The sequence below is a fragment of the Eulemur rufifrons genome, chromosome 8 (assembly GCF_041146395.1).
Source record: "Eulemur rufifrons isolate Redbay chromosome 8, OSU_ERuf_1, whole genome shotgun sequence".
Classification (NCBI taxonomy): domain Eukaryota; kingdom Metazoa; phylum Chordata; class Mammalia; order Primates; family Lemuridae; genus Eulemur; species Eulemur rufifrons.
Genome location: NC_090990.1, coordinates 44,843,677 through 44,987,855, shown reverse-complemented (window position 1 = coordinate 44,987,855; position 144,179 = coordinate 44,843,677). Strand labels below are relative to the sequence as shown.

The window sequence follows — 144,179 nt, the reverse complement described above, 5'->3', positions numbered from 1 at the left end:
GGTATGAGCATAGGTGATTGTTTTTCCTTTATTTAGTGTCTGGTTACTACTCTTCTATCCTGCTTTCTACATTCCTATGCTCTTATATTTTAGATGCCTCATTTTTAAACAGTGTAAAGATAGATGTAATTTTCATATCCAATCTGAGAATCTTTGTCTTTTTATTAGACCATTTAGTTCCTTTTCTTTTAATCAAAATTATTACCAAATTAGAACTAATTTCTAATCATTTATGATTTCTACATATCTGTTCTTTTCTCCCTTTTTGACTTACTGTGATTGACTGTTCTTCTCATTTTACTTATCCCTATATTCATTTAGAAGATGACCAGGCTTGTTCTATTATTTTAATCTTTACCTTAAAATTTTAATATTCATGATTAAACCATCACCATCAAATTTATTTTTATCCTGTGTCAGAATAATAAAAAAATTTTAGAACACAACTTCTGATCAATGATGTAGATTACCACTGTCATGTTTTTTACTTTGTTCTTTTTTTAATTTGGAAGTATGCATGATTATTCTGTTTCAGGCAGTGAATGTTTGCTTATATTTACCCACATATTTACCAGTTTCTTTTTTCGTCATACCGTTTATTTTACAGCCTCCTCTTGGTCAGTTAGTGGCAAATTTTCAATTTCATTTATTCAAAAATATCTTTAATTTGTTCCAATTAGAAATTTTTTGCCTTCACTTTTTTTTTCTCCTTGCATGTTGACAATGTTATTCCACTATCCTCTAAGTTCCCACTGGTGCCATGGAAAGTCAGATACAGGTGTAATTGTTGTTCCTTCAAAAATATTTTTTCCCTTTGTCTCTGGTTGCATTTAAGTCCTAACTCTCTTTACTGATTCTAGTTTCCCTATGGTGTATCTAGAAGTGGATTTATTTTTATTTATTCCTGACAAGCATTTTACCTGGGAGCTTTATGGACACATCACTCCAAACTGGTAAAGCAGTGAGCACGACTCCTAACACGTGAAAAGGGCATGATGAATATGAGCTGTTATTACTGTCAAAGTTATTTTGAATTCCTTGTTTCCATTACTGGTCATGGTAGTCTCGAGTTCTGCAATCCTATTTCCTTCCTTCCTATTAAAATAGAGTCTAGGAGGTCGTGAGAGGTTAGTGGGTGCCCAGCTGACTCCTGAGTCCATGTCTCAGGGAAGAGAACACAGGGCCAGCAGGGTAGGAAAAATAAGCCTTTCTTGGAGTCTCAGAACATTCCAGTCTCTTTAACAGACAACTACACTTACTCTATCTCCATTAATTTTCCTAACAACTGTATAAAGATGAAATGAGGCAACACAGTGTGTGCAAGCTGGCATGGAGTGTGCAGGCACGTACAGAGAGTGGCCCACCAGCCGTGTGCTGAGTGCTCTGTGTATCTCATGTCATTCAGTCCTCAGAACCATGCTGGTGCCCCACTGACAGCCAGTTAAACTAGGGATCAACAAAGTACAAAGTATATTATTATTATTTTTATTATTATTATTGTTACCAACTATTATAGCTAGAAAGCAGCAGAGCTAATAGACACACCATGTATGTCTCATTTTAAGTTTAGGCATTTTTCCATTATGTGATGCTCTCACTTTTCCACCAGACTTTAGAAAAGGTTGATTCAACAACCATTTTATTTCAGTTTAAAATATGAATTCATATGCACATGGAGATCACAACATGGTGGGGGAGACAAGTGTAAACACACCCACCCCCCCCCCCACACACACACAAAAAAACGTATTAGTGATAATTGCCATGACAGAAAACAGAACAGGACAAGGGAATAGATGGAGGGTGACAAAGGTCCTGCCGCTTATAGGATCATCAATCAGACAGCTCTGAGGAGGCAACATAGAGCAGAGCCCTAATGAAGCGAGGGCCTGGGGATATGTGGACTTCAGAGGAAGAGCTTTCCAGACACAGGGAACAGCAACTGCAAAGGCCTCACACAGGAGCATCCTTGCTCTGATCCCAGAGGCAACTGCTAGACAGTAGAGAGCAAGGTTAGGAAGGAGGCAGCGAGTCTGCAGGGCCCAGCTCAGTGGGGCTTACAGGCCAGAGAAGTGACATGTGACTTGGTCCCTGTGTGGTGGAAAGCCCCAAACACTGAGAGCCAAGGAGGGAAATGACATGGTTAAACTGCTAAAGGATCTCTCTGGCAGCTCTGGGGAAGATGGGCTGGGAATGGGGTTGGCAAAGGAATCATAAAATTGTGGAAAGCTCTTCTTACAGCATCCAGGGAAGAAGTGGTGGTGCTTTGCACCCCATGGCAAGTCATTGGGGTGGCCAGCAGTGCACCGAGTCTGGATACATTTTGGACAGAGAACTGAAGTGCTTTGCTAGAGGGGTGCCAGAGAAAAATGGAGTTGCAGCTGACAAAGGTTTCAGTATGAGCCAATGAATGATATGGAAAGGAAGTTGGCTTCTGTTATGTTACAAGGAGGAAACATGGCACCGTGATGTCTCCAGGATTGTTCTGTTCTTGTCAATTAGCTCTACAATATGTTTCCATGGATAATGGAATTCCTTCCCGGATCCCACCATACAGTCTTCAGAAAATGGGAAAAACTGAAATTGTTTGTTTCTGAAATGATTGAAAATCACAAGAGAGATTGGAATCCTGATGAAACAAGAGACTTTATCGATGCTTACCTCAAGGAAATGGCCAAGGTGAGGGAACCAAAGTTGTTTTCTGTGTTTTGTCCTCAAAGGGCAAATAGGGCTATGCTAGTTTCCTATTGCTGCTGTACCAAATTTCCACAAACTTGGTAGGTTGAAATAGCACAGATTTATTCTCTTAGAGTTCTGGATGTCACAAGTCTGAGATCAGTTTCATGGGGCTAAAGTCAAGGTGTTGGTTGGGCTAGCTCCCTTTAAAGACTCCAGAGAAAAATCTATTTTTGTGACTTTCCCAGCTTCTAGAGGCTGCCTATATACCTTGGCTTGTGGCCCTATCCTCTGTATTCAAAGCCAGGAGCATAGCCTCCTTTCTGCCTCTGATCTCTGTTTCCATCCTTACGTCTTCTCTCTCTGGCTTTCACCCTACTGCCTCTTTCTTGTAAAGACTTTTATGATTACATTGGGCCCACTGGGATAATCCAGGATAATTTCCCATCTTAGAATTTTTATCATAATCCCATCTGCAAAGTCCCTTTTGCCAGAAAAAGTAACATCAAGGTGCCAGAGCTTAGGATGTGGGTGGAGGTGTTTGTGGGCCATATCTCTGCCTATCACAGGAGAGTCAAAGTTGGGAAAGTATTTCAGAAAGTATAAGGTAGGCCGGGCGCGGTGGCTCACGCCTGTAATCCTAGCTCTCTGGGAGGCCGAGGTGGGCGGATCGTTTGAGCTCAGGAGTTCGAGACCAGCCTGAGCAAGAGCGAGACCCCATCTCTACTAAAAATAGAAAGAATTATATGGACAGCTAAAAATATATATATAGAAAAAATTAGCCGGGCATGGTGGTGCATGCCTGTAGTCCCAGCTACTCGGGAGGCTGAGACAGGAGGATCGCTTGAGCCCAGGAGTTTGAGGTTGCTGTGAGCTAGACTGACGCCACGGCACTCACTCTAGCCCGGGCAACAGAGTGAGACTCTGTCTCAAAAAAAAAAAAAAAAAAAAAAAAAAAAAAAAAAAAAAAAAAAAAAAAGAAAGTATAAGGTAGTACTAACTCAAGACTGATGAGGCAATTAGAAATAAAGATGGGGGCTTAATGTGGATGCTCAATATTGCCTTTCATCCCCATCCTCTCCCCTCTGCCTACATCTGGGGGCTATACATAACAAGGAAAGTAGGAGTTGAGCCTCAAAGCTTTCTTTTATCATTACATGGGTCTGGACCCATTGATCTACCCCTTCTCTCCTCCCCAACTGCAGAACACAAGGAAAGCTGAGCTGGATGCCACAGTTTAACCTCGGGGCCTGAGTGGGGCTTTGCCTTCCCCCTTGTCCTGATAGCATGCACTCTCCAACATTATAGGCCAAAAGCCAGGGTGGGGGGCCAAACTAGACACATGCCCTTTTCCTCAGTGGCCTTTCTGACTGATATACATCACTGCGTCAGTGCCATAATCTTTATACATCTATTATTGGGTCCTCTTCATGGAGTGGGAAGAATGGTGCATTTCTTTACCTCTTATTTCACCTTATTCCCATAACATTAATAGAGCATTGTCCTCTCCCCAGAGGAAGAGACTTTACTAGCTTGATGATGTGCACCTATGAGACCATGAATATTAAAAGCAGTGTTGGACAAATGGAAGATTCCAGGGGAGCATGGTAAAGAGGACTGGGTCTCATGAGAAATGGTTCTGGCATCAAAGTGGTTCTAATTGGAAAGGAAAAGAGTAATGAGAAACAGGAGAATTGTTCATAAGAGAAATTCCATGTATTATTTCTGTTTGCAGTACAAACATTTGTTGGGTATTTTCTATGTGCCCTGACATCTCACATAATTCATAATGTCATCTTAAGAGGTGTGTGTGGTCATTTCCATTTTATAAATAGAAAACCAAAGCACAGAGAGGTTAAGTAACTTGCCTTGGGTCCTACAGCTGCTAAGTGAAGTGGCTGATATTGGAAGACAAATCTGTCTTGTTCACATCCCATACTCCTTCCACTGGACTAATAGCTTCTTTCAAATCACAGGCATAATAAAATGGTTGTCTTTCATTTTCATACACCCAAAATGCTTCTAGCATTTGCTGCAGGACAATGCTAAGAACATTGCTGTAATAAGCCCCTGCCTCCTCAGGATGCCAAAGGGAAAGTTGTTTCTTCTTGGGACCTTTCCTTCCAATCTCCCTTGATAGATGAAGTCCCTGCATGTTATGGTAATGAGGAATCCTCTGAATAAACCAATCTATAACATTAAATATTGCTCTTCCTAGAATGCAGGCAATGCTACTTCAAGTTTCCATGAAGAGAACCTCATTTGGAGCACTGTGGACCTCTTCTTTGCCGGAACTGAGACAACTTCTACAACCCTGAGCTGGGGTCTGCTTTACCTGGCCCTCTACCCAGAAATCCAAGGTGGGTGTTTCAGTGTGCATGCCCCGCCCAGGACACAGTAATGCCTCCTGGGACGTACTGCCCAATGGGGTCAGAAGAGAACATGGTGGAATGGAAGAAAAGGTGGAAGAGTCAGGAGGTAATAGGGCCTAGGGAACGGGCACATTCTTCAAATTATCAGGGCTATGAGGAGCCCAGGTAATGCAAATATAAGAGGGAATCCCTGAAGAAGCTTGAAGTCAAGAGGGAAAACAGTGAATTGAGTCAAGATCCTGGAAAGCTCTATGTAAGAGTTCCATTCACATGTGAATATCTAGTGCTGCCCTTCCCATCTTTTAAGTAACGCCTTCCCATTTCTTCTTGATAATGTCCAAAGTCCTGAACCCAGTATATGACCCCTCTGATGTTCCCCTTTCTGCCTGACCAGTCTCCGCCCCACCCATCCCTCATGGGAGCCTCACTGCATTACATGTCATTATCCGTGTTTATGGCTCTGTGGCCAGACACCTGCTCTTCCCTCTACCAAGATCGTGTTTCCCAATTTCTTTACATAGTAAACTTGTATCTCTTCTTGAAGAATCTGCTCAAATACTCCTCCCTAAAATGTTTCTCCATTGCCCTGGGGAATTATGAGCATTTTGTTCCTCCAGAGATGACTCAGTTTACCTCCATTATTGGGCTTGTCCCTCATTATTTCTATAGCTTCCCCACAGTCTGTGTCCACTCAAGAGCAGTGACTATTCCCATCATTTCTCTTCCTCCAGGTTCCAGAGCAGTTTGAGCACATGGGGGATGGGAACTGTTATGATACAGTTTTTCACATTGTGGGTAACATTTATTAATGAGGTATAAAATCAATTTAATTGATCAAGACCAACTTTTTTCCCCTAAGATAAATATAGAAAATAAAAGATCAGAGTGTTTCCCATGTACTAAGGGTAAGTTTGTTGATGGAATTTTATATCTTTCATATATAGATGCATAAATGTGTGTTTTGTATGTGTGTATGTTTATGTATCTGCATCCTGAGTCATGATGTAAAATGCATTTCTTACTGTGGATTACATTTTTAAAAACGTTTAAAAGCTACTTTTATAGGGCATAAATTTGGTTTTGGAATAGAGTTCCAAAATAACAATGGATTAAAATAACAGAAGTTTACACTCATGTTCATAGCAACAATGTTCACAATAGCCAAGAGGAAGAAGCAACCCGTTGTTCACTGATGATGAATGGATAAGCAAAGTGTGGAATATACATGCAATGGAATATTATTCAGCCTTAAAAAGGAAGAAAATTGTGACACTGAATTTCCACACGCTACAACATGGATAAACCTTCAGGATATCATGCTAAGTTAGGCTGATTACAAAACACAAATACTGTATGATTCCACTTACATGAGTTGTCTAGAGTATGAAATTCATAGAAACAGAAAGTAGAATGGTGGTGGCCAGAGGGTGGAGGGTAATGGAGAGTTCTTTACTGGATATAGAGGTTCAGTTTTACCAGATGAAAAAGGTTTGCAGGATGTCTGTATAACAATGTGAATATACTTAACACTTCTGGACTGTACTCTTAAAATGGCAAAAATAGTAAATTTTATGTTATGTATATTTTACCGCACTGTAGAAAGCTTTTTAAATAATCAACAGAAAAAATGATAGAAGTTTATTTCTCTCTCACATAAAAAAATCTAATCTGGACTTTGTAAAGCAATTAGGGTTTCATCTCCTTCCCACTTGTTGCTGTTGTGTCTAGAATGATGCCCTTTTTGGCCGTCTCTAAGATGGCTCCCACTGGGGCTACCTTTCCAACAGTAGGAAGGAAAAAGGGGAAACACATACCCTTCCTTTAAGGGCTTGTTCCAAGGATTGATCATCACTTTTGCTTACATTCTATTGGTCAGAACTGAGTCCCATGGTCACACTTAGTCACAAGGGAATCTGGGAAATGTACACTTTAGCTGCACAACCAGGTATCCAGCTAAAATCTTTAGAAAAAGACAAAAACACGTAATGGAGAATGGCCACCGCTTTCTGTCATTTGTTGGGTATTCCTCTAAATCAGTTCATGAATCCCAAAATATCCTTAAGATGAAGGTGGATTGAGCCTCACTAATCAGATGGGGAAACTAAGGTTAAAAGTGTTTAAGTAACTTGTGGCAGTAAAGTTGTAGAGCAAGAGGTTGCAACTCCATTGTTCATACACTAGGGCCCACTTTCCACTCTTATATACCTCCTTGAAAAATTACAGTCTATATTTCTGCTATGGTCTCAGTATTGCACCCCTTCCACTAAATTCATATGTTTTAGACTAACCACCCATGTGATGGTATTAGAAGGTGGGAACCTTTGGCAGGTGATTAGCTCACCTATGCATTAGTGTCCTTATAAAAAAAAATCCCAGAGAGCTGCCTTCCCTTTCCACCATGTGAGGAAGCAGCAAAAAGTTGCCATTTATATGCCAGAAAGTGGGGCTTCACCAGACGCTGAATCTGCTAGTGCCTTGATCTTGTACATTCCAGGTTCCATAACTGTGAGAAATAAATTCCAGTTGTTTATAAGCCACCCAGGTAATGGTATTTTATTCCAGTAGCCTGAATAGACAAAGACAAGATCCTTCTATGAACATGTTGATCCTGGACATTGCATTCCTTAGCTGAGCCAGGCTCAAAAGAATTATGGAATAGAGAGTTTTCTAAAAAAGCCCTTAGAAGGAAGGAGAACCATTTTATTTCATTGCAGTCTGGTCACTAATTGAAATACAGTAGTTGAGATATTGGAGAGCAAGCCTACATCTTTAGAAGAAAGCATAAAAGTTTAAAAAATAATGGAATTTCTTCTTCTTTTCCAGAAAAGGTACATGCTGAGATTGACAGAGTGCTTGGCCAGGGGCAGCAGCCCAGCCTGGCCGCCCGGGAGTCCATGCCCTACACCAATGCCGTCATCCATGAGGTGCAGAGGATGGGCAACATCATCCCCCTGAACGTGCCCCGGGAAGTGACAGTCGATACCACCTTGGCTGGGTACCACCTGCCCAAGGTAAGTGGGCACTCTTGGTCTCAGATCTTCAAGCCCCTCTTTGAGAAGGTGGAAATATGATCTTGAGAAGTGAATTGTGTTCTTGTTCTGAGGAGTCATGCAAATGGGGAGAAAGCTGTACTACAGCTAACATAATGCGAGTTTTTCCTCCATGTGTGGCCTTTAGAATGTTGGTTTAACTAGATATTAAGAGGTATGTGGGGAGTGGAGAAGGGAGGATTTCAGGCCAACTGTGCTTAGGGCAAAGACTGGCTTTCCTTTGCTGTGGGGCTTTCAGCATTTTCACAATGCTAAAGTGAGTTGTGAGTCTCTGTGGGCTCATCAGGCAGCAGTTGTAGGTCAGACTTTGCCACAGATGCCTTTCCTTTGCCTTGGTAGAACATCTCACGGGACTAGGGTCCTGGCCAGACTTGGGAAAAATTCTGCTTCACAGTCCTGGGGATACAGAATGTGCGAATGTGAATGGACATTTGACACCAACTGGGCCAAGATCACATTCATGCTGGTGTTTCTAACATAATATCCCCACAGGTATTGTTCTACTTTTCATTGACAGCCTCATGTTGGGGAACTTCCTATCTCACAAGGAATCCAATCCCAGTGTGTGTAGAATTAAGTATTAGAAAGGAGACAAAGGAGTGAACACTTGATTCTGTGTCATGGATCTAGCCTCTTTCAAAATGTCTTACTCAGTTCTCAGTACAAATCTGTTATTCCCATTTTATGGATTGGAGGTCAAGGCTCAGATAAATCAAGTTAGCTTGAGATCACTCAACTACAAAGTGGCAAGATTTGGAGATCTAGAACCAGATCTATTCTGATATTTTGTGCTACACCCTGCTCCCTCCCCACAAGTTGCTATTCTTTGACTGTAGAAATATCTCCCTCCAATGTTCTCAACTGGTTGCTGTTAATATCCTGCCCTCACAAAGGGACTATGCTCTCACTCCTCCTGCCATTCTTATAATCTGTGCAGACAGCTCTCCTGCACCCCCTGGCATCTTCTATCCACACTGTACCTTTACAGTTCCTGCTCTTGCTTCCTCACCGCTTTGGCCAGCCTCTGTGGCTCTGCTCCAGTCTAAGTCCCTCCAAGTATGTCATACTGGGGGAGGATGTCAATATGTTGAAACAGAAGAGCTTGCCCATTGGATGCTGCTAGGTAACTTTCCCTGTACTATGACCTTACTGATTGACAATCTTGTGGATAAAGGCTGAGGTCTAAATTCCGCAAGTGCTGTTTGCATTTTTCTGGTAATTCATTTAACTCCAGGGAACCAGCCCAGCTCAACAGACTTCTTCTACCACTGCTTTTTAAAGTCAGCTTTAGCAACCATCCTGGGAATTGAGAAATCCAGTTAACTATATGTTACAGAGGCTAGAGCCATGCCTTTGACATCAAATTGACCTAGTTCAAGTCATAGTGCCACCCCCTCCACTGTGCACTCTGGGCATGACATTGAACCTCTCAGAGCTTCAATTTCTTCATCTATAAAATGTGTTTAAACCTACCTCATAGGATCCACAAGGTAAAATGAGATCATGTATGTAGAGCATTTAACCCAGTGCTTAGTATGGAAAGTACTCAAAATGGCAGTTATTATTCTTTATTAATTCAACAAATATTCATTAGGCACCTGAAATGCTCAGGTCTGGAACAACTGTGAGGAAAATAGTCATGCAAGTGCATCCTTAAACCATGGTAACTGCCCTCAGGAAAGAACTCATGGGTTCTATACAGGTGCAGACTGACAGGAGTGCTCAGGGAAGGCTTCCAGAAGGAAGTGAGGTTTGAGCTGAGGATTAAAGGATGATAAGAGGCAGTTAGCTCAGTGATGAAGTGGGGAGGAAGAAACTTCCTGGTGAGACAAACGTTTAATAAAGTATTGAAATGAGAGGACTCATGATATGTTTGAGAAGCTGATAGGAGACCACCATCCAGGGAGCACAGGCAGGGGCTGAGAGGCACCCAGACAGGCACAGGTGAAGGGGCTTCACCCTTAGAATGACGAGAAGGTGCTGAAGGGTCTCAAGTGTGAGGGCTGAGCCTGTGGGGTGATGTCACTAGATCATGCTCCAGGCTCTCTCTGCTTTCAGGGCGTGGAGCAGATTGACATGGGCAAGAGGATGTGGGCACAGCTGGGAGGCTGTTATAGGAAAGTGGCAGCCTAGACTAAGGCAGTGGTGGTGGGCATGGAATGCAGGTGATGGAATCAAGAGAAATTCAAAGTAAAATGGACCAGTTTCACCGATGGGGTAGATGAAGGGAGAGTGAGGGAAAGGCTCACTCTGGGGTTTCCTGGGTTTGCTAGTATGTACCTGGCTGGAGAGGGGTCCTCTCACTGGGCTACCTGATGCTGTTAGTGAACCTATGGGGAGTGGGGGTAGCGTACACATGTTGGAGGGAAGAGAATAGGAGAAACACAGGTGAATGACACGTCTTTTCCCTGTGTGGGGCTGCCACAGTTAGCACTTCCTGACCACTTCGTGGTAGAATGTGGACTGAGCAGCCTTTGCCTTATTCTCCCATCCATGCATACACGTCCCCTCCCAAGACCTACACTGACCTGTCTCTGTAGGGAAGGTCTATTCTAAACTCAAATGCAGCCAGACTTTTGTGGTAAAATTCCCAGAAAGCAAATCTAGTCCCACTGGTAAGCTGTCCCATGCAAAGTGGTGGTATTGGGTAGGGGGAGGGGCTGATGAGACTGTGGGTAGGTTGGGGAGGGAGGGTCAGGCCCTGGCATGGAAGCTCGAGGACCCCTGGCCCTCTGTGTGGGTGTGTTGGATGGGTCAAGCCCTGTCTGAGTTTATGCTGCCTTTTTTAGGAGACTATGATCATGACCAACTTGACTGCACTGCACAGGGACCCCACAGAATGGGCCACTCCAGACACGTTCAATCCTGAGCATTTTCTGGAAAATGGACAGTTTAAGAAAAGGGAAGCCTTTCTGCCTTTCTCAATAGGTGAGTTGTAATAGACAGGCGTGTGGAAGTCCCGAATCCCTCTCCCAGCCTCCCCTGCTCTTCTCCCTGCAGTCCCTGCTTTTGCTGGAATGTCTTCAGATGGCCCCGCCCAGGGCCACTCCATCTCCTTATGGTGGCTGCACCAGGACCCCCGGGCTGGGCAGTGCTCAGCCTGCCCTTCCTTCCCATGCCCTCCCTGCCTTTGCTGGAGCTGTCGGCTTCCCTTGTGTTGTCCTCCAGCACAGTGGGGACAGAGACCCTGACCCCACCTGTCACTCACAAAGAGGGGGACTTCTGCCATCTTTACTGAGTTTTTAAATCTCCCATGTTCATTTTAAGGGATGCCCATTCACATAGAAACAGAGCTGATCTATAATAAGGAGAGAGGGAGGGGCAAGGGAAAGGGATTATTTATCCATCCTGAAAGTCACTGGCTTAACTAGATTGGGTTCTACTCTATAAGCACTTCCTGAAGAAGTCCTTTTGCTTTTGTTTAAATTTTAAATCTATTTAATAATGTTTTATGGTAAACAACTTGAAAAGTAGGAAAAAGGATGCAGGGAAAACTCTCTCCTGTTTGTAAACTAACAATTTCAAAAGTGTAGTTTTAATTCATAACATTGTAAAATCAATAACAAAAATTTTAGTATATTCCAGATATTGAGTTACTATGTTGCACAAATTTTTTCAAATAATTTCCCATTTTCTTATTTCAGAAATATTTCCTGACCAGGTATTATGTGTCAAGCATTCAGCCCTAAGCATGTGACAATGAATGTATGAAACAGAAAACAAAACAAAACAAAACAAAACAAATACTGCCACTGTGGTGCATTTGTTCTAGTATAATCTACAAGGTTCGAATTACTATCACTACTTACAGATAAGGAAACTGAGGATTAGCGAAGTATGGAAATTAAGTCATAAATTTCATGTGGCGGAGTTAGTTCTCAATCAGAACCAGATTTATTATAAAATAAAGCTTGTGTTCTACCTAACAGCATCTACTGACAATAACTCAATGGTACACAGAACCCACAGTGTGGAGTGCATTATAGTTTTGCTTATCCTTCGCTTAAAATACATGTTGATTTTCTGAAACAGTATCATTTTGCTTCTGATGACACTATGGCCAGAAAGGTAGGAAATGCAGTTTGAATTTCTATCCTTATGACTACAAAGCCTTGTTTTCCCACTGTGCTGTGCTACCCTAATTGTGTGGGCTGATTCTGATTATAACCTCTTTGTCCTTCTTCCTTTGGTTGTATGTCACCTTTGTTCACACTGAACAAAGTCACTGCTAGTACAAAAGGAGATATAAGATGTTGGAATTCCTTCCAGTGTTCCTGTCTATTGATGTAATAGTTTCAAATTAAAAAGCAAAATGTTTCAGCTGTATATTTTAATTATTATATTTTTTTCTTGTCCCTCTCCTGTATCACATCCATGAAATGCTGAAATGCTAGAAATGTGACCCTCTGTGCATTGCACAAAAATGCTTTGCCTAATGCTCGCTGCACCTGTGATGAGAGGAATCTCATAACATGTCCATGGCTTTAAAAGGAAGAAGGATCCTGTAGGCTAAGTGATGACTGGATGCCTCTCCTTCCTATTATGGAAGTATCTTCCTTGTAGTGGCTTCCTGTCTCAACCTGTTAAAAAAATTTACTCCTCTGCATTAACTGTAGTATAAAATAAATAAATAAACAGAACTACACACAGTGACTCACTGGTGCTTTGCTACTGAGAATTGTATTATGTCCTGTTAATTAGAAACTTGATTTGCAAGCAAATTAACTCATTTAGTCTTTACAACAACCCATTGTAAATAATTAGGCAGGAGACAGAGTGGCGTCTACTTTTTTAATACAAGGAAACTGAAAATAAAACAGAGTTATTTTTTATCCAATATCATATGGCCAGCCATTGGTAGAACAGCACCTCAGAGTCCAGTTTTTGCACTTCTAGTCTAGTGCTCCCCCCAGTACACCTAGAATATAACTTACTTTTCCATTTAAAGGCCTCTCCACTTTAAGACTCACTGATTTCATTCCATCTGTATCAATTAACACATTGGCATCAGGGCATTTGGATCCCAGCTTGACCTGCATATGGGGAAATAATTCCCAAACTCTGACTAACAACTAACTTGCACCAACCACACCTCTCCTTTGTTTAAAAGCAATGCCTTTTGGTCTGTGCCCTTATATAGACACAAGCACACTTTCACTCAGGTCATCACACGCACACTGACCCTTCATTTGGGTCCTCACACATAGACTTCGTCCCCTCAAACGCTCCAGCAAACATACACAATGCAGGCACTCTTGCACTCAAACAGGAAAAAGGGAAAAAGGGAAAAACTCTACTTAGCAATAAACACATGCAACTGTTGCAGAGGCCAAAAAAAATCTGAAAGATCTTACTCTTCCCCTGTGGATGTACAGTCATTTCATCAAGTGTAACAGGATACCCCATTTTATTATAAACAGATTTATCTGCTGTATTTGATTACATTACAAAACAAAACCCAAGCATCAAACTCCTATCTTATTGCCCCAATGTATGCACAGATCCAGCGACAATAATCACAAAATACAACAAAATGTTGCACACATATCTAACTGTTCTAATCTGTGAAACATCTGTTCTGATGTTTCTTAGGAGAAATTGAACATTTTATAGCCTTTTATACATTTATTTTAAGACAGATGTGTGAAAATCTCAATGGCACCCATATATGTCATCCGCACTCACTTCAGTGAATCAAAAACCAGAATGATGCAGACGTGCACCATCTGATGCCAATGTGTTAATATATTGCTACATAACAGACAATCCAACACTCTGTGGTTTGAAACAAAAATCATGTGTTATTGTTCGCATGTCTACAAGTCAAGTATGTGGCTCTGCTGATCTTGGGTGGGCTCTCTTGATATCTCTGCTCTCTCTGATCTAGTCTGGGGGGTCAGTTCGCCATAGGCTGATCTAGGATGTCCTCAGCTGGAACAACATGGACATTTCATGATATCTCTCATGCTCCAGCAAGCCAGCCTGGCTTGTTCCCGTGGTGATGGATAAGGTCCCAGGAGGCAGGATGGAAGCACACAGGTCTCTGAAGGTCCAGACAGGGAATTGGCACATCACGTCCACTGAATTCTGTTGGCCAGTGTAAATGTAAATATGGGTACATATACACACATTTGAATATATACTCATATACATACATATATTCCCCAGCTCTGTCCACTGAGATGACCTAAGAGCAGTAACATCTGGAGTGAACTGAGCATGCCTAATGCCCAGATGTTGATTTCTACATATCTATATGCACTAAATGCAACCAGAACTTTTTGGAAGATGGCTCATTTCAGAACTGTAGAAGAAAAAGTATAAGATAAACCTGATATATATTGTTGTGCCAAAAAGGCAGGAAATGCCAGCTTGAATGGGCATATAATGGCCAAATCTGGAATATTTTGAGCATCAAAACAAGTAATGATAGTAACAGATTATCACCCTTTGTATAAAAATAGGAACCCCGTGAATCCATACTTATATAAATCAATGACTGAGTGAATAAATGGTGAGGAATGCAATTTACCAACAAGTAATCGGTAGAAACAAATTCTATTTATTATTTTAGCAAGTTTTTGTATATTTGAATTTATTTGGGAATAAGAGACACGTTATGGGAAAGGACCATAGTAAAGAACTTTAATGCGCAGAAAGCTATTTTAATAACTATGCCACCCAAAAAGTGTTACTTAAAGGTTTTCTTTTAGTTTGTATTTTTATTTTTTAGAGACAGTTTCTTGCTTTGTCACCCAGGCTGGAGTACACTGGCATGATCATAGCTCATTGGAGCATCGAACTCCTGGGCTCAAGTGATCTTAGGGCTTAGCCTTCCGAGCAGCTGGGACTGCAGGTGTACGCCATAATGCCCAGCTAATTTTTCTACTTTGTGTAGAGATGGATTCTCACTATATTGCTCAGGCTAGTCTTGAACTCCTAGCCTGAAGCGATTCTCCTACCTCAGCCTCCCAAAGTGCTAGGATTACAGGAGTGAGCCACCACACCTAGCCTAGGTCATCCTTTAAATTGTATTCTTCTGTGTTTTCAAAATTAACCATATCAAGTTAACAATGAGCTATTATACAGCTAGAAGGTTTACTATTATCTAGGTGATATTTTAAAATACATTTTTTGCTACATAAATTATTAAATTATTTGACCCTTTTGGATTCAGTGTGTAATAGCCCACACAATATATAAAATAAAGTTCTCATCATAAACACACATACATTTTCACTAATGCCTAGAGAGGTTGCTTAATTTACCCCAATCATATGGCTACCACGTAGGAGGAATAGAATTGGACCTCTGTCCTTCTGACTCCAGTTCACCCACACATAATGGAGTGGGACGGGACCAGGGCAGTGCCAAGTGTGAGCTGTGGAGAGCAGAACCCAGTCTCGGGCCCCACTTTAGAAGGAATGGCTCGTGTGAGAGAAGGACTACTGTGTATAAGAGCTACTGTTCCAATATAGAGGGCCACCCATGCCAGTGAGGATGCCATGATTAAGGAGGAGGAAGTGGCATAAGGGAAAGATGACTTGTACTTTAGAAACACTGTTCTGATAGTTACTTATTTCTATTTCGGACAGTTGCCTTTTAAGGACTGGTAAACATTAACACAGTGTTTTAATTATTGTTTCCTTGTCTGATTTGTCATTTTTATGTGAGTTTTTAAAGTCCTTAGGCTAGACAAACGCTTTCTACATTAGTCCAGCCTTCTGGTTCTATGGTCCCATACCTTCCACTTTCAGCCCTCAACCTCACCTGCCTGCCCTCTGAAGGCATTTGGCTTTGTGATTCAGGACTTCTGCTTCCTGTGTTTGGGTGAACCCAAAGTGTTGTCACACTTAAGCTGCTGCCCCTAAAGCCCTTCCTTGGATCAGGTTTGCAGGTTGTGGTTGGGGATCCTAATTCCTGCAAGGCAGCAGTGCCACCTGGGAGGACAACTCCTCTTTTGATTTTGTCTTTCAGGAAAGCGGGCATGCCTTGGAGAACAGTTGGCCAGGTCTGAGCTGTTTATTTTCTTCACTTCCCTTATGCAAAAATTCACCTTCAGGGCCCCAAATAATGAGAAGCTGAGCCTGAAATTCAGAATGAGCATCACCATCTCCCCAGTCAAACATCGCCTCTGCGCTGTTCCTCGAACGTGATGTTGTGGGAAAGGGATGGAAGCAAGAAGAAATGGCATGTGTGAACAAAACCCCTGGAAGTCTAGGCTAACCCTTATAAAAAAATTCTCTGTTTTCCCTAAAGTGGTATATTAGTCTGTTTTCTGTTGCTATAACAGAATACCTGAGCCTGGATGATTTATACAGAAAAGTTTATCTGCTCAGGATTCTGGAGGCTGGGAAGTCCAAGAGCTTGGTGGCAGCTTCTGGCAAGGGCTTTTGTACTGTGTCATGATATGGTAGAAAAAAAGAAGGGTAAGCAACCATGTGTAAAATAGAGAAAGCATGAGGTGCTGGACTCACTTTAGAGCAGCCCACTCTCTGGATAACTAACCCACTTTGGGGGAAATGACATTAATCCATTTGTGATGGCTCTGCCCTCCTACTGCATCGCCTTACACTGGGCACCACCTCCCAACACTGCAGAATTGGGGAACAAGTTTCAAAAGAAACTTTGGAGGGGACAAACACCCAAACCATAGCAAAGTAGTTAGACTTGTGTAATTTAAATAGCATAAAACACAACATGCCACGAAGCCATGGTGCTTATCCTTCTTGTTTCCTGGGATTCAGAGAAAAGCAAATGTAGTTTGCACTGTGACAATGAGAAACAGAAAAAAGGATAGCGGGAAGGTATTTGGCTAGAGAGAGCCTAAGCTGGCTGAGAGATCCAAGAAAAATGTGTCTGGAAGAAATGTTTGGGTTTTTAATGTGCAGGAGGAAGTTTTGGTTCTTCTTGCCTGGTGAAAGAAAGAATGGGAGTGAGAGCCCCATTCATGTGTACTTTTTTGTAACTCACTGGAAAATTACATCTCTAGAAAAGAGGCCAAGTGATAGACAATAAAACCAATCAAGTCAGAACTTGAACTTCCTTCCTAAACTTCCAGGACCTTGTCTTCCATTTTGTTTTCCCACCAGATTACACAGGTGTGTAATGTTGTCCCACATTTTTCTGATGTCCTGGTCATTATTCTTCATCCTTATCTCTCTCTTTTTTTTTAGATTGCATAATCTCTATAAAGCTATCTTCAAATTTATTGATTTTTAACTCTTCTAGTTTACATCTCTTCTTGATCCCCTCTACTAATTTTTAAAATTTCAGTTATTTTACCTTTCAACTACAAAATTTCATTTGGTTATTTTTTTTTAATAATATCTGTCTCTTTATTGATATTCTCTATTTGATGAGACATTGTCATCATAGCTTCATTTACTTCCTTCACTATAATTTTCTTTAGTTTTTTGGACATATTTCTAATTAAGTTGCTTTATAGCTTTTGCTAAGTTTGACACCTGGGCTCTCTCACTGGCACATTCAGTTACCTGTTTTATTTACTCTGCTTGGATCACACTATCATTTTCCTTTGCATGTCTTGTAATTTTGTGTTGAAAACCATACATTTTAGATAATATATTATAGCAATTCTAGTTAATGATAAATTATGGATTTTTACTAGGAAGAGTTTCTGCAGAGCTCCTCATGCTGCCAGTATGAAAGCCATCTTCCTACGGCACTGTTTTTAATGAAAAAAAAAAAATAAAGAAAATAGTTAGAAAGGGAAGGAGGAGATAACAAACCTAAATGTTCATTGACATGGGAATGGGTCAACAAATGGTCGCATAGTTATAGCACACCACCTAGCTATTATTTTATTTTTTTCCTTCTTATCATCACTTTCTTTGAGAATGATTAGGTATTAAATTGAATGAATTACAGCCACATTTATCAATGAGGATAGATCCCAAGCCCATACTACTGAGTAAGAAAAAGCAGTTGTAGACCAATTCTTTTAAAAACAACATATAAATATTAGAAACATATCATGCACGCATAACAGCTGAAGTAAAACAGGAAATGTGGACTGGAATATACAAGTTAATACCTAAAGAGTATCCTTCTCTGGACTTTGGAAAGATGAATGAGACTTCAATTCTCTTTTATTTTATATGCCTTTAATAAAAGATTTTAAACAGAATGTGTATCTCTATGTTCAGTACATATATGTGTGTACTATGCTATGCTATTCCAGAACTGTGCTTCATGTTTTGAGTCTCACAAATGGTGAGGACAAGTGGGCACTTGGGGGATGGAATGGTAGGTTGGGACCTGGAGGTCTTACAGTCTTGTGGCTTCAGAGAGGAGCCTCCCAGAGCAAACCCAAAAGGTCCAGGACTAAGACATCCTTTCAACAAATGATAGTTAAGCACTTATTATGGACTATGCTCAGTGCTAGGAGCTTTAATGGGATGCTTTTTAATCTCCAAAATACTTTCAAATACAGGACCTCCTTTAGCTGTGTCTCAGGTCAGGGAATTCATTCATTGGCCAAGTACTTAGTACTTAACCTGTTTTCTCAACTGCAAGATGAGACTAACAAGAGCAACTCCTGCATAATTTTGTCAAAATAAAAGAATTTGTGTAAAGACGCGAGTGTGTGGCCTGACATACAGAAAGAGCCCAAGAAATGTTAGGTGCTGCTGTTGGTCATCACAGTTCCAATCACTGACAGACAAAGTGATTGAAATACACGAACTGAAATGTCCGTGGCGCTCTCTGATACACATTGAAACCGTAAACGCAGGAGCCCCAAGATGTTTCAAAAGATGAGCTTTATACATACAAAGAAATCGCTTCTAGCCTGGCCTTGTCCAAGATCCCTACGTGTCCTCCCCAGAATACAGAGCCAGGCATCTTTGCAGGGCACAGCAGAGGGCCAGGCGCTGAGAAGAGGGGCGGGGTTGGGAGCGGGCACTGAGAGGGGAGGCGGGGTTAGAGGCGGCAGCGCAGCCGGGGCGGGGCTGGAGGCGGGGCGTTGCTGGGAGTGAGGCGTGGCAGGGGAGGCGCTTGGCGAAGCTGGAGCGAGGAGATCAAACAGTGCGGCTGGCGGTCCTGGAGGGCGAGTGCGGGGACAGGCGGGACGGTTGCCTTCTCAGGCTGCAGAAGACTGCACAGACATCCCAGGCGTACTCGCCGCCATGGGCTCCCTGGCGGCCGCCCTCTGGGTCATGCTCCATCCCCAGACTCTGCTACTGGGTGCTGTCGTCTTTCTGCTCTTTGCTGACTTCCTCAAAAGAAGGCGCCCAAAGAACTACCCCCCGGGGCCTTGGCGCCTGCCCTTCGCTGGCAGCCTCTTCCACCTGGGCTTTGAGCAGTCACACTTGACACTTCAGCCGGTAGGAGCAGGGGAAAGTGCCTAGCCCCATCCTGACCCTAACTCTGATCTGCAGGACAAGGGACATTCTGGGGACTGAGGTGGGGGTGGGGAAGGAGGGGAGGCTCTGTAGCTAATGCTTGTGACCAGACAAACCCTGCTTTGAGCTTGATTTTCCTGTTTGTCTTCCTGTCAACTGGTATGATTTGACCTGCCCTTTCTAGGGGTGGGATATTATTAAGAGTACTAACCATGTGAAGTTTACTCAGTTAATTCCGTGTTACCTTGTTAAACATTATTGGAACATCTTATTTACAATATGATTGCCTTGACCTCTTTTATGTTATCCTTAAAAATGCCTCAGTTCTAGGAAGCTACATGTCCCTTGTGTAACATGGTGATAATCCTACCTAAATCCTCACCATTTCTTAACTGGATTCCTCTCACCCCCACACTGTCTGATCCCCTGCCTTCAGCCACCTCCCTCCGCAGTGCATTCTCACTGAAGTAATAATGTGATTCCTCTGCTCAAACTTTCTTAGTGCCTCCCACTGCCTCCAGGTGTTCAGACTCCTTACTGGGACACTTGGGACCCTCCTTGAGCTGGAAAGACCTCTGTCCACCTCTTTATAATCATCTCCTATCAGGGCTCCCTAACTCTGCCCACCCAGAATTCTCTCAGACATCAGACACTTTCTCAAGGATCCTCAGCTGGTTTCCCTGCAACTCAGCACAGGTCCTTTGCTGAGAGACAACACTGACAGGTGGTTATAGAGATTAAATAAAAGAGTGAATGATTGACATGGCTTCTGTTTGGTGCACAACAGCTATTAGTTCCCATTTCCCTACACATGCCTAGGATATTTTAAACATGTGCCTATATACTGTACTCAAATACAGATGAGAAAATTCTTAGTAATCTGGGAGAAATGCCCAATTGGTAACACTAAGTGACAGCATTAGTCACAGAGTTTTAAAGCTAGCCTGTGCCCTTGTTTAAGAAGTGTGGTGTTTAATTTCCAAGTATTTGTACATTTTCCTGTTATTCTTCTGTTAATGATTTCCAGTTTGAATCCATTACAGTCAAAGAATAAATTCTTTTCAGTTTATTAAGGTTGATTTAATGACCCAAGATACAGTCTATCTTGATAAATGTATCATGCATGTTTGAAAAAAATTCAACTCTTGTTGGGGAGGCGTGTTTTGTAAATATCAATTAGATCTTATTTGGTAATGGTATTGTTTAGTTGTCTTATAGACTTGCTGATTTATTTTCTACTGAGTCTCTGAATTACTGAGAGTGACATGTTAAAGTCCACAACTGCAATTGTGAGTTTACCTATTTCTTCATTCAGTTCTGGTACTTTTTCCTTCATGTATTTGGAAGCTCTGTTATTTTATGCATACCCATAAGATTGTGATGTATTTTGGCGAATTTACCCTTTTATCAGGTAGTGTCCCTCTTTATCCCTGAACTTCTCTAATATAATATAGCCACATGAAACTCTCTATTGATTAGTATGTGAGTAGTATAAGCTTCTCCATCATTTTAATTGAACCTACTTATATCATTGTGTTTGAAATCAGTTTCTTATAAACGGTATATATATGTGGGTCATCATTTTTTATTCTGCCAGTCTCTGCTGTTTAAATGACAAATATGGATCATTTATATTTGATGTAATTATTAATACATTAGGATTTCAACCTACCATTTTATTATTTATTTTCAATCTTTTATTTGTTTTTCATTACTGTTTTTTCCCTTTCTTGTCTTCCTGTGGGTTACACGAACATTTAAAAAATAATTCCATTCTCGTTTATCTGTAGTTTTTTGTAACTTATCTATGTGTTTTGTTTTACAAGTGGTTGCTCTGAGGATTACAATATGCTTATGTAGATTATTGCAGTCTACTAGTGTCAACATATTACCACTTCAAATGAAATCTAATATCTTACAACCATTTAGGTGACTATACTCTCCCCATTTGGTTAGAATTGTCTTAAATATTATCTCTACATACATTGAGAACCACATTAGACAATATTATAGTTTTGCTTTTAAAGGACAAATGCAATTTTAGAAACTCAAGAACAGAAAAATAGTCTATTGTAATTACACATTTATTTACCTTTTTTGTTACTCTTTCTTTATTCCTGAGATTCCAAGTTTAAAATTTCCTTTCTGATCTGAAGAACTTTCTTCAGCCATTCAGCACTTAGGGTAGGCATGGTGACAAAAATTCTCTTAGCTTTTATACATCTAAGGATATCTTTATTTCACCTTCCTTTCTGGAGTATATTTTCACTAGCTATAGAATTCTAGGTTGATGATTTTTTTTTATTCAACATTTTTAAACACTGTGAGACTTCTTTCTGGTCTCCAGGTTTCTGATGCGAAATTTGTTGTTTTCTACATCATTATTTCCCATCAGTAATGAGTTTTTTCTCCGCCTGCTTTCAAAAAATTTTCTTTCTTTTTAGTTCTTAGAGGTTCGATTATCGTAGGTCTTGGTGCTGTTTTCTTTGGGTTTATCCTGTTTGGGCTCTTGAACCTGTGGGGTTGACTTTTCCCAAATTTGGAGAGTTTCAGCCATTCTTTCTTCACATATTTTTTCACCTCCATCTTCTTTTTCCTTTCTGGGACTCTTTGGCACTGATGGCACAAATGGTAGATCTCTAAGGCTCTGTTTTTGTTGTTTCTGGTCTATTTTCTCTGTGTTACTCAGGCTGGATGGTTTCTACTGATTTCTCTTCAATTTCACTTATTATTCTATGATCCCCACTTTGCTTTGAGATGTTCTATTGAGTTTTTCATATGCCATTGTATTTTTTATTTCTAAAATTTCCATTTGGTTCTTCTTTATATCTTCTATTTCTTTGCTAAGATTTGCTATTTTTGTTTGTTCTAAGAGTGTTTATAATTGTTTATTGGAACATTTTTATAACAGGTGCTTTAAAACCTTTAATTATTCTATAATTCCAACATCTGTATCATCTCAATGTTGCTGTCAACTCATTTAAATTGAGATTCTTGGAAAGGTGAGTCATTTTAAACTATATCCTGGACATTTTGTGTATTATGTTACCACTTTATAAGATATACTGTGGATACTATGTAAAACTTTTATTTTAGCATATAACCTATTTAAATTCTGAATGCTCACTTTTGTGAGCTGTGGTTCAAATGTTAATTTAGGTTATACAGCCTGGGCAGTGCTATTCTGGTCTACCCCACTATGTGTTACCCACCCCTCAGGCATCTACCACGTAGTCTCATCAGTGTAGGCTGGGAGAAGGGAGATGGGGACAGAGACAGGGAACCTCTGGGTAATTTCCTTACCACAGAGGGATGGGAGTCACAGATCTGCCCACATCTACTCATGGGGAAGTATACCTCCTTGTTGGAGAAAAGTAGAAATCCTAATTCTGCCCAAAGACGCCCTCCAGAGGAGTCTCTTTATTGCAGTTCAGTATTGGAAGTCACAATTCAAGTCACAGATTCTGCAGGAAAGGACACCAGCTTGTTACTTCTTAGGTAAAGTGAAAGACAAGGTTCCAGCCATGTTCTCAATTTAGGGCTGAGGAAGGTCACATCTGTTCATGGTGTTTTCCTCCAGAAAAGAGAAGTAAAAGCTACAATGTTTCTGTCCTGTCAAGCTGTCCTTTTCCTGTCTTTTGCCTGAGAGAGTAGACTTTTCTTGGAGTTATTTTTGTCTCTGTCAATTGGTGTTATGACTAGTAGAAGCAGCATAGGATGCTTTTATTCAATCTTGTCTGGAATACAAGTTTGATTTGTACCCTTTTTTTTACTACCAAGATATTTGTGAGTAGAGAGGATAAATGCTTCCCCTAATGTCACAAAACTAGGTAGTGGTGAAACTGAGACTAGGTTCTTATTCCTGGCCCAGTAATCATTCCTGTCTTATTTTTCAAGTGTTTTTTTAATTTTTCTTTTTTTTTTTTGAGACAGAGTCTCACTCTGTTGCCCAGGCTAGAGTGAGTGCCGTGGCGTTAGCCTAGCTCACAGCAACCTCAAACTCCTGAGCTCAAGGGATCCTCCTGTCTCAGCCTCCCGAGTAGCTGGGATTACAGGCATGCAGCACCATGCCCGGCTAATTTTTTCTATATATATTTTTAGCTGTCCATATAATGTCTTTCTATTTTTAGTAGAGATGGGGTCTCGCTCTTGCTCAGGCTGGTCTCGAACTCCTGAGCTCAAACGATCCGCCCACCTCGGCCTCCCAGAGTGCTAGGATTACAGGCGTGAGCCACCACGCCCGGCCGTTTTTTAATTTTATATAGGTTTACATTTTTATATTTCTGGGTATGAAATATATGAAGTTAAAAGGTATGATTTCATTATGATTAAATTTACATTCTTTGAATTGGAGGACATTATGTACTAACTAATAGATATTACATCAGAATATTTCTGTTAATTCTCATCCAATCTTCATGAAAGGCACATGAGTTATTATCTGGTTGCATTTTCATTTTACTATGGAGTAAACTCAGAACAAATAGCAAAGTGATTTTCCCAGGTTATTCAGCTAAATTAATGGCAAAATAAGGACTTCAAAACAAGATTATTTGACTCATACACCTATTCTCTACTTATGCTATGTGACTTTTCACGATACAATTTGAGGATAATTGGTTTATTCTTGGGCTTATTTCTTCAACAGACATTAGTTAAGTGTTTACAATATACTAGGCACAGTACAAGACAGTGTATGATGAAATGTGTAGTATGTGTACATGCTTGGTAACCATATGGGATATCAGGAGATGGGATCACTACAAATGGATAATCCTGAGGATACCTTTTGTAGAATGTTGGAATAAATTGGGCTGAACTTCAAAGGAATGTTTGATGTTTTGCAAGTAGCTAAGTGGAGGAAAGGGATAGAAGATTTTAAAGGGGGAAAATGGTCTAAACTAAAACACAATGAGAGGACAGTGAAGAAATAGATTTGATTGTATGGCGTGATGGGAGCTTTTCTCCCTACCCCCACCCCACCCCATTTTCTAAACTTTCCCTATTATAGCTATATTGCTTATTATGGCATCATTTATTTAAATGAGAGAAAAATCTTATCAGACTAAGGTGGGAGAATGGTAGATAAGATTGACAAATATGTTAGCTAGGATACATACCAGGCTGCTTATAACAACATGACCCCAAAATACAGTGATGTGAGTGAGATTGAAATTTATTTCCCATTCACAGAGGAGTTCAGATTTAGGTGGGAAGTTCAGGATAGGGAGGCTGCCTAGTACTACAGTGTCATCTAAAACCTCCAGTTCCTTCCATCTTGTTCCTCTGGTCCTCCACCAACAGCATCATGTATGAGTTCTGGCCCATGGGGAAAGGGACAGGGAAGGTGGTGATCAAGCTGCTTTCATTTAATGAAGTGACCCAGCAGATGCACACTTAACTACCCTTGTGTCCCCTTGGCCACACCTAGACAGGCTAGGGAATGTGGCCAGCTAATACTTAGGGAGCACCATCTTCAAGCAGAAGAAGAGAGAGGAAAATCTTCATCCTTTCATTTAAGGATGAGATCTACAGAATGTGTTGGAAAGATCCCAAACTTTTTGCCACAGCCTATGTTCTAAAATCTCTGTACATGTTTTTCTGAAAACCAAGAATTCCTTAAATGATTTTTATTAATATAAGAATAAAAAAAGTTAATTATTATCAAGTTATTGTCAGAATTCTTAGCACATAGTTGTTACTAAGCATATCTTGTATATTTTCCACTATGCCCCTTTTTAAAAGTTTGTATCAACAAACTCAAGAAAAGCCAGATGTTCATTGCATGCCAGACATTTGTCTGACCTGGTTGCTGGATGGGCCACAGTAGCCCACTGGCTGGTCTCTGCTCCTGTATTCCTTTGTTGATGTCATTACAAGAATCCTCTTTCTAAAATACACTCCCTAAAATGTCAATTATAAAAATACTTTATTATCGATTTTATTATGATGATTACTTATCACCACAATACTAAAGATGGGAACTAGGCATATCCCTCATTTTATAGAGTTGAAAACTGAGACACAGAAACCTTAAATAATTTGCCCCCTAATCAAACAGAAAGTAAGAAGCACAGCATAGATTCAAACAGGCTTGAATGTCTCCACAATCCAAACTCTTAAGTACTCACATCACCTCTCCTACTCAAACATCTTCAGACTTCTAATTGCAAGCCAAACAAACAAACAAACAAAAAAAAAAACCAAATCATTCACCCAACATTAAGATTCTCCTCAGTCTAGCTCAGATTACCTCACCAGCCTTGTCTTCCAGCTCCCTTTCAACTAGGAAGATTCTTCTTCCAGGAGCCTAGCCTGGCCCCTGTTCCCCTATGTGCTTCCTGACTTTCCCCCACCAAATAATGTATTGTACAGAATGGCAATACTAAGAACTGGTTATTTACCCATATGGCCCATCAGATTTTGAGCACCTAGCCTTGGTCCACTACATGGTCGGTGCTCTATAGCGAATGAACCTTGCTCTGCAGTCAGACAGAGGAGCTGTGTTGTTCCCAAACACCTACATTTTCACCTCTGCATCTGCATATGCTGTTTCTACAACACAAATCTCTTTGCCACCTTAGTACATATCCTTTTGCTGGCTCCTTGACCTTTATTTAAGATCTGACTCAAATCCCATCTCCTCTTAGAAGTCTTTCCCACATCTGTGGTGAAAATTCATCTCTTCTTGTAATAACTTCCCATCCCTTTCCATCAGTATTGTAACATGTCATCTTCTGCTGTACAGTATGAGTCTTTAGTGCACAGTCAACCTCTCCCACGAGACCTGGACACTTTAGGAAAACACCATATTTTGATCTTTGTATTACATCCACGTGCAATAGCCAATACCAGATGATACCTCCCAAAAAAAGCTGTTGAATTGAACATAAATTTGATTTCCACAGACTGTGCTCAGAAACCAGCATAGCCCCAAGAACTAACTGCCTGTGAGAACATTATTCTTAGCAGGACTGTTCATGGGCCACAGAAGACAGGTAAACTCCTGCAATGCATGCATAACTGTATTTATGTCTACAGGACTTTACTAGGGAGCAGATCCATGCCATACAATAAATTTTCAAAGGATTCTATGACTCAGAAAAGGTTAAGAACCACTGTTAAAAAGATGTATTCCTCATTTCTTTAAGTTTCCCTGTTTTCTTTTTTGCTCTATTGGATAGAAATGCTTTTTAACTATACAGGCAATTCAGACACATTGACATAGCATATTAAAATACAGTTTAGCAAGAGAAAGAGGGAGGGAATTTTACCTCTCTTTGTGCCCACCCTGCCACTGCCTGCCACACTCATGCAGACACACACATACATGCACACACACACACACACACACTCAGCAGTACCTCTATAGGGCTTGGATATATATTTTTCTAGAGTTGCATGTAATGAAACTAAAACGGTATTTGCAACCTTTTATTAGAAGTTTTACATATAAATGAGAAAAAGTTGAATATTCTAACACAAAGTGTTTAAAAGATATCAACAGGTGATTTTAAAAATATAACTATATAAAATATAACATTGAGAGAAAGATGTTAAACCTTATAGAAATGTACAAACATCATGCATTATGTATGACTATTAGGATTGCAGACATGCAGGAACACACTCAAATGAACAGCTCAGTGCTGGTGAGAATTCAGGGAAACAAACTTTCTGATCTGCTGGTGGGAGTGTGAATCAGTACCTCTTTTCCTTTTTTTTTTTTCCTCTCTTTGTGTCTTTGTTCCATTGGTTCTTAAATTTGAGCATTTAGATAGAGTGGAATCTCTCTCAACTTTTTATCTCAGCAGTGATGGTCCACTCTCTTGTCTCACTAATCCTTCACTTCTAGTTTTGGTTTATTTTGCTCCATTGTATTTTCTAAACCCTTAATGCTACTTTTGAAATTTTATTCCTAGTATTAAATTTCCTATCTCCTATTGCTTTTGTTTTGCTTTTACGGCTCTTATTTCAATCCTTTTCTCTTTCTTTTCTGTTTTCATTTCTGATTTTAACCCCATTTTTTTGCCTTCCGAACCATCTTATTTTTAATCTCCCTTAGTCCCTTGCTCTGTTTGTTTAAAAGGGCTTGTTTAATGACATACATTGAAAAGTATACTCTGGTGTACAAAGTCCTTTCCAATGCCCTCTGGATCATTTAGTGCTTGTAAAGCAGTTGCCACAGTGACTGGTACAGTGCACTCAAGAATTGTTAGACATCGCCGTAATGAGTCCCAGAGCTCCAGGAGGTTGTTTGACCTATCCAGCTTTACATGTTTGGTAATATCATGAAAGTTTTTTGTACAGTGTTTGTGAACTGGAAATATACACGGAGAGCTGGTGGAGATGGAACTACTAAGAAGTTAATTTCAATAAATAGTAATGTAGTTCTGAATCCCTCCCAAGTATCAGCTGAGATTCTAGGTTGCATACCTCGCCAATTAGGAGTTATTTAACTTAACCTGAGATTTTTCAGCTCTCCCAAAAACAATCTGATGGAATATTCTAAATTAATTAAGAAATTGTTCTTGTTAGGCCCAAGAAGTTCATCCAGGGACTCAGCAAGGTGAAATACAAAGTCTGCTTGATGTATATGGACCTATTCCTGCAATTTCTTAGAAGTAATGACATGTACTGTAGAGTCTAACTGACTTGACACTGAACCTTGAATCTCGTGAGGCAGGACATGCTGTGCTGGAGATGAACAAAGACCGATGGAGGATGCTGGGACAAAACAGTGATGGAAGGGCTGAGTTCAGGCCTGGTCTTTGGTGTGGGATGAGGGTGATGGGATGGCACTGAATCCATTGCACTGGCTCTGATGGGGCCATGTAGGCTCAGGGCTATAAGAGTGGCATGTTGGAGTGTCAGCACAAGGGGACCAGGATCAGGGAGGGAGGCACAGACACCTGGAGGACTTGGAGCCCTTTTGTTTGATACCTTGTCCACAGCTACACTCAACCCATGCAAATAAAAGATCAGCATCGGGTCTACATAGACCACTTTCTCTATTAGGATGTTTGCACATCCCTGTACACGTGGGCATAGTCATAAACACACCCCCCCACTCCAATTCTCCCTCCCTCCTGCCTCCCCCACCCAACTCTCTCACTCTCCACTCATTCTTACCTTCACTCTCTCACTCTTACTAAACTCTAAGTTCCTGGAGCCATCTCACGGTCACGTCTTTGTCTTCAAATCTTACATAATGCCTGGCAAATTCCCTGCCCCACTCAAAAGCTTTGTCACCTTGGCTGCGTTACTTCAGCTCTGACTTTTTCATTTTCTGAAAGATGAGGAAAATCATTACTACCGTAGGGTGGTTGTGGGATTAATGAGATAAAACATGAGGGAATGTGGCTTTCTGTGACTCAAGTGCCGTCTCCCCACATGAGCACTTGTTCTTTCTGCCACCATGAGCGCCCATCCACAGCCCTTTGCACACAAAGCTTGTTTATTCCTTGGACACTTGCTGAGTGGCTGTGCGCCTGGACCAGAAAACAAAGTGCCTTTCACACGGCTGCTTTCATTCTTCCTCACAGAACCCTCTGAGACAGGAATAACTTTCTGCCTTTTATGGTTGGGGAGCTGAGGCCCAGAAAGTGAAGCAACTTCCCCAGAGCCCACAGCAACTGAAATGCAGAGCCGAGATTCTCACGTCACTCCAGCGCTAGGGAGCTTTCTCCATGCCTGGTCCACCCTGTAAGGCACCTTCTGTTGTCGAGCATTTGTTTCTATATTCTATGGCCAGTGTAGGAAGGGGTTGTTCTCTTTGGTTAAACAGATATTATGATTTACTAAGAAGTCCCTGCTTGCCACACAGACTTCCCCTAAGCATATCTCACCCTTCAGTCGTGGTTCAGATGTGCTGAATTCTCTCTCACTAGACTCTAGGATGTTTGAGGTTAGAGACCTTGTTTATATTATTATAGTTATACCCTCCGGCCTTGCTCTAGGGACACGTGAATGCTCACTCAATTCATGCTGGGTGAGTATATGAATGGATGTTCATAAGGAACCTTGTACATCCTGAAATGAATTGACTCTGAGCCTTGTTGAGAGGAGGAGAAAGGGAAACAAAAACATTCCCATCAGACCAAGTTGCGCACGCATGCACGTTCCTCTCAGTGTGAGTCCCTCCAGCTACACACACACAACCTCCATTTGTGAACACTCAGGTGTGTGCATATTCAGCTGTGACTACTTAACTGTTTTCCAGTTTGTGAAGAAATATGGGAACCTTCTTAGCCTGGACTTTGGGGACATACCTACAGTTGTTATTACTGGACTTCCCTTGATCAAAGAAGCCCTCATCCACATGGACCAACACTTTATGAATCGGCCCATTGTTCCTCTCCGAGAACATATCATTAAGGGAAATGGTAAGTAAGATTCTTGGTCAGTTGAAGGTGTGTGTTTGATATTCTTAGGGTCTGTCAGTTGTGCCTCTGTGACTATAAATTTCCAACAACCCCCCAACCGGCCCCGTATAAGCATCCTGCCTATAACAGAAGCTGGATGCCCACATTTCCTGATTGAAGTCACCCCCTCAGGGCACTTCACAGGGTCGGCCATACTAGAGATTTGGGAGAAGCCACATGTCCTGTACAAACTCACAGCAGATGCTTTTAAAATGATGTAACCACATCACCCAGTTATGGCAGAGGAAGAGGAGATGTGGTCTCTCTCTGCTGTCCCATTCCGAGCCTCTTCCCTTAGGAAAATGGATGTGGATCTGTTTCCTTCTGCTGCTGCTTTCTGTCTCTAGCTCCTTATGCTCTACCATGAAGGCCGTGCTGACCAGGGATCTCCAGCCTTCTTCTGGTCTATGTTAGAACAGGTCAGTGTGAATACTTAAGATTATCATTAAAGAAACTTAAACATTTAAAAACTGAAATGAAATTTCAACTCTATTACTCTGTCAAAGAAGCATTTTGAGGTGCTTCCCAATTTCCCTTGTACTGTTAATCAATTAATTCTGTATCCACTCAATGTACTCTCTCCCATGTGAAGCACAGTGGGGGGCAGGAGTGATATAGTAATGAGTAGAACAGATGAAATCTATGTCCTTATGTAAGTTCTATTCACTGTGAAAGACTGTATCAATTAACCATAATAATCTAAAGCCTATAGTGTTATGGTGATAAATGCAGAATGTGCTTATGTAAGTTATCTAAGGTAGTCCTCAGATTTAGGAAAAGCTAATTGAATGAAGTAAAAAAACAATGAAGCAGTGGGGCAGAATATAAAAGTCCTTGAAGTGTACAGAAGACAGTGAACTTGAGGAATTGAAAGGTGGCCAATGTGGCAATGACAGGGATTAAAAGGAGACAATTAAATGAAAATACATCTGCTGCGCTTGGCCAGGGATAGTTCATGCAAGTTATTATTAAGGATGTTGGTTTTGATCCTAATAACAACAGAAGTTCTCGAATGGTTTTAAGTAGAGAAGGAAATTATCATATTTACACTGTACATTTTTAAGACTCATTTAGACTGTCATTTAGAGAATGGACAAAAAAGAACAAGAGACTAGTGTAGCCTTTTTGGTTATAGAAGGTGTTCTTGGACCAGGGGGGTGGTGAGAACTGATAGTAGGTTAGACTAGGGCAGTGGCAGTGAAGACACATGGATTCAAGACATCCAGGAGGTGAATCTAATAAGGCATGATGACCTAGATGCAGGGAGAATGAGGTGTGGAGATGACACCCAAATGGGTCAATGATGGAAACAAGGAACACTCATAAAAGGACAAGCTGTTTCCTGTGGTTGGGCATGTGTGGGGAATTGTATGGTGTAATCATGAGTTCAAGCCTGGATATACTTAGTTTGAAATGCCTTTAGGTCAGCAAAGTCAAGCAGATGTTGTATTAATATATATGGGGCTAGAGCTCAGGGACAGCATAGATGATCACTATTAATAGATGCTCTTTAAAGTTTTAGGAAGTGATAAGATTTCCCAGAATATAGGGTGAGAAGAGAAGAGGCTTTGGGAGAACTCCACCATTTCAAGATTTAATAGAAGAACATGAACCAGCAAAAGATATGGGAATTTGCTGGCAGAGAATTAGAAAGGAAATCTGGAGAATGTGTTATCCTCAGCACCACTGGATTGGAGTGTTTCCAGAAAGAAGTGTCTAATGCTGCTGCAAGATCAAGTAAGATGAGGTTAAAAGGTATCCCTGGATGTGATAGCAAGGAAGGCCATTTCATTGGTGATGGAAACCAAGGCCAAGGGTGAAAGGAATGGAGGTTGCTCTGGAAGTGAAGAAATGGAAGGAACAGGGCCTCACCTGTGTATGGACAGATGATGGTCTGTTGAACACAGCAAGACAGTTTTCTTTCCCTTTGCCTGTGGTGTTCTTTCTGTATGGAATATTCACTCCTCGTTTTCTTGAGTTATCCCTTTATCTTTTACCATCCATTAGGTAAAAACTCTCCTATAAAACCTTTATTGGCTTCCTCAAGTATATGGACTTTATCTTATCTGTAAGCACATTTCTAGCATTTGGCATGACATGAATACTTAACTTGACTTATGTGGCTAATAATCAGAGCATGGGCTTTAGAATCAGGAAGACCTGAGTTTGAACACCTCTTTAGCTATGTACTGTGTAACCTTACGACATTTATTTTATCCTCTGTTTCTCAGTTTTCTCATTAGTAAAATGGGGTGGTGGTGGTAATAATTGTACCTACCCCACAGAATTTCTCTGAGTACTGAATTGCAGATGCATAAAAATATTTACTAAAGTGCCTAACATCCCCAGCAGTCAGTTATGTCCACTGCTTTGGAGTGATTTCTCTGAACAGGTTTCAAGTGCATTTATACCCTTTTCCTTTCCTCAGTCTTCCCACACATCTTCATACCGTTTGCTGGATATTCACATTATTGAACCAGAACACCATAGTATTGACTTTCTTTTTCCCAGGATTGATCATGTCCAATGGCCAGTTGTGGAAGGAGCAAAGAAGGTTCGCCATGACAGCACTAAGGAACTTTGGTCTGGGAAAGAAGAGCTTAGAGGAACGCATTCAGGAGGAGGCCCGCCACCTCATTGAGGCAATCAAGGAGGAGAACGGTGAGCATTTCATAGCACAGATGTGGGAGATTGTGGCCCATTCATTCGTTGGGCAGATAATTATGCAGTGCCTAATGCTTGTTCTGTGCCCAGCAGTGTGCTAAGTACTGAGCATAGAACAGTGAACAAGTCTCCATGACTCTGCCCTCAAGGAGTTCTAGAATTAAATGCATGAAGATGGGCAAAAGCACATGACTGAATCTAAGTCCTGCTCATCAGTTTGACTGTGGCATTGACTGAGTACTTGTTGTATGTCAGCCCCAGTGAAAGGTGGTGTAGCCAGGCCTCATGAATGGTTCAGTACTAGGTATGTCCTATGTCAGAGAGCGTAGACTCTCAGTGGGAACTAGAACAAATCCATCTTGTCCTTCCTCCCCCTCCAGAACAGCCTTTTGACCCTCACTTCAAAATCAACAATGCAGTTTCCAATATCATTTGCTCCATCACCTTTGGGAAGCGATTTGAGTACCAGGATGGTCAGTTTCAGGAGCTACTGAGGTTACTGGATGAGGCCACATGTAAAGAGGCCTCAGTGGCAAGTCAGGTAAGGAATTTTTCTTTCAATATCTTTGTAAATGTTATTGGGGCTAATGTTAGATACAGATGGGTTTTTCTTTTTTTTTTTCTTTTTTTTTTTTTTTGTGGGGGGAGAGTGTGGATTTAAACCTAGAAATATCCTTTTAAATTTGATTCCAATACTAAGTTATTTGAAATCAGTCTGTTGACTCTAGTGTTTTTCATAATATTAACCAACTGTTTACCATATGCAAAAAACATTTATATCATTCATGTAAAGTACAAAGCCATACATGACATATATCTGTGCACCTATGTTGTTCTTTTTGGAAAGAACAATACTGCCAATTGTCTTTGAGTCCCTCCTCTCTCTTTCTCCCTAACCCACCCATTTCTCTCTTCTGTTCCAGGTATTCTAAATTTTAGTGCTTACATTTCTTTGGTTATTAACATGTTCTTCTATTCCTGTGTTTTATATACATTGGTAACTAAATCTAGAGGATTGATCAAAGTAAGATTTTGTTTGTTGAAAAGGCTGCTTTTTAGAATGTACTTAATGTCTGGTTGTCTCATGTTACCATTGAGCGGTGGATTCAGGTGTTATCAGTCTGATCTATTATATCATCCCCCTTCCGCTTTTTACCTAATGGTTACAAAAATTATAGAAGATCATTGCCTACATGCATTATTTCTTTTCAGGATTCAAATAGGGGATATTGTAATTCTTTTTTTTCCCATTTTGCAATTGGCTTATTGTTATTGATTTTGTATTGATCAACTTCTGTAAACTTGTAACAGTATTTTAATTCATCTTTGGATGACTTCATAGGCAATCATATGTATGCAAATAAAGGAGGCTTTCTTTTTTCCTTTCCAATCCTTATCCATTAATTCCTCTTTCTTGCTTCATTGTGCTGGCTAGAGTGTCCAGTGTGCTAAAATTTCCTACTAAGATGGCGGATTGTTCTCATTTTCATTATATTTCTGTCAATTTTTACTTTATATCCTTTACAGCTATGTTGTTAGATGCATACATGTTTAAATCATTATTTATTATTAGTAACTGAAACTTTTTTTAACTATTTAGTAACATTCTTTACGTCTATTAATATTTCCTTCCCTAAATACTGTGTTGTCTGATATGAATAAAGGTAATTGTCTTTCCTTGCTTCCTGTATGGCTACTGCTCTTCTATCCTTCTACTTTCTACCTTCCTATGCCCTTACATTTTAGATGTTTCCTGTCTAAACAGCGTAAAGCTAGATGTAACTTTCATACCCAATCTGAAAGTCTTTGTGTTTTTTTTGTTGGACCATTCAGTTCCTTTTCTTTTAATCAAAATTATTACCAAATTAGAACTAATTTCTAATCATTTTGTGATTTCTATTTATCTGTTCTTTTCTTCTTCTTTGAGTTATTATGATGGAGTGTTCTTCTCATTGTCCTTTTCCCTGTGTTGGTTTAGAAGATGAACAGGCTTGTTCTATTATTTTAGTCTTTACCTGAAAATTTCAACATTCATCATTAAACCACCAGCATCAAAAATTAGAGTTTTTATCATCCCCCAGAATACTGCAAGAACTTTACAACATGACTTCTGATGAATGGTCTAGGCTACTAATGTCATGTATTTTAGTCTGTTCCTTTTTTAGTTCAAAAGTATGCAGGATTATTATTGTTTATGCAGTGAATGTTTGCTTATATTTACCCACATATTTATCAGTCTCTTTTTTCATCATCCCGTCTTGTATCTCACAGCCTCCTCTTGAATTTCCTATAGTGAGGGTCAGTTGGTGGCCAATTTTTTCAATTTCACTTATTCAAAAATATCTTCATTTTGCTCTACTTAGAAATTTTTTTTATTTCGACTGTTTTTTTTTTAAATTTCTATTTGCACGTTCAAAGTGTTATTCCACTATCCTCTGGGTTCCCACTTGTGCCATGGAAAGTCAGCTGGAAGTGCAATTGCTGTTCCTTCAGAAATATTTTTTTCTTTTCTGACTGCTATTGTGTGTATCTAACTATATAGCTGTAAAGCTAGATGATTTTACTGATTATTAGTTTCCCTATTGTGTATCTAGAAGAGCATTTATTTTTACTGATTCCTGACAAGCAACTAATGTGGGAGCTTTATGGACCCATCACACCAAAACTAGTAAAGTAGTCAGCATGATTCCTGAGACATGAAAAAGGCATAATGAATATGAGCTCTTATTACTGACAATGTTATTTTGAATTACTTGTTTGCATTCCTAGTCATGGTGGTCTCCAGTTCAGCAATTCCGTTGGCTTCTTCCTATGAAGGTAGAGTCTAGGAAGTGATGAGAGTTTGGTGGGTGCCCAGCCGGCTCCTGACTCCATGTCTCAGGGAAGAGAGCACAGGGGCAGCAGGGTAGGAAAACTAAGCCTTTCTTGGAATCTCAGAACATTGGAGGCTCTTTGACAGACAACTACAAATACTCTATCTCCATTAATTTTCCTAACAACTCTATAAATATGACATGAAGCAACACAGTGTGTGCAAGCTGGCATGCAGTGTGCAGGCACGTACAGAGAGTGGCTCACCAGCTGTGTGCTGAGTGCTCTGTGTATCTCATGTCATTCGGTCCCCAGAACCATGCTGGAGCCCCACTTGCAAGGAGTCTAAGGATCAACAAGGTACAAAGTATATTATTAGCAGTAGTATTACTGTTATCAAACTATTATATCTAGAAAGCAGCAAAGGTAATGGTCTCACCATGTCTGTCCCATTTTAACTCTAGGCATTTTTCCATTATATGATGACCTCTATTTTTCAGCATATATTACAGAAAGTTTATTCAACAACCAATTAATTTCGGTGAAAACTGTGAATTCTTACCCACATGGAGATCACAACATGGTGGGGGAGACAAATGCGCACACACACACACACACACACACATTAGTGATAACTGCCATGATGGAAAATAAAACAGGACATGAAAATAGATGGAAGGTGACAAAGGTCATTCAGCTTATGGGATCATCAATCAGACAGCTATGAGGAGGTGACAAAGGGCAGAGCCCTAATGAAGTGAGGGGCTGGGGATGTGTGGACTTCAGAGGAAGAGCTTTCCAGGCAGAGGGAACAGGAACTGCAAAGGCCTCAAACAGGAGCATCCTTGCTGTGATCCTAGAGGTTACTGCTGGAAAATAGATAGCGAGGTTAGGAAGGAGGCAGCCAGTCTGCGGTGCCCAGCTTGATGGGGCTTACAGGCCAGAGGAGTGACATGGGACTTGGTCCCTGTGTGGTGGAAAACCCCAAACACTGAGAGCCAAGGAATGAAATGACATGGTTAAACTGCTAAAGGATCTCTCTGGCAGCTCTGGGTAAGATGGGCTGGGAATGAGGTTGGCAATGGAATCACAAAACTGTGGAAAGCTCTTCTTACAGCATCCAGGGAAGAAGTGGTGATGCTTTGCACCAGGATGGCAAGCCACTGGGATGGCCAGAAGTGCTACAAGGCTGGATACTGTTTGGACAGAGAGCTGCAGTGCTTTGCTAGAGGGGTGAGACAGAAAAGAGGGGTCACAGCTGAACAAGCTTTCAGTGTGAGCCCGTGAAAGACATGGAAAGGAAGTTGGCTTCTGTTGTGTTAAATGGTGGAAAAGTGGCACCATGTTGTCTCCACGATTGTTTTCTTTTTCTCAATTAGCTCTACAGTATCTTTCCATGGATAATGAAATTCCTTCCTGGATCCCATCAAACTGTCTTCAGAAATTGGGAAAAACTGAAATTGTTTGTTTCTCGTATAATTGAAAAACACAAGAGAGATTGGAATCCTGATGAAACAAGAGACTTTATCGATGCTTACCTCAAGGAAATGGCCAAGGTGAGAAAACCAAAGTTGTTTCCTCTGTTTTGTCCTTAAAGGGCAAATAGGGCTATGCTAGTTTCCTATTGCTGCTGTATCAAATTACCAGAAACTTGGTGGGTTGAAATAGCACAGATTTATTCTCTTAGAGTTCTGGATGTCAGAAGTGTGACATCAGTTTCACAGGGCCAAACTCAAAGTCTGCCTGAGCTAGCTCCTTTTGTATGCTCCAGAGAAATATCTGTTTTTGTGATTTTTCTAGGTTCTAGAAGCTGCATATATACCTTGGCTTGTGGCCCCATCCTCCATCTTGAAAGCCGGCAACATAGTCTCCTCTCTGCCTCTGATCTCTGTTTCCATCCTTACGTCTTCTCTCTCTGGCTTTGATCCTCTTTCCTCTGTCTTACAGAGACTCTTCTGATTACATTGGGCCCACTGGGATAATATGGGATAATTTTCCCATCTTAGAATTTTTATCATAATCCCATCTGCAAAGTCCCTTTTTGCCATAAAAAGTAATATCAGGTTGTCAGAGATTAGGATGTAGATGGACGCCTTTTTGGGCCATATCCCTGCGTATCACAGGGGAGTCAAACCCAAGGCATAATTTCAGAAAGTATAAGGTAGCACTGAGTCAGGATTGATAAGGCTATTAGAAATAAAGATGGGGAGTTAATGTTGATGTCCAGTACTGCCTTTCATCCCACATCCTCTCCTTCTACCCATATTTGAAGGAGCTGTACACACTAGGAAAAACAGCACTTGAGCCTCAAAGCTCTGTTTTGTCATTAGTTGGACCTAGGCCCAGTGACCTAATATTTCTCTCATCCCCCTCTGCAGAACACAAGGAAAGCTGCACTGGATGCCACAGTTTAGCCTCAGGGCCTGAATGGGGCTTTGCCTTCTCCCTTGTCCTGATAGCATCCACTTTCCAACATTACAGGCCAGAAGACAGGGTAGGGAGCTAAACTGTATGCATGCCCTTTTCCTCAGTGACCTCTGGCTAATATACATCACTGCATCAGTGCCATAATCTTTACACATTGATTATTGGATCCTCTTCATGGAGTGGGCAGGATGGTGGATTTCTTTACCTCTTATTTCACTTTATTGCCATAACATTAATACAGGCAGTGCCTTCTCCCCAGAGGAGGAGACTTTGCTGTGCAAGTATGAGACCATGAATAGGAAAAGCAATGCTGGACAAATGGAAACTTCCAGGGGAGCATGGTAAAGATGATGGGGTATCATGAGAAATAGTTTCAGAATCAGAGTAGTGGAAACTGGAAAGGAAAAGATTAATGAGGCAATAGAAGAATCGTTCATAAGAGGAATTCTGTTTATTATTTCAGTTTTCAGCACAAACATTTGCTGGGTATTGCTGTGTGCCCTCGCATCTCACATAATTCCCACAGTGTCATCTTAAGAGGTGTGTGTGGTTATTTCCATTTTATAAAATAGAAAACTGAAGCACAGAGAGAGGTTAAGTAACTTGCCTTAGGTCCTACAGCTGCTAAGTGAAGTGGCTGACATTGGAAAACAAATCTGTCTTGTTCACATCCCATACTCCTTCCAGGATACTGATGGCTTCTTTCAAATTACAGGCATAAGAAAATAATTGTCTTTCATTTTCATCCACCCAAAAAGCTTCTAGCACTTGGGGCAGGACGATGCTAACGATATTGCTGTAATAAGTCTCTGCCTCCTAGGAGGCTAAAGGGAGAGTTGTTTCTTCTCGGGACCTTTCCTTCCAATCTCCCTCTGAGGATGAAACCCCTGTACGTTATGGTAACCAGGAATCCTATGAATAAATGAACCTATAACATTAAATATTGTCCTCCCTAGAATGCAGGCAATGCTACTTCAAGTTTCCATGAAGAGAACCTCATCTGGAGCACTCTAGACCTCTTCTTTGCCGGAACTGAGACAACTTCTACAACCCTGCGCTGGGGTCTGCTTTACCTGGCCCTCTACCCAGAAATCCAAGGTGGGTGTGTCAGTGTGTGTGCCCCACCCAGGACAAAATAAGGCCTCCTGGGATGCACTGCCAGTAGAGGGGCCATAAGAAAACATGGTGAAATGCAAGGAGATGTGAATAATCAAGAGGTGATGGAGACTGGGGAATGGGCACATTCTTCAAATTGTCTGTCAGGGCTGTGATGGGTCTAGGTAATACAAAAAGAAGAGAGAATCCCTGTCCTCCGGAAGCTGTGTAGGGGAAACAGTGAAGTGAGTCAAGATCTTGGAAAGATCCAGGAAAGTGTTCCATTCTCATGTGAAAATCTAGTGCTGAACCTTCCCTTCTTTTAAGTGACACCTTCCCATTTCCTCTGGATAAAGTCCAAACTCCTGATCCCAGTATATCATCCCTCTGATGGGCACCTTTCTGCCTGACCAGTCTCTGCCCCTCAGGTAATGACTGCGCTTCATGTCATTTCCTTTGCACTGTCCTTGTTTATGCCTCTCTGTCCTGACACCTGCTGCAGAATGTGCTTCCCAATTTCTCTACATAGTAAACTTGTGTCTCTTCTTGAGGCATCTGCTCAAATACTCCCTCCCTAAGATGTTTCTCCATTGCCCTGGGAAATTATGATCATTTTCTTCCTCCAGAGATGACTCAGTTTACCTCCATTATTGGGCTTGTCCCACATTATTTCTATAGCTTCCCCACAGACTGTGTCCACTCAAGAGCAGTGACTATTCCCATCATTTCTCTTCCTTCAGGTTCCAGAGCAGTTTGAGCACATGGAGGATGGGAACTCTTGTGATACAGTTTTTTACATTGTGGGTAATATTTATTAATGAGGCATAAACTCAATTTAATGGAGCAGGACCAACTTTTTTCCCTAAGATTAATATAGGAAAGAAAAGATCAGAGTGTTTCCCATGTACTAACGGTGTTTATTCATGGATTCTATATATTTCATATATAGATGCATAAATGTGTGCTTTGTATGTGTGTATGTATATGCATCCTGAGTCATGATATAACGTGCCTTTCTTACTGTGGGTTGCATTTTTTAGAAAGTTTACAAGCTACTGAATTAGTGTATAGATTTGACTTGTTGATAGAGGCTCCAAAATAACAATGGATTAAAATGATAGAAGTTTACACTCATGTTCACAGCAGTATTATTCACAATTGCAAAGAAGAAAAAGGAATTCTGTGTTCACTGATGAATAATGGATAAACAAAATGTGGAATGTACATGCAATGGAATATTATTCCGCCTTAAAAAGGAGGGAAACTCTGACACATGCTACCACATGGATAAAGCTTGAGAACATCATGCTAAGTTACAAAGGCTGATGACAAAAACAAGAATACCATATGATCCCACTTAGAGTGGTGAAATTCATAGAAACAGAAAGTAGAATGGTGCTGGCTAGAAGCTGAGAGAGGGTGAAATGGGGAGTTGTTTAAAACATAGAGAGTTTCAGTTTTGCAAGATGAAAAAGTTCTGGAGAGTGATTGCCAACAGCATGAATATACTAAACAGTATTCAATCATACAGTTAAAAATGGCTCAGATGGTAAATGTTATTGTATTTTAGCCCAATTAAAAATGTTTAAATATTCAACAGTGAAAATAAGTGATAGAAGTTTATTTCTCTCTCAGGTAAAAAAAATGTAAGCTGGACTTTGTAAAGCACTTAGGGTTTCAATTCTCTCCCACTTGTTGCTGTTGTGTCTAGAATGATGCCCTTGTTGGCTGTCTCTAAGATGGCTCCCACTGGGGCTGCCTTTGCACCAGTAGGATGGAAAAAGGGGAAACACATCCCCTTCCTTTATGGGCTTGTTCCAAGGATTGATCATCACTTTTGCTTACATTCTATTGGCCAGAACTGAGTCCCATGGTCACACTTAGTCACAAGGGAATCTGGGAAATGTACACTTTAGCTGCACAACCAGGTATCCAGGGAAAATCTTTAGAAAAAGAGAAAAAAAAGATATTGGGGGAGAGCAACTAGTTTCTATCATTTGTTGGGTACTCACCTGAATCAGTTCATGAATCCCAAAACATCCTTAAGATGAAGGCAGATTGAGCCCCATTAATCACATGAGGAGACTGAGGTTCATACAGTTTAAGCAACTTGTGACAGTAAAGTTACAGAGCACAAGAGTTTGTGACCCCATTGGTCATATGCCAGGGCCCACTTTCCACTCTTATATACCTCCTTGAAAAATTACAGTCTATACTTGTCCTATGGTCTGCATATTTGTGCCCCCTCCCCCAAATTCACGTGTTGAAGCCTAATTCCCAGTGTGATAGTAGTGGAAGGTGGGAACCTTTGGGAGGTGATAAGCTCATGTATGCATTAGTGCCCTTATAAAAGAAATCCTAGGGAGCTGCCTTCCCTTTCCACCGTGTGAGGAGGTAGTGAGAAGGTGCCATTTATATGCCAGAAAGTAGGTGTTTACCAGACACTGAATCTGCTGGTGCCTTGATCTTGTTAATCCCAGGTTCCATAACTGTGAGAAATAAATCTCTGTTGTTTGTAGGCACCCCAGGTCATGGTATTTTATTATAGCAGCCTGAATCGACAAAGACAAGATCCTTCTATGAGCAAAATGATCCTGGTTATTCATTCCTTAGTTAAGCCAGGCTCAAACAGAATTATGGAATTGGCAGTTTTCTAAAAAATCCCTTTGAAGGGTTTAGAACCATTGTATTTCTTTGCAATCTGGTCAGTAATTGAAATACAACAAATGAGATCTTGGAGCCCACTCCTACATCTTTAGAAGAAAGCATAAAAGTTTAAAAAATAATGGAACTTTTTCTTCTTTTCCAGAAAAGGTACACGCTGAGATTGACAGAGTGCTTGGCCAGGGGCAGCAGCCCAGCATGGCCGCCCGGGAGTCCATGCCCTACACCAATGCCGTCATCCATGAGGTGCAGAGGATGGGCAACATCATCCCCCTGAACGTGCCCCGGGAAGTGACAGTCGATACCACCTTGGCTGGGTACCACCTGCCCAAGGTAAGTAGGCACTCTTGGTCTCAGATCTTCAAGCCCCTCTTTGAGAAGGTGGAAATATGATCTTGAGAAGTGACATGTGTTCTTGTCCTGAGGAGTCATGTAAACAGGGAGAAAGCTGTGTCATAGCTAATATAATGCGAGTTTTTCCTCCATGTGTGGCCTTTAGAGTGTTAGTTTAAGTAGATATTAAGAGGTATGTGGGGAGTGGAGAAGGGAGGATTCCAGGCCAAATGTGTTTAGGCAAAGACTGGCTTTCCTTTGCTGTGGGCTCTCAGCATTTTCATTATGCTAATGTGAGTTGTGAGTCTCTGTTGGTACAGCAGGCAGCAGTTCTGGGTCAGACTTTGCCACAGATGCCTTTGGTTTGCCTTAGTAGAGCATCTCATAGGACTAGGGACCTGGCCAGACTGTCAAAAATTCTGCTTCACAGTCCTGGGGTTACAGAATGTGCGAATATGAAAGGACATTTGATACTACCTGGGCCAAATCACATTAATGCGGGTGCTTCTAACATAATATCCCCACAGGTATTTTTCTACCTTTTATTTTACAGCCTCATTTTGGAGAACTTCCTATCTCACAAGGAAGCCAATCCAAGTGAGTGCAGAATTAACTATTAGAAAGGAGAGAAAAGAGTGAACACTTACTAAGCAATCATTCTGTGTTGTGGATCCAGCCTCTTTCCAAACGTCTGACTCATTTCTCTGAATAAATCTGTTATTCCCACTTTATGGATTGGGAAGTCCAGGCTCAGATAAATCGAGTTTGCCTGACATCTCTCAACTACAAATGGCGAGATTTGGAGATCAAGAACCTGATGTATTCTCATTTTTTGTACTATACCATGCTCCCTCCATAGGAGTTGCTTTTCTTTAAATCTAAAAGCATCTCCCTGCAACTTTTTCAACTGGTCCCTGAAAAATGCCCTGTGCTCACAAAGGGACTATGATCTCACTGCACCTTCTACTCTTATGATCTGTGCAGACCGCTCTCCTTCGCCCCCTGTGTCCTCTCCCCACACTGCACCTTTACAGTTCATGCTCTTGCTTTCTCACCACCTTGGCCAGCATCTGTAGCTCTACTCCAGTCTGTCTAAGTCCCTCCAAGTATATCGTCCCTGGGGAATATCTCAGGAGGTAGAAGCAGAAGGGGTTGCCCATTGCATACTGCTTGATAACAGTGCCTTTACTATTTCTTTACTGACTGACCGTCTTGTGGGTAACGGCGGAGGTCTAAATTCCCCAGGTACTGCTTGCATTTTTCTAGCAATTCATTTAACTCCAGGGAATCAGCCCAGCTCAACAGAGTTCTTCTACCCCTGGTTTTTAACATCAGCTTTATCAACCATCCTGGGAACAGAAAAAATCAAATTAACTATATGTTACAGAGGCTAGAGCCATGCCTTTGACATCAAATTGACCTAGTTCAAGTCATAGCGCTACCCTCTCCACTGTGGACTCTGGGCATGACATTGAACTTCTCAGAGCTTCAATTTCTTCATCTATAAAATGTGTTTAAACCTACCTCATTGGATCCACAAGGTAAAATGAGATAATGTATGTACAGCATTTAACCCAGTGCTTAGTATGGAAAGTACTCAAAATGGCAGTTACTATTCTTTACTAATTCAACAAATATTCATTAGACACCTGAGATGCTCAGGTCTGGAACAACTGTGAGGAAAATAATCATGCAAGTGCATCCTTACAACCATGGTAACTGCCCTCAGGAAAGAACTCATGGGTTCTATACAGGTGCAGACTGGCAGGAGTGCTCAGGGAAGGCTTCCAGAAGGAAGTGAGGTTTGAGCTGAGGATTAAAGGATGATAAGAGGCAGTTAGCTCAGTGATGAAGTGGGGAGGAAGAAACTTCCTGGTGAGACAAACGTTTAAAAAAGCACTGAAATGAGAGGACGCATGATGTGTTTGAGAAGCTGAAAGTAGACCACCATAGAGAGAGCACAGGCAGGGGCTGAGAGGCACCCAGACAGGGGCAAGCAAAGGGGCTTCTCCCTGAGAGTGATGAGAAGGTGCTGAAGGGTCTCGAGTGTGAGGGCTGAGCCTGTGGGGTGATGTCACTAGATCATGCTCCAGGCTCTCTCTGCTTTCAGGGCATGGAGCAGATTGAAATGGGCAAGAGGATGTGGGCACAGCTAGGAGGCTGTTATAGGAAAGTGGCAACCTAGACTAAGGCAGCGGTGGTGGGCATGAAATGCAGGTAATGGAATCAAAAGAAATTCAAAGTAAAATGGACCAGTCTCACCGATGGGGTAGATGAAGGGAGAGTGAGGGAAAGGCTCACTCTGGGGTTTCCTGGGTTTGCTAGTATGTACCTGGCTGGAGAGGGGTCCTCTCACTGGGCTACCTGATGCTGTTAGTGAACCTATGGGGAGTGGGAGCAGCGTACAGATGTTGGAGGGAAGAGAATAGGAGAAACACAGGTCAATGACACGTCGTTTCCCTGTGTGGGGCTGCCACAGTTAGCACTTCCTGACCACTTCGTGGTAGAATGTGGACTGAGCAGCCTTTGCCTTATTCTCCCATCCATGCATACACGTCCCCTCCCAAGACCTACACTGACCTGTCTCTGTAGGGAAGGTCTATTCTAAACTCAAATGCAGCCAGACTTTTGTGGTAAAATTCCCAGAAAGCAAATCTAGTCCCACTGGTAAGCTGTCCCATGCAAAGTTGTGGTATTGGGTAGGGGGAGGGGCTGATGAGACTGTGAGTAGGTTGGGGAGGGAGGGTCAGGCCCTGGCATGGAACCCCAAGGACCACTGGCCCTCTGTGTGGGTGTGTTGGATGGTTCAAGCCCTATCTGAGTCTTTGCTGCTTTTTCTAGGGGACTATGATCATGACCAACTTGACTGCGCTGCACAGGGACCCCACAGAATGGGCCACTCCAGACACGTTCAATCCTGAGCATTTTCTGGAAAATGGACAGTTTAAGAAAAGGGAAGCGTTTCTGCCTTTCTCAATAGGTGAGTTATAATAGACAGGCGTATGGGAGTCCCGAATCCCTCTCCCAGCCTCCCCTGCTCTTCTCCCTATAGTCCCTGCTTTTGCTGGAATGTCTTCAGATGGCCCCGCCCAGGGCCACTCCATCTCCCTAAGGTGGCTGCACCAGGACCCCCGGGCTGGGCAGTCCTCAGCCTGCCCTTCCTTCCCACGTCCTCCCTGCCTTTGCTGAAGCTGTCGGCTTCCCTTGTGCTGTCCTCCAGCACAGTGGGGACCGAGACCCTGACCCCACCTGTCACTCACAAAGAGGGGGACATCTGCCATCTTTACTGAGTTTTTAAATCTCCCATGTTCTATAGAAACAGAGCTGCCATTCACATAGAAACAGAGCTGATCTATATTAAGGATAGAGGAAGGGGCAAGGGAAAAGGATTATTTATCCACCCTGAATGTCACTGGCTTAACTAGATTGGATTCTACTCTATAAGCACTTCTTGAAGAAGACCTTTTGCTTTTTTTTAAATTTTAAATGTCTTTAATACTTTTTTATGGTAAACAACTTGAAAAGTAGGAAAAAGGATGCAGGGAAAACTCTCTCCCTCCTGTTTGTAAGCTAACAATTTCAAAAGTGTAGTTTTAACACATAACATTGTAAAATCAATAACAAAAATTTTTAATATATTCCAGGTGTTGAGTTACTATGTTGCACAAATTTTTTCAAATAATTTCCTGTTTCCATATTTCAGAATATTTCCTGACTATGTATTATGTTTCAAGCATTCAGCCCTAAGGATGTGACAATGAATGTATGAAACAGAAAACAAAACAAAACAAAAACTGCCTTTGTGGTGCATTTGTTCTAGTATAGTCTACAAGGTTCGAATTGCTATCATCACTTACAGATAAGGAAACTGAGGCTTAGCGAAGTATGGAAATTAAGTCATAAATTTCATGTGGCAGAGTTAGTTCTCAGTCACAACCAGATTTATCATAAAATAAAGCTTCTATTCTTTCTAACAGTATCTACTGGTAGTAACTCAATGCTACACAGAACCCACACTGTGGAGTGCATTATAGTTTTGCTTATCCTTCACTTAAAATACGTATTGATTTTCTGAAAGAGTATCATTTTTCTTCTGATGACACTATGGCCCAGAAAGGGGGGAACTGGAGTTTGAACTTCTATCCTTGTGACTGCAAAGCCCCTCTTTTCCCACTGTGCTGTGCTGTCCTGATTGAGTGGGCTGATTGTGATTATAACCTCTTTGTCCTTCTTTATCTGGTTTTATGTCACCTTTGTTCACATTGGACAAGGAACGCTTTGTACATATAAGATGTAGGAATTCCTTCCAGTCTTCCTGTCTATGAATTTAATAGTTTCAAATTTTTTGTTACAGCAAAATGTTTCAGCTGTATATTTTAATTATTGTATTTTTTTTCTTGTCCCTCTCCTGTATCACATCCATGAAATGCTGAAATGCTAGAAATGTGACCCTCTGTGCATTCCACAAAAATGCTTTGCCTAATGCTCGCTGCACCTGTGATGAGAGGAATCTCATAACATGTCCATGGCTTTAAAAGGAAGAAGGATCCTGTAGGCTAAGTGATGACTGGATGCCTCTCCTTCCTATTATGAAAGTATCTTCCTTGTAGTGGCTTCCTGTCTCAACCTGCTAAAAAATTTTACTCCTCTGCATTACCTATAGTATAAAATAAATAAATAGGCCGGGCGCGGTGGCTCACGCCTGTAATCCTAGCACTCTGGGAGGCCGAGGTGGGCGGATCGTTTGAGCTCAGGAGTTCGAGACCAGCCTGAGCAAGAGCGAGACCCCACCTCTACCAAAAATAGAAAGAAATTATATGGACAGCTAAAAATATATATAGAAAAAATTAGCCGGGCATGGTGGCGCATGCCTGTAGTCCCAGCTACTCAGGAGGCTGAGACAGGAGGATCACTTGTGCTCAGGAATTTGAGGTTGCTGTGAGCTAGGCTGATGCCATGGCACTCACTCTAGCCTGGGCAACAGAGTGAGACTCTGTCTCAAAAAAAAAAAAAAATAAAAAAAATAAATAAATAAATAAATAGAACTACACCCAGTGACTCACTGGTGCTTGCCCGGGCTAGAGTGAGTGCCATGGCGTCAGCCTAGCTCACAGCAACCTCAAGCTCCTGGGCTTAAGTCATCCTACTGCCTCAGCCTCCCGAGTAGCTGGGACTACAGGCATGTGCCACCATGCCCAGCTAATTTTTTCTATATATATTTTTAGTTGGCCAGATAATTTCTTTCTATTTTTAGTAGAGACGGGGGTCTCGTTCTTGCTCAGGCTGGTCTGGAACTCCTGAGCTCCAGTGATCCGCCCGCCTCGGCCTCCCAGAGGGCTAGGATTACAGTCGTGAGCCACCTCGCCAGGCCCACTCACTGGTGCTTTGTATTGAGAATTGTATTACACCTTGTTAATTAGAGACTTGATTTGCAAGCAAATTATCTCAGTTAGTCTTTACAACAACCCATTGCTAATAATTAGGCAGGAGTTGGAGTGGTGCCTCCTTTTTTAATACAGGGCAACTGAAAATAAAACAGAGTTCTTTTTATCCAATATCATATGGCCAGCCATTGGTAGAACAGCACCTAAGAGTCCAGTTTTTGTACTTCTAGTCTAGTGCTCCCTCCAGTACACCTAGAATGCAACTTACTTTTCCATTTAAAGGCCTCTCCACTTTAAGACTCACTGATTTCATTCCATATGTATCAATTAACACATTGGCATCAGGGCATTTGGATCCCAGCTTGACCTGCATATGGGGGAATGATTCCCAAACACTGACTACCAACTAACTCGCACCAACCACACCTCTCCTTTGTTTAAAAGCAATGCCTTTTGGTCTGTGCCCTTGCATAGACACAAGCACACTTTCACTCAGGTCATCACACGCACGCTGACCCTTCATTTGGGTCCTCACACATAGACTTCGTCCTCTCAAACACTTCAGCAGACATACACAATGCAGGCACTCTTGCATTCAAACAGGAAAACGGGAAAAAGCACTACTTAGCAATAAACACATGCAGCTGTTGCGGAGGCCAAAAAAATTCTGAAAGATCTTACTCTTGCCCTGTGGATGTACAGTATTTCATCAAGTGTAACAGGATACCCCATTTTATTATAAACAGATTTTTCTGCTGTCTTCGATTACAAAACAAAACCCAAGCATCAAACTCCTGTCTTATTGTCCTAATGTATGCACGGTTTCGGCGACAATAATCACAAAATACAACAAAAAGTTGCCCACATATCTATCTGTTCTATTCTGTGAAACATCTGTTATCAAGTTAGTTTCTTAGGAGAAATTGAACATTTTATAGCCTTTTATACATTTATTTTAAGACAGGTGTGTGAAAATCTCAATGACACCCATATGCATCATCTGGACTCACCTGATTTTGAGTCAAAAACCTGAATGATGCATATGTGCACCATCTGATGCCAATGTGTTAATGTATTGCTATATAACAAACACTCCAACACTCTGTGGCTTGAAACAAAAATGACATTATTGCTCACATGTCTACAAGTCAGATACGTGGCTCTGCTGATCTTGGCTGGGCTCTCTTGCTCTCTCTGATCAAGGCTGGGAGATAAGCTAGCCATAGACTAATCTAGGATGTCCTTAGCTGGAACAACATACACATTTCATGATATCTTTCATACTCCAGCAAGACAGCCTGGCTTGTTCACATGGTGGTGGATAAGGACCCAGGAGGCAGGATGGAAACACACAGGCCTCTGAAGGTTCAGATGGGGAATGGGCACATCACGTCCACTGCATTCTGTTGGCCAGTGCAAGTCATGAGGCCGTTTCCAATGCAAGTGGAGGGTAATTGCTGTCACTTTTTATGGGAAGAACTATGACGTCACATTGCAAACGATGTGGATCCAAAAAGAGTGGGAAATTGGAGCTGTTGTGTTCTCACCATCTCTCTTTCTGACTGAGAATGAAATTCAGCAGTTTGCCTGGGGAGTGCTGCAGAAGGTGTGGTGGAATGAGGACCAGTTAAATGGAACAGGGATAAGAACCTGAAGAATCCCAGGGTTTAACAAAATGTCCTCAGGACTGCATGGTTTCTCCACCACAGCCCCATCTCTGGAACACAGTGGCTTTTCCTCACTCTTGGTGTAGCACTTTCTAAAGACAGCCTCCCTGGAAGAATGAGGTGTGGGCAGCAGTCTCCCTTCTCCTGGGAAAGATGACCAGGTGCAGAATTACTACATGTGCATTATCTGCATCTTTCTATTTACTTTTCCTCATTTAAATTCTTCCCTGTTTGATCCATCAAAGCAACAGGCAGCTTCATGAAAGGCAGGAATCTAGTTCCTCATTTTCCAAATAACATCATTAGATCATAGGAGATAGGGTTGCAAAGAACTTTGCCAAAAACCCAGCTCCGTTCTCTCATTTTACTGCTGAGGCAATTGACCAGGTGTGTTAGTGATGGCCGGTTAGTGGTAGTACCATAGACAGGGTCCAAGTATCCTTTCATCCAGGCCAAGGGGTTGAAATCTAATAGTCCTAATTTTCATGCTTTCAAAAGCAAATTCATACCTACTATCCTACTGGGATCCTTGCCCAGCCATGTAACACAGAAGAGAGATTATTTCATGTATTTGACAAGTGAGAGAAGTTTAGCTCTGTGAGAATGAATGGTTCCCTCACAGTCACACGTAGGCATTGGTGGAGCTAGTTCTTTAACCCTCGTTCCTGACTTCCTGGGTCCAGTTTCATCATAATATATGGATTCTTCTAGGAGAATCTTGGGCATTTACAATATGCTGGTATGATATCATTTTAAACAAGTTGCTAATTATGCTATCTGTGATTGGTAAAAAGATAAAGATGAGGGCAACAGAGATGAATTCGACACATGCTGGTGGGAAACACAGGCACACAATAATAAAATGACATAATCATGAAGGACATTTACATTTCTTAGGCACCATTGCATGCATGATTTAATTTTATTTCCTGAACAAGTTGTTACTGGAAAAGAACAAAATTTAGGCATGTATATATTGGTAAATTTGCAAGAACATTTAATTACATGGCAAAAATACAAAGTAGCAAAAGCAGCATACAGAATTAACTATAGGGAATATGCCTGTTATGGAGTTCAGGAAGTCCTTACTAGGACAATGAGGAATTATGGCAAAATATTCAAAACGGTTGTGTCTGGATTCTGGGAGTACACATATTTTTTACTTTCTTCTTTATACTATTTTTCCTGCTCATTTTCTCTTTTTGCCCTGGATATGCATTACTTAGGGAGGAAGTAAGCTAATGAAATGCACACGGGAGAGATGGTGGTGGACACAGATGTCAGGTACTTCAGCCAGGTGCGGGGAGGAGGACATGCACTCGAAGAACGGACAGCAGTAGCCTAGAGCAGGTCTCAGAGCACAAGCAAGATGACGAGGGGTATGTACAGGGTGGCCTTAGCAGTGATCAAAATGAGTTACATGGAAGGGATACTGACCCAATGAGTAAATATATTGAGGATAATGGGAGTTATGGGAGAAAGTTAGAAATAGGGAAAGGGAGAAAGTAGAATGAACTCTGTGGCATTGGGTTGCTATTGGAGGTAATTGATATGAACTGAGATTTTCAATACATTTAGAAATCTAGATGTAAATATGGGGATATATGCACACATTTGAATATATACTCATATACATACATATATTCCCCAGCCCTGTCCTCTGAGATGACCTAAGAGCAGTAACATCTGGAGTGCACTGAGCATGCCTAATGCCCAGATGTTGATTTCTACATATCTATATACACTAAATGCAACCAGAACTTTTTGGAAGATGGCTGATTTCAGAGCTGTAGAAGAAAAAGTATAAGATAAACCTGATATATATTGTTGTGCCAAAAAGGCAGGAAATGCCAGCATGAGTGGGCATCTAATGGCCAAATCTGGAATATTTTGAGCATCAAAACAAGTAATGATAGTAACAGATTATCACCATTTGAATAAAAATAGGAACCCCATGAATCCATACTTATATAAATCAATGACTGAATGAATAAATGGAAAGGAATGCAATTTACTAACAAGTAACTCAGTAGAAACAAGCTCTATTCATTATTTTAGCAAGTTTTTGTATATTTGAATTTATTTCAGAATAAAAGATACCTTATGGGAAAGGACCATAGTAAAGAACTATAACGTGCAGAAATCTATTTTAATTACTATGCCACCCAAAAAGTTTTACTTAAAGGTTTTCTTTTAGTTTGTATTTTTATTTTTTAGAGATAGTTTCTTGCTTTGTCACCCAGGCTGGAGTACACTGGCATGATCATAGCTCATTGGAGCATCGAACTCCTGGGCTCAAGTGATCTCAGGGCTTAGCCTCCCGAGCAGCTGGGACTGCAGGTGTACGCCATAATGCCCAGCTAATTTTTTCTGCTTTGTGTAGAGATGGGTTCTCACTATATTGCTCAGGCTACCCTTGAACTCCTAGCCTGAAGCGATTCTCCCACCTCAGCCTCCCAAAGAGCTGGGATTACAGGGGTGAGCCACCACGCCTAGCCAAGGTCATGCTTTAAATTGTATTCTTCTGTGTTTTCAAAATTAACTATATCAAGTTAACAATAAGCTATTATACAGCTAGAAGGTTTACTATTATCTAGGTGACATTTTAAAATACATTTTTTGCTATATAAATTATTAAATTATTTGACCCTTTTGGATTCAGTGTGTAATAGCCCACACAATACATAAAATAAAGTTTTCATCATAAACACACATACATTTTCACTAATGCCTAGAGAGGTTGCTTAATTTACCCCAATCACATGGCCACAACATGGGCAGAGTAGAACTGGACCTCTGTCCTTCTGACTCCAGTTCACCCACACATAACAGGGAGTGGGACAGGACCAGGGCAGTGCCGAGTCTGAGCTGTGGAGAGCAGGACTCAGCCTTGGGCCCTACTTTAGAAGCAATGGCTTGTGTGGGAGAAGGACTACTGTGTATAAGAGCTACTGTTCGAATATAGAGGGCCACCCATGCCAGTGAGGACGCCATGATTAAGGAGGAGGAGGTGGCATAAGGGAAAGATGACTTGTACTTTAGAAACACTGTTCTGATAGTTACTTATTTCTAATTTGGACAGTTGCCTTTTAAGAACTGGTAAACATTAGCACAGTGTTTTAATTATTGTTTCCTTGTCTGATTTGTCATATTTATGTGAGTTTTTAAAGTCCTTAGACTAGACAAACACTTTCTACATTAGTCCAGCCTTCCGGTTCTATGGTCCCACACCTTCCACTTTCAGCCCTCAACCTCACCTGCCTGCCCTCTGAAGGCATTTGGCTTTGTGATTCAGGACTTCTGCTTCCTGTGCCTGGGTGAACCCAAGGTGTTGTCAGACTTAAGCTGCTGCCCCTAAATCCCTTCCTTGGATCAGGTTTGCAGGTTGTGGTTGGGGATCCTAATCTCTGCGAGGCACCAATGCCACCTGGAGGACAACTCCTCTTTTGATTTTGTCTTTCAGGAAAGCGGGCATGCCTTGGAGAACAGTTGGCCAGGTCTGAGCTGTTTATTTTCTTCACTTCCCTTATGCAAAAATTTACCTTCAAGGCCCCAAACAATGAGAATCTGAGCCTGAAATTCAGAGTGGGCCTCACCCTCTCCCCAGTCAAACACTGCCTCTGTGCTGTTCCTCGGGCCTGACATTGTAGGGAAGGAATGGATAAAGGAAAGTAAGAAGAATAGGAGCATGTTCTGAAGACACTGGTGACTGCACAGGTGTGAGGGGACAAGTGGCCCTGAGGAAAGATAAGAAGAAATGGACTCTGAGGAGACTATCCAAATCTGAGCTCTGCTGTCTCATCTGAATTAGCCTTGGGAAAATCATTTATGTGCTGAACATTTTAGCTTTTCATCCAGGAGAGAAAATGGATAATGATTCCTTCACTAAAGAAAGTTCTTGTGAGAATCAAAGGAAATAATGTACTTTAAGTGATTTATAAGCCATAAAGCACGTCATAAGAGTTATAGTGGTAATTTGCCTCCCCCCTGCTTCTGTTGTTAGACATGTATTTGCTTCTGGCCTGTTCACACAGCTGGGATCAAAGTGGTGCAAAATAGTCAATAGGATTTAAAAATGGGCCCTGGAAGCAGCCACACAGGTGAGCCATAAAGACTGTCACATTTGGTCCCACTGTGCTTACTTTATTTTGTTCATGCCTCAGTGTGGTTTTCTGAGAAGTTAGCAGGGCACATATTATTCCCTATTGACAGACAGAGAAAGCAAGTGTTGTTGAAGCAGTTTCCATGGATGACATAAGGAAACACTACCTTGGCCTTAGATCCAGGGCCAAGTAGAATGTGTCCCCAATTAACCAACCTGGGAAGCAGATCTGGGGGACAAATGTGGAAATATTTTCTGTCCGTAAGAGTACCTCTTTGCCTTAAATATTTCCTCAGGTATCAATTGTCAGTCTGTTTCACATTGGATTTACCTATGTTGTAGGTGTGATTTTTTTTATTGCAACTAGATTGTAAGCTTTTGGTGGGCCCTGGTAGAGTATTGTATAGCAGGGAATCAGAAATGTCATATACCTGCTCAACCTATCTGGGTCTGGCTGCTGAGGGGAGACAATGCTCATAAAAGAGAAGGCCAGGTAACACTGATAGTCAATGGAGTTTGACCACAGTGCCAATGCAGACAAACCAACAAAATGCCTGGGAAACTGGGCTGACACTCATAAAAAGATCTCTGTTTTCCTCAAAGTGATGTCTTAGAGTCTGTTTTCTGTTGCTATAACACAATACCTGAGACTGGATAAATTATACAGAACAGTTTATTTGCTCAGGATTCTGGAGGCTGGAAAGTCCAACGGCATGGTGGCAGCTTCTGGCAAGGGCTTTTGTACTGTGTCATGATATGGTAGAAAAGCAGCAAGGGTAAGCAAGCATGTGCAAAATAGAGAAAGCATGAGGTGCTGGACTCACTTTATAGCAGCCCACTCTCTGGATAACTAACCCACTTTGGGAGAAATGACATTAATCCATTTGTGATGGCTCCACCCTCCTGACTGAATCGCCTTACACTGAGTACCACCTCCTAACACTGCAGCATTGGGGAACAAGTTTCAAAAGAAGCTTTGAAGGGGACAAACACCCAAACCCTAGCAAAGTGGTTAGACCTATGTAATTTAAATAGCATAAAACACAACATGCCACGAAGCCATGGTGCTTATCCTTTTTGTTTCTTGGGGTTCAGAGAAAAGCAAATGTCGTTGGCACTGTGAGAATGAGAAGCAGAAAAAAGGATGGGGAGAAGGTGTTTGGCTGGAGCCACCCTAAGATGGCTGAGAGAGCCAAGAATAAGTGTGTCTGGAAGAAATTGTTTGGTTTAATGTGTGGGAGGAGGCTTTGGTCCTTCTTGCCTGGGAGAAGAAAGAATGGAAGTGAGAGGCCCATGCATGTGCACTTTCTTTGTAAACCACTGCAAAGTTGCATCTCTAGAAAACAGACCAAGTGATAGACTGAGAATAAAGCCAAACAAATCAGGTCTTCAACTTGAACTTCCCAAACTTCCAGGACTTTGTCTTCCACTTTTTTTCCCCAATAAGATCACCCAAGTAGAAGACTCAAATGGAAATTGGTCAAAATACATTATGTGTCTCAGTTTCTTCGTCTGTAAAATGAAGGATTTGTTGAAGACATCTCTAAATTCCATTCCTGCTCTGCTGTGCATTGTCCATGTTCCTAGATGGTCAGGTACACACCCACTTTTAGGGGAATAAATGGAAATTCACTGGGGACTTATGCTGGCCTAAGGGATGCACAGGACTCAGGGCCAAGTAGAGTGTGAGCACAATTAGCCAGAACCCTTGGGGAATAGATGACTAGAATTGAAATTTCTGACCATATAAAATGTCTCTGGTTTTTTTTTTTTTTTTTTTTTTTTTTTTTTTTTTTTGGCTTGTTGGAGAGGCTCTAAGCTGTCCAAGCATGACATGAAGATTTTGTTACACACACTTTTGTAACTCTCTTACACCTGTATCTACTTGGAAGGTTCCAGGGTCCCTTCCCCTCTTCTTTTGTATCAGTGCCTGACGCACAGTGTGCAAGCAATATAACATGACCTGTGGCATCATGGACCAAGAGTGGATTTTGCCAAATGGCAACCCAGGCTGTGAATCTCCTATCACTCTCCTACAAAGATACACAGACACATGCAGGCTGTAGGATAAATTTAAAATCGGGGTGGAGGTTGTGTGACTTACTGCAGAGAAGAACAGGGCACACATGATATCCTGAGTACTCATGGAAGTGTGACCAGTTGGGACTGCATGTGCCAGGGAGAGGTTCAGGATAGGGACTGCCCTCACAGCGTCACACATATTTATAGACAGGGGGCGGGAGCTGGCTAGATGAATAAGTAGCAAGGATAGCTCCTTGGGTGAGGAAGCAGCTTGGTTAGAACAGGAAATCAGACTTCCCTGATGCCAAGCTGTTCTCCCCTTGAGCTCCCTCAACACTTCTGAGCCAGCCTTTTGCTAAGCTCCCAAAAAGGAAGGGGGCAGTGGTGAGTGCTCAAGGTCATCTGGATTTGTCACTGCTCAACCGCTTACCATGACTTTGAGAGCAAGACATTTAAACCTGTAAAGTCTCTGTTGTCCTCCTCTAAAACAAAGATATGACAGCAGAAATGTCACTGTGTGGTGGTGAGGATAAAATTGGAAAACATGAAATGCTGTCTGTGTCACAGATTGACAGCAATGAGATTAAAGGGGGTGCAAGGCAAAAGTGGTTCTATTCCCACCCACACACACCCCAACACACTCTGCACTACCTTTCTGTCTCTGAATAAAATTTTAGGCAGGGTCCATCAATTTTCAAGTTACTCTTTCATAACAAATGATCCTATTCTCACATTTATTCTTTTTTTTATTATTTATTTTTTATTTTGTTTTATATTTATTCTTAAGAAGATTGGTCGCTACAATTTACAACCCAATAAGAATACAATTTATAGAACTCCATATTATAGCTGATTAGCTCCTCCCTCCCCACCCAGTTTCAGAACTGAAAGTTTCCAGGTGGAGTGGGCAGGGGTTTGACCACCTCATCTCTGTGCACCATGTGCTCCTCCATTCACCACCACCCCACCTCACCCTCCCACCCAGGTTATCTACCGGGGCCGGGGCCATCCATGTGCAGAGCCCTTAGCTTCATATACTCCTCTCATTCCTGGGCTTCTGTCAGTTCACACCTCTTCTGGCCTATTATCCCCCCAGGCAGTGCTCTTGTTGGCATCCAAGATGGTTCCAAGCTGGCTGCACCGTGGTCACATCATAAGGGGCCATCCAGTGTTCTACTGAGAAAGCCCTCCCTCCTCGGCCACCACTGTTGGCCTCACCCAGTCTCTTGCCTGTATGAAGCTCCAGGCCTTGGTGTGGCACTGATTCTTGGTACCCCAGAGATTCTACAAAGCACAGACAAAGACCTCCATGTTTGACCTCTGATTACAAGTCAGCTGCTAATCTTATTGTGGTTCTCTTTTATTGAACAAACTATTTTTTCTCATGCAGCTTGAAAGATTTTCTCTTTGTCTTTCAGCATTTTGACTATGATGCATTTAGTGTGAATCCCTTTGATATGTAGATTAATGTTTTTCATGAAATATGGGAGTTTTACAGCCATTCTTTCTTCAAATATGTCTGCTCTTTTCTCTCTGTCATCTAAAAGTCATCTGTGGTAGTCTGATTACATGTACACTGGTGTGTTTAATGATGTCCCACATTTTTCTGACGTCCTCTTCATTATTCTTCATCCTTTTTTCTCTCTTTTTTTTAGATCGCATAATCTCTACCAAGCTATCTTCAAGTTTATTGATTCTTATCTCTTCTAGTTTACACCTACTATTGATCCCTCTACTAAATTTTAAAAGTTCAGTTATTTTACTTTTCAACTCCAAAATTTCATGTTTATCTTTTATACTTTCTATCTCTTTATTGATACTCTCTATTTGATGAGACATTGTCATTGTACCTTCCTTTACTTCCCTTACCACAGTTTTATTTAGTTCTTTGGGCATATTTCTAATTAAGTTGCTTTATAGTCTTTGCTAAGTTTGACACCTGGGCTTTCTCACTGCCAGGTTCACTTGCCTGCTTTAATTACTCGGTTTGGATCACACTTTCCTGTTTCTTTGTATGTCTTCTAATTTTGTCTTGTAAACCATACATTTTAGATAATATACTATAGCAATTCTAGTTAATGATCTGTCCCCTCCCTCCTGGGATTCTTGCTCTTTGTACTTTTATTTGTTTACTGACTGGGCTGGACTAATTACCCTAAAGTGTAAAGTCTCTGATGTTAGGTCTCTGAGGACAGAGACTTGAGTATGCACACAGTCACAGTGGGATAACATTGGATTTAGCAGGGCTCTCTTTGACTGTTTTTTTCTTGTTCTCTATTAAACTGTCTACCTCTGCAGGTATTACACTCAGTTCTTAATGTCCAATAACTACCAGGTGATTGCTCTATTGTTTTCATCCATGCCCGAGGAATAAATTGGTTCTCAAGCTGATCCAATTTAATGTGGGCTTCTCAGCAATAGTTTTTGAGGCCAGTCTTTGAGATTTGTTCTGGCCCCAGAAAAACTCTTCTTAGCTGTCTCTTTCCCAGATTGCCCCTTGTAGCCCTCTAGCTGGCCTATGATGTAGCTTATTGTTCTCTTGGAGCTACAGGCCTCCTCTTAATTGCTTACCACCAAAATCTCTGTTGTTTGGGGCATCAGTCCCTAGTCTTTCTGACTAACCTCTTGCCTCGATCTTCTATCCTATATCTGTGCTATGTGCAAGGTGGGGTGCAATCATGGCCCAGTATTCTCAGCATGCTGGCCTGGGGTAATGTTTCTGCCCTACAAAAAGGGGGTGGATGGAGGAGGATATCCCTGGATCTCTCAGTCAGTCTTGCCTAGAATGGAGATTCTGCAGCATGGAGTTTTGTGGGGAAGGTATGAGAACTGTTTTCAGCCTTTCCTTCTCAGGGAGATAACTGTAATCTTCAACTGGGAGCCAAGAAAAGTGTCCTTGGCCACACCTGTCTAGAACTGATCTGTCACACTGAGCTGGGGACTAGGAGAGGGATTGGTTATTGCTCAAATGCCACAGACTTTTGCTGTTTCTACCAAGATTTAGTAGATTTTTCTTGAACAAAATGTCTTCATTTACTTTGTCTTTAGAACAATTGTCAGAGACATAAATGGTTGGGGGTTTATAAATAATTTTTATCAATTATGGGTTTTTACTAGGAAGAGGTTCTGCAGAGCTCCTCATGCTGCCATTATGAAAGTCATCTTCCTGCAGGACTGTTTTTAATGGAAAAAAAAAATTAGAAAGGCAAGGATGGAGATAGCAAACCTACATGTTCATTGATGCAGGAATGGGTCGACAAATGGTGGCGTAGTAATAGCACACCACCTAGCTATTATTTTATTTTTTCCTTCTTATCATCATCTTCTTTGAGAACGGTTAGCTATTAAATTGAATGAATTAGAGCCACATGTATCAATCAGGACAGATCTCAAACACATTATACTAAGAATAAAGCAGTTGTGGAATAATTCTTTTAAAAATAACATGTAAATATTAGAAACATTGTTTGCATGGCTACGTAACAGCTGTAGTAAAACAGGAAAATGTGGACTACAAGTATGCAAGTTAATCTCTGAAGTGTATCCCTCTCTGGACTTTGGATAGGTAGAATGAGACTTCAATTCTCTTTTAGTTTATATGTTTTTAATAAAACATTTTCAACAGCATGTGTATCTCTACGTTGGGTACATATGTGTGTACTATGCTATACTATTCCAGAACTGTGCTTCATGTTTAGAGTTTCACAAATGTTAAAGACGTAAGTGTGCTGCTTGGCCTATAGTAAGAGCCCAGGAAATGTTAGGTGCTGTTGCTGGTCTTCACTGTTTACCAGGCCCAGTTCCAATCACTGGCAGAGAAGGTGATTGAAATACATGAACTCAAATGTCCAGGGCGCTTTCTGACATGCTTTGAAACCCTAAACCCAAGAGCCCCAATGGTACTGGAGAAAGATGAGCTTTCTATATAGAAAAGAAACTGCGTCTAGCAGGGCCTTTTCCAAGATCCACATGTTCTCCCCAGAAAACAGTGCCAGACACGCTCAAAAGGCTCAGCACAGGGTAAGGAGCTGAGAGGAGGGGCGGGGTTGGGACGCGGTTGGGGCCGGGCGCTGAGAGGAGGGGCGGGGTTGGAGGCGGCAACTGAGGGGAGGGGCGGGGTTGGGGGCTGGCGCTGAGAGGAGGGGCGGGGTTGGGGGCGGGCGCCGAGAGGAGGGGCGGGGTTGGGGCGGACGCTGAGGGGAGGGGCGGGGTTGGGGGCTGGCGCTGAGAGGAGGGGCGGGATTGGGGCGGGCGCTGCTAGGTGTAGGGAGCGGTGCCAGGGAGGTGAGCTGTGCTGAGGAGGGAAAGGGTGGGGCCGGCGATAGTGGAGGTGCCAAGACAAGCGGGGACATTTGCCTTCACAGGCTTTAGAAGAGGGAGTGGACGTCCGAGGCCCCAGGCTTGCTGCGGGCGATGGGCTCCCTGGCGGCCGCCCTCTGGGCAATGCTCCATCCCCAGACTCTCCTACTGGGTGCTGTCGCCTTTCTGCTCTTTGCTGACTTCCTCAGAAGACAGCGGCGAAAGAACTACCCTCCGGGGCCTTGGCGCCTGCCCTTCCTTGGCAATTTCTTCCACCTGGGCTTTAAGGAGTCACACCTGACACTTCAGCCGGTAGGAGCAGGGAGGGGATGGTCCTTACCGCATCCTGACCCTAACTCTGATCTGCAGAACAAGGGACATTCCAGAGATTGAGGTGGGGGTAAGGCAGGATTGAAGGCTCTGTGGCTAATGCATGTAACCAGACAAACCCTGCTTTCAGCTTCATTTTCATTTCCCCTCCTGTCAACTGGTATGATTCTATCTGCCCTTCTAGGGGTGGTATATTATTAAGAGTACTAGGCATGTAAAGTTCCTTCACTCATTTAATTGCCTGTTATCTTGTAACACAGTGTAGGAACATCTTATTTACAATGTGATTGCCTTGACCTATTTATATTATCCTTAAAAATGCCAGAGTTCTAGGAAGCTTCATTTCCCATATGTAAGATGGTGATAATTCTACCTAAATCCTTATCATTTCTCAACTGGATAACTCTCACCCCAACACTGTCTGATCCCCTGTCTTCAGCCTCCTGCCCTGAAGCACATTCTCACTGAAGTAGTAATTTTAAAATGTTATTCCTCTGCTTAAATTTTCTCAGTGCCTTCCACTGCCTCCCGGTGTTCAGACTCCTTACTGGGGCACTTGGGACCATTATTGACCTGGAGTCTTTCCACCTCTTTTTTTTTTTTTTTTTTTTTTTTTTTTTTTTTGAGACAGAGTCTCACTCTGTTGCCCAGGCTAGAGTGAGTGCCGTGGCGTCAGCCTAGCTCACAGCAACCTCAAACTCCTGGGCTCAAGCGATCCTCCTGCCTCAGCCTCCCGAGTAGCTGGGACTACAGGCATGCACCACCATGCCCGGCTAATTTTTTTCTATATATATTTTTAGCTGTCCATATAATTTCTTTCTATTTTTAGTAGAGATGGGGTCTCGCTCTTGCTCAGGCTGGTCTCGAACTCCTGAGCTCAAACGATCCGCCCACCTCGGCCTCCCAGAGTGCTAGGATTACAGGCGTGAGCCACCGCGCCCGGCCTTTTCCACCTCTTTATGATCACCTCCTATCAGGGCTCCCTAACTCTGCCCACTCTGAATTCTTTAAAGTTCTCTCAGACATCACTTTCTCAAGAATCTTCAGCTGGTTTCCCTGCCACTCAGCACAGGTCCTTTGCTGGAGACAACACTGTGACAGGTGGTTATAGAGATTAAATAAAAGAGTGAATGATTGACATGGCTTCTATTTGGTGCACACAGCTATTAGTTCCCCTTTCCCTACATATGCCTGGGGTACTTTAAACATGTGACTATATACTGTACTCGAATACAGATAAGAAAATACTTAGTACTCTGGGAGAAAAACCTCAATTAATAATACTAAGTGACAGGATTAGTCACAGAATTTTAAAAGTAGGCTGCTAACCTGTGTCCTTATTTAAGAAATGTGTTGTTTAATTTCCAAATATTTGGAGATTTTCCTGGTATTCTTCTGTGAATGATTTACAGTTTGGTTCCATTACAGTCAAAGAAACAATTATTTTAAACTTATTAAGGTTGATTTAATGACACAAGATATGGTTTATCTTGATAAAGGTATCATACATGTTTGAAGAAAATTCAACTCTTGTTGGGTGGAGTGCTTTATAAATATCAATTAGATCTCATTGGGTAATGGTATTCTTTAGTTGTCTTATATCCTTACTGACTTATTATCTACTGATTCTATGAATTACTGAGAGAGGCACATTGAAGGCCCCAAATACAATTGTGAGTTTATCTATTTCTTCATTCAGTTCTGGTAGTTTTTCCTTCATGTATTTGGAAGCTCTGTTGTTTTGTACATACCCATAAGATTGTCATATCTTCTTGGTGAATTCACCCTTTTATCATGTAATGTCCCTCTTTTCCCCTGAACTTTACTTTAATAACATATAGCCACACCAAACTCTCTTTTGATAAGTATGTGAGTAGTATAAGCTTCTCCATCATCTTACTTTTAACCTACTCATAATATCATTATATTTGAAATGTGTTTCTTGCAAACAGTATATAATTGGGTCTTTTTTTCAGTCTGACAATTTCTGTCTTTTAATTGGTCAGTGAAGATCATTTATATTTGATGTAATTATTGCTACATTAGGATTTCAGTCTACCATCTTATTTATTTTACATTTTCCCCCTGCTTTTCATTGCTCTGTTTCCCCTTTGCTGTCTTCCTGTGGGTTACCTGAACATTTTAAAAATAATTCCATGCTCATTTATCTGTAGTGTTTTTGAACATATCTCTTTGTATTGTTTTACAAGTGGTTGCTCTGAACATTACAATTTGCTTATGTAGATTACTGCAGTCTACTAGTGTCAACATTTTAGCCTTCAAGTGAAATACTGATACCTTACTACCATTCAGGTCACTTTACCTTTCCCATTTTATTAGTGTAATTTGTCTTAAACATATATGTGTATATACATTGAGAACCACATCAGACAATATTGTAATTTTGCTTTTAAATGACAAATGCAAATTTGGAAACCTCAAGAGGAGAATAGTTGATTGTATTTACCCATTTATTTACCTTTCCTGTTGGTCTTCCTTCACTCCTGTTGAGACATCTGCTGTCATTTGAATTGTCATTCCCCATAGGTGATGAGTTTTTTTCCTACCTGATTTCAAGAAATTTTCTTTGTTTTTAGTTCTCAGCAGTTCAATTATGGTAAGTCTTGGTGCTGTTGTTGTCTTTGGGTTTATCCGCTTTGGGTTCTTGAACCTGTGGGTTTGTATTTTCCCAAATTTAGAGAGTTTTAGCCATTCTTTCCTCACATATTTTTTCAACCTTACATTCTTTGTCCTTTCTGGGACTCTTGGACACTGATGGCACAAGTGGTAGATCTCTTGTTTTAGTACCATAAGTCTCTGAGGCTCAGTTGTTGTTGTTTCCAATCTACTTTCTCTCTGTTCTTCAGATTGTATACCTTCTACTTATCTGTCGTCAGTTTCACTAATTCTTCTGTCATTACCACTCTGCTATTGAGCTGCTCTATTGAATTTTTTTTTTGTGCTATTGTATTTTTCAGTTCAGGTTTTCTTTCAAAATTTTATTTATTTTTTTACTTTAGGTTTATAACCTTTTCTTTAATTTCATAATATTTTATGGATATACAAACACTTTAGTTACAAGAATTGCTTTTGTACTCTTTGAGTCAAAGTTATAAGTGTGCCAATCCCCCAGATAGTGTGCATTGTACCTGTTAGGTATGAATTTACCCATCCACTCCTCCCCCACTCTACCTGTTTGATTTCCAACAAATGTTATTTCCATATGTGTACGTAAGTGTTGATCTATTAGTTCCAATTTAATGGTGAGTACTTGCGGTGTTTGTTTTTCCATTCTTGTAATACTTCACTTAGAAGACTGGTCACCAGTTCCATCCAGGTTAATATAAGATGTATTAGTTCACCATTCTTTTTTTAGGTTGGAGTAGGACTCCATGGTATATATATACCACATTTTATTAATCCACTCATGTATTGATGGGAACTTGGGTTGTTTCCACATCTTTGCAATTGTGAGTTGTGCTGCTATAAACATTTGAATGCAGGTGACTCTTTTATAGAATGCCCTTTTTTCCCCCCATTGGTCTCCAATGGAATTGCTGGATCAAACGGTAGTTCTACTTTTAGTTCTTTGGGGTATCTCCACACTACTTTCCATAGGGGTTTTACTACTTTGCAATCTCATTAGCAGTGTATGAATGTTCCTATCTCTTGACATCCATGCCAACATTTGTTGTTCTGGGACTTTTTGATAAAATCCATTGTCACTGGAGTTAAGTGATATCTCATTGTGGTCTTCATTTTTATTTCCCTGATGATTAGAGATGTTGAGCATTTTTTCATGTTTGTTGGCATTAGTCTATCTTCTTTTGAAAAGTTTGTGTTCATGTCTTTTGCCCACTTTTTAATGGGGTTCTTTGATTTTTTTTTTCTTGCTGATTTGCTTGAGTTCTTTATGGATTCTAGTTATCAGCCCTTTATTGGATGCATAGCATCCAAATATTTTTTCCCATTCTGTAGGTTGTCTGTTTTCTCTAATAATTGTTTCCTTGGCTGTGCAAACGCTTTTTAATTTGATCAAGTCCTATTTATTTATTTTTGTTGTTTCCATGATTGCTTTTGGGATCATAAATTCATAAATTCCTTGCCTAGGCCAATGACTATAAGAGTTTTTCCAACATTTTCTTCTAGAATTCTTATGGGTTCATGCCTTAGGTTTAAGTCTGATACTGGCACAAGAACAGACACATAGACCAATGGAGCAGAACAGAGAACCAAGTTATAAAACCATCCTCATATTGCCTTCCAATCTTTGACAAAGCAGACAAAAACATACACTGAGGAAAAAAATGTCTATTCAATAAATGGTGCTGGGAAAATTGAATAGCCTCATGTAGAAGACTGAAACAGGATCCACACCTCTCACCACTCACCAAAATTGATTCACAATGTATTTTTCAGTTCTAAAATTTCCATTTGGTTCTTCTTTATAGCCTCTATTTCTTTGCTAAGATTTCCTATGTTTATTTGCTTCAAGCATGTTTATAATTGCATATTGGAATATTTTTATAACAGCTGCTTTAAAATCTTTAATATTCTATAATTCCAACATTTGCATAATCTCAATGTTGGTGTCAACTCATTTAAATTGAGATTCTCCTGACTCTTGACAAGGTGAGTAATTTTAGACTATATCCTGGACATTTTATGTATTACGTCATTATGTTATAAAACATACTCTGGATACAATGTGAATCTTTTATTATATGGCCTATATAGATTCTGAATGCTCACATATGTGAGCTATGGTTCAAATGTCGATTTAGGTTATAAAGCCTCTGCAGTCCTATTCTGGTCTAGCCCACTTTGTGTTACCACTCCCACAGGAGTCCACCTCACAGTCTCATCAGTGCAGGCTGGGGAGAAGGAAGATGGAGACAGATGACAGGGAAACCTCTAGATAGGGTCCTTCCCACAGAGGGATGGGAGTCAGAGATCTGCCTACATCTGCTCATGAGAAAGTATACGCCCTTATTACTATAGGAGAAAGGTGGAAGTCCTAACTCTATCCCCTGACACCCTTCCCAGGAGTCTCTGTACTGCAGTTCAGGATTGGAAGTCACAATCCAACTCACAGATTCAGCAGAGGAGGATTATTCAGCAGGATTATTATTTCTTAGGTAAGGTGAAAGACAAGGTTCCACTTATGTTCTCCACTGCTGCCAAACACTTTAGGGCTGCAGAAGGTCCCTTGTTTTTCATGGTGTTTGCCTCTGGAACAAAGAGGAGAAAAGGCTAAAAGGTTTCTGTCCTGTCAGGCTGTCCTTTTCCTGTCTTTGGGTAGAGAGAATAGGCTTTTCTTGGAATTATTTTTATCTCTGTCAATTGGTGTCATGATTAGTAGAAGTAAAATGAGATTCTTTTATTCAATCTTGTCTGAGATACCAAGTTTGGTCTGTGCCCTTGCTGTACTACCAAGATGGATGTGAGCAGAGAGGTTAGATGCTTCCCCTAATGCCACAAAACTAGCTAGTGATGAAACTGAGACTAGGTTCTTATTCCTGGCCCAGTGACCTTTCATCACACTGTTTATTTTTATTTTATATAAATTGCCATTTGTATATTCCTTTGTGTGAAATACATGAAATTAAAAAGGTGTGATTTCATTAAAATTAAATTTACGTTCTTGCAATTGGAAAATATTAAGCACTACCTGTAATAACTGTCTAATAGATCTTGCATTAGAATTTTTATGTTAATTCTCATTTAATCTCCATGATAGGCACACGAGTTAGATATTATATGGTGGCATTTTGATTTTATTATCATGTAAACTGGCTGAGAACAATCAGCAAAGTGATTTGCCAAGAGTATTTAGCTACATAATGGCAAAACAAGGATTTGAACCCAAGACAATTTGACTCATATACTTATTCTCTACTTATGCTATGTGACTTCTAATGATATAGTTTGAGGATAATTGATTTGTTCATGGGTTTATTTGTTCAACAGACATTTATTATGTGTTTACCATATGCCAGGTATAGTGCAAGAGAGTGTATGATGAAATGTGTAGTGTACATGCTTGGTAACCAAATGGGTTATCAGGAGATGGGATCATTGTGAAAGAGAAACCCTGGGGATACCTTTTGTAAAATGTTGGAATGAATTGGGCTTAACTTTAAAGAAATGTTTGATGTTTTACAAGTAGCTAAGTGGAGTAAAGGGACAGGAGATTTTAAATGGGGGGAATGGTCTAAACTAAATCAAACTGAGAGGACAGTGAAGAAAGTTTTCTGTTTGTATGGCATGATGGGAGCTTTTCTCCCCACTTCCCACCCCACCCCATTTTCTAAACTTTCCTTACTATAGCCATATGGCTTGTTATGGGAACATTTATTAATATTTAAGTGGGAGAAAAACTTATCAGACTAAGGTGGGAGAATGGTAAATAAGATTGATAAATTGCTTATAAGAAAGTGACCCCAAAATACACTGATGTGAACAAGATTGAAATTTATTTCTCTTTCACAAAGGAGTTCAGATTTAGGCAGGAAGTTCAGGGCAGGGAGGCTGCCTTGTACCACAATGTCATCTAACACCTCCAGTTCCTTCAATCTTGTTGCTCTGGTCCTCCACCAACACCATCATGTATGAGTTCTGGCCCATGGGGAGGAGGGAAGGGAGGTGGTGATCAAGCAAGCCACTTTCATTTAATGAAGTGACCCAGCAGATGCACATTGGCCACGCCTAGACAGGCTGGGAAATGTGGCCCGCTAATACTTAGGGAGCACCATCATCATGCGGAGGAAGTGAGGGGAAATATATTTATCCTTTCATATAAGGATGTGACCTATAAAATGTGTTGGAAAGAGCCAAAAGCATTTACATTAAGTGGAATCCCTCTAAACATTATATCTTGGTAATGATGGTCCAATCTCTTCTCTCACTAATCCTTCACTTCTAGTATTGCTTTATTCTAAGTATTAATTTTGCTCCATTGTATTTTTAAACCCTTAATGCTACATTTGGAATTTTATTCCTGGTATTAAATTTCCTGTTTCCTATTGCTTTTGTTGCACTTTTATAGCTACTATTTCAATCCTTATCTCTTTCTTTTTCTGTTTTCATTTCTTGTTTTAAACCTATTTTTGCCTTCTGAACCATCTTATTTTTAATCTCTTGTGTTCCTTTACTCTGTTTCTTTTTAATAACTTGTTTTATGATGTACATAGAAATGTACACTATGCTGGACAAAGTCCTTTCAGAGGCCCTCTGGGTCATTTAATCCTTGTAAAGCAATTGGGACAATGACTGGTACAGTGAACTTTAGAATTGATAAACATCGCCACAATCAACCCCAGCGCTCCAGGGCATCATTTCACCTATCCACATTTACATGGTTGATAAAACCATAAAAGTTTTTCATCCAGTCTTTCTGAACTAGAAATATATGCAGTCAGAGCTGGTAAAGAGAGAACACAGAAGAAGTTCATTTCAGTAAAGAGTACTGTAGTTCCGAGTCCCTCCCAAGTATCAGCTGAGATTCTAGTTTGCAGACCTTGCCAGTTAGGAGTCAACTTAACCTGAGATTTTTCAGCTCTTCCAAAAACAAATTTATTGAATACTCTAAATTAATCAAGAAATTCTTCTTGTGAGGCATAAGAAGTTCATCCAGAAATTCAGCAAGGAGAAATACAAAATCTGCTTCATGTGTATGGACCCATCACTGCCATGGCTTAGAAGAAATGACATGAACTCTAGAGTCCAACTGACTTGAGATTGAACCTTGGCTCTCGTGAGGCAGGACGTGCTGTGCTGAAGATGAACAAAGACTGATGGAGGATGCTGGGACAAAACAGTGATGGAAGGACTGAGTTCAGGCTTGGTCTTTAGTGTGGGTAGAGGGTGCTCAGATGAGGCTGAATCATGTGCATTTGCTCTGAAGGGTGCCTTGTAGGTCCAGGGCTGTAAGAGTGGCATGTTAGAGAATAAGCACAAGGAGACCAGGATCAGGGAGGGAAGCACAGACACCTGGAGGACTTGGAGCCCTTTTGTTTGATACCTTGTCCACAGCTACACTCAACCCAGGCAAAGAAAAGGTCATGGTGGGGTCTACATGGGCCACTTTCTATACTAGCTAGGAAGGACTTTGATCAGTGACTGTATACTGTCCTCGGACTGGTGTTTGCACATCCCTGCACACGTGGGCATAGTCATAAACACACCCACAGGCTCTGATTCTGCCTCCCTCCTGCCTTCTCCACCCAACTCTCTCACTTTCCACTCATTCTCACGTTCACTCTCTCACTCTCACTAAACTCTAAGTTCCTAAAGCCATCTGAGAGTCACGTCTTTGTCCTCAAATCTTATATAATACCTGGCAATTCCTTGCCCCATCAATAGCTTTGTCACCTTGGCTGCGTTACTTCAGCTCTGACTTTTTCATTTTCTGAAAGATGAGGAAAATCATTACTACCGTAGGGTGGTTGTGGGATTAATGAGATAAAACACGAGGGAATGTGGCTTTCTGTGACTCGAGTGCCGTCTCCCCACATGAGCTCTTGTTCTTTCTGCCACCATGAGTGCACATCCACGGCCCTTTGCATACAAAGCTTGTTTATTCCTTGGACACTTGCTGAGTGGCTGTGTGCCTGGACCAGAAAACAAAGTGCCTTTCACACGGCTGCTTTCATTCTTCCTTGCAGAACCCTCTGAGACAGGAATAACTTTCTCCCTTTTATAGATGGGGAGCTGAGGCCCAGAAAGTGAAGCGACTTCCCCAGAGCCCACAGCAGCTAAAATGCAGAGCCGAGATTCTCACGTCACTCCAGTGCTAGGGAGCTTTCTCCATGCCTGGTCCACCCTGTAAGGCACCTTCTGTTGTCGAGCATTTGTTTCTATATTCTATGGCCAGTGTAGGAAGGGGGTGTTCTCTTTGGTTAAACAGATATTATGATTTACTAAGAAGTCCCTGCTTGCCACACAGACTTCCCCTAAACATATCTCACCCTTCAGTCGTGGTTCAGATGTGCTGAATTCTGTCTCTTCGCTAGATTGTAGGATGCTTGAGGTTAGAGATACTGTTTATATTATTACAGTTACATGCTCATGCATTACTCTAGGGACACAAGCTGAATGCTCACTCAATTCATGCTGAGTGAATATATGAATGGATGTTTATAAGGAACCTTGTACATCCTGAAATGAATTGACTCTGAGCCTTGTTGAGAGGAGGAGAAAAGGAAACAAAAACATTCCCATCAGACCAAGTTGCGCACGCATGCACGTTCCCCTCAATGTGAGCCCCTCCAGCTACACACACACAACCTCCATTTGTGAACACTCAGGTGTGTGCATATTCAGCTGTGACTACTTAACTGTTTTTCAGTTTGTGAAGAAATATGGGAAACTTATTGGCCTGGAGTTTGGAAACGTGTCTACAGTTGTTATTACTGGACTGCCCTTGATCAAAGAAGCCCTCATCCACATGGACAAACACTTTGTGAACCGCCCTGTTTTCCCTCTCCAAGACCGCATCTTTAAGGGAAATGGTAAGTAAGTTTCTTGGTCCATGGAAGGTGTCTGTTTGATATGTTTATGGTCTATCAGAGGTCCCTCTGTGACTATTATTTTCCAACACTCCTAGGAACTGGCCACATAATAAAATTGCTGGCCTTAACTGAAGCCCACATTTCCTCATTGCAGGCACCTGCTCAGAGCACTTCACAGGGTCATCCATACTAGAGATTTGGGAGAAGCCACGTGCCCTGAATAAAGTTACAGAGGTGCTTTTACAATGACGTAATTACATCACCCCATTATGGCAGAGGAAGAGGCGATGTGGTCTCTCTGCTGTTCCATTCTGAGCCTCTTTCCCCTAGGAAAATGGATGTGGATCTGCCTCCTTCTGCCCCTGCTTTCTGTCTCTAGCTCCTTATGCTCTACCATGAAGGCCGTGCTGACCAGGGATTTCCAGCCTTCTGGTCTATGTTAGAACAGGTCAGTGTGAATACTTAAGATTATCATTAAAGAAACTTAAACTTTTAAAAACTGAAATGAAATTTCAACTCTATTACTCTGTCAAAACACCATGTTGAGGTTCCTCCTAATTCCTCTTTGAAATGTTAATCAATTAATTCTCCATCCGTTCACTGTACTATCTGCCATGTGAAACACAGTGCTGGGCAGGAGTGCTATAACAATGAATAGAACAGATGCAATATACATCCTTATGTAACTTCTATTAAGGGAGAAAGACAGTATCAATTACTTATGATAATCAAAAGCTTGGAGTCTTATGAAGATAAATTCACAATGCACTTATGAGGGGTAACTAATGTATTCCTGGGATTCAGGAAAATCTAATTTAATGAATTACAGAAACAAGCAGTGGGATAGAAAATAAAAGTCCACGAAGTGTAAACAAGGACAGTGAACTTGAGGAATTGAAAAGTGGCCAATGTCGCAATGACGGTAATTAAAAGGAGATAATTAAATGAAAACGCATCTGCTGTGCTTGGTCAGACATAGTTCGTGCAAGTTTTTATTAAGGATGCTGTTTTGATCCTTATAACAACAGAAATTCTTGAATGGTTTTAAATATAGAAGGAAATTATCATATTAACTGTGTACATTTTTAAGGCTCATTTAGGCTGTCATTTACAGAATGGACTAAAAAGAACCAGATACTAGTGTAGCCTTTTAGGATAGAGCGAGTGGTAGCTTGGACCAAGGGGGTGGTGAGAAATGATAGTAGGTTAGACCAGGGTAGTCACAGTGAAGACAGATGGATTCAAGACATCTAGGAGGTGAACCTAGTAACACATGATGGCCTAGATGCAGGGAGAATGAGGTGTAGAGATGACACCCAGATGGGTTGATGATAGAAAGAAGGAAAACTCAGAAAAGGACATGGTGTTTGCTTTGGTTGGGCATGGGTGGGGAGTGGATAGAGAAATCATGAGTTCAAGCCTGGATATGCTGAGTGTGAAATGCCTTTAGGTCAGCAAAGTTAAGCAGTTGTTGCATTAATATATACGGGTCCAGAGCTCAGGGACAGCAATAGATGGTCACTATCAATAAATGCTATTTAAAGTTTTAGGGATTGATAAGATTTACCACAAATGGAATATAATATGAGAAGACAAGACTCCCTAGACCTCATTTTGAAGAACTCCACCAATTCATTGTTTAATATAAGAAGGTAAACTAGCAAAAGATATGGGGATTTGCTGGCAGAGAATTAGAAAGAAAATCTGGAGAATGTGTTATCCTCAGCACCACTGGATGGGAGTGTTTCCAGAAAGAAGTGTCTAATGCTGCTGCAAGATCAAGTAAGATGAGGTCCAAAGGTATCCCTGGGCCTGACAGCAAGGAGGGCCATTTCGTTAGTGATGGAGGTCAAGGCCAAGTGTGAAAGGAGTGGAGGTTGCTCTGGAAGTGAAGAAATGGAAAGGAGCAGGGCCTCACCTGTGTGTGGACAGATGATGGTCTGTTGAACACACCAGGATGTTTTTGACCCCTTGCCTATGGTGTTCTTTTTATATGGAAAATTTACTCCTTTTTGCTTTCTTGAGTTATTCCTTCATCTTTTGCAGTCCAACTTAGGAATGATCTTATAAAGCCTTTATTTGCCTATTTAAGTATATGGACTTTATCTTATCCATAAGTACATTCCTGGCATTTAGCATGAAATGAATACCTTACTTATGTGGCTAATGATCAGAGCATAGGCTTTAGAATCAGGAAGACCTGAGTTTGAACACCTCTTTAGCTGTTTTCTAACTGTGCGATCTTATGAAGTTTATCCTCTGTTTCTCAGGTTTCTCATTGGTAAAATGGGGTGGTGGTGGTAATAGTTGTACCTACCCCGCAGAAGTTCTCTATGTACTGAATTGCAGATGCATAAGAATATTTACTAAAGTGCTAACATCCCCAGCACTCAGTTATTTCCGCTGCTGTGGCGTGATTTCTCTTAACAGTTTTCAAGTGCATTGATACCCTTTTCCTTCCCTCCATCAATACACATCCTCATGCCATTTGCTGGATGTTCACATTATCGAACCAGAACACCATAGTATTGACTTTCTTTTTCCCAGGATTGGTCATGTCCAATGGCCAGGTGTGGAAGGAGCAAAGAAGGTTCGCCATGACTGCACTAAGGAACTTTGGTCTAGGAAAGAAGAGCTTAGAAGAACGCATTCAGGAGGAGGCCCGCCACCTCGCTGAGGCAATCAAGGAGGAGAACGGTGAGTATTTCATAGCACATTTGTAGGAGATTGTGGCCCATTCATTCACTGGGGAGATATTTATACAGTGCCTAATGCTTGTTCTGTGCCCAGTAGTGTGCTAAGTACTGAGCATAGAGCAGTGAACAGATTACTCTGCCCTCAAGGAGTTCTAGGATTAAATGCATGAAGATGGGCAAAAAACACATCACTGAATTTAAGTCCTACTCATCAGTTTGACTGTGGCATTGACTGAGTACTTGCTGTGTGTCAGCCCCAGTGAAAGGTGGTGTGGCCAGGCCTCACGAATGGTTCAGTACTAGGTATGTCCTATGTCACAGAGAGTAGACTCTCAGTAGGAACTAGAACAAATCCATCTTGTCCTTCCTTCCCCTCCAGGACAGCCTTTTGACCCTCACTTCAAAATCAACAATGCAGTTTCCAATATCATTTGCTCCATCACCTTTGGGAAGCGATTTGAGTACCAGGATGGTCAGTTTCAGGAGCTGCTAAGGTTACTGGATGAAGTCCTATATATGAGTGCTTCAGTATCTTGCCAGGTAAGGCAGTTCTCTTTCTATATATTGGTCATGGACATTGAGGCTTATGGCAGATACAGTGGGTCTTTGCTTTTAGTCTTTTTGTTGGTTGGTGTAGATGGGGGGAATTGAAGTTAGAATACATCCTTTTAAATTCGATTTATTACAAACTTATTTGAAATCTATCTGTTGACTCTAGTGTTTTTCATAATATTAAGTAATTACCAAATGCTTACCATATGCATAAAACATTTCTATCGTTCATGTAAAGTGTAAAATTTTACATGACATACATCTGTGCACGTATGTTATTCTTTGTAAAAAGAACAATACCGCCATTGCCTTTGAGTCCCTCCTCTCTCTGCCTCTCCCCAACCCACCCATTGCCCTCCTCTGTCCCCGGTACTCTTCTCTATCTGGCTTCCTGCTCAGCAGATGGTTTTAAGATTCATCTGAGCTGGTCACTCTTTTTTTTTTTTTTAAATGTAGACTAGTATTCCATTGTATGAATGTCCATTGTTTGTTAATCTGTTCTCTGTTGATCAATATTTAGTTTCTTTCCAGGTTTTGGATGTTATCAATAAAGCTGCCTTGAACATTCTTCTACAAGTGTTCTTGTGGACACATCCATTCCTTTCTCTTGCATATGTATGGGGACATCAAAGATGTCTACAGATTTCTAAACTGATTATGCTATTTCCATGCCCACCAACACTCACTATTATCAATCTTCCAATTTCACAGGGTGTAGCCCTTTGGGAATGAAATCTCATTTCTTCATTCGTGGACCCCGCACACCAATTCTTCTCCTTCTCGGCCCATGAGTATGTCAAAGACCATGCTTAGCTTCTTGGTCTCTCAGCCACTTTTCTGAATTTGGAAGATATTTCTAGAGGAAAACTCACTACTAAGTGTTGAGTTTACCCCTGGGATTCCTTCATCTCCTAGGCTCTGTCCCTGAAATTACCTCACTACCTTGATATATGTGTGTGTGTGTGTTCATATGTGTACACATGTGTGTATTTTTTTAATCTTGTTGTTGTCAAGGTTTGGCCTTGAATTACTGAGTCTTCCAAACCAAAATTTTAAAACATTTCCTCAGTTTTGAGAAAAGCACTTTATTTTGTTTTAAATTTCACATGTAATTACAAAAGTACAGTGAGTACAGTCATGAATCACTGTGTACCCATCAGTCAGCTTTGGCAATGATCAACACATGACTAACCTCAGTTTACCTGTATCCAGGCCCCCTTAACCCTGAATTTTTAGGAGCAAATTACAGACCTCAATGATTTGATCCATCCATGAATATTTCAGTGTATATGTCGGGTCTGGCCTCTTGGCAGACTGTTGTCTGGTTCTTTGGCTCTTTGCTTGACCAGTGTGATGGAGTGATTGGAGACAGGAAGAAATTCCACACAAACAGCTTTTATTCCAGAAAGGAAGAAGCTGCACAAACTCAAAATACGTTCCAGAGAGACTTACATTCAGTCTCCATGAGTGGAGAAAGTTGTTAAAGTCTCCCAGGTGATTTCCTTTTATTGGTCTGGTCCAGGGGAGGGCTTTCAGGAGGTGTGGGAAGGTACAAGATGAGTGATATATGTGATTGTGGAGTGTTCTGTGTTTTCCTGCAGTCCCTTCCCCTGATTAGTCTCCAGCTTCTCCACCCCTAGTAATCATCCTCCTGGCCTGTATCTGCCACCTGAAGATTTGGTCCCTGCAGTTCAACAGTATATTTATTAAAGGACCCTTTTAAACAAACATAATATATTATTGCACCTGAAAAATATGAACAATAATTATTTAATGCCTTCAAACACCTAGCCAGTGCTCAGATGTCCCTAGATATCTCATACATAGTTTTTTGGGGGGGTGGTTGTCTTTGAATCAGAATCCAAGTGAGGCCCATATAGCATGTTTTGTTACTGTGTCTCTTAATTCTCATTTAATCCATGGCTTCCTATCCATCCTCTTCCATGTCTTTACAATTTATTTATTGACAGAATTGAGTCATTTGGACTGTAAAGTATTCCACATTCTGGATTTTATTGCTTGCATTCCTTTGGTTTTTAATATGTTCTTCTAGTCAAGTGTTTTATATACATTATTAACTAAATCTAGAGGATTGATGTCCAAAAGATTTTATTTTTTGAAAAGGTTGCCTTTTAGGAGGTACTTAATGTCTGGTTGACCCATGTAAATGTTGATCAGTGGGTTATCAATCTAATCTATTAAATCATACCCCTTCTGCTTTGTACCTAATGGTTGGAAAAATTACTGATGATTATTGCCTACATGCATTATTTTTTTGCAGGATTTCAATTGGTGATATTGTAATTCTTTTTCTCCTTCTTTTTGATTGACTTGTGTTTACTGATTTTGTATTGATCAAATTGGTAAACTCAACACTATTATAATGAATCTTTGGATGACTTCATAGGCAACCATATCATATGCAAATAAACATAGCTTTGTTTCTGCTTTTGCAATTCTTATCCATTAATTAATCTTTCTTGCTTCATTGTGCTGGTTAGAGTATCCAGTGTGCTAAATTTCCTACTAAGATGGTGGATTTTTCTCATTGTTGTTATATTGCTGTCAATTTTTATTTTATATCCTTTATGCTATGTTGTTAGATACATACATGTTTAAATCATTATTTCTTCCTCGTAATTGAAACTTTTAAAATTATTTAGTAACGTTCTTTATATCTATTAATATTTTCTTCCCTGAAGACTATGTTGTCTGATATAAGCATAGATAATTGTTTTTCCTTTATTTAGTGTCTGGATACTGCTTTTCTATCCTACTTTCTACATTCCTATGCCCTTATATTTTAGATGCCTCCCTTTTAAACAGTGTAAAGATAGATGTAATGTTCATATCCAATCTGAGAATCTTTGTCTTTTTATTAGACCATTTAATTCCTTCTCTTTTAATCAAAATTATTACCAAATTAGAACTAATTTCTAATCATTTATGATTTCTACTTATCTATTCTTTTATCCCTTTTTGACTTACTATGATTGACTGTTCTTCTCATTTTACTTATGCCTATATTCATTTAGAAGATGACCAGGCTTGTTCTATTATTTTAATCTTTACCTTAAAATTTTAATATTCATAATTAAACCATCAGCATCAAAATTATTTTTATCCTGTGCCAGAATAATAAAAAAATTTTAGAGCACAACATCTGATCAGTGATGTAGACTACCAATATCATGTTTTTTACTTTGTTCTATTTTTAATTCAGAAGTATGCATGCTTATTCTGTTTGAGGCAGTGAATATTAGCTTATACTTACCCACATATTTACCAGTTTCTTTTTTCATCATACCATTTATTTTACAGACCCCTCTTGGTCAGTTAGTGGCAAATTTTCAATTTCATTTATTCAAAAATATCTTTAGGCCGGGCGCGGTGGCTCACGCCTGTAATCCTAACACTCTGGGAGGCCGAGGTGGGCGGATCGTTTGAGCTCAGGAGTTCGAGACCAGCCTGAGCAAGAGCGAGACCCCACCTCTACTAAAAATAGAAAGAAATTATATGGACAGCTAAAAATATATATAGAAAAAATTAGCCGGGCATGGTGGCGCATGCCTGTAGTCCCAGCTACTCGGGAGGCTGAGACAGGAGGATCGCTTGAGCTCAGGAGTTTGAGGTTGCTGTGAGCTAGGCTGACGCCACGGCACTCACTCTAGCCTGGGCAACAGAGTGAGACTCTGTCTCAAAAAAAAAAAAAAAAATATCTTTAGTTTGCTCCAATTAGAAATTTTTTGCCTTCACTTTTTTTTTCTCCTTGCATGTTGCCAATGTTATTCCACTATCCTCTCAGTTCCCACTGGTGCCATGGAAAGTCAGATAGAAGTGTAATTGTTTTTCCTTCAAAAATATTTTTCCCCTTTGTCTCTGGCTGCATTTAAGTTCTAACTCTCTTTACTGATTACTAGTTTCCCTATGGTGTATCTAGAAGTAGATTTATTTTTATTTATTCCTGACAAGCATCTTACCTGGGAGCTTTATGGACCCATCACTCCAAAACTGGTAAAGCAGCGAGCACGACTCCTGACATGTGAAAAGGGCGTGATGAATATGAGCTGTTATTACTGTCAAAGTTATTTTGAATTCCTTGTTTCCCTTACTAGTCATGGTAGTCTCGAGTTCTGCAATCCTATTTCCTTCCTTCCTTCCTATTAAGATAGAATCTAGGAGGTCGTGAGAGATTAGTGGGTGTCCAGCTGACTCCTGAGTCCATGTCTCAGGGAAGAGAACACAGGGCCAGCAGGGTAGGAAAAATAAGCCTTTCTTGGAGTCTCAGAACATTCCAGTCTCTTTAACAGACAACTACACATACTTTATCTCCATTAATTTTCCTAACAACTCTATAAATATGAAGTGAGGCAACACAGTGTGTGCAAGCTGGCATGGAGTGTGCAGGCACGTACAGAGAGTGGCCCACCAGCCGTGTGCTGAGTGCTCTGTGTATCTTATGTCATTCGGTCCCCAGAACCATGCTGGAGCCCCACTGCGAGCTAGTTAAACTAGGGATCAACAAAGTACAAAGTATATTATTATTATTTTTATTATTATTATTGTTACCAACTATTATAGCTAGAAAGCAGCAGAACTAATAGACACACCATGTATGTCTCATTTAAGTTTAGACATTTTTCCATTATGTGATGCTCTCTCTTTTCTACCAGACTTTAGAAAAGGTTTATTCAACAACCATTTTATTTCAGTTTAAAATATGAATTCATATGCACATGCAGATCACGTCATGGTGGGGGAGACAAGTGTACACACACACACACACACACACACGTATTAGTGATAATCGCCATGATGGAAAGCAGAACAGGACAAGGGAATAGACGGAGGATGACAAAGGACCTGCCATTTACAGGATCATCAATTAGACAGCTCTGAGGAGGTGACATAGAGCAGAGCCCTAATGAAGTGAGGGGCTGGAGATATGTGGACTTCAGAGAAAGAGCTTTCCAGGCACAAGGAGCAGCAACTGCAAAGGCATCACACAGGAGCATCCTTGCTGTGATCCCAGAGGTCACTGCTGGACAGTAGAGAACAAGGTTAGGAAGGAGGCAGTGAGTCTGGAGGGCCCACCTCAGCGGGGTGTACAGGCCAGAGGAGTGACATCGGACTTGGTCCCTTTGTGGTGGAAAGCCCCAAACACTGAGAGCCAAGGAGGGAAATGACATGGTTAAACTGCTAAAGGATCCCTCTGGCAGCTTTGGGGAAGACAGGCTGGGAATGGGGTTGGCAATGGAATCACAAAACTGTGGAAAGCTCTTCTTACAGCATCCAGGGAAGAAGTGGTGGTGCTTTGCACCCCATGGCAAGCCATTGGGGAGGCCAGCAGTGCACTCAGGCTGGATACATTTTGGACAGAGAACTGAAGTGCTTTGCTAGAGGGGTGACAGATTAAAAAGGAGTCGCAGCTCACAAAGGTTTCAGTGTGAGCCAATGAATGATATGGAAAGGAAGTTGGCTTCTGTTGTGTTACAAGGAGGAAACCTGGCACCGTGATGTCTCCAGGATTGTTCTGTTCTTCTCAATTAGCTCTACAATATCTTTCCATGGATAATGGAATTCCTTCCCGGATCCCACCATACAGTCTTCAGAAAATGGAAAAAACTGAAATTATTTGTTTCTGAAATGATTGAAAATCACAAGAGAGATTGGAATCCTGATGAAACAAGAGACTTTATCGATGCTTACCTCAAGGAAATGGCCAAGGTGAGGGAACCAAAGTTGTTTTCTGTGTTTTGTCTTTAAAGGGCAAATAGGGCTATGCTAGTTTCCTATTGCTGCTGTACTAAATTTCCACAAACTTAGTGGGTTGAAATAGCACAGATTTATTCTCTTAGAGTTCTGGATGTCACAAGTCTGAGATCAGTTTCACGGGGCTAAAGTCAAGGTGTTGGCTGGGCTAGCTCCTTTTGAAGGCTCCAGAGAAAAATCTATTTTTGTGACTTTCCCAGCTTCTAGAGGATGTATATATACTTTTGCTTGTGGCCCTATCCTCCATCTTCAAAGCCAGCAGCATAGCCTCCTCTCTGCCTCTGATCTCTGTTTCCATCCTTACGTCTTCTCTCTCTCCTTTGACCCTCTTGCCTCACTCTTATAAAGACTCTTCTGATTACATTGGGCCCACTGGGATAACAGGGGATAATTTTACCATCTGAGAATTTTTATCATAATCCCATCTGCAAAGTCCCGTTTTGCCATAAAAAGTAACATCAAGGTGCCAGAGCTTAGAATGTGGGTGGAGGTGTTTGTGGGCCATATCTCTGCCTATCACAGGGGAGTCAAAGGCAGGGAAGTATTTCAGAAAGTGTAGGGTAGCATTAACTCAGGACTGATGAGGCAATTAGAAATAAAGATAGGGGTTCAATGTGGATGCCCAATACTGCCTTTCATCCCCATCGTCTCCCTCTACCTATATCTGGGGGGCTATACGTAACAGGGAAAATAGGAGTTGAGCCTCAAAGCTTTCTTTTATCATTGCATGGTTCTGGACCCAGTGACCTACCCCTTCTCTCCTCCCCTACTGCAGAACACAAGGAAAGCTGCGCTGGATGCCACAGTTTAACCTCGGGGCCTGAGTGGGGCTTTGCCTTCCCCCTTGTCCTGATAGCATGCACTCTCCAACATTATAGGCCAGTGCCACAGTGGGTGGCCAAACTGGACACATGCCCTTTTCCTCAGTGGCCTTTCTGACTGATATACATCACTGAGTCAGTGCCATAATCTTTATACATCTATTATTGGGTTCTCTTCATGGAGTGGGCAGAATGGTGCATTTCTTTATTTCACCTTATTGCCATAACATTAATAGAGCATTGTCCTCTCCCCAGAGGAAGAGACTTTACTGGCTTAATGATGTGCACCTATGAGACCATGAATATTAAAAGCGATGTTGGACAAATGGAAGATTCCATGGTAGTGTGGTAAAGAAGACTGGGTCTCATGACAAATGGTTCTGGCATCAGAGTGTTTCTCATTGGAAAAAAAAAGAGTAATGAGGAGTCAGGAGAATTGTTCATAAGAGGAATTCCATACATTATTTCTGTTTCCAGTACAAACATTTGTTGGGTATTTTCTATGTGCCCTGACATCTCACATAATTCATAATGTCATCTTTAGAGGTGTGTGTGGTCATTTCCATTTTATAAATAGAAAACCAAAGCACAGAGAGGTTAAGTAACTTGCCTTGGGTCCTACAGCTGCTAAGTGAAGTGGCTGATATTGGAAGACAAATCTGTCTTGTTCACATCCCATACTCCTTCCACGGGACTAATAGCTTCTTTTAAATGACAGGCATAATATAATAGTTGTCTTTCATTTTCATCCACCCAAAAAGCTTCTAGCATTTGCTGCAGGACAGTGCTAAGAACATTGCTGTAATAAGCCCCTGCCTCCTCCGGATGCCAAAGGGAAAGTTGTTTCTTCTCGGGACCGTTCCTTCCAATCTCCCTCGATGGATGAAGTCCCTGCATGTTATGGTAATGAGGAATCCTCTGAATAAACCAATCTATAACATTAAATATTGCTCTTCCTAGAATGCAGGCAATGCTACTTCAAGTTTCCATGAAGAGAACCTCATTTGGAGCACTGTGGACCTCTTCTTTGCCGGAACTGAGACAACTTCTACAACCCTGCGCTGGGGTCTGCTTTACCTGGCCCTCTACCCAGAAATCCAAGGTGGGTGTTTCAGTGTGCATGCCCCGCCCAGGACACAGTAATGCCTCCTGGGACGTACTGCCCAATGGGGTCAGAAGAGAACATGGTGGAATGGAAGAAAAGGTGGAAGAGTCAGGAGGTAATAGGGCCTTGGGAATGGGCACATTCTTCAAATTGTCACCGCTATGATGCATCCAGGTAATACAAATATAAGAAAGAATCCCTCAAGAAGCTTGGAGTCAAGAGGGAAAACAGTGAATTGAGTCAAGATCCTGGAAAGTTCTATGTAAGAGTTCCATTCCCATGTGAATATCTAGTGCTGCCCTTCCCATCTTTTAAGTAACGCTTTCCCATTTCTTCTTGACAATGTCCAAAGTCCTGAACCCAGTATATGACCCCTCTGATGTTCCCCTTTCTGCCTGACCAGTCTCCGCCCCACCCATCCCTCATGGGAGCCTCACTGCATTACATGTCATTGTCCTTCTTTATGCCTCTGTGTGCAGACACCTGCTCTTCCCTCTACCAAGAACGTGCTTCCCAATTTCTCTACATAGTAAACTTGTATCTCTTCTGGAGGAATCTGCTCAAATACTCCTGCCTAAAATGTTTCTCCATTGCCCTGGGGAATTATGAGCAGTTTCTTCCTCCAGAGATGACTCAGTTTACCTCCATTATTGGACTTGTCCCTCATTATTTCTATAGCTTCCCCGCAGTCTGTGTCCACTCAAGAGCAGTGACTATTCCCATCATTTCTCTTCCTCCAGGTTCCAGAGCAGTTTGAGCACATGGGGGATGGGAACTGTTATGATACAGTTTTTCACATTGTGGGTAACATTTATTAATGAGGTATAAAATCAATTTAATTGATCAAGGCCAACTTTTTTCCCTAAGATAAATATAGAAAATAAAAGATCAGAGTGTTTCCCATGTACTAAGGGTAAGTCTGTTGATGGGATTTTATATCTTTCATATATAGATGCATAAATGTGTGCTTTGTATGTGTGTATATTTATGTATCTGCATCCTGAGTCATGATGTAAAATGCATTTCTTACTGTGGATTACATTTTTAAAAACGTTTAAAAGCTACTTTTATAGGGCATAGATTTGGTTTGGGAATAGAGTTTCCAAAATAACAATGAATTAAAATGATAGAAGTTTACACCCATGTTCATAGCAACAATGTGCACAACAGCCAAGAGGATGAAGCAACCCAGTGTTCACTGATGAGGAATACATAAGCAAAGTGTGGAATACACATTCAATGGAATATTATTCAGCCTTAAAAAAGAAGAAAATTCTGACACTGAATTTCCACACGCTGCAACATGGATAAACCTTCAGGACATCATGCTAAGTTAGGCTGATTACAAAACACAAATACTGTATGATTCCACTTACATGAGTTGTCTAGAGTATGAAATTCTAGAAACAGAAAGTAGAATGGTGTGGCTAGAGGGTGGGGGGTAATGGGGAGTTGTTTACTGGATATAGAGGTTCAGTTTTACCAGATAAAAAAGGTTTGCAGAATGTTTGTATAACAATGTGAATATACTTAATATTTCTGAACTGTACACTTAAAATGGTGAAAATGGTAAATTTTATGTTATGTATATTTTACCCCACTGTAAAAAGTTTTTTAAATAATCAACAGAAAAAAATGATAGAAGTTTATTTCTCTCTCAGGTAAAAAAATCTAATCTGGACTTTGCAAAGCACTTAGGGTTTCAACTCCTTCCCACTTGTTGCTGTTGTGTCTAGAATGATGCCCTTATTGGCTGTCTCTAGGATGGCTCCCAGTAGGGCTGCCTTTCCAACAGTAGGAAGGAAAAAGGGGAAACACATACCCTTCTTTTACGGGCTTGTTACAAGGTTTGATCATCACTTTTGCTTACATTCTTTTGGCCAGAACTGAGTCCCATGGTCACACTTAGTCACAAGGGAATCTGGGAAATGTACACTTTAGCTGCACAACCCGGTATCCAGCTAAAATCTTTAGAAAAAGACAAAAACACGTAATGGAGAATGGCCACCGCTTTCTGTCATTTGTTGGGCACTCATCTAAATCAGTTCTGAATCCCAAACCATCCTTAAGATGAAGGTAGATTGAGCCTCACTAATCAGATGGGGAAAGTAAGGTTCAAAGTGTTTATGTAACTTGTGGCAGTAAAGTTGTAGAGCAAGAGGTTGCAACCCCATTGTTCATACACCAGGGCCCACTTTCCACTCTTGTATACCTCCTTGAAAAATTACAGTCTATATTTCTGCTATGCTCTCAGTATTACTCCCCTTCCACTAAATTCATATATTTTAGACTAACCACCTGTGTGATGGTATTAGAAGGTGGGAACCTTTGGCAGGTGATTAGCTCATCTATGCATTCATGTCCTTATAAAATATATCTCAGAGCTGCCTTCCCTTTCCACCATGTGAGAAAGCAGTGAAAAGTTGCCATTTATATGACAGAAAGTGGGGCTTCACCGGACACTGAATCTGCTAGTGCCTTGATCTTGTACATTCCAGGTTCCATAACTGTGAGAAATAAATTCCAGTCGTTTATAAGCCACCCAGGTAATGGTATTTTATTCCAGTAGCCTGAATAGACAAAGACAAGATCCTTCTATGAACATGTTGATCCTGGACATTGCATTCCTTAGCTGAGCCAGGCTCAAAAGAATTATGGAATAGAGAGTTTTCTAAAAAAGCCCTTAGAAGGAAGGAGAACCATTTTATTTCATTGCAGTCTGGTCACTAATTGAAATACAGTAGTTGAGATATTGGAGAGCAAGCCTACATCTTTAGAAGAAAGCATAAAAGTTTAAAAAATAATGGAATTTCTTCTTCTTTTCCAGAAAAGGTACACGCTGAGATTGACAGAGTGCTTGGCCAGGGGCAGCAGCCCAGCCTGGCCGCCCGGGAGTCCATGCCCTACACCAATGCCGTCATCCATGAGGTGCAGAGGATGGGCAACATCATCCCCCTGAACGTGCCCCGGGAAGTGACAGTCGATACCACCTTGGCTGGGTACCACCTGCCCAAGGTAAGTAGGCACTTCTTGGTCTTAGATCTTCAAGCCCCTCTTTGAGAAGGTGGAAATATGATCTTGGGAAGTGAATTGTGTTCTTGTCCTGAGGAGTCATGCAAATGGGGAGAAAGCTGTACTACAGCTAACATAATGCGAGTTTTTCCTCCATGTGTGGCCTTTAGAATGTTGGTTTAACTAGATATTAAGAGGTATGTGGGGAGTGGAGAAGGGAGGATTTCAGGCCAACTGTGCTTAGGGCAAAGACTAGCTTTCCTTTGCTGTGGGGCTTTCAGCATTTTCACGATGCTAATGTGTGTTGTGAGTCTCTGTGGGCTCATCAGGCAGCAGTTGTAGGTCAGACTTTGCCACAGATGCCTTTCCTTTGCCTTGGTAGAACATCTCACAGGACTAGGGTCCTGGCCAGACTTGGGAAAAATTCTGCTTCCCAGTCCTGGGGTTACAGAATGTGAGAATGTGAAAGGACATTTGACACCACCTGGGCCAATATCGCATTCATGCTGGTGTTTCTAATATAATATCCCCACAGTAATTGTTCTAGCTTTTATTTACAGGCTCATGATGGAGAACTTCCTATCTCACAAGGAAGCCAATCCAAGTGTGTGCAGAATTAAGTATTAGAAAGGAGACAAAGGAGTGAACGCTTGATTCTGTGTCATGGATCTAGCCTCTTTCAAAATGTCTTACTCAGTTCTCAGTACAAATCTGTTATTCCCATTTTATGGATTGGAGGTCAAGGCTCAGATAAATCAAGTTAGCTTCAGATCGCTCAACTAGGAAGTGGCAAGATTTGGATATCCAGAAACAGATCTATCTATTCTGATTTTTTTGTGCTACACCCTGTTCCCTCCCCACGAGTTGCTATACTTTGACTTTAGAAGTGTCTCCCTTCAGTGTTCTCAACTGGTTGCTGTTAATATCCTGCCCTCACAAAGGGACTATGATCTCACTCCTCCTGCGATTCTTTTTTTTTTTTTTTTTTAAAAACAATAGTTTCAAAAATATGGAACGCTTCACGAATTTGCGTGTCATCCTTGTGCAGGGGCCATGCTTATCTTCTCTGTATCGTTCCAATTTTAGTATATGTGCTGCCGAAGCGAGCACCTGCGATTCTTATAATCTGTGCAGACAGCTCTCCTGCGCCCCCTGGCATCTTCTATCCACACTGTACCTTTACAGTTCCTACTCTTGCTTCCTCACCACTTTGGCCAGCCTCTGTGGCTCTGCTCCAGTCTAAGTCCCTCCAAGTATGTCATACTGGGGGAGGATGTCAATATGTTGAAACAGAAGAGCTTGCCCATTGGATGCTGCTAGGTAACTTTCCCTTTACTATGACCTTACTGATTGACAATCTTGTGGATAAAGGCTGAGGTCTCAATTCCGCAAGTGCTGTTTCCATTTTTCTGGCAATTCATTTAATTCCAAGGAACCAGCCCAGCTCAACAGACTTCTTCTACCACTGCTTTTTAAAGTCAGCTGTAGCAACCATCCTGGGAATTGAGAAATCCAGTTAACTATATGTTACAGAGGCTAGAGCCATGCCTTTGACATCAAATTGACCTAGTTCAAGTGATAGTGCCACCCCCTCCACTGTGGACTCTGGGCATGACATTGAACCTCTCAGAGCTTCAATTTCTTCATCTATAAAATGTGTTTAAACCTACCTCATAGGATCCACAAGGTAAAATGAGATCATGCATGTAGAGCCTTTAACCCAGTGCTTAGTATGGAAAGTACTCAAAATGGTGGTTATTATTCTTTATTAATTCAACAAATATTCATTAGGCACATGAAATGCTCAGGTCTGGAACAACTGTGAGGAAAATAGTCATGCAAGTGCATCCTTACAACCATGGTAACTGCCCTCAGGAAAGAACTCATGGGTTCTATACAGGTGCAGACTGGCAGGAGTGCTCAGGGAAGGCTTCCAGAAGGAAGTGAGGTTTGAGCTGAGGATTAAAGGATGATTAAGAGTTAGTTAGGTCATTGACCAAGTGGGGAGGAAGAACCTTTCTGGCGAGGCAAACAGCATTTAAAAGGATGTTGAAATGATAGGGCACGTGATGTGTTTGAGAAGCTGAAAGTAGACCACCATAGAGGGAGCACAGGCAGGGGCTGAGAGGTGCCCAGACAGGGGCAGGCGAAGGGGCTTCACCCTGAGAGTGACGAGAAGGTGCTAAAGGGTCTCCAGTGTGAGGGCTGAGCCTGTGGGGTGAATTCACTAGATCATGCTCCAGGTTCACTCTGCTTTCAAGGCGTTGAACAGATTGAAATGGGCAAGAGGATGTGGGCACAGCTGGGAGGCTGTTATAGGAAAGTGGCAGCCTAGACTAAGGCAGTGGTGGTGGGCATGGAACTCAGGTGACAGAATCAAGAGAAATTCAAAGTAAAATGCACCAGTTTCACCGATGGGGTAGATGAAGGCAGAGTGAGGGAAAGGCTCACTCTGGGGTTTCCTGGGTTTGCTAGTATGCACCTGGCTGGAGAGGGGTCCTCTCACTGGGCTACCTGATGCTGTTAGTGAACCTATGGGGAGTGGGGGCAGCGTACAGATGTTGGAGGGAAGAGAATAGGAGAAACACAGGTGAATGACACGTCGTTTCCCTGTGTGGAGCTGCCACAGTTAGCACTTCCTGACCACTTCGTGGTAGAATGTGGACTGAGCAGCCTTTGCCTTATTCTCCCATCCATGCATACACGTCCCCTCCCAAGACCTACACTGACCTGTCTCTGTAGGGAAGGTCTATTCTAAACTCAAATGCAGCCAGACTTTTGTGGTAAAATTCCCAGAAAGCAAATCTAGTCCCACTGGTAAGCTGTCCCATGCAAAGTTGTGGTATTGGGTAGGGGGAGGGGCTGCTGAGATGTGGGTAGGTTGGGGAGGGAGGGTCAGGCCCTGGCATGGAAGCCCGAGGACCCCTGGCCCTCTGTGTGGGTGTGTTGGATGGGTCATGCCCTGTCTGAGTCTTTGCTGCCTTTTTTAGGGGACTATGATCGTGACCAACTTGACTGCGCTGCACAGGGACCCCACAGAATGGGCCACTCCAGACACGTTCAATCCTGAGCATTTTCTGGAAAATGGACAGTTTAAGAAAAGGGAAGCGTTTCTGCCTTTCTCAATAGGTGAGTTGTAATAGACAGCCCTGTGGGAGTCCCGAATCCCTCTCCCAGCCTCCCCTGCTCTTCTCCCTGCAGTCCCTGGCTTTTGCTGGAATGTCTTCAGATGGCCCCGCCCAGGGCCACTCCATCTCCCTAAGGTGGCTGCACCAGGACCCCCGGGCTGGGCAGTCCTCAGCCTGCCCTTCCTTCCCACGTCCTCCCTGCCTTTGCTGAAGCTGTCGGCTTCCCTTGTGCTGTCCTCCAGCACAGTGGGGACAGAGACCCTGACCCCACCTGTCACTCACAAAGAGGGGGACTTCTGCCATCTTTACTGAGTTTTTAAATCTCCTATGTTCTATAGAAACAGAGCTGCCATTCACATAGAAACAGAGCTGATCTATATTAAGGATAGAGGAAGGGGCAAGGGAAAAGGATTATTTATCCACCCTGAATGTCACTGGCTTAACTAGATTGGATTCTACTCTATAAGCACTTCTTGAAGAAGTCCTTTTGCTTTTTTTTAAATATTAAATGTCTTTAATACTTTTTTGTGGTAAACAACTTGAAAAGTAGGAAAAAGGATGCAGGGAAAACTCTCTCCCTCCTGTTTGTAAGCTAACAATTTCAAAAGTGTAGTTTTAACACATAACATTGTAAAATCAATAACAAAAATTTTTAATATATTCCAGGTGTTGAGTTACTATGTTGCACAAATTTTTTCAAATAATTTCCCATTTCCTTATTTCAGAAATATTTCCTGACCATGTATTATGTGTCAAGCATTCAGCCCTAAGGATGTGACAATGAATGTATGAAACAGAAAACAAAACAAAACAAAAACTGCCTTTGTGGTGCATTTGTTCTAGTATAGTCTACAAGGTTCGAATTGCTATCATCACTTACAGATAAGGAAACTGAGGCTTAGCGAAGTATGGAAATTAAGTCATAAATTTCATGTGGCAGAGTTAGTTCTCAGTCAGAACCAGATTTATCATAAAATAAAGCTTCTATTCTTTCTAACAGTATCTACTGGTAGTAACTCAATGCTACACAGAACCCACACTGTGGAGTGCATTATAGTTTTGCTTATCCTTCACTTAAAATACGTATTGATTTTCTGAAAGAGTATCATTTTGCTTCTGATGACACTATGGCCCAGAAAGGGAGCAAATGCAGTTTGAACTTCTATCCTTATGACTACGAAGCCCCTCTTTTCCCACTGTGCTGTGCTGCCCTAATTGTGTGGGCTGATTCTGATTATAACCTCTTGTCCTTCTTCCTCTGGTTGTATGTCACCTTTGTTCACATTGAACAAGTCACTGCTAGTACAAAAGGAGATATAAGATGTCGGAATTCCTTCCAGGCTTCCTGTCTATTAATGTAATAGTTTCAAATTAAAAAGCAAAATGTTTCAGCTGTATATTTTAATTATTATATTTTTTTCTTGTCCCTCTCCTGTATCACATCCATGAAATGCTGAAATGCTAGAAATGTGACCCTCTGTGCATTCCACAAAAATGCTTTGCCTAATGCTCGCTGCACCTGTGATGAGAGGAATCTCATAACATGTCCATGGCTTTAAAAGGAAGAAGGATCCTGTAGGCTAAGTGATGACTGGATGCCTCTCCTTCCTATTATGGAAGCCTCTTCCTCATAATGGCTTCCTCCCGCCCCTTGTTGAAAAAAGAAATGTCTCCTCTGTATTAACTATAGTAGTGAAAAAGAGAACCTGACACACAGTGACTCACTGGTACTTTCCTACTGAGAACTGTGTTACACCCTGTTAATTAGAGACTTGATTTGAAAGCAAATTATCTCATATAATCTTTACAACAACCCATTGTAAATAATTAGGCAGGAGATGGAGTGGTGTATCCTTTTTTAATACAAGGAAACTGAAAATAAAACAGAGTTACTTTTTATCCAATATCATATGGCCAAACAATTGGTAGAACAGCACCTAAGAGTCCAGTTTTTGTACTTCTAGTCTAGTGCTCCCTCCAGTACACCTAGAATGTAACTTACTTTTCCATTAAAAGGCATGTCAACTTTAAGACTCACTGATTTCATTCCATACGTATCAATTAACACATTGGCATCAGGGCATTTGGATCCCAGCTTGACCTGCATATGGGGGAATGATTCCCAAACTCTGATTAACAACTAACTCGCACCAACCACACCTCTCCTTTGTTTAAAAGCAATGCCTTTTGGTCTGTGCCCTTGCATAGACACAAGCACACTTTCACTCAGGTCATCACATGCACGCTGACCCTTCATTTGGGTCCTCACACATATACTTCGCCCTTCAAATGCTCCAGCAAACATACACAATGCAGGCACTCTTGCATTCAAACAGAAAAACGGGAAAAAGCACTACTTAGCAATAAACATGTGCAACTGTTGCAGAGGCCCCAAAAACTCTGAAAGATCTTACTCTTGCCCTGTGGATGTACAGTCATTTCATCAAGTGTAACAGGATACCCCATTTTATTATAAACAGATTTTTCTGCTGTCTTTGATTGCAAAAAAACCCCCAAGCATCAAACTCCTATCTTATTGCCCTAATGTATGCACGGTTTTGGCGACAATAATCACAAAATACAACAAAATTTGCACACATATCTAACTGTTGTAATCTGTGAAACATCTGTTCTGATGTTTCTTAGGAGAAATTGAACACTTTATAGCCTTTTATACATTTATTTTAAGACAGATGTGTGAAAATCTCAATGGCACCCATATGCGTCATCCGGACTCACTTGAGTGAGTCAAAAACATGAATGATGCATATGTGCACCATCTGATGCCAATGTGTTAATGTATTGCTATATAAACGACAGTCGAAAACTCTGTGGCTTGAAACAAAAATCATGTTATTATTCACATGTCTACTAGTGAGATATGTGGCTCTGCTGATCTTGGCTGGGCTCTCTTGCTCTCTCTGACCAAGGCTGGGAGGTCAGCTAGCTGTAGGCTGCTCTAGGATGTCCTCAGCTGGAACAACATGCACATTTCATGATATCTCTCATGCTCCAGCAAAACAGCCTGGCTTGTTCACATGGTGGCGGATAAGGACCCAGGAGGCAGGATGGAAGCACACAGGCCTCTGAAGGTCCAGACGGGGAATGGGCACAGCATCATGTCCACTGCATTCTGTTGGCCAGTGCAAGTCATGAGGCCGTTTCCAATGCAAGGGGGAATGGCTGTCACTTTTTATGGGAAGAACTATGATGTCACATTGCAAACAATGTGGATCCAAAAAGAGTGGGAAATTGGAGCTGTTGTGTTCTCACCATCTCTCTTTCTGACTGAGAATGAAATTCAGCAGTTAGCCTGGGGAGTGCTGCAGAAGGTGTGGTGGAATGAGGACCAGTTAAATGGAACAGGGATAAGAACCTGAAGAATCCCAGGGTTTAACAAAATGTCCTCAGGACTGCATGGTTTCTCCACCATAGCCCCATCTCTGGAACACAGTGGCTTTTCCTCACTCTTGGTGTAGCACTTTCTAAAGACAGCCTCCCTGGAAGAATGAGGTGTGGGCAGCAGTCTCCCTTCTCCTGGGAAAGATGACCAGGTGCAGAATTACTACATGTGCATTATCTGCATCTTTCTATTTACTTTTCCTCATTTAAATTCTTCCCTGTTTGATCCATGAAAGCAACAGGCAGTTTCATGAAAGGGAGGAGCCTAGTTCCTCATTTTCCAAATAACATCATTAGATCATAGGAGATAGGGTTGCAAAGAACTTTGCCAAAAACCCAGCTCTGTTCTCTCATTTTACTGCTGAGGCAATTGACCAGGTGTGTTAGTGATGGCTGGTTAGTGGTAGTACCATAGACAGGGTCCAAGTATCCTTTCATCCAGGCCAAAGGTTTGAAATCTAATAGTCCTAATTTTCATGCTTTCAAAAGCAAATTCATACCTGCTATCCTACTGGGATCCTTGCCCAGCCATGTAACACAGAAGAGAGATTATTTCATGTATTTGACAAGTGAGAGAAGTTTAGCTCTGTGAGAATGAATGGTTCCCTCACAGTCACACGTAGGCATTGGTGGAGCTAGTTCTTTAACCCTCGTTCCTGACTTCCTGGGTCCAGTTTCATCATAATATATGGACTCTTCTAGGAGAATCTTGGGCATTTACAATATGCTGATATGATATCATTTTAAACAAGTTGCTAATTGTGCTATCTGTGATTGGTAAAAAGATAAAGATGAGGGCAACAGAAATGAATTCGACACATGCTGGTGGGAAACACAGGCACACAATAATAAAATGACATAATCATGAAGGACATTTACATTTATTAGGCACCATTGCATGCATGATTTAATTTTATTTCCTCAACAAGTTGTTACTGGAAAAGAACAAAATTTAGGCAGGCATACATTAGTAAATTTGCAAGAACATTTAATTACATGACAAAAATACAAAGTAGCAAAAGCAGCATACAGAATTAACTATAGGGAATATGCCTGTTATGGAGTCCAGGGAAGTCCTTACTAGGACAATGAGGAATTATGGCAAAATATTCAAAACGGTTGTGTCTGGATTCTGGGATTACACATATTTTTTACTTTCTTCTTTATACTATTTTTCCTGCTCATTTTCTCTTTTTGCAGTGGAAATTCATTATTTAGGGAGGAAGTAAGCTAATACAATGCACACGGGAGAGATGGTGGTGGACACAGGTGTCAGGTATGTCAGCCAGGTGCGGGGAGGAGGACATGCACTCGAGGAAGGGACAGCAGTAGCCTAGAGCAGGTCTCAGAGCACAATCAAGATGAGGAGGGGTCTGTACAGGGTGGCCTTAGCAGTGATCGAAATGAGTTACATGGAAGGGATACTGACCCAATGAGAAAATATATTGAGGATAATGGGAGTTATGGGAGAAAGTTAGAAATGGGGAAAGGGAGAAAGTAGAATGAACTCTGTGGTGTTGGATTGCTCTTGGGGGTAATTGATATGAACTGAGATTTTCAATAGATATTGAAATCTAGATGTAAATATGGGTATATACACACATTTGAATATATACTCATATACATACATATATTCTCCAGCTCTGTCCACTGAGATGACCTAAGAGCAGTAACATCTGGAGTGAACTGAGCATGCCTAATGCCCAGATGTTGATTTCTACATATCTATATGCACTAAATGCAACCAGAACTTTTTGGAAGATGGCTCATTTCAGAACTGTAGAAGAAAAAGTATAAGATAAACCTGATATATATTGTTGTGCCAAAAAGGCAGGAAATGCCAGCTTGAATGGGCATATAATGGCCAAATCTGGAATATTTTGAGCATCAAAACAAGTAATGATAGTAACAGATTATCACCCTTTGTATAAAAATAGGAACCCCATGAATCCATACTTATATAAATCAATGACTGAGTGAATAAATGGTGAGGAATGCAATTTACTAACAAGTAATCACTAGAAACAAATTCTATTCATTATTTTAGCAAGTTTTTGTATATTTGAATTTATTTCGGAATAAAAGACACGTTATGGGAAAGGACCATAGTAAAGAACTATAATGTGCAGAAAGCTATTTTAATAACTATGCCACCCAAAAAGTGTTACTTAAAGGTTTTCTTTTATTTTGTATTTTTATTTTTTAGAGATAGTTTCTTGCTTTGTCACCCAGGCTGCAGTACAATGGCATGATCATAGCTCATTGCAGCATCGAACTCCTGGGCTCAAGTGAACTCAGGGCTTATCCTCCCGAGCAGCTGGGACTGCAGGTGTACGCCATAATGCCCAGCTAATTTTTCTACTTTGTGTAGAGATGGGTTCTCACTATATTGCTCAGGCTACCCTTGAACTCCTAGCCTGAAGCGATTCTCCTACCTCAGCCTCCCAAAGTGCTAGGATTATAGGATTGAGCCACCACATCTAGCCTAGGTCATGCTTTAAATTGTATTCTGTGTTTTCAAAATTAACCATATCAACTTAACAATAGCTATTATACAGCTAGAAGGTTTACTATTATCTAGGTGACATTTTAAAATACATTTTTTGCTATATAAATTATTAAATTATTTGACCCTTTTGGATTCAGTGTGTAGTAGCCCACATAATACATAAAATAAAGTTTTCATCATAAACACACATACATTTTCACTAATGCCTAGAGAGGTTGCTTAGTTTACCCCAATCATATGCCTACCACATTGGAGGAGTAGAACTGGACCTCTGTCCTTCTGACTCCAGTTTACCCACACATAACAGGGAGTGGGACGGGACCAGGGCAGTGCCAAGTGTGAGCTGTGGAGAGCAGGACCCAGCCTCGGGCCCAACATTAGAAGCAATGGCTCGTGTGAAAGAAGGACTACTGTGTATAAGAGCTACTGTTCCAATATAAACAGCCACCCATGCCAGTGAGGACGCCATGATTAAGGAGGAGGAGGTGGCATAAGGGAAAGATGACTTGTACTTTAGAAACACTGTTCTGATAGTTATTTATTTCTATTTTGGACAGTTGCCTTTTAAGGACTGGTAAACATTAACACAGTGTTTTAATTATTGTTTCCTTGTCTTATTTGTCATATTTATGTGAGTTTTTGAAGTCCTTAGGCTAGACAAATACTTTCTACATTAGTCCAGCCTTCTGGTTCTATGGTCCCACACCTTCCACCGTCAGCCCTCAACCCACCTGCCTGCCCTCTGAAGGCATTTGGCTTTGTGATTCAGGACTTCTGCTTCCTGTGCCTGGGTGAACCCAAGGTGTTGTCAGACTTAAGCTGCTGCCCCTAAATCCCTTCCTTGGATCAGGTTTGCAGGTTGTGGTTGGGGATCCTAATCTCTGCGAGACACCAATGCCACCTGGAGGACAACTCCTCTTTTGATTTTGTCTTTCAGGAAAGCGGGCATGCCTTGGAGAACAGTTGGCCAGGTCTGAGCTGTTTATTTTCTTCACTTCCCTTATGCAAAAATTCACCTTCAGGGCCCCAAACAATGAGAAGCTGAGCCTGAAATTCAGAATGAGTGCTACCCTCTCCCCAGTCAAACACCGCCTCTGTGCTATTCCTAGGGCCTGAAGTTGTAGGGAAGGAATGGATAAAGGAAAGTAAGAAGAATGGGAGCGTGTTCTGAAGACACTGGTGACTGCACAGGTGTGAGGGGACAAGTGGCCCTGAGGAAAGATAAGAAGAAATGGACTCTGAGGAAACTATCCAAATCTGATTTCTGCTGTCTTATCTGAATTAGCCTTGGGAAAATCATTTATGTGCTGAACAATTTAGCTTTTCATCCAGGAGAGAAAAGTGGATAATGATTCCTTCACTAAAGAAAGTTCTTGTGAGAATCAAAGGAAATAATGTCCTTTAAGGGATTTGTAAGTCATAAAGCACGTCATAAGGGTTATAACTGTAATTTGCCTCCCCCCTCTGCTGCCTTTGTTAGACATGTATTTCCTTCTGGCCTGTTCATACAGCTAGGTCAGAGTGATGCAAAATAGTCAATAGGATTTAAAAATGGGCCCTGGGGGCAGCCACACAGGTGAACCATAAAGACTGTCACATTTAGTCCCACTGTGCTTACTTTATTTTGTTCATGCCTCAGCGTGGTTTTCTGAGAAGTTAGCAGAGCAGGTATTATTCCCTATTGACAGACAGAGAAAGCAAGTGCTGTTGAAGCAGTTTCCATTGATGACATAAGGAAACACTACCTTGGCCTTAGATCTAGGGCCAAGTAGAGTGTGTCCCCAATTAACCAACCTGGGAAGCAGATCTGGGGGACAAATGTGGAAATATTTCCTGTCCTTAAGAGTACCACTTTGCCTTAAATATTTCCTCAGGTATTGATTCTCAGGCAGTTTCACATTGAATTTATCTATGTTGTAGGTGTGATCTTTTATTGCAACTAGATTGTAAGCTTTTGGTCTACCTTGGGAGAATATTTTATAGCAGGGAATCAGAAATGTCACATACCTGCTCTACCCATCTGGGTTTGGCTGCTCAGCAGAGACAATGCTCATAAAAGAGAAAGCCAGCTAACACTGATAGTCCATGGAGCTTTGACACAAAGCCAATGCAGAAAAATGAACAAAACCCCTGGAATCTAGGCTAACCCTTATAAAAAATTCTGTTTTCCCTAAAGTGGTATCTTAGTCTGTTTTCTGTTGCTATAACAGAATACCTGAGCCTGGATGATTTATGTGGAAAAGTGTGTTTCCTCAGGGTTCTGGAGGTTGGAAAGTCCAAGAGTATGGTGTCAGCTTTTGGCAAGGGCTTTAGTACTGTGTCATGATATCGTAGAAATAAAGAAGGGCAAGCAAACACCTACCAAATAGAGAAAGCATGAGGTACTTGGCTCACTTTATGGAAGCCCACTCTCTCGATAACTAACCCACTTTGGGGGAAATGACATTCATCCATTTGTGAGGGCTCCACCCTCCTGACTGAATCACCTTACACTGGGCACCACTGCCCAACACTGCAGCATTGGGGAACATGTTTCAAAAGAAACTTTTGAGGGGACAAACACCCAAACCATAGCAAAGTGGTTAGACCTGTGTAATTTAAATAGCGTAAAACACAACATGACACAAAGCCATGGTGCTTATCCTTCTTGTTTCCTGGCATTCAGAGAAAAGCAAATGTAGTTTGCACTGTGAAAATGTGAAACAGAAAAAAGGATGGCGGGAAGGTGTTTGGCTAGAGTGAGCCTAAGCTGGCTGAGAGTACCAAGAAAAATGTGTCTGGAAGAAATGGTTGAGTTTTTAATGTGCAGGAGGAAGCTTTGGTCCTTCTTGCCTGGTGAAAGAAAGAATGAGAGTGAGAGCCCCATGCATGTGTACTTTTTTGTAACCCACTGGAAAATTGCATCTCTAGAAAAGAGGCCAAGTGATAGAGAATAAAACCAATCAAGTCAGAACTTGAACTTGAACTTCCTTCCTAAACTTCCAGGATCTTGTTTCCATTTTGTTTTCCCATCAGAGTACACCGGTATGTAATGTGCCACATTTTTCTGATGTCCTGTTCATTATTCTTCATCCTTTTCTCTCTCTTTTTTCTAGATTGCATAATCCCTATGAAGCTATCTTCAAATTTATTGATTTTTAACGCTTCTAGTTTACATCTCTTCTTGATCCCCTCTAATAATTTTTAAAATTTCAGTTATTTTACCTTTCAACTACAAAATTTCATTTGGTTATTGTTTTTAATAATATCTGTCTCTTTATTGATATTCTCTATTTGATGAGACATTGTCATCATAGCTTCATTTACTTCCTTCAGTATAATTTTCTTTAGTTTTTTGGACATATTTCTAATTAAGTTGCTTTATAGCTTTTGCTAAGTTTGACACCTGGGCTCTCTCACTGGCACGTTCAGTTACCTATTTTATTTACTCTGCTTGGATCACACTTTCATTTTCCTTTGCATGTCTTGTAATTTTGTGTTGAAAACCATACATTTTAGATAATACATTATAGCAATTCTAGTTAATGCTCTGTCCCCTTCCCTAGGATTCTTGCTGTTTGTACTTTTATTTGTTTACTGAATAGGCTGGAATAATTTCCCCACAGTGTAAAGTCTCTGATGTTAGGTCTCTGAGGACGGAGACTTGACTGTGCACACAGTCACAGTAGGATAACATTGGTTTTAGCAGGGCTCTCTTTGACTGTCTTTTTCTTATTCTCTATTAAGCTGTCTGCCTCTTCAGGGATTACAATTAGTTCTTAATCTCCAATAACTACCAGCTTATTGCTCTATTGTTTTCATCCATGCCTGGGGAATAAATTAGTTCACAAACTGATCCAATTCAATTTGAGCTTCTCAAGAACAGTCTTTAAAGCCAGTCTTTGAGATTTGTTCTGGCCCCAGGAAGGCTCTTCTTAGCTCTCTCTTTCCCTGATTGCTCCTTGCAGACCTCTAGCTGGCCTATGGTGTAGCTTATTGTTCTCTTGGAGATACAGGCCTCCTCTTAATTGCTTACCACCAAAATCTCTATTGTTTGGGTCTTCTGTCAAGCCTTCATGGCTAATCTCTTTCAGTTCAGGACGTCTATCCTATGTGCTAGCTGTGCTGATGGCAACCATGGCCCAGTATTCTCAGTCTGCTGTCCTGGGGTAATGTTTCTGCCCTACAAGAATGGGGTGGATTGAGGAGGATATCCCTGGCCCTCTCAGTCAGTCTTGCCTAGAATGGAGATTCTGCAGCATGGAGTTTTGGGAGGAGGGTATGAGAAATGCTTGCAGCCTTTCCTTCTCAGGGAGAATCTATAGCCATCAACTGGTAGCCAAGGAAAGTGCTCTTGGCCACCCCTGTCTAGAACTGATCTTCTGTCACACTGAGCTGAGGACTGGAAAAAAGAGTGGGTTATTGCTCCATTGCCACAGACTTTTGCTGTTTTTACCAAGGTTTAGTAGATTTATCTTGAAGAAAATGTCTTCATTTACTTTATGTCTTTAGCACACTTTTCAGACACATAAATGGTTGGGGTTTTATTAATAATTTTTATCAATTGTGGGTTTTTACTAGGAAGAGTTTCTGCAGAGCTCCTGATGCTGTCATGAAAGCCATCTTCCTGCGGCACTGTTTTTAATGAAAAAAAAAAGAAAGAAAGAAAACAATTAGAAAGGGAAGGAGGGAGATAACAAACCTAAATGTTCATTGACATGGGAATGGGTCAACAAATGGTGGTGTAGTAATAGCACACCACCTAGCTATTATTTTATCTTTTTCCTTCTTATCATCACTTTCTTTGAGAATGATTAGGTATTAAATTGAATGAATTACAGCCACATTTATCAATGAGGATAGATCCCAAGCCCATACTACTGAGTAAGAAAAAGCAGTTGTAGACCAATTCTTTTAAAAACAACATATAAATATTAGAAACATATCATGGATGCATAACAGCTGAAGTAAAAGAGGAAATGTGGAATGGAATATACAAGTTAATACCTAAAGAGTATCCTTCTCTGGACTTTGGAAAGATAGAATGAGACTTCAATTCTCTTTTATTTTATATGCCTGTAATAAAAGATTTTAAACAGAATGTGTATCTCTATGTTCAGTACATGTGTGTGTGTACTATGCTATGCTATTCCAGAATTGTGCTTCATGTTTTGAGTCTCACAAATGGTGAGGACAAGTGGGCACTTGGGGGATGGAATGGTAGGTTGGGACCTGGAGGTCTTACAGTCTTGTGGCTTCAGAGAGGAGCCTCCCAGAGCAAACCCAACAGGTCCAGGACTAAGACATCCTTTCAACAAATGATAGTTAAGCACTTATTATGGACTATGCTCAGTGCTAGGAGCTTTAATGGAATGCTTTTTAATCTCCAAAATACTTTCAAATACAGGACCTCCTTTAGCTGTGTCTCAGGTCAGGGGATTCATTCATTGGCCAAGTACTTAGTATTTAACTTGTTTTCTCAACTGCAAGATGAGACTAACAAGAGCAACTCCTGCATAATTTTGTCAAAATAAAAGAATTTGTGTAAAGACGCGAGTGTGTGGCCTGACATACAGAAAGAGCCCAAGAAATGTTAGGTGCTGCTGTTGGTCATCACAGTTTACCAGGCACAGTTCCAATCACTGACAGACAAAGTGATTGAAATACACGAACTGAAATGTCCGTGGAGCTCTCTGATACACATTGAAACCGTAAACGCAGGAGCCCCAAGATGTTTCGAAAGATGAGCTTTATACATACAAAGAAATCGCTTCTAGCCTGGCCTTGTCCAAGATCCCTACGTGTCCTCCCCAGAATACAGAGCCAGGCATCTTTGCAGGGCACAACAGAGGGCCAGGCGCTGAGAAGAGGGGCGGGGTTGGGAGCGGGCACTGAGAGGGGAGGCGGGGTTAGAGGCGGCAGCGCAGCCGGGGCGGGGCTGGAGGCGGGGCGTTGCTGGGAGTGAGGCGTGGCAGGGGAGGCGCTTGGCGAAGCTGGAGCGAGGAGATCAAACAGTGCGGCTGGCGGTCCTGGAGGGCGAGTGCGGGGACAGGCGGGACGGTTGCCTTCTCAGGCTGCAGAAGACTGCACAGACATCCCAGGCGTACTCGCCGCCATGGGCTCCCTGGCGGCCTCCCTCTGGGCCATGCTCCATCCCCAGACTCTCCTACTGGGTGCTGTCGTCTTTCTGCTCTTTGCTGACTTCCTCAAAAGAAGGCGCCCAAAGAACTACCCCCCGGGGCCTTGGCGCCTGCCCTTCGCTGGCAGCTTCTTCCACCTGGGCTTTGAGCAGTCACATCTGACACTTCAGCGGGTAGGAGCAGGGGAAAGTGCCTAGCCCCATCCTGACCCTAACTCTGATCTGCAGGACAAGGGACATTCTAGGGACTGAGGTGGGGGTGGGGAAGGAGGGGAGGCTCTGTGGCTAATGCTTGTAACCAGACAAACCCTGCTTTGAGCTTGATTTTCCTGTTTCTCTTCCTGTCAACTGGTGTGATTTGACCTGCCCTTTCTAGGGGTGGGATATTATTAAGAGTACTAACCATGTGAAGTTTACTCAGTTAATTCCGTGTTACCTTGTTAAACATTATTGGAACATCTTATTTACAATATGATTGCCTTGACCTCTTTTATGTTATCCTTAAAAATGCCTCAGTTCTAGGAAGCTACATGTCCCTTGTGTAACATGGTGATAATCCTACCTAAATCCTCACCATTTCTTAACTGGATTCCTCTCACCCCCACACTGTCTGATCCCCTGCCTTCAGCCACCTCCCTCCGCAGTGCATTCTCACTGAAGTAATAATGTGATTCCTCTGCTCAAACTTTCTTAGTGCCTCCCACTGCCTCCAGGTGTTCAGACTCCTTACTGGGACACTTGGGACCCTCCTTGAGCTGGAAAGACCTCTGTCCACCTCTTTATAATCATCTCCTATCAGGGCTCCCTAACTCTGCCCACCCAGAATTCTCTCAGACATCAGACACTTTCTCAAGGATCCTCAGCTGGTTTCCCTGCAACTCAGCACAGGTCCTTTGCTGAGAGACAACACTGACAGGTGGTTATAGAGATTAAATAAAAGAGTGAATGATTGACATGGCTTCTGTTTGGTGCACAACAGCTATTAGTTCCCATTTCCCTACACATGCCTAGGGTATTTTAAACATGTGCCTATATACTGTACTTAAATACAGATGAGAAAATACTTAGTAATCTGGGAGAAATGCCCAACTGGTAACACTAAGTGACAGCATTAGTCACAGAGTTTTAAAGCTAGCGTGTGCCTTTGTTTAAGAAGTGTGGTGTTTAATTTCCAAGTATTTGTACATTTTCCTGTTATTCTTCTGTTAATGATTTTGTTTGATTCCATTACAGTCAAAGAATTAATTCTTTTCAATTTATTAAGGTTGATTTAATGACCCAAGATACAGTCTATCTTGATAAACGTATCGTGCATGTTTGAAAACAATTCAACTGTTGCTGGGTGGAGTGTTTTGTAAATATCAATTAGATCTTATTGGGTAACGGTATTCTTTAGTTGTCTTATAGACTTGCTGATTTATTTTCTACTGATTCTATGAATTACTGAGAGTGACACGTTGAAATCCCCAACTGCAATTTTGAGTTTATCTACTTCTTCATTCAGTTCTGGTAGTTTTTCCTTCATGTATTTGGAAGCTCTGTTGTTTTGTACATACCCATAAGATTGTCATGTCTTTTTGGTGAATTTACCCTTTTATCATGTAATGTCCCTCTTTATCCCTGAACTTATGTAATATAGCCACACCAAACTCTCTTTTGATTAGTATGTGAGTAGTATAAGCTTCTCCATCATTTTATTTTAACCTGTTTATATCATTGTATTTGAAATCAGTTTCTTATAAACGGTATATATATGTGGGTCATTGTTTTTTATTCTGCCAGTCTCTGTCGTTTAAGTGGCAAATGTGAATCATTTATATTTGATGTAATTATTGATACATTATGATTTCAATCTACCATTTTATTATTTATTTTCAATCTTTTCCTTGTTTTTCATTACTGTTTTTTCCCTTTCCTGTCTTCCTGTGGGTTATACGAACATTTAAAAAATAATTCCATTCTCTTTTATCTATAGTTTTTATACCTTATCTATTTGTTTGGTTTTACAAGTGGTTGCTCTGAGGATTACAAGATGCTTATGTAGATTATTGCGGTCTACTAGTGTCAACATATTACCACTACAAGTGAAATACTAATCTCCTACAACCATTTAGGTGACTTTACTCTCCCCATGTTGTTGGAGTAATTGTCTTAAATATTATCTCTACATACATTGAGAACCACATTGGAGAATATTATAATTTTGCTTTTAAATGACAAATGCAATTTTAAAAACTCAAGAGCAGGAAAATAGTCTATTGTATTTACCCATTTATTTACTTTTTTGTTACTCTTTCTTTATTCCTGATATTCCAAATTTAAAATTTCCTTTCTGATCTGAAGAACTTTCTTTAGCCATTTAGCACATAGGGTAGGCATGATGGCAAAAGTTCTCTTAGCTTTTATACATCTAAGAATATCTTTATTTCACCTTCCTTTCTGGAGTATACTTTCACTAACTATAGAATTCTAGGTTAATGATTTATTTATTTATTTATTTATTTTAGACAGAGTCTTGCTCTGTTGCCCGGGCTAGAGTGCCATGGCGTCCTCCTAGCTCACAGCAACCTCAAACTCCTGAGCTCAAGCGATCCTTCTGCCTCACCCTCCTGAGTAGCTGGGACTACAGGCATGCGCCACCATGCCTGGCTAATTTTTTCTATATATTTTTAGTTGGCCAGATAATTTCTTTCCATTTTTAGTAGAGACGGGGTCTTGCTCTTGCTCAGGCTGATCCCGAACTCCTGAGCTCAAACGATCCACCCGCCTCGGCCTCCCAGAGTGCTGGGATTACAGGCATGAGCCACCGCACCTGGACTAATGATTTTTTTAATTCTATATTTTTAAACACTGTGTGACTTCTTTCTGTTCTCCAGGTTTCTATGAGAAATTTGTTGTTTTGTAAATTATTATTCCTCGTAGGTAATGAGTTTTTTTTCTGCCTGCTTTCAAAAAATTTTCTTTCTTTTTAGTTCTTAGAGGTTCAATTATGATAGGTCTTGGTGCTGTTTTCTTTGGGTTTATCTTGTTTGGGCTCTTGAACCTGTGGAGTTGCCTTTTCCTAAATTTGGAGAGTTTCAGCCATTCTTTCTTCATATATTTTTTCAACTCCATCTTCTTTTTCCTTTCTGGGACTCTTTGGCACTGATGGCACAAATGGTAGATCTCTTGTTGTTGTACACTAAATCCCTGAGGCTCCGTTTTTGTTGTTTCCAATCTATTTTCTCTGTGTTACTCAGATTGGATGCTTTCTACTGACTTGTCTTCAATTTCACTTATTATTCTATGATCCCCACTCTGCTTTGAGATGTTCTATTGAGTTTTTTATATGCCATTGTATTTTTCATTTCTAAAATTTCCATTTGGTTCTTCTTTATATCTTCTATTTCTTTGCTAAGATTTGCTATTTTTGTTTTCAGAGTGTTTATAGTTGTTTATTGGAACATTTTTATAACAGGTGCTTTAAAATCTTTAATTATTCTATAATTCCAACATCTGTATCATCTCAATATTGCTGTCAACTCATTTAAATTGAGATTCTTGGAAAGGTGAGTCATTTTAAACTATATTCTGGACATTTTGTGTATTATGTTACCACTTTATAAGATATACTGTGGATACTATGTAAAACTTTTATTTTAGCATATAACCTATTTAAATTCTGAATGCTCACTTTTGTGAGCTGTGGTTCAAATGTTAATTTAGGTTATACAGCCTGGGCAGTGCTATTCTGGTCTACCCCACTATGTGTTACCCACCCCTCAGGCATCTACCACATAGTCTGATCAGTGTAGGCTGGGAGAAGGGAGATGGGGACAGAGACAGGGAACCTCTGGGTAGTTTCCTTACCACAGAGGGATGGGAGTCACAGATCTGCCCACATCTACTCATGGGGAAGTATACCTCCTTGTTACTAGAGGAGAAAAATAGAAATCCTAATTCTGCCCAAAGGCGACCTCCAGAGGAGTCTCTTTATTGCGGTTCAGGATTGGAAGTCACAATTCAAGTCACAGATTCTGCAGGGAAGGACACCAGCTTGTTACTTCTTAGGTAAGGTGAAAGACAAGTTTCCAGCCATGTTGTCAGTTTAGGGCTGAGGAAGGTCACATCTGTTCACTGTGTTTTCCTCCAGAAAAGAGAAATAAAAGAGCTAAAAGGTTTCTGTCCTGTCAAGCTGTCCTTTTCCTGTCTTTTGCCTGAGAGAGTAGGCTTTTCTTGGAGTTATTTTTGTCTCTGTCAATTGGTGTCATGACTAGTAGAAGCAGAATAGAATGATTTTATACATTCTTGTCTGGAATACAAAGCTTGATTTGTACCCTTTTTTTACTACCAAGATATTTGTGACTAGAGAGGATAAATGCTTCCCCTAATGTCACAAAACTAGGTAGTGGTGAAACTGAGACTAGGTTCTTATCCCTGGCCCAGTAATCATTCCTGTCTTATTTTTCAAGTGATTTTTTAAAAATTTTATATAGGTTTGCATTTTTATATTTCTGGGAATGAAATATATGAAGTTAAAAGGTATGATTTCATTATGATTAAATTTATGTTCGTTGAATTGGAAGACATTATGTACTAACTGTCTAATAGATATTACATCACAATATTTCTGTTAATTCTCATCCAATCTTCATGAAAGGCACATGAGTTATTATCTGGTTGCATTTTCATTTTACTATGGAGTAAACTCAGAACAAATAGCAAAGTGATTTTCCCAGGTTATTCAGCTAAATTAATGGCAAAATAAGGACTTCAAAACAAGATTATTTGATTCATACACCTATTCTCTACTTATGCTATGTGACTTTTCACGATACAATTTGAAGATAATTGGTTTATTCATGGGCTTATTTCTTCAACAGACATTATTAAGTGTTTACAATATACCAGGCACAGTACAAGACAGTGTATGATGAAATGTGTAGTATGTGTACATGCTTGGTAACCATATGGGATATCAGGAGATGGGATCACTACAAATGGATAATCCTGAGGATATCTTTCATAGAATGTTGGAATAAATTGGGCTGAACTTTAAAGGAATGTTTGATGTTTTGCAAGTAGCTAAGTGGAGGAAAGGCATACAAGATTTTAAATGGGGGAAAATGGTCTAAACTAAAACACAATGAGAGGACAGTGAAGAAATAGATTTGATTGTATGGTGTGATGGGAGCTATTCTCCCTACCTCGCACCCCACCCCATTTTCTAAACTTTCCCTATTATAGCTATATTGCTTATTATAGGATCATTTATTTAAAAGAGAGAAAAATCTTATCAGACTAAGGTGGGAGAATGGTAGATAAGATTGGCAAATATGTTAGCTAGGATAATACCAGGCTGCTTATAACAACATGACCCCAAAATACAGTGATGTGAATGAGATTGAAATTTATTTCCCATTCAAAGAGGAGTTCAGATTTAGGCAGGAAGTTCAGGGTAGGGAGGCAGCCTAGTACTACAGTGTCATATAAAACCTCCAGTTCCTTCAATCTTGTTCCTCTGGTCCTCCACCAACACCATCATGTATGAGTTCTGGCCCATGGGGAGGAGGGAGGGGAGGTGGTGATCAAGCCACTTTCATTTAATGAAGTGACCCAGCAGATGCACACATAACAATCCTTGTGTCCCATTGGCCACACCTAGACAGGCTGGGAAATGTGGCCAGCTAATACTTAGGGAGCACCATCCTCACACAGAAGAAGAGAGAGGAAAATCTTCATCCTTTCATTTAAGGATGAGATCTACAGAATGTGTTGGAAAGAGCCCAAACTTTTTGCCACCACCTATGAGTTAAAATCTCTGTACATGTTTTTCTGAAAACCAAGAATTCCTTAAATGATTTTTATTAATATAAGAATAAAATCAGTTAATTATTATCAAGTTATTGTCAGAATGCTTAGCACATAATTATTGCTTATTTTGTATATTTTCCACTATGCCCCTTTTAAAAAATTTATATCAACAAACTCAAGAAAAGCCAGATGTTCGTTGCATGCCAGACATTTGTCTGACCTGGTTGCTGGATGGGCCACAGTAGCCCACTGGCTGGTCTCTGCTCCTGCATTCCTTTGTTGATGTCATTACAAGAATCATCTTTCTAAAATACACTACCTAAAACATCAATTTTAAAAATACCTTATTACTGATTTTATTGTTATGGTTACTCATCCCCACAATACTAATGATGGGAACTAGGCATATCCCCCATTTTATAGAGTTGAAAACTAAGACACAGAAACGTTAAATAATTTGCCCCCAAATCAAACAGAAAGTGAGAAGCACAGCATAGATTCAAACAGGCTTGAATGTCTCCACAGTCCAAACTCTTAAGTACTCACATCACCTCTCCTACTCAAACATCTTCAGACTTCTAATTGCAAGCCAAGAAAACCCCAAAATCATTCACCCAACATTAAGATTCTCCTCAGTCTAGCTCAGATTACCTTAGTAGCCTTGTCTTCCTGCCCCCTATCAACTAGGAAGATTCTTCTTCCAGGAGCCTACCCTGGCCCCTGTTCGCCTATATGCTTCCTAACTTTCCCCCACCAAATAATGTGTTGTACAGAATGGCAATACTAAGAACTGATTATTCACCCATATGGCCCATTAGATTTTGAGCAACTGGCTTTGGTCCACTACATGGTCAGTGCTCTGTAACAAATGAACCTTGCTCTGCAGTTGGACAGGGGAGCTGTGTTGTTCCCAAACACCTACATTTTCACCTCTGCATCTGCATATGCTGTTTCTACAACACAAATCTCTTTGCCACCTTAGTACGTGTCCTTTTGCTGGTTCCTTGACATTTATTTAAGATCTGACTCAAATCCCATCTCCTCTTAGAAGTCTTTCCCACATCTGTGGTGAAAATTCATCTCTTCTTGCAATAACTTCCCATCCCTTTCCATCAGTATTGTAACATGTCATGTTCTGCTGTACAGTATGAGTCTTTAGTGCACAGTCAACCTCTCCCAGGAGACTTAGACACTTTTAGAAAATACCATATCTTGATCTTTGTGTTACATCCACGTGTAATAGCCAATACCAGATGGTACTTCCCACAAAAACCTCTTGAATTGAACATAAATTTGATTTCCACAGACTGTGCTCAGAAACCAGCATAGCCCCAAGAACTAACTGCCTGTGAGAACATTATTCTTAGCAGGACTGTTCATGGGCCACAGAAGACAGGTAAACTCCTGCAACGCATGCATAACTGTATTTATGTCTACAGGACTTTACTAGGAGCAGATCCATGCAATACAATAAATTTTCAAAGGATTCTATGACTCAGAAAAGGTTAAGAACCACTGTTAAAAAGATGTATTCCTCATTTCTTTAAGTTTACCTTTTTTCTTTTTTGCTCTATTGGATAGAAATGCTTTTTAACTATACAGGCAATTCAGACACATTGACATAGCATATTAAAATATAGTTTAGCGGTCCCACACGCTGGCTCACGCCTGTAATCCTAGCACTCTGGGAGGCCGAGGCGGGTGGATTGTTTGAGCTCAGCCTGAGCAAGAGCGAGACTTGATCTCTACTAAAAATAGAAAGAAATTATATGGATAGCTAAAAATATGTATAGAAAAAATTAGCCGGGCATGGTGGCATATGCGTGTAGTCCCAGCTACTCGGGAGGCTGAGGCAGAAGGATTGCTTGAGTCCAGGAGTTTGAGGTTGCTGTGAGCTAGGATGATGTCACGGCACTCAATCTAGCCTGGGCAACAGAGTGAGACTCTGTCTCAAAAAAAAAAAAAAAAAAATACAGTTTAGCGAGAGAAAGAGAGAGGGAATTTTACCTCCCTTTGTGCCCACCCTGCCACCGCCCAACACATTCATGCACACACACACACACACAAACATACACACGCACACACACACACACACACACACACTCACCAGTACTTCTGTAGGACTTGGAAATATATCTTTCTAGAGTTGCATGTAATGAAAATAAAATTGTATTTGCAACTTTTTATTAGAAGTCATACACATCAATGAGAAAAAGTTGAATATTGTAACATAAAGTGTTTAAAAGATATCAACAGGTGATTTTAAAAATATAACTATATAAAATATAACATTGAGGGAAAGATGTTAAACCTTATAGAAATGTACAAACATCATGCATTATGTGTGACTATTAGGATTACAGACATGCACGAACACATTCAAATGAACAGCTCAGTGCTGGTGAGAATTCAGGGAAACAAACTTTCTGATCTGTTGGTGGGAGTGTGAATCGGTACTCTTTTCCTTTTTTTTCTTTTCCTCTCTTTGTGTCTTTGTTCCATTGGTTCTTAAATTTGAGTGTTTAGAGTGGAATCTCTCTCAACTTTTTATCTCAGCAATGATGGTCCAATCTCTTGTCTCACTAATCCTTCACTTCTAGTTTTGGTTTATTTTGCTCCATTGTATTTTCTAAACCCTTAATGCTACTTTTGAAATTTTATTCCTAGTATTAAATTTCCTATCTCCTATTGCTTTTGTTTTGCTTTTACGGCTCGTATTTCAATCCTTTTCTCTTTCTTTTCTGTTTTCATTTCTGATTTTAACCCCATTTTTTTGCCTTCTGAACCATCTTATTTTTAATCTCCCTTAGTCCCTTACTCTGTTTGTTTAAAAGGGCTTGTTTAATGACATACATTGAAAAGTATACTCTGGTGTACAAAGTCCTTTCCAATGCCCTCTGGATCATTTAGTGCTTGTAAAGCAGTTGCCACAGTGACTGGTACAGTGCACTCAAGAATTGTTAGACATTGCCGTAATGAGTCCCAGGGCTCCAGGAGGTTGTTTGACCTATCCAGCTTTACATGTTTGATAATATCATAAAAGTTTTTTGTACAGTGTTTTTGAACTGGAAATATACACAGAGAGCTGGTAGAAATGGAAATACTAAGAAGTTAATTTCAATAAATAGTAATGTAGTTCTGAATCCCTCCCAAGTATCAGCTGAGATTCTTGGTCGCATACCTTGCCAGTTAGGAATTATTTAACTTAACCTGAGATTTTTCAGCTCTCCCAAAAACAATCTGATGGAATATTCTAAATTAATTAAGAAATTGTTCTTGTGAGGCCCAAGAAGTTCATCCAGGGACTCAGCAAGGTGAAATACAAAGTCTGCTTTATGTGTAGGGACCCATCACTGCCATTGCTTAGAAATAATGACATGTGCTCTAGACTCAGACTGACTTGATATTGAACCTTGGCTCTCCTGAGGCAGGACATGCTGTGCTGGAGATGAACAAAGACCGATGGAGGACACTGGGACAAAACAGTGATGGAGGGGCTGAGTTCAGGCCTGGTATTTGGTGTGGGATGAGGGTGATGGGATGGCACTGAATCCATTGCACTGGGTCTGATGGGGCCATGTAGGCCCAGGTCTGTAAGAGTGGCATGTTGGAGTGTCAGCGCAAGGGGACCAGGATCAGGGAGGGAGGCACAGACACCTGGAGGACTCAGAGCCCTTTTGTTTGATACCTTGTCCATAGCTACACTCAACCCAGGCAAATAAAAGGCAGGGGTGGAGTCTACATAGGTCACTTTCTCTATTAGCTAGGAAGGACTTTGATCAGTGACTGTACACTGTCCTCGGACTGGTGTTTGCACATCCCTGCATACGTGGGCATAGTCATAAACACACCCACACACTCTGATTCTCCCTCCCTCCCGCCTCCCCCACCCAACTCTCTCACTCTCCACTCATTCTCACATTCACTCTCTCACTCTCACTAAACTCTAAGTTCCTGGAGCCATCTCTCGGTCACGTCTTTGTCCTCAGATCTTATATGATACCTGGCAAATTCCCTGCCCCATCAAAAGCTTTGTCGCCTTGGCTGCATTACTTCAGCTCTGACTTTTAATTTTCTGAAAGATGAGGAAAATCATTACTACCGTAGGGTGGTTGTGGGATTAATGAGATAAAACATGAGGGAATGTAGCTTTCTGTGACTCGAGTGCCGTCTCCCCACAGGTCCGTGAGCTCTTGTTCTTTCTGCCACCATGAGCGCCCATCCATGGCCCTTTGCACACAAAGCTTGTTTATTCCTTGGACACTTGCTGAGTGGCTGTGTGCCTGGACCAGAAAACAAAGTGCCTTTCACACGGCTGCTTTCATTCTTCCTTGCAGAACCCTCTGAGACAGGAATAACTTTCTCCCTTTTATAGATGGGGAGCTGAGGCCCAGAAAGTGAAGCGACTTCCCCAGAGCCCACAGCAACTGAAATGCAGAGCCGAGATTCTCACGTCACTCCAGCGCTAGGGAGCTTTCTCCATGTTTGGTCCACCCTGTAAGGCACCTTCTGTCGTCGAGCATTTGTTTCTATATTCTATGGCCAGTGTAGGAAGGGGTTGTTCTCTTTGGTTAAACAGATATTATGATTTACTAAGAAGTCCCTGCTTGCCACACAGACTTCCCCTAAACATATCTCACCCTTCAGTCGTGGTTCAGATGTGCTGAATTCTCTCTCTTCGCTAGACTCTAGGATGCTTGAGGTTAGAGACATTGTTTATATTATTACAGTTACACCCTCCAGCCTTGCTCTAGGGACATGTGAATGCTCACTCAATTCATGCTGGGTGAGTATATGAATGGATGTTCATAAGGAACCCTGTACATCCTGAAATGAATTGACTCTGAGCCTTGTTGAGAGGAGGAGAAAAGGAAACAAAAACATTCCCATCAGACCAAGTTGCGCACTCGTGCACGTTCCCCTCAATGTGAGCCCCTCCAGCTACACACACACAACCTCCATTTGTGAACATTCAGGTGTGTGCATATTCAGCTGTGACTAACTGTTTTTCAGTTTGTGAAGAAATATGGGAACCTTCTTAGCCTGGACTTTGGGGACATACCTACAGTTGTTATTACTGGACTGCCCTTGATCAAAGAAGCCCTCATCCACATGGACCAACACTTTGTCAACCGCCCTGTTTCCCCTATCCGAGAACGTATCATTAAGGGAAATGGTAAGTAAGATTCTTGGTCAGTTGAAGGTGTGTGTTTGATATTCTTAGGGTCTATCAGTTGTGCCTCTGTGACTCTAACTTTCCAACAACCCTCCAACGAGCCCCGTTATAAGCATCCTGCCTATAATGGAAGCTGGATGCCCACATTTCCTGATTGAAGTCACCCCCTCAGAGCACTTCACAGGGTCAGCCATGCTAGAGATTTGGGAGAAGCCACATGCCCTGAAAAAACTCACAGCAGATGCTTTTATAATGATGTAACCACATCACCCCGTTATGACAGAGGAAGAGGAGATGTGGTTCTCTGCTGTCCCATTCCGAGCCTCTTCCCTTAGGAAAATGGATGTGGATCTGCTTCCTTCTGCTGCTCGCTGCTTTCTGTCTCTAGCTCCTTATGCTCTATCATGAAGGCCGTGCTGACCAGGGATCTCCAGCCTTCTGGTCTATGTTAGAACAGGTCAGTGTGAATACTTAAGATTATCATTAAAGAAACTTAAACATTTAAAAACTGAAATGAAATTTCAACTCTATTATTCTGTCAAAGCACCATTTTGAGGTGCTTCCCAATTTCTCTTGTACTGTTAATCAATTAATTCTGTATCCATTCGATGTATTGTCTGCCATTTGAAGCACAGTGGGGGGCAGGAGTGACATAGTAATGAGTAGAACAGATGAAATCTACGTCCTTATGTAACTTCTATTCACTGTGAAAGACTGTATTAATTAATCATAATAATCTAAAGCCTATAGTGTTATGATGATAAATGCAGGATGCACTTATGAAAGTTATCTAAGGTAGTCCTCAGATTTAGGAAAAGCTAATTTAATGAAGTAAATAAACAATCAAGCAGTGGGACAGAATATAAAAGTCCATGAAGTGTACAGAAGACAGTGAACTTGAGGAATTGAAAGGTGGCCAATGTGGCGATTACAGGGATTAAAAGAGATAATTAAATGAAAATGAAGCTGCTGCGCTTGGCCAGGGATAGTTCATGCAAGTTCTACTAAGGATGTTGGTTTTGATCCTAATGACAAAAGAAGTTCTTGAATCGTTTTAAATATAGAAGGAAATTATCATATTTACACTGTACATTTTTAAGCCTCATTTAGGCTGTCATTTAGAGAATGGACTAAAGACAACAAGACACTATTGTAGCCTTGTATGTTAGAGAAGGTGGTAGCTTGGACCAAATGGGTGGTGAAAACTGATAGTAGGTTAGACCAGGGCAGTGGCAGTGAAGACACATGGATTCAAGACATCCAGGAGGTGAATCTAATAAGGCATGATGGCCTAGATGCAGGGAGAATGAGATGTAGAGGTGACACCCAAATGGGTCAATGATGGAAACAAGGAACACTCAGAAAAGGACAAGGTGTTTGCTTTGGTTGAGCATGGGTGGGGAGTTGTATGGAGAAATCATGAGTTCAAGCATGGATATGCCAAGTTTGAAATGCCTTTAAATCAGCAAAGTCAGGCAGTTGTTGTATTAGTATATATGGGGCTAGAGCTCAGGGACAGGAATAGATGGTAACTATCAATAGATGCTATTTTCAGTTTTAGGGAGTGATACGATTTCCCAGAATATAGGGTGAGAAGAGAAGAGGCTTTAGACTTCATTTTGAAGAACTCCACCATTTCAAGATTTAATAGAAGAACATGAACCAGCAAAAGATATGGGAATTTGCTGGCAGAGAATTAGAAAGGAAATCTGGAGAATGTGGTATCCTCAGCACCACTGGATTGGAGTGTTTCCAGAAAGAAGTGTCTGATGCTGCTGCAAGATCAAGTAAGATGAGGTCCAAAGGTATCCCTGGACATGACAGCAAGGAAGGCCATTTCATTAGTGATGGAGGTCAAGGCCAAGTGTGAAAGGAGTGGAGGTTGCTCTGGAAGTGAAGAAATGGAAGGAACAGGGCCTCACCTGTGTGTGGGCAGATGATGGTCTGTTGAACACAGCAAGACAGTTTTCTTTCCCTTTGCCAGTGGTGTTCTTTCTGTATGGAATATTCAGTCCGCCTACTTTCTTGAGTTATTCCTTTATCTTTTATGGTCCATTAGATAAGTACTCTCCTATAAAGCCTTTATTTGCTTCCTCAAGTATATGGACTTTATCTTATCCATAAGTGCATTCCTAGCATTTGGCATGACATGAATACTTAACTTTACTTATGTGGCTAATAATCAGAGCATAGGCTTTAGAATCAGGGAGACCTGAGTTTGAACACCTCTTTAGCTGTTTTCTAACTGTGCTATCTTATGAAGTTTATCCTCTGTTTCTCAGGTTTCTCGTTGGTAAAATGGGGTAGTGGTGGTAGTAATCGTACCTACCCCACAGAATTTCTCTGAGTACTAAATTGCAGAAGGCATAAGAATATTTACTAAAGTGCCTAACATCCCCAGCAGTCTGTTATGTCCACTGCTTTGGGGTGATTTCTTTGAACAGGTTTCAAGTGCATTAATACCCTTCTCCTTCCCTCCATCTGATACACATCCTCATGCCATTTGCTGGATGTTCACATTATCGAACCAGAACACCATAGTATTGACTTTCTTTTTCCCAGGATTGATCATGTCCAATGGCCAGGTGTGGAAGGAGCAAAGAAGGTTCGCCATGACAGCCCTAAGGAACTTTGGTCTGGGAAAGAAGAGCTTAGAGGAACGCATTCAGGAAGAGGCCTGCCACCTCATTGAGGCAATCAAGGAGGAGAACGGTGAGCATTTCATAGCACAGATGTAGGAGATTGTGGCCCATTCATTCACTGGGCAGATATTTATGCAGTGCCTGATGCTTGTTCTGTGCCTAGCAGTGTGCTAAGTACTGAGCATAGAGCAGTGAACAACTCTCCATGACCCTGCCCTCAAGGAGTTCTAGAATGAAATGCATGAAGACGGGCAAAAGCACATGACTGAATCTAAGTCCTGCTCATCAGTTTGACTGTGGCATTGACTGAGTACTTGCTGTGTGTCAGCCCCAGTGAAAGGTGGTGTGGCCAGGCCTCATGAATGGTTCAGTACTAGGTATGTCCTGTGTCACAGAGAGTAGACTCTCAGTAGGAACTAGAACAAATCCATCTTGTCCTTCCTCCCCATCCAGGACAGCCTTTTGACCCTCACTTCAAAATCAACAATGCAGTTTCCAATATCATTTGCTCCATCACCTTTGGGAAGCGATTTGAGTACCAGGATGATCAGTTTCAGGAGCTACTGAGGTTACTGGATGAGGCCACATATATAGAGGCTTCAATGGCATGTCAGGTATGGAAGTTTTCTTTCAGTATCTTGGAAATTGATATTGCGGCTGATGTCAGATACAGATGGGTTTTTCCTTTTAGTATTTTTTGAGGGAGTGGGGTATGTGGAGTTAAACCTAGAAATATCCTTTTAAATTTGATTCCAATACAAAGTTATTTGAAATCAATCTGTTGACTCTAGTGTTTTAATAATATTAAATATTTACCAAGTGTTTACCATATGCAAAAAACATTTCTATCGTTCATGTAAAGTACAAAGTTTTACATGACATACATCTGTGCATCTATGTTGTTCTATTTGGAAAGAACAATACTGCCAGTGCCTTTGAGTCCGTCCTCTCTCTGTCTCTCCCTAACCCACCCATTTCTCTCTTCTGTCCCAGTATTCCTCTGTGTCTGGCTTCCTGCTCAGCAGGTGGTTTTGAGATTCATTTAAGTTGGTTGCTCTTTTTTGTAAATGTAGTCTCGTATTCCATTGTGAGAATGTGCCATTGTTTGTTAATCTATTCTCTGTTGGTCAACATGTAGTTTGTTTCCAGGTTTTCGATGTTACAAATAAAGCTGCCTTGAACTTTCTTCTACAGGTGTTCTTGTGGACACATCCATTCCTTTCTCTTGCATATGTATGTGGACATCAAAGATGCCTAATGATTTCCAAACTGATTATGCTATTTCCATGCCCACCAACACTCACTTTTATCAATCTTCTATTTTCACAGGGTATAGCCCTTTGGGGATGAAATGTCACTTTTTCCTTGGTGGACCCTGCACCCCAATTTTTCTCCCTCTAGGCCTTTCATTGTGTCAAAGACCATGCTTAGCTTCTTGTTCTCTCAGCCACTTTCCTGAATTTGGTAGACATTTCTATAGGAAAATTGACCCCCCAGTGTTGAAGTCACCCCTTGGCTTCCTTCTTCCCCTGAGCCTTGTCCCCGAAATTCCCTCACTACATTGGTATGTATGTGTGTGTGTGTGTTTATATGTGTACCCACGTGTGTATTTTTTTAATCCTGGTATTCTTAGTAAAAGGGCTGGCCTTGAGTTACTGAGTCTGCTATTGACAAAATTTTAAAATATTTCCTCAGTTTTGAAAAAAAGCACTTTATTTTTGAAAATTACAAACATACACATTAAGTACAAAGACTACAATCATTAATCACTGTGTACTTATCAATCAGCTCTGATTATGATCAACATATGACTAAGCTCAATTTATTAATACCTGTATCCAGGACACCCCACCTGTGAATTATTTGGAACAAATTGCAGACCTGAATGATTTGTTCCCATAAATATTTCAGTGTATATTTCTAAAAATGAAACATTATTGCATCTGAAAAATATAAACAATAATTACTTAACACCTTCAAACACCCAGCCAGTGCTCAGATATCCCTAGATGTCTCAGAAATATTTTTTGGTGGTTTTGTTTTAATCATAATCCAAACAAGGCCCAGATATTATATTTGGTTACAGTGTCTCTTAAGTCTCACTCAATCCATGGCTTCCTGTCAATCCTCTTTTTTTTCTTTAAAATATATTATGTTTATTGACAAAATTGAGTTATTTCCTCTGTAGAATAGTCCGCATTCTGGATTTAGTGCTTGTATTTCTTTGGTTATTAACATGTTCTTCTATTTCTTCTATTCCTGTGTTTTATGTACATTGGTAACTAAATCTAGAGGATTGATCAAAATAAGATTTTATTTGTTGAAAAGGCTGCTTTTTAGAATGTACTTAATTTCTGGTTGTCTCATGTTACTATTGATCAGTGGGTTCAGGTGTTATCAGTATGATCTATTATATCATCTCCCTTTCGCTTTTTACCTAATGGTTACAAAAATTATTGATCATTGCCTACATGCATTATTTCTTTTCAGGATTCAAATAGGGGATGTTGTAATTTTTTTCCCCCACTTCGTGATTGACTTATGGTTACTGATTTTGCATTGATCAATTTTGATAAACTCGTAACAGTATTTTAATTCATCTTTGGATGACTTCATAGGCAATCATATGTATGCAAATAAAGGAGGCTTTGTTTTTTCCTTTCCAATCCTTATCCATTAATTCCTCTTTCTTGCTTCATTGTGTTGGCTAGAGTGTCCAGTGGGCTAAAAATTTCCTACTAAGATAGTGGATTGTTCTCATTCTCATTATGTTTCTGTCAATTTTTACTTTATATCCTTTACAGCTATGTTGTTAGATGCATACATATTTAAATCATTATTTATTATTAGTAATTGAAACTTTTTTAACTATTTAGTAACATTCTTTACGTCTATTAATATTTTCTTCCCTAAAGACTATGTTGTCTGATATGAATAAAGGTAATTGTCTTTCCTTGCTTCCTGTCTGGCTACTACTCTTCTATCCTTCTACATTCTACCTTCCTATGCCCTTACATTTTAGATGCTTCCTGTCTAAACAGCGTAAAGCTAGATGTAACTTTCATACCCAATCTGAAAGTCTTTGCCTTTTTGTTGGACCATTCAGTTCCTTTTCTTTTAATCAAAATTATTACCAAATTAGAACTAATTTCTAATCATTTTGTGATTTCTATTTATCTGTTCTTTTCTCCTTCTTTGAGTTATTATGATGGAGTGTTTTTCTCACTTTCCTTTTCCCTGTGTTCGTTTAGAAGATGAACAGGCTTGTTCTATTATTTCAGTCTTTACCTGAAACTTTCAACATTCATCATTAAACCACCAGCATCAAAAATTAGTTTCTTTATCATCCCCCAGAATACTGCAAGAACTTTACAACATGACTTCTGATGAATGATGTAGGCTACTAATGTCATGTATTTTAGTCTGTTCCTTTTTTAGTTCAAAAGTGTGCAGGATTATTACTGTTTATGCAGTGAATGTTTGCTTATATTTACCCACATATTTATCAGTCTCTTTTTTCATCATCCCGTCTTGTATCTCACAGCCTCCTCTTGAATTTCCTATAGTGAGGGTCAGTTTGTGGCCAATTTTTTCAATTTCACTTATTCAAAAATATCTTTATTTTGCTCTACTTAGAAATTTTTTTATTTCGACTGTTTTTTTTTTAAATTTCTATTTGCATGTTCAAAATGTTATTCCACTATCCTCTGGGTTCCCACTTGTGCCATGGAAAGTCAGCTGGAAGTGCAATTGCTGTTCCTTCAGAAATATTTTTTTCTTTTCTGACTGCTATTGTGTGTATCTAACTATATAGCTGTAAAGCTAGATGATTTTACTGATTATTAGTTTCCCTATTGTGTATCTAGAAGAGCATTTATTTTTACTGATTCCTGACAAGCAACTTATGTGGGAGCTTTATGGACCAATCACACCAAAATTAGTAAAGCAGTCAGCACGATTCCTGACACGTGAAAAAGGCATAATGATTATGAGCTCTTATTACTGACAATGTTATTTTGAATTACTTGTTTTCATTCCTAGTCATGGTGGTCTCCAGTTCAGCAATTCCATTGGCTTCTTCCTATGAAGGTAGAGTCTAGGAAGTGATGAGAGTTTGATGGGTGCCCAGCTGGCTCTTGAGTCCAGGTCTCAGGGAAGAGAGCACAGGGGCAACAGGGTAAGAAAACTAAGCCTTTCTTGGAGTCTCAGAACATTCGAGGCTCTTTGACAGACAACTACAAATTCTCTATCTCCATTAATTTTCCTAACAACTCTATAAATATGAAATGAAGCAATACAGTGTGTGCAAGCTGGCATGGAGTGTGCAGGCACGTACAGAGAGTGGCCCACCAGCTGTGTGCTGAGTGCTCTGTGTATCTCATGTCATTCGGTCCCCAGAACCATGCTGGAGCACCACTGGCAATGAGTCTAAGGATCAACAAGGTACAAAGTATATTATTAGCAGTAGTATTACTGTTATCAAACTATTATATCTAGAAAGCAGCAAAGGTAATGGTCACACACACAATGTCTGTCCCATTTTAACTCTAGGCATTTTTCCATTATGTGATGACCTCTATTTTTCAGCATATATTACTGAAAGTTTATTCAACAACCAATTAATTTCAGTGAAAACTGTGAATTCTTACCCACATGGAGATCACAACATGGTGGGGGAGACAAATGCGCACACACACACACACACACACACACATTAGTGATAACTGCCATGATGGAAACTAAAACAGGACACAAAAATAGATGGAAGGTGACAAAGGCCATTCAGCTTATGGGATCATCAATCAGACAGCTGTGAGGAGGCAACATAGAGCAGAGCTCTAATGAAGTGAGGGGGCTGGGGATATGTGAACTTCAGAGGAAGAGCTTTCCAGGCACAGGGAACAGCAACTGCAAAGGCCTCACACAGGAGCATCCTTGTTCTGATCCCAGAGGTCACTGCTAGACAGTAGAGAGCAAGGTTAGGAAGGAGGCAGTGAGTCTGCAGGACCCAGCTCAGCGGGGCTTACAGGCCAGAGAAGTGACATGGGACTTGGTCCCTGTGTGCTGGAAAGCCTCAAACACTGAGAGCCAAGGAGGGAAATGACATGGTTAAACTGCTAAAGGATCCCTCTGGCAGCTCTGGGGAAGATGGGCTGGGAATGGGGTTTGCAATGGAATCACAAAACTGTGGAAAGCTCTTTTACAGCATCCAGGGAAGGAATGGTGGTGCTTTGCATCAGGATGGCAAGCCACTGGGATGGCCAGAAGTGCTACAAGCTGGATACTGTTTGGACAGAGAGCTGCAGTGCTTTGCTAGAGGGGTGAGACAGAAAAGAGGGGTCACGGCTGAACAAGGTTTCAGTGTGAGCCCGTGAAAGACATGGAAAGGAAGTTGGCTTCTATTGTGTTAAATTGTGGAAAAGTGGCACCATGTTGTCCCCACGATTGTTTTCTTTTTCTTAATTAGCTCTACAGTATCTTTCCACGAATAATGAAATTCGTTCCTGGATCCCACCAAACTGTCTTCAGAAATTGGGAAAAACTGAAATTGTTTGTTTCTCGTATAATTGAAAAACACAAGAGAGATTGGAATCCTGATGAAACAAGAGACTTTATCGATGCTTACCTCAAGGAAATGGCCAAGGTGAGGAAACCAAAGTTGCTTCCTGCGTTTTGTTCTTAAAGAGCAAATAGGGCTATGTTAGTTTCCTATTGCTGCAATATCAAATTTCCACAAACATGGAGGCTTGATATACCACAAATTTATTCTCTTACAGTTCTGGATGTCAGAAGTCTGACATCAGTTTCATGGAGCTAAAGTCAAGATGTTGACTGGGCTAGCTCCTTTTGGAGGCTCCAGAGAAAAATCTGTTTTTGTGACTTTCCCAGCTTCTAGGGGCTATGAATATATGTTGGCTTGTGGCCCCATCCTCCATCTTCAAAGCCAGCAGCATAGCCTCCTCTCTGTCCCCTGATCTCTGTTTCCATCGTTACGTCTTCTGTCTCTGACGTTGACCCTCTTGCCTCTCTCTTATAAAGACTCTTCTGATTACATTGGGTCCACTGGGATAATCCAGGATAATTTTTGCATCTCAAAGTTTTTTTTTTTTTTTTTTTTGAGACAGAGTCTCACTCTGTTGCCCAGGCTAGAGTGAGTGCCGTGGCGTCAGCCTAGCTCACAGCAACCTCAAACTCCTGGGCTCAAGCGATCCTCTTGCCTCAGCCTCCCGAGTAGCTGGGACTGCAGGCATGCACCACCATGCCCGGCTAATTTTTTCTATATATTTTTAGCTGTCCATATAATTTCTTTCTATTTTTAGTAGAGATGGGGTCTCGCTCTTGCTCAGGCTGGTCTCGAACTCCTGAGCTCAAACAATCCGCCCACCTCGGCCTCCCAGAGTGCTAGGATTACAGGCGTGAGCCACCGCGCCCGGCCGCATCTCAAAGTTTTTAACTTAATCTCACCTGCAAAGTCCCTTTTGCCATAAAAAGTAACATGAAGGTGCCAGAGCTTAGGATGTGGATGGACATGTTTGTGGGCCATATCCCTCCCTACCACAGGGGAGTCAAAGGTAGGGAAGTATTTCAGAAAGTATAAGGTAGTACTAACTTAGGACTGATGAGGCTGTTAGAAATAAAGGTGGGGGGTTGATGTGGATGCCCAATACTGCCTTTCACCCCCATCCTCTCCCTCTACCCATATCTGAAGGAGCTGTACACAATGGGGAAAACAGCACTTGAGCCTCAAAGCTCTGTTTTGTCATTAGTTGGGCCTAGGCCCAGTGATCTACCCTGTCTCTCATCCCCCTCTGCAGAAAGGAAAGCTGTGCTGGATGCCAAAGTTTAACCTCAGGGCCTGAGTGGGGCTTTGCCTTCCCCTTTCTCCTGATAGCATCCACTTTCCAACATTATAGGCCAGAAGACAGGGTAGGGAGCCAAACTGTACACATGCCCTTTTCCTCAGTGACCTCTCTGGCTAATATACATCACTGCATCAGTGCCATAATCTTTACACATGTATCATTGGGTCCTCTTCGTGGAGTGGGCAGAATGGTGGATTTCTTTACCTCTTATTTCACTTTATTGCCATAACATTAATACAGGCAATGCCTTCTCCCCAGAGGAGGAGACTTTACTGTGCAAGTATGAGACCATGAATATCAAGAGCAATGTTGGACAAATGAAAGCTTCTAGGGGAGCATGGTAAAGATGATGGGGTATCATGAGAAATGGTTTTGGAATCAGAGTAATGTAAATTGGAAAGGAAAAGATTAATGAGGCAATAGGAGAATCATTCATAAGAGGAATTCTGTTTATTATTTCAGTTTTCAGCACAAACATTTGCTGGGTATTTGCTATGTGCCCTCGCATCTCACATAATTCCCACAATGTCATCTTAAGAGGTGTGTGTGGTTATTTCCATTTTATAAAATCGAAAACCGAAGCACAGAGAGAGGTTAAGTAACTTGCCTTAGGTCCTACAGCTGCTAAGTGAAGTGGCCGATATTGGAAAACAAATCTGTCTTGTTCATATTCCATTCTCCTTCCAGGATACTGATAGCTTCTTTCAAATTACAGGCATAAGAAAATAATTGTCTTTCATTTTCATCCACCCAAAAAGCTTCAAGCACTTGGGGCAGGACGATGCTAACGATATTGCTATAAGCCTCTGCCTCCTAGGAGGCCAAAGAGAGAGTTGTTTCTTCTCAGGACCTTTCCTTCTAATCTCCCTCTGAGGATGAAACCCCCATACGTTATGGTAACCAGGAATCCTGTCAATAAGTGAACTTATAACATTAAATCTTGTCCTCCCTAGAATGCAGGCAATGCTACTTCAAGTTTCCATGAAGAGAACCTCATCTGGAGCACTCTGGACCTCTTCTTTGCCGGAACTGAGACAACTTCTACAACCCTGCGCTGGGGTCTGCTTTACCTGGCCTTCTACCCAGAAATCCAAGGTGGGTGTGTCAGTGTGCGTGCCCCACCCAGGACAAAATAAGGCCTCCTGGGATGCACTGCCAATAGAGGGGCCATAAGAAAACATGGTGGAATGGAAGGAGAGGTGAATAATCAGGAGGTGATGGAGACTGAGGAATGGGCACATTCTTCAAATTGTCTGTCAGGGCTGTGAGGGGTCCAAGTAATACAAAAACAAGAGAGAATCCCTGTCCTCCAGAAGCTGTGTAGGGGAAACAGTGAAATGAGTCAAAATCCTGGAAAGTTCCAGGAAAGTGTTCCATTCTCATGTGAAAATCTAGTGCTGCCCTTCTTTTCTTATAAGTAATGCTTTCCCATTTTTTCTAGATAATGTCCAAAGTCCTGAGTTTGGTCTATCATCCCTCTGATGTGCCCCTTCTTGCCTGACCAGTTTCTGCCCCTCATGTAATGACTGCACTACATGTCATTTCCTTTGCACTGCCCTTGTTTATGCATATCTGTCCTGACACCTGCTGAAGAATGTGCTTCTCAATTTCTCTGCATAGTAAACTTGTATCTCTTCTTGAGGCATCTGCTCAAATACTCCTCCCTACGATGTTTCTCCACTGCCCTGGGAAATTATGAGCATTTTCTTCCTCCAGAGATGACTCAGTTTACCTCCATTATTGGGCTTGTCCCACATTATTTCTATAGCTTCCCCACAGACTGTGTCCACTCAAGAGCAGTGACTATTCCCATCATTTCTCTTCCTTCAGGTTCCAGAGCAGTTTGAGCACATGGGGGATGGGAACTGTTATGATACAGTTTTTTACATTGTGGGTAACATTTATTAATGAGACATAAATTCAATTTAATGGATCAGGACCAACTTTTTTCCCTAAGATTAATATGGAAAAGAAAAGATCAGAGTGTTTCCCATGTACTAAGAGTAAGTTTGTTCATGGAACTTTATTTCTTTCATTTATAGATGCATTAATCGGTGCTTTATATGTGTGTATATTTATGTATATGCATCCTGAGTCATGATGTAATGTGCCTTTCTTACTGTGGAGTACATTTTTTAGAAAGTTTAAAAGCTACTGAATTAGTGTAGAGATTCGGTGTGTGGAATAGCGGCTTCAAAATCACAATAGATTAAAATGATAGAAGTTTACACTCATGTTCACAGCAGTGTTATTCACAATTGCCAAGAGAAAAAAGGAATCCTGTGTTCACTGATGAATAATGGTTAAACAAAATGTGAAATGTACATGCAATGGAATATTATTCCGCCTTAAAAAGGAGGGAAACTCTGACACATGCTACCACATGGATAAAGCTTGAGGACATCATGCTAAGTTACAAAGGCTGATGACAAAAACAAGAATACTGTATGATCCCACTTAGAGTAGTGAAACTCATAGAAACAGAAAGTAGAATGGTGCTGGCTAGAAGCTGAGAGAAGGTGAAATGGGGAGTTGTTTAATATATAGAGAGTTTCAGTTTTGCAAGATGAAAAAATTCTGGAGAGTGATTGCCAACAGTGTGAATATACTAAATAGTACTCAATCATACAGTTAAAAATGGCTCAGATGGTAAATGTTATTGTATTTTAGCCCAATTAAGAAAAATGTTTAAATATTCAACAATGAAAATAAGTGATAGAAATTTATTTCTCTCTCAGGTAAAAAAAACTAAGCTGGACTTTGCAAAGTCCTTAAGGTTTCAACTACTTCCGACTTGTTGCTGTTGTGTCTAGAATGATGCCCTTGTTGGCTGTCTCTAAGATGGCTCCCACTGGGGCTGCCTTTGCACCAGTAGGATGGAAAAAGGGAAAACACATCCCCTTCCTTTATGGGCTTGTTCCAAGGATTAATCATCACTTTTGCTTACATTCTATTGGCCAGAACTGAGTCCCATGGTCACACTTAGTCACAAGGGAATCTGGGAAATGTACACTTTAGCTGCACAACCAGGTATCCAGGGAAAATCTTTAGAAAAAGAGGAAAAAAAGATATTGGAGGGGAGCAACCAGTTTCTATCATTTATTGGGTAGTCACCTGAATCAGTTCATGAATCCTAAAACATCCTTAAGATGAAGGCAGATTGAGCACCATTAATCACATGAGGAGACTGAGGTTCATGCAGTTTTAGTAACTTGTGACAGTAAAGTTACAGAGCACAAGAGTTTGTGACCCCATTGGTCATACGCCAGGGCCCACTTTCCACTCTTATATACCTCCTTGAAAAATTACAGTCTATACTTGTCCTATGGTCAAGTGCATATTTGTGCCCCCTCCCCCAAATTCATGTGTTGAAGCCTAATTCGCAGTGTGATAGTAGTGGAAGGTGGGAACCTTTGAGAGATGATGAGCTCATGTATGCATTAGTGCCCTTATAATAGAAATCCTAGGGAGCTGCCTTCCCTTTCCACCCTGTGACGAGGTTCCGAGAAGGTGCAATTTATATGCCGGAAAGTAGGTGTTTACCAGACACCGAATCTGCTGGTTCCTTGATCTTGTTAATCCCAGGCTCCATAACTGTGAGAAATAAATCTCTGTTGTTTGTAAGTACCCGAGGTAATGGTATTTTATTATAGTAGCCTGAATCGACAAAGACAAGATCCTTCTATGAGCACGATGATCCTAGTTATTCATTCCTTAGCTGAGCCAGGCTCAAACAGAATTATGGAATTGGCAGTTTTCTAAAAAAACACCCTTTGAAGGAAGGAGAACCATTTTATTTCTTTGCAGTCTGGTCAGTAATTGAAATACAACAAATGAGATCTTGGAGCCCACTCCTACATCTTTAGAAGAAAGTATAAAAGTTTAAAAAATAATGGAATTTCTTCTTCTTTTCCAGAAAAGGTACACGCTGAGATTGACAGAGTGATTGGCCAGGGGCAGCAGCCCAGCCTGGCTGCCCGGGAGTCCATGCCCTACACCAATGCTGTCATCCATGAGGTGCAGAGGATGGGCAACATCATCCCTGTGAATGTTCCCCGGGAAGTGACAGTCGATACCACCTTGGCTGGGTACCACCTGCCCAAGGTAAGTAGGCACTCCTGGCCTCAGATCTTCAAGCCTCTCTTTGAGAAGGTGAAAATAGAAACTTGAGAAGTGACATGTGTTCTTGTCCTGAGGAGTCATGTAAACGGGGAGAAAGCTGTGTCATAGCTAATATAATACTAGTTTTCCTCCATGTGTGGCCTTTAGAATGTTGGTTTAACTAGATATTAAGAGGTATGTGGGGAGTGGAGAAGGGAGGATTCCAGGCTAAATGTGTTTAGGCAAAGACTGGCTTTCCTTTGCTGTGGGCTCTCAGCATTTTCATTATGCTAATGTGAGTTGTGAGTCTCTGTTGGCACAGCAGGCAGCAGTTCTGGGTCAGACTTTGCCACAGATGCCTTTGGTTTGCCTTGGTAGAGCATCTCATAGGACTAGGGACCTGGCCAGACTGTCAAAAATTCTGCTTCACAGTCCTGGGGTTATAAAATGTGCGAATGTGAAAGGACATTTGTCACCCACTGGGCCAAGATCACATTAATGAGGGTGTTTCTAACGTAATATCCGCACAGGTATTGTTCTAGCTTTCATTTCCAACCTCATTTTGGGGAACTTCCTATCTCACAAGGAAGCCAATCCAAGTGAGTGCAGACTTAACTATTAGAAAGGAAAGAAAAGAGTGAACACTTACTAAGCAATCATTCTGTGTTGTGGATCCAGCCTCTTTCCAAACGTCTGACTCATTTCTCTGAATAAATCTGTTATTCCCATTTTATGGATTGGGAAGTCCAGGCTCAGATAAATCGAGTTTGCCTGAGATCTCTCAACTACAAATGGCGAGATTTGGAGATCAAGAACGCTATGTATTCTCATTTTTTGTACTATACCATGCTCCCTCCATAGGAGTTGCTTTTCTTTGAATCTAAAAGCATCTCCCTGCAACTTTTTCAACTGGTCCCTGAAAAATGCCCTGTCCTCCTCACAAAGGGACTATGATCTCACTGCACCTTCTACTCTCATGATCTGTGCAGACGGCTCTCCTTCGCCCCCTGGTGTCCTCTCCCCACACTGCACCTTTACAGTACATGCTCTTGCTTTCTCACCACCTTGGCCAGCATCTGTGGCTCTACTCAAGTCTGTCTAAGTCCCTCCAAGTATATCGTCCCTGGGGAATATCTCAGGAGGTAGACCTAGAAGAACTTGTCCATTGGATACTGCTTGCTAACTGTCCCTTTACTATTTCATTACTGATTGACCGTCTTGTGGATACAGGCGGAGGTCTAAATTCCCCAGGTACTGTTTGCATTTTTCTAGCAATTCATTTAACTCCAGGGAACCAGCCCAGCTCAACAGACTTCTTCTACCATTGATTTTTAACATCAGCTTTATCAACCATCCTGGAAATTGAGAAATCCAGTTAACTATATGTTACAGAGGTTAGAGCCATGCCTTTGACATCAAATTGACCTAGTTCAAGTCATAGTGCTACCCTCTCCACTGTGGACTCTGGGCATGACATTGAACCTCTCAGAGCTTCAATTTCTTCATCTGTAAAATGTGTTTAAACCTACCTCATGGGATCCACAAGGTAAAATTAGATCATGCATGTAGAGCATTTAACCCAGTGCTTAGTATAGAAAGTACTCAAAATGGCGGTTATTATTCTTTAATAATTCAACAAATATTCATTAGGCACGTGAAATGCTCAGGTCTGGAACAACTGTGAGGAAAATAATCATGCAAGTGCATCCTTACAACCATGGTAACTGCCCTCAGAAAAGAACTCGCTGGGTTCTATACAGGTGCAGACTGGCAGGAGTGCTCAGGGAAGGCTTCCAGAAGGAAGTGAGGTTTGAGCTGAGGATTAAAGGATGATTAAGAGTTATTTAGGTCATAGACAAAGTGAGGAGGAAGAACTTTCCTCGCAAGGCAAACGGTATTTAAAAAAGCACTGAAATGAGAGGGCACGTGTTGTGTTTGAGAAGCTGAAAGTAGACCACCATAGAGGGAGCACAGGCAGGGGAAGAGAGTGGCCCAGACAGGGGCAGGTGAAGGGGCTTTGCCCTGAGAGTGACGAGAAGGTGCTGAAGGGTCTGGAGCGTGAGGGCTGAGCCTGTGGGGTGATGTCACTAGATGATGCTCAAGGTTCAGTCTGCTTTCAGAGTGGGGAGCAGATTGAAATGGGCAAGAGGATGTGGGCACAGCTAGGAGGCTGTAATAGGAAAGTGGCAGCCTAGACTAAGGCAGTGGTGGTGGGCATGGAACACAGGTGATAGAATCAAGAGAAATTCAAAGTAAAATGTACCAGTCTTACTGATGGGTTACATGAAGGCAGAGGGAGAGAAAGGCTTACTCTGGGGTTTCCTGGGTTTGCTAGTATGTACCTGGCTGGAGAGGGGTCCTCTCACTGGGCTACCTGATGCTGTTAGTGAACCTATGGGGAGTGGGGGCAGCGTACAGATGTTGGAGGGAAGAGAATAGGAGAAACACAGGTGAATGACACGTCCTTTCCCTGTGTGGAGCTGCCACGGTTAGCACTTCCTGACCACTTCATGGTAGAATGTGGTCTGAGCAGCTCTTTCATTATTCTCCCATCCATGCATACACGTCCCCTCTGAGGATCTACACCAACCTGTGCCTGTTGGTGTAGAATGGGAAATCCATTCTTCACTCAAATGTAGCCAAACTTTTTTGGTAAAATTCCCAGTAGGCAAATCCAGTCCAATCTGTAAGCTGCTCCGTACAAAGAGAGTGGTATTGGGTGGGGGGCTGATGAGACTGTGCGTAGGCTTTGAAGGGTGTCTCAGGTCCTAGCATGGAAGTCCAAGGACCTCCACCCCTCGGCATGGTTGTGCTGCTTGGGTCAAGCCCTGCCTGAGTCTTTGCTGCCTTTTCTAGGGGACTATGATCCTGACCAATTTGACTGCGCTGCACAGGGACCCCACAGAGTGGGACACCCCAGACACATTCAATCCTGAGCATTTTCTGGACAATGGACAGTTTAAGAAAAGGGAAGCCTTTCTGCCTTTCTCCATAGGTAAGTTGTAATAGGCATGCGGGAGTCCAGAATCCCTCTCCCGGCCTCCCCTGCTCTTCTCCCAGCAGTCTTTTGTTTAGCTGCAGTGTCTCCAGATGGCCCCACCCAGTGCCACTCCATCTCCCTATGGTTGCTGTACCAGGACCCCCTGGTTGGGCAGTGCTCAGCCTGCCCTTCCTTCCCATGCCCTCCTGACCTCCGCTGGAGATGTCGGCTTCCTTTGTGCTGTCCTCCACATAGCTGGGGACTGACATCCTGACTCCACCTCTCCCTCACAAAAAGGGGCACATTTTCCATCTTTATTGAGTTTTCAAATGTCCCAAGTTCTTTTTAAGGGATGCCCATTCACATAGAAAAAAAGCTGATCTATAATAAGGAGAGAGGGAGGGGCAGGGGAATGGGGTTACTTAACCACCTGTGCACTTCAGCCAGTGCCTCGACCACCACTGGTTTAGCTAGATTGGGTTCTGCTCTATGAGCACTGCCTGAAGAAGTCATTTTGCTTTTTTAAAATTTTAATCTAGTTAATACATTTTTTTTCTTTTTTTCTTTTTTATTTCAGCATATTATGGGGGTACAAATATTTAGGTTACATATATTGTCCTTGCCCCACCCAAGTCAGAGCTCCAAGAGTGTCCATCCCTCAGATGGTGAGCACTACACCCATTAGGTGTATATATGCCCATCCCCTCCACCCCCCTCCCATCTGCCCAACACCTGATGAATGTTATTTATTACATGTGCACATAAGTGTTGATCAATTAATACCAATATGATGGTGAGTACATGTGGCGCTTGTTTTTCCATTCTTGTTAAACTTCAGTTAGTAGAATGGGTTCCAGCTCTATCCAGGATAATACAAGAGGTACTATATCATCATTGTTTTTTGTGGCTGAATAGAACTCCATGATATACATATACCACATTTTATTAATCCATTCATGTATTTATGGGCACTTGGGTTGTTTCCACATCTTTGCAATTGTGAATAGTGCTGCTATAAACATTCTAGTGCAGATGTCTTTTTTATAGACTGTCTTTTGTTCTTTGGGGTAGATGCCCAGTAATGGGATTGCTGGATCAAATGGTAGTTCTACTTGTATCTCTTTAACGTATCTCCATATTGCTTTCCACAGAGGTTGTACTAGTCTGCAGTCCAACCAGCAGTGTATGAGTGTTCCGGTCTCTCCACAACCACACCAACATTTATTGTTTTGGGACTTTTTGATAAAGGCCATTCTCACAGGAGATAAGTGATATCTCATTGTGGTTTTGATTTGCATTTCCCCAATGATTAGAGATGTTGAGCATTTTTTTCATATGTTTGTTAGCCATTAGTCTATCTTCTTTTGAAAAGTTTCTGTTCATGTCCTTTGCCCACTTTTTGATAGCGTATTTGAATTTTTTCTTGGTGATTTTCCTGAGTTCTATATAGATTCTAGTTATCAGCCCTTTATCAGATGTATAACATGCAAATATTTTGTCCCATTTTGTAGGTTGTCTGTTTGCTCTCGTGATAGTTTCCTTGGCTGTGCAGAAGCTTTTTAATTTGATCAGGTCCCATTTATTTGTTTTTGTTGTTGCTGTGATTGCCTTTGGGGTCTTCTTCATAAATTCTTTGCCTAGGCCAGTGTCTGTATGAGTATTTCTAACATTTTCTTCTAGAATTCTTATAGTTTCACACCTTAGGTTTAAGTCTGTTATCCATTGTGAGTTGATTTTTGTGAGAAGTGAAAGGTGAGGATCTTGTTTAAGTCTTCTACATGTGGCTATCCAGTTTTCCCAGCACCATTTATTGAATAAGGATTCTTTTCCCCAGTGTATGTTTTGGTCTGCTTTGTCAGAGATTAGATGGCTATATGAGGATGGTTTTATATCTGGGTTCTCAGTGCTGTTCCATTGGTCTATGTCTCTGTTGTGCCAGTACAATGCTATTTTATTTACTATAGGCTTGTAGTATAGCTTGAAATCTGGTAAATTGATGCCTCCCAATTTGTTCTTTTTGCTTAAGATTGCTTTTGCTATACGGGGTTTTCTCTGGTTCCATACAAAGTGTAGAATTATTTTTTCTAGATCTGTGAAAAATCATGTTGGTATTTTAATAGATATAGCATTGAATCCGTAGATCACTTTGGGTAGTATCGACATTTTAACAGTGTTGATTCTGCCAACCCATGATCATGGTATGGTTTTCCACGTGTTTACGTCCTCTGCTATTTCCTTCCTCAGTGTTTTGTAGTTCTCCCTGTAAAGATCTTTTACCTCCTTAGTTAAATATATTCCTAGGTGCTTTATTTTCTTTGTTGCTATTGTGAAAGTTATTGAGTCTTTGATTTGGTTCTCAGTTTGACTGTTGTTGGCATATAGGAATGCTACTGATTTCCGTACGTTGATTTTGCAACCTGAGACTTTGCTGAATTTGTTTATCAATTCCAATAGTCTCATGTCAGAATCTTTGGGGTTTTCTAGATATAAGGTCATATCATCAGGAAAGAGAGATAGTTTGACTACTTCTGCCCCCATTTGGATGCCCTTGATTTGCTTCTCTTGTCTGATTGCTCTGGCTAGGACTTCCAGCACTATGTTGAATAGAAGCAGTGATAGAGGGCAACCTCTGTCTGGTTCCAGTTCTAAGCAGGAATGCTTTCAATTTTTCCCCATTCAGTATGATGTTGGCTGTGAGTTTGTCATATATAGCTTGTATCAATTTTAGGTTAAGTCCTGTCTATGCCTATTTTGTTAAGCATTCTTATCATAAAAAGGTGTTGAATTTTGTCAAATGCTTTTTCTGAGTCTATTGAGAGTATCATATGGTCTTTGTTTCTGCTTCTATTTATGTGGTGAATTACATTTATAGATTTGCATATGTTGAACCATCCCTATATGTCTGGGATGAAGCCCACTTGGTCGTGATCGATTGTTTTTTTTAATAAGCACCTGAATTTGGCAGCTAGGATTTTGTTGAGAATTTTTGCATCTATATTCACAAGGGATATTGGTCTATAGTTATCTTTTGTTGTTGCATCCTTACCTGGTTTTTGTATCAGGGTAATGTTGGCTTCATAAAATGTGTTGGGGAGGATTCCTTCCTTCTCAATGTTGTGGAATAATTTCTGCAGGATAGGAATCCATTCTTCTTTGTAGTAGGTCTGGTAAAATTCGAGTCCGGGACTTTTTTTTTTTTAGGAAGGTTTTTTTATTGCTGTTTCAATTTCGGTAATGGACATTGGTCTGTTCGGGAATTCTATTTCTTCCTGATTGAGCCTAGGGAGGCTGTGTGTTTCTAAGAATTTGTCCATTTCTTCCACATTTTCCAGTTTATGTGCACAGAGGTTTTTATAGTATTCATAGATGATATTTTGTATTTCCATGTCATCAGTTGTAATTTCTCCTTTTTCATTCCTGTTGGAGCTTATTAGAGTTCTTTCTTTTCTGATTCTCATTAATCTAGCCAGAGGTGTGTCAATTTTGTTTATTTTTTCAAAGAACCAACTTTTTGTTTTATTAATCTTCCATATAGTTTTTTAATTATCAATTTCATTTAGTTCTACTCTGATCTTTGTTATTTCATTTCTTCTGCTGGGTTTGGGGTTGGTTTGCTCATCCTTTTCCAGCTCTTTGAGAGGATCCATTAGATTGTTTGTGATCTTTCTGTATTTTGGATGTAGGCATTTATGGATATAAATTTTCCTCGCAGGACTCCTTTAGCTGTGTCCCATAGATTTTGATAACTTGTGTCTCCTTTGTCATTTAGTTCAAAGAATCTTTTGATTTCCATCTTGATTTCCTTCTTAATGAAACAATTGTTCAGCAGAAGGTTGTTTAGTTTCCACGACTTTGTGTAGAGATGAGAGTTTCTGTTGGAGTTGATTTCTAATTTTATTCCACTGTGGTCTAAGAAGATACATGGTATAATTTCTATTTTTTTAAATTTTTTGAAACATACTTTGTGGCCTAGGATATGGTCAATCTTAGAGAATGTCCCATGAGCTGATGAGAAAGACATATATTCAATAGTTTTTGGGTAGAATGTTCTGTAAATGTCAGCCAGGCCCATTTGTTCTAGAGTTCTGTTTAAGTCCATCATTTCTTTATTAATTATCTGTTTGGAGGATCTATCCTGTTCTGTCAGAGGGGTGTTGAAGTCTCTGGCTATTATGGTGTAGCTATTTATCATTTTGTTTAGATCATGTAGGATTTGCTTTATGAATCTGGATGCACCTTTTAAAAGCAAATTCATACCTGCTATCTCATTGGGACCCTTGCCCAGCCATGTACCACAGGAGAGAGAGTATTTCACGTATTTGATAAGGGAGAACATTTAGCTCTGTGAGAATGAATGGTTTACTCACAGTCACACAGGTAGGTATTCATGGAACAAGTTCTTTAACTCTTGTTCCTCACTTCCTGGTTCAGTTTTGTCATAATATCTGATTCTTCTAGGAGAATCTTGGGGATTTATATATGCTGATATGGCACCATTTTAAACAAGTTGCTAATTGTGCTGTCTGTGATGGGTAAAGAGATAAAAATGAGGAGAACAGAGATGAATTAGACACATGCTGGTGGGAAACACAGGCACACAGTAATAATGACATAATCATGAAGCACATTTACATTTATTAAGCACTTTTGCATACATGTTCTAATTTTATTTCCTCAACTTGTTATAGGAAATGAACAAAATTTAGGTATGCATACATTACCAAATTTCAAGAATATTTAATCACACAGCAAAAACACAAAGTAGCAAAAGCAGCATATAGAATTAACTATAGGGTTTATTGCCTATTATGGTGTCTGGGGAATCCTCACTAGGACAATGAAGAAATATGGGAAAATGTTCAAAGTGTGTTTGTGTGGATTCTGGGATTACATATATTTTTTATTTTCTTCTTCATATTTTTTTCATGCTTTTTTATTTTTGCAGTGAGTGTGCATTACTTAGGGAGGAAATAAGCTAATAAAAATGCACACAGGAGACATAGTGGTATTCTGGTGTGCGGTATTGCAGCCCAAGGGAAGAGCAGGATATTCACTCAGGGAGTGGGCAATGGTGGCCTAGAGCCAGTCTCAGAGCACAAGCAAGATGAGGAAGTTTCCGTACAGGGTGGCCGTGGTAGTGATGGGAGATAAGTTATATAGAAGGGATACTGATCCATTAAGTAAATATATTGAGATAATGGGAGAACATTAGAAATAGGGAAAGGGATAAAATAGAGTGAACTCTGTGGTATTGGAATGGAGATTTTCAATAGATATAGAAACATAGATGTAAATGTGGGTATATATGTACACATTTGAACATATACTTACATTATATACATACATATATTCCCCAGCTCTGTCCACTGAGATGACATAGAAGCAATATCTGGAGTGCACTGAGCTTTCCTAATGCCCAGATATTGATTTGTACATGTCAATATGCACTAAAAGGAACCATGATTTTTGGAAAAATGGCTGATTCCAGGGCTAGGGAAGAGAAAGCATAAGATAAAACTGGAATATATTGTTGTGCCAAAAAGGCAGAAAATGTCAGCATGAATGGGCATCTAATGGTCAAATCTGGAATATTTTGAGCATCAAAACTAGTAATGATAGTAACAGATTATAACCACTTGAAAGAAAATAGGAATCCCATGAATCCATACTGATATGCAGAAATGAATGAATAAATAAGTGGGGAGGAGTGCACACATTTCCTTTAAGAATGCTAACTAGTTAATGTGGAAGAAATGATGGAATTTTAAAAATCATGATTTGGCAACCATCAGTAATAAATATTTGGTCAAGAAATAGCAGTGGAAACAAGTACATAAAAGTTTAATGGGCAATGGTTTGTTAACATAGTTCAAAGTATTTATTAGTTACAAAGAGAAAAAGAATAATTTTTATAAGGGACAACTTGGTAGATACCACTTTAATCAAGTGACCACCAATAATGGGACAAATCAAAATTGTGTACCACCTGATAGGATAAAATGAGAATAACACCATAACACTTAGGTGATATTCCTACCAAAAATGCAGAACCTCAAACCTGAATCCAATCATGAGGAAAACATGAGAGACATTTGCAAAATAACTGGTCTGTAATCTTTAAAAGGCTAGAACCATGAAAGTTACATGAAGAGTGAGAAATTATTCTGGACTGAAAGAGACTAAAGAGACATGACAGCTAAAAGCAATACATGACACCGTACTTGAGCCTTTTCGAATAAAGGACATTATAGGGACAACTGGCAAAACCTTAATGGGATCTGAGGATAAGATGGGGTAATGAATCCACGTTAATTTCCTGGCTTGGGTGGTTACATTGAGATTATGTTGGACAATGTCCTTGTTTGTAGAAAATACATACTGAAGATTTAATGAATAATGTAGGCAATTTACTCTCAAATAACTCAAGAGAAATATGTTCTATATATTATCTTTGTAAGATTTTTGTAATTTGTAATTATTTCAGAATAAAAGGCACATTATGGAAAGTACCACAGTAAAGAACTATAATATGCAGAAAGCTATTTTAATAACACTGCTACCCAAAAAGTTTTATTTAAAGGTCATCTGTTACTTTTTATTTTTATTTCTTTTTATAGACAGGGTCTTGCTCTATCACCCAGGCTGTAGTGCAGTGGTGTGATCTTAGCTCATTGCAGCCTTAACACCTGAGATTGTGATCCTCCTGCCTCAGCCTCCTGATCAGCTGGGACTGCAGGCACACACCTCCATGCCCAGCTAATTTTTTCTATCTTGTGTGGCCACAGGGCCTCACTATATTGTTCAGGTTGGTCTTGAACTCCTAGCCTGAAGCGATTCTCCCACCTCAGCCTCCCAAAGTGCTGGGATTACAGGGCTGAGCCACCATGCCTAGCCAAGGTCATGCTTTAAATTGTATTCTTCTGTTTTCAAAATTAACCATATCAAGTTAACAATAAGCTATTATACAGCTAGAGGGTTTACTATTATCTAGGTGACATTTTAAAATACTTTGTTTTGCTTTATAAATTATTGCTTGACCCACTTGGATTCAGTGTGTAGCCCACACAACATATAAATTTCTCATCATAAATACATATACATTTTCACTAATGCCTAGAAAGTTTGCTTAATTTGCCCCAATCACATGGCTACCACGTGGGAGGAGTAGAATTGGACCTCTGTCCTTCTGACTCCAGTTCACCCACACATAACAGGGAGTGGGACAGGACCAGGGCAGTGCCGAGTGTGAGCTGTGGAGAGCAGGACCCTGCCTCATGCCCCACTTTAGAAGCAATGGCTTGTGTGGGGGAAAGACCATCATGTATCACAAGGAGGGAGGCGGAAATGGTTCCGATATACAGGGTCATCCATGCCAGTGAGGTCTCCATAATTAAGGAGGAGAATGTGACAGGGGAAAGATAACTCGTACCTTAGAAACCCTCCTCTGATAGTTACTTAATTATAATTTGGACAGTTTCCTTTTAAGGATTGAAAAACATTAATACAGAGATTTATTATTGTTTCGTTGTCTCCATTTGTTGTTGTTTGTTAAGTTTTTAAAGCCCTTAGGCAAGACACCTACTTTGTAGGTCACCCCAGCCTTCCAGTTCTATGGTCCCACACCTTCCACCTTCAGCCCGCAACCTCACCTGCCTGATCTCTGAAGGCATTTGGCTTTGTGCTTCAGGACTTCTGCTTTCTGTGCCTGAGTGAACCCAAGTGGTTGTCAGACTTACGCTTCTGCCTATAAAGCCCTTCCTCAGCTGAGGTTTACAGGTTGTCATTGAGGATCCTAATCCCTGCGAGGCAACAATGCCACCTGGAGGACAACTCTTTTGATTTTGTCTTTCAGGAAAGCGGGCATGCCTTGGAGAACAGTTGGCCAGGTCTGAGCTGTTTATTTTCTTCACTTCCCTTATGCAAAAATTTACCTTCAGGGCCCCAAACAATGAGAAGCTGAGCCTGAAGTTCAGAATGGGGATCACCATCTCCCCAGTCAAACATCGCCTCTGCGCTGTTCCTCGGGCATGATGTTGTGGGAAAGGGAAGGAAGCAAGAAGAAATGGCATGTGTTCTGAAGACACTGGTGACTGCCCAGATAAGAGGGGACAAAATAAAACTGACCCTGAGGAAAGATCAGAGGAATAGGACTCAGAGGAAACTATATCCAAATCTGAGCTCTGTTGTCTCCTTCAAATTAGCCTTGGGAAAATCATTTATGTGCCAAACAATTTAGCTTTTCATCTGGGTGATGAAAAGAGGACAATGATTCCTTCCTTAAAGAAAGTTCTTGTTAAGAATCAAAGGAAATAGTGGCCTTTAAGTGATTTGTAAGCTATAAAGAACATCATAAGAGTTACAGCTGTAATGTGCCTTCATCCTGCACCCTCTGTTAGATATGTATTTGCTTCTGGCCTGTTGAGAGAGCTCAGGTCAAAGTGGTGCAAAATAGTCTTTAAAAGTCGGCCCTGGGACAGCCACAGAGGTGAGCCCCAAAGCCTGTCTCATTTGCTCCTACTGTGCTTGCTTTATTGTCTTCATGCCTCAGACTGGTTCTCTGAGAAGTTAGCAGAGCAGGTATTATTCCCTATTGACAGAGATATCAAGTGTTGTTAAAACAGTTTCCCTGGATGACATAAGAAAACAGTACCTTGGCATAGAGTGTGTCCCCAATTAACCAAAATGGGAAGCAGGTTTGAGGGACAAATATGGAAATATTTTCTGTCCTTAAGAGTACCTCTTTGCCTTAAATCTTCCATCAGGTATCGATTCTCAGGCTGTTTCACATTGGATTTAACTATGTAGTAGGTGGGATCTTTTCTTGGAACTAGATTGTAAGCTTTTGGTGGACCCTGGGAGAATATTTTATAGCAGGGGATCAGAAATGTCACATACCTGCTCAACCCATCTGGGTTTGGCTGCTGAGAGGAGACAATGCTCATAAAAGAGAAGGCCGAGTAAAACTGATACTCCACGGAGCATTGACCACAATGCCAATGCAGAAACACAAACAAAACCCCTGGAAAACTAGGTTAACCCTTATTAAAAAAAAAAAAATCTCTGTTTTCCCTAACGTGGTATCTTAGTTTGTTTTCCTTTGCTACAACAGAATGCCTGAGACTGGATGATTTATACAGGAAAGTTCATTTGCTCATGGTTCCAGAGGTTGGAAAGTCCAAGGGCATGGTGGCAGCTTCTGGCAAGGGGTTTTGTACTGTGTTATATAACATGGTAAAAAAGCAGAAGGGCAAGCAAACACCTACCAAATAGAGAAAGCATGAGGTTCTGGGCTCACTTTATAGCAGCCCACTCTCTGGATAACTAATACATCTCCTTGGTAATGACATTAATCCATTTCTGAGGGCCCCACCCTTCTGACTCAGTCACCTTTCATTGCACCCCACCTCCCAACACTGCAGCACTGGGGACTAAGATTCAAACGAAGCTTTGAGGGGACAAACACCCAAACCACAGCAAGGTAATTCGACCTGAGTAAGTAGCCTAAAACACAACATGCCACGAGCCATGGGGCATATCCTTCCTGTCTCTTGGGATTCAGAGAAAAGCCAACGCAGTTGGCACTGTGAGAATGGGAAACAGAAAAAAGGATGCGGGGGAAGGTGTTTTGCTGGGGCCAGCCCAAGATGGCTGGGAGAGCCAAGAATAAATGTGTCCGGAAGAATGGTTGGGTTTTTAATGTGTGGGAGGAGGCTTTTGTCCTTTTGCCTGGTAAAAGAAAGAATGGAAGTGAGAGCCCCATGCATGTGCACTTCTTCTGTAACTCACTGTAAAGTTGCATCTCTAGAAAACAGACCAAGTGATAGTCTGAGACTAAAACCAATTAAATCAGGCCTTGAACTTGCACTTCCCAAATTTCCAGGACCTTGTCTTCCATTTTTTTCCCCAATAAGATCATGCAAGTAGGAGATTCAAACAGAATTGGTCAAAATACATTATGTGTCTCAGTTTCTTCATGTGTAAAATGAAGCATTTGTTGAAGATATCTCTAAATTCCATTCCTGCTCTGCTGTGCATTGTCCATGATCCTAGATGGGCAGGTACATACCCACTTCTAGGGGAATAAATGGAAACTCACTGGGGACTTATCCTGGCCTAAGGGATACAATGGGACCCAGGACCAACTAGGGTGTGAGCACAATTAACCAGAAACCTGGGCAATATGTGACCTATAATTGAATTTCTCTGGCCATATTAAATGTCTTTTTCCTCAAAGCTTGTTGGATAGGCCCTAAAATATGAGCTCTTTTCCTGTCCAAGCAAGACACAAAGATTTTGCTACACATATTTTTGTAACTCTGTTACTCCTGCATCTACTTGGAAGGCTCCAGGGTCCCTTACCCTCTTCTTTTGTGTCAGGGCCTGACACACGGTGCATAAGCCATATAACATGACCTGTGGCATCGGGGACCAAGAGTGGATTTTGCCAACTGGCAACCCAGGCTGTGAATCTCCTCTCCACTACTCTCCTACAAAGAGGCAGAGACACGTGCAGGCTGCAGGATAAATGTGAAATGGGGTTGGATATCAAGTGACTTAAAGCAGAGAAGAGGAGGACACACATGATATCCTCAGCACTCATGGAAGCGTCCGGGTTGGGCACAGCTGGACTACATGCACCAGGGAGAAGTCCAGGAGAGGGACCACCCTCACAGTGCCCCACATATTTGTAGACAGGAGGCAGGGGCTGGCTAGGTAAGTAAGTAGCAGGGACAGCTCCCTGGGTGAGGAAGCAGCTTGGCTAGAACAGGAAACTCCAGACACCCCTGGTGTCAAGCTGTTCTCCCCCAGAGCTCTCTCAAGCCTGCTGAGCCAGCCTTTTGCTAAGCCACAAATAGGGAAGTGGGGGTGCAGTGCTGAGTACTCAGGGGCGTGGGGATTTGTCACTGCGCAACCCCTGACTGTGACAACGTGAGCAAGACACTTATACCTGCAAATTCACCATTTTCAGCCTCTAAAACAAAGGTATGAGAGCAGAAATGTCACTGTGTGGTGAGGATAAAATTGGAAACCATGAAATCCTGTCTGTGTCACAGATTGACAGCAATGAGATTCAAGGGGGTGCAAGGCAAAAGTGGTTCTATTCCCACCCACACACACCCCAACACATTGTGCACTACTTCTCTGCCTCTGAATGAAATGTCAGGCAGGGGCCATCACTTTTCAGGTTACTCTTACCTAAGAAATGGTCCTATTCTCACATTTGTTCCTAAGGAGATTTCTTTTGGCCGTTACAGTTTACGGCCCAATAAGGACACACTGTATAGAACTTAGGATAGCCGATTAGTTCCCCTTCCCCACCCAGTTTCAGAACTGGAAGGTTTCCAGGTGGGGTGGGCAGGGGTTCGACCACCTTGTCTCTCTGTACCATGTGCTGCCCCCTTCACATGTGACCCCACCTCACCCTCCCACCCATGTGATCCACCAGGGCCATCCATGTGCGCCACCCTTACCTTAATGTCCCTCTCCCACTCCTGGACATCTGCTAGTTCGTTCAGCTCCTCTTCTGGCCAATTATCCCTCCAGGCAGTCCTCTTGTTGGCATCCAAGATGGTCCCACACTGGCTGCAACCTCGTCACACCATGAGGGGCCATGCAGTGTCCTTCAAGAGATCCCTCCCTCCACAGCCCCCAGTGTCGGCCTCACCCAGCCTCTTGCCTGTAGAAAGTTCCAGGCTTCCATGTGGCACTGATTCTTGGTACCCCAGAGATTCTACAAAGCAGAGTTAAAAACTTGAAATTTGAAGCCTCTCACCTGCCGAGGGGAAAAATTGTCATGCCCCAGCTCCATGGGATATGGGTGGGAGGTGAGGCGGACCCTTTTGTCAAAGAAAACTGGAACTGAAAAGTAGCAAAGCAAAGTAATGCAGCAAAAACGAGTTTTATTCAGGACTTATTGCAGGAAAGAGATCTCAATATAGAACTAGCGCAGTTCCAAATACAGCAAGGACAAGTGGGGATTCGTAGCCAAGGAGCTGGATGGGGGGACCAGTGGATGGACAACGGCTAAAAGAAACACCAGGGTTGAGGGGGGATTCTTGCTGAGGACAGGCCAGAGTAATCAGATACCAAGGTGGAGGATGAGGAATTTGAGCAGATATCAAATATTCTCTCTAAATGGACACAGCAAGCTTCTTGCTACAACTGGCCATGCAGGCCCAACAAGGACGATTCCTACAGGGCTTAGAGGAGCCGAGTCCGTCACTCCTCCCCACAAAAGTGGCCTCTTTCCCTTTTCCCATAACCCTCAGCTCCTACATGCCCTCTATGTAGGCAGTGGCCTTCTAAGATAAGGGTTACAAAAACAGTCTCCTGATGCCCTGTGGCAAGTCTCACACAGGATTTCCAGTGCCCGACTTTCGAGCTGTGGGCTTAGCACAGCACTCAGCCTGCACTGTTCGCCTTGCAGCGATCGGGACTCCAGCTGAGACGGAGATGAAGAGCCCCCCACTTTCGTATCCTGGTGCATATATGCTCTCCTGCCCACAATAAGACCCTCGTGAATGTTATTTCTCTGTGTTGAATGAAGGAATAGATGAATAACCCACAGGATACTTCAGGATCTTCCTGTGTCCCGGGGTCGGTACTGTGAACAGCAAGCACAGGACAGGACTATAAATATGGCCAACACTGGCCTGCAGCTTTGCTGAGCTGTCATACACTTTACGAAGTTGTTGTTTTAATTTTCACTCTATCCCACATATGTGCTGGTGTTTCTGCCATTAAGTCTCAGAAAGTTCCAGGTATATTTTGAATGGAAGATGCTTTGTTTTATTCTGATCAGCTTTGTCTATATGGCGGCATTCTACACTATGGCTAATAAGTTAACATTTTCTTAATTGGTAAAATTGCATTGCATCCTTCAATAGGCACATAGGCTGGTGGTGTCTCCCTAAGTGTGGGAAAACCACACCTTAGGAATCGTTTCTTCTGCTTGGAAAGAGTGCTCCATACATGAGCTCCCCCCCTCCCGAGACAGAATCTGTTTACAGTTCCCTTTGCTCTGGGCTGGCCTGGCAGTAAAATACCTTTTTTGAGCTTACGGCCCTAGCGACTTTGGTGCTTCTGCTCGCTCTTTTGGAACTCTGTGACACCATTTAAACAAACCCATGTTACTCTGCTGATGATGAGAAACATGTGGCTCAGTCACTGCTGTCACACTGCCCTAGCCGACAGCTGGCCCACCACCAGCGCTGTGCATAAGGACATCTGAGATGAGCTGGATCCCAGCAAATCCACGAGCTCAGCTGAGACAAGAACTGTCCAAATAAGCCAGCCTCAATTTCCAGCCTGAGATTTGTGAGTTAAATAAATGGTTATTGTGTTAAGCCACTACGTTTTGAAGTGCATTTTTACATAGCAATCATTAACTGATACGCTCCTTGAGGACAAGAGCAGTATCTGTCTTCTTCTATTTTGCAACCACAGTAACAGTGTTCAGAACATGGCAGGGCTCGAGAGACAGTGCGTTAATGAACAAAACAGGTAGAATCATTGTGGGTTGCTGCTAGATTGGACCTATCGCCAGAAATCAGATCTCTGCCACTTCCCCTCTGTCCTTGGCACCTCACCCCAATGACCTACTTCACAGTCCTGATGCTAACTTCCACTATATCCCTCAGGAACACAGTGGAGGGGCACAGGCTTGTCCTTACCTCACTGTCTCAGTCCCAGTTCCCAGCTGGCTTCCTGGAATGGGGCCACGTATCCCACTTCCCCATGCTTGTTTCAGAAGAACAGGCTGATGCCCTGGATAAATATTTTGTATTTTCTGGGTCACACTGTGTTTTTGTGCATTCACCATGAGCTATTTGTTCTGCTCTGGAAAGCTAAGAACTATTTTCTTCTTCTTTTGAAACAGGTAAGAAATTAAACTAATCAAGGAGAAGGGGTCAAATGCAAAGGGTCACTTTCAGGGGCTGGCACTAAATCACTGAGGATGCCTGTTATAATAATTAGGGTCAGAACAGAGGCTTCTCTTTGCCCCAATAAATCTAAGGTCCAAAGATATCATGGGGCTCTGATGCACATAAAACTACATTAAAGGACTCAGGGGGTAGCGGCGGGAGTCAGATGAGCTGGAGGTCAGAGCTTTGTAGCTAAACTGGCCTGAATTCAATTCCCGGTTTTACCATGTATTTCCTTTTGCTTGCAAATTAAACAGGTTACTTTACTTTCCTGAACTCACTTCCTAATCTGCAAAATAAAATAACACCTGCTGTGGTAGATATAAGATTGGTGACAAGATCCATCATCCCTCTCTGGGGTGTCTTTCCTGTGGTGCTCCTCCCTGTGGGACGATAATAGGTGACCACCTTGACGAATGCGGGAATGGCCATGTGATTGGCTGCGGTCAATGAAACGAGAACAAAAGTTCTATGAGTCGCTTCTGAATGCTTAGGGGCCAGCTAGTAGTTCAACACGTTTCTCTCTTCTCTGCCATGAAACCAGCAATGTCCCGGATGAGGGTCTATCAGCCTATGCCTACCGTGACAAAGACAGGAAGCAGAGTCACAGTCTATTCAAGAGGGACATATAAGAAATAAACCTATTTTGTTGTTACCCACTAAGTTTTTAGGATTGTTACTGCAGCATAATTTATCCTAAGCTGTCTGATACACCTCCATTATAGTTGTTGGGAGAGCTAAAGATAGATATCAAAGTAACATAGTGTGCCTGGCATATAATAAATTATATGTAGTTTATTACATATGATAAATGCTGTTATGGTTATTTCAGACAAAGCCTCCAGTTATGCTACTCTGCTGCTGGAGAACTTATTTCTATACTTTTTGTCTCCACGCAGCTTGATATTTTCCTCACTGGGTTCACAGAACGAGACATTCTTCTATTGACTAGAGGCTAAGTACAAATTCTTTAGCAGGGCTGCCACCTGGTAAAGCCCAGGATGCCATTCGTTTGTAGTCTAGGTGAATGGCGCCCTCTGGAGTTGGACTGCGCAGAGCCCGCACAGCTGTATGTGTGGGCCTGCTCCTTAGCTGGGCATGTGACAATTTCTATGACCTAAAACCTGCTCACCTCTTCAATTACATCTCTCAGTACTTCTCCTGCCAAACTACTCAACTCTTAATTCCCTGGATGGGCCAGATCCTTTATCATCTTCATGTCTTTAAATAAGCTATTTTTTCCTGCAAGAAATGTCTAATTACACCTGACAGACTCCTATTCATTCTGTAAAAGCCAGGTTAAATGTCACCTCTGCAATGGCATTTTTCTTGACTCTGAGTTGTTGCCCCCTCCATTCCCTTAGAATTTAATTAAAAAGTTTAAGTTTCCTATTTCCACGTAATCTCCAGTTATGCTGAGCTTCTCAGAGGTAAGTTGTGCCTTGCTCACACAGATTCAGTTCCTAACGGTGTTTCATGCACAGTAGATGCTCAGTAAACATCTGTTGCACATACAGCGGGGCAAGAGGTGGGGGCAAGCACCCAGGTGACATTAATGCTGCGGCATGCCGTAGATTTTCTGTGACTATGCAGTAAGCCCTCTACCTCTATGTGCCTTAATTTCACATTCTGAAAAATGTGGGCTTTAAAGATTGGTTACTGAGGTCACTTCTACTTTCAAAAATCTGACTTGTGGAGAGAACTTCTGAAATGACAAAGAGCTACAAAAATTCATTTTTTCACAAAAGCACTGAGAACACTAGCCCAAATCAACATTTCCAGAACTCTGGAAATTAACCAAGGTCTTGCAACTATCTGAGCATTTGTTTAAAGAGGAGCTGACTCTCAGAAAGAACAAGGAGCTCTGTTTTAACTTGGCCTATTCCCGTTCTCCTCTCCCCAGCTCTCAAGTATAAAGCAACAGTCTCACAACTATGGTAGCTGTGAATACCAACCACCAAGCAGTCCCTGGAGGGAGCAGAATGGGTTTGGAGCACCCCAAAGGCTCCATTCCCAGAAAACCGCCATTATTTGACCACTCTGGCAGTTCCCTGAAAAGCCCCATTCTCAGGACTTGTCTTTATTTGACCTGACTCAAAGCTCATTCTCTGTGGGAACCACCCCACAGGATATTTGTTGAAAAAATCAGTGACAATTGTACAACATTACAGTAACCCAAGGTGGCAATACCAGTTGGTGCTAACAAAAGGATTAAAAGGAAAACTGGGAAAGATGCCCATTGGGCCTTCAAAAGTGCTAACATATTCCTAGGAATCTAGAAGGCCATGCACATGTGAGGGCTGTCTGCATGCCCAGGAAAAGACCTGGGAAGGCCCTAATGGGCTTAATCTCTCATCCCTGGCTGACCTTGAAGGTCTGGGTAAGCAGGAAGTTAAGTCTAAGAGTTGTAAACTACCTGCTGGAGTGTTGAAGGTAATAACCCAACATACATGCAGAGCCTTTTGGGAGGGGCACCAGTTCAAGACATTTAGGGAAACCTCTGTCCAAAATTAGCTGAACACTATGCTCACAGGGCAGAGAATCCAGTGGCTGTACATGATGAAGAATGGACATTCTATAGAATTCGTCCAAGTAAGTCTCTAAACGAGAAGCAACAAAACACAACAGTATAATAGATCTTGGCAGAGGAGGAGTCTGATTTCCAGTTTCCACATATCATTTAAAATGCCAATTTTTCAACAAAAATTATGAATCATGAAAAGCAGGAAACTGTGGCCCATACACAGGTTAAAAAAGCAGTTTCTAGAAACTGTCCCTGAGGAATCCCAGACATTGGATTTACTAGACAAAAGCTTTAAGTATGTTCAAAGAACCTAAAGAAACCATGTCTAAAGAATTAAAGGTAAATATGAGAATGATTTTTCACTGAACAGAATATCACAATAAGGAGACAGAAATTATAAAAACAGGTAACAAACTAGAAATTCTACAGTTGAAATGTACAATAACTGAAATGAGAAATTCACTAGGGCGGCTCAGCAGATTTGAGCTAGCAGGAGGAAATCAATAAACTTGAAGTTTAAGTCAATGTTTTCTACTCTGAGGAACAAAACGAAAAGAAAAGAAAAATGAGCAGACTCTTGGAGACCTGTGGGACACCAAGTATCAACAGGTGTATAATGGTAGTACCAGAGGAAAGGATAGAAAGAGAAAGAAAGTATATTTCAAGAACTAAAGGCCAAAAACTTAATAAAAATCATTAATCTGTAGATCTGAGCTCAACAAACTACAAGTAGGATAAATTTAAAGAGATCCGTACCTAGATCCACACTTGATTATCCATTTCATAGTTAAGCTGTCAAAAGCCAAAGACAATTGTCAAAGCCAATGAGAGAATCTTGAGAGTCCCATATCCTCTGTAACTTCACAGAGATGTGGAATGTGTACATTCCAGCTAGATACCTAAAAACCAGGCTGCGCAGTAGAATTCTCTGTGATGACAGAAATGTTCTTTACCTGCACTGTTCAATATTGTAGCCACTAGCCACGTGTGGCTATGGAGCATTTCCAGTGTGGCTACAGTGTCTCACAGAACACAACTGTAATTAAAATTTATGTTTAAATATCCGACGTGGCTGGCAGCCACCATACTGGTCAAAGTATAATAGGTCTAGAACTCTGAATTGCTCTTAATAAACTAGTCACAAAACAATGTGATGCTAGTCAGGGCAGCATTTATTGTACCAGTTCAGAAAGCTAAGCTACATTGACAGAATCATGGGTATCCACCTAAAGTGAGACAGCACTTCACTTTCATCTCCATCATTGCATATCTGGCACATTAACCTCATTTAGGTGATCATTAAACAAATATTTATGAGCATCCATTAATAGCAACAGAATTAAACCTTTCCAAATATTGTTCAAGAATACAGAGCACCTACACTTTTCTAAAAATCAATTTCACAACTCAACAAACTTCTATGAACTGGGAAGTTGGAATGGTGGAAGAAAGAAATCCCAAAATAAAATAACTTAAAAAAAAAAAAATAGCTTAAACAAGAGAAGCCTGGGCTGGAAGTCCACGGCTGCTTTGGCTAAATGGTGATTTCAGGGACCCAAGTTCCTTCGCCCTTATTGTTCAATTGTCTCTGAGGGCTGCCTCAGGCACATGACATTCCAGACAGAGAGGGGATAAGGACTAGGGAAACATGCCCATTCTTTTAGCACAAACACACTGCTATTCACAACCCATTAACCAGAACTTGGTTAAATGATGCCCCCACCTACTAGTTACAAGGGAGTCCGGGAAGTACAGTGCTTGGTTTTTTTCCTACATGATAATGTAATAAGCTAAAATATGGGGTTCTATTACTAAAGGAAGAAGGGGAGAATGGATATTGAGGGATAAGTAGCAGTCTTTAA

At 41.2% G+C, this 144,179-nt stretch overlaps 4 protein-coding genes and 1 non-coding gene across 6 annotated transcripts in view; 4 read left to right on the top strand and 1 right to left on the bottom strand.

Annotated features, from left to right (window-relative positions):
• The window catches only part of LOC138389561 (cytochrome P450 2J2-like), a 32,994-nt gene extending 15,682 nt beyond the window's left edge, over window positions 1-17,312 (top strand). The window contains exons 5-9 of the mRNA XM_069478008.1: window positions 2,503-2,679; window positions 4,895-5,036; window positions 7,872-8,059; window positions 10,888-11,026; window positions 16,076-17,312. Of these exons, the coding sequence (XP_069334109.1) occupies window positions 2,503-2,679; window positions 4,895-5,036; window positions 7,872-8,059; window positions 10,888-11,026; window positions 16,076-16,254 (825 nt within the window). The 3' untranslated portion in view covers window positions 16,255-17,312. The remainder of the gene's footprint in view (window positions 1-2,502; window positions 2,680-4,894; window positions 5,037-7,871; window positions 8,060-10,887; window positions 11,027-16,075) is intronic.
• Window positions 17,313-19,134: 1,822 nt separating this feature from the next.
• On the top strand, window positions 19,135-54,480 carry LOC138390668 (cytochrome P450 2J2-like). 2 transcript variants are annotated; one of them, XM_069480073.1, is made up of 9 exons: window positions 19,135-19,446; window positions 29,687-29,849; window positions 32,400-32,549; window positions 32,933-33,093; window positions 36,743-36,919; window positions 38,747-38,888; window positions 41,695-41,882; window positions 44,724-44,862; window positions 52,397-54,480. In XM_069480073.1, the coding sequence occupies exons 1-9, from the start codon at window positions 19,249-19,251 to the stop codon at window positions 52,573-52,575; spliced, it is 1,497 nt and encodes a 498-aa protein (XP_069336174.1). In that variant the 5' UTR covers window positions 19,135-19,248; the 3' UTR covers window positions 52,576-54,480. The 2 variants fall into 2 exon arrangements, with proteins under 2 accessions (XP_069336174.1, XP_069336173.1); XM_069480072.1 differs by lacking the exon at window positions 19,135-19,446 and adding an exon at window positions 20,715-20,753.
• Window positions 54,481-59,459: 4,979 nt separating this feature from the next.
• On the top strand, window positions 59,460-95,207 carry LOC138389560 (cytochrome P450 2J2-like). The gene is made up of 9 exons (XM_069478006.1): window positions 59,460-59,668; window positions 69,036-69,198; window positions 71,746-71,895; window positions 72,274-72,434; window positions 77,997-78,173; window positions 80,000-80,141; window positions 82,972-83,159; window positions 86,147-86,285; window positions 93,133-95,207. Exons 1-9 carry the CDS (start codon window positions 59,471-59,473, stop codon window positions 93,309-93,311), a joined length of 1,497 nt encoding a protein of 498 aa, XP_069334107.1. The 5' UTR covers window positions 59,460-59,470; the 3' UTR covers window positions 93,312-95,207.
• Window positions 84,160-84,266, bottom strand: LOC138391002 (U6 spliceosomal RNA). Its single transcript, XR_011234647.1, has one exon. It is a non-coding gene; the product is annotated as a U6 spliceosomal RNA (small nuclear RNA).
• Window positions 95,208-98,205: 2,998 nt separating the features above from the next.
• LOC138390669 (cytochrome P450 2J2) lies at window positions 98,206-135,799 on the top strand. The gene is made up of 9 exons (XM_069480075.1): window positions 98,206-98,487; window positions 109,120-109,282; window positions 111,845-111,994; window positions 112,378-112,538; window positions 117,392-117,568; window positions 119,741-119,882; window positions 122,704-122,891; window positions 125,745-125,883; window positions 133,721-135,799. The coding sequence occupies exons 1-9, from the start codon at window positions 98,290-98,292 to the stop codon at window positions 133,897-133,899; spliced, it is 1,497 nt and encodes a 498-aa protein (XP_069336176.1). The 5' UTR covers window positions 98,206-98,289; the 3' UTR covers window positions 133,900-135,799.
• Window positions 135,800-144,179: the final 8,380 nt, after the last annotated feature.

Excerpts from the sequence above, each read along its gene's own strand:
- LOC138390668 (XM_069480073.1), top strand. The coding sequence starts at position 19,249 with ATGGGCTCCCTGGCGGCCGCCCTCTGGGTCATGCTCCATCCCCAGACT. Across the intron at positions 29,850-32,399 it reads ACATATCATTAAGGGAAATG|GATTGATCATGTCCAATGGC; the intron begins GTAAGTAAGATT and ends TCTTTTTCCCAG. Across the intron at positions 33,094-36,742 it reads AGGCCTCAGTGGCAAGTCAG|CTCTACAGTATCTTTCCATG; the intron begins GTAAGGAATTTT and ends TTTCTCAATTAG.
- LOC138389560 (XM_069478006.1), top strand. The coding sequence starts at position 59,471 with ATGGGCTCCCTGGCGGCCGCCCTCTGGGCAATGCTCCATCCCCAGACT. Across the intron at positions 71,896-72,273 it reads GGCAATCAAGGAGGAGAACG|GACAGCCTTTTGACCCTCAC; the intron begins GTGAGTATTTCA and ends CTTCCCCTCCAG. Across the intron at positions 83,160-86,146 it reads CTGGGTACCACCTGCCCAAG|GGGACTATGATCGTGACCAA; the intron begins GTAAGTAGGCAC and ends TGCCTTTTTTAG.
- LOC138390669 (XM_069480075.1), top strand. The coding sequence starts at position 98,290 with ATGGGCTCCCTGGCGGCCTCCCTCTGGGCCATGCTCCATCCCCAGACT. Across the intron at positions 111,995-112,377 it reads GGCAATCAAGGAGGAGAACG|GACAGCCTTTTGACCCTCAC; the intron begins GTGAGCATTTCA and ends CTCCCCATCCAG. Across the intron at positions 122,892-125,744 it reads CTGGGTACCACCTGCCCAAG|GGGACTATGATCCTGACCAA; the intron begins GTAAGTAGGCAC and ends TGCCTTTTCTAG.